The sequence below is a fragment of the Salmo trutta genome, chromosome 24, assembly GCF_901001165.1.
Source record: "Salmo trutta chromosome 24, fSalTru1.1, whole genome shotgun sequence".
In the NCBI taxonomy this organism is placed as follows: Eukaryota; Metazoa; Chordata; class Actinopteri; order Salmoniformes; family Salmonidae; genus Salmo; species Salmo trutta.
Window position 1 is genome coordinate 2,533,501 of NC_042980.1, and position 144,179 is coordinate 2,677,679.

Here is a 144,179-nt window from a genome sequence, read left to right on the forward strand (position 1 = left end):
AGAACTAGCATACCCACCGAAAACGTCCGGTGAATTTACTAAATTACTCATGATAAACGTTGACAAAATACATAACAATTATTTAAAAAATTATAGATACAGAACTCCTTTATGCAATCGCTATGTCCGATTTTAAAATAGCTTTTTGGCGAAAGCCCATTATGCAATATACTGAGTACATAGCTCGGCCATCACGGTTAGCTATTTTGACATCCGCCAACTTCGGGGTCACCTAAACTCAGAATTACTATTGGAAAAATTGAATTACCTTTGCTGTTCTTCGTCAGAATGCACTCCCAGGACTTCTACTTCAACAACAAATGTTGTTTTGGTTCCAAATAATCCATAGTTATATTCAAATACCTCCGTTTTGTTCGTGCGTTCAGGTCACTATCCGAAGGGTAACGCGCGAGTGCATTTCGTGACAAAAATGTCAAAATATTTCATTACCATACTTAGAAGCATGTCAAACGCTGTTTAAAAATCAATTTTTATGCTATTTTTCTCGTAAAATAGCGATAATATTCCAACCGGGCAACGTTGTATTCATTCAAAGGCTGAAAGAAAAACATGCCGAGTTCTCGTGACCGCGCATCTCCAGTCTCACTGTCCCCAGGCTGACCACTCACAAACTCTGCTCCTATACTTTGCCCAGAGACAGCAGACACCCCATCCCACTTTCGGGCGGCTTTAGAGAGCCAATGGAAGCCTTAGAAAGTGTCACGTTACAGCACAGATGCTGTAATTTCGATAGAGATGTAACAGAAGGACAACAAATTGTCAGACAGGGCTCTTCCTGCATGGAATCTTCTCAGGTTTTGGCCTGCCATATGAGTTCTGTTATACTCACAGACACCATTCAAACAGTTCTAGAAACTTCAGGGTGTTTTCTATCCAAATCTACTAATTATATGCATATTCTTGTTTCTGGGCAGAAGGAGCAACCAGATTAAATCGTGTACGTTTTTTATCCGGACGTGAAAATACTGCCCCCTATCCCATAGAAGTTAAGGTCACAGTTATGAAAACTTGGGACACTAAAGAGGCCTTTCTACTGACTCTGAAAAACACCAAAAGAAAGATGCCAAGGGTTCCTGCCCCATCTGCATGATCGTGCCTTAGGCATGCTACAAGGAGGCATGAGGACTGCAGATGTGGCCAGGGCAATAAATTGCAATATCCGTACTTTGAGACGCCTAAGACAGAGCTACAGTGAGACAGGATGGACAGCTGATCGTTCTCGCAGTGGCAGACCATGTGTAACAACACCTGTACAGAATCGGTACATCCAAACATCACACCTGCGGGACAGGTACAGGATGGCAACAACAACTGCCTGAGTTACACCAGGAACGCACAATCCCTTCATCAGTGCTTAAACTGTCCGAAATAGGCTGAACTGAGGACTTGTAGGCCTGTTGTAAGGCAGGTTCTCACCAGACATCACCGGCAACAACGTCGCCTATGGGCACAAACCCATCGTTGCTGACCCAGACAGGACTGGCAAGAAGTGCTCTTCAGTGACAAGTTGCGGTTTTGTGGTGATGTGGTGATGGTCGGATTCGCATTTATCATCAAAGGATGGAGCGTTACACCGAGGCCTGTACTCTGGAGCGGGATTGATTTGGAGTTGGAGTGTCCGTCATGTCTGGGGCAGTGTGTCACAGCATCATCGGACTGAGTTTGCCGTCATTGCAGGCAATCTCAACGCTGTGCGTTACAGGGAAGACATCCTCCTCCCTCGTGGTACCCTTCCTGCAGGCTCATCCTGACATGACCCTCCAGCATGACAATGCCACCAGCCATACAGCTCCTTCTGTGCATGATTTCCTGCAAGACAGGAATGTCAGTGTTCTGCCATGGCCAGCAAAGAGCCCAAATCTCAATCCCATTGAGCACGTCTGGGACCTGTTGGATCGGAGGGTGAGGGCTAGGGCCATTCCACCAAGAAATGTCCGGGAACTTTGTAGATGGTGCAACAGGTCAGCACCTCAGGAGTAAATATCAGTTGGCTTTTCAAAGCCGATCATTCAGAGTATCTCTACCGCTCTTGCTGTCTCTAGAGAGTTGAAAACAGCAGGTCTGGGACAAGTAGCACGTCCGGTGAACAGGTCAGGGTTCCATAGCCGCAGGCAGAACAGTTGAAACTGGAGCAGCAGCACGACCAGGTGGACTGGGGACAGCAAGGAGTCATCAGGCCAGGTAGTCCTGAGGCATGGTCCTAGGGCATGGTCCTTGAACAATTTTATTCTCATCTTTAGCCAGGCTGAGGATGATCTGTTTGATTCTCTCGTGTCAAAACCCACCAAGACTGTGTATTCTACTCCTGAAAGGTGAGATTGCAGGAACGCATACAAGAAAAGTTAAAAAGGGTTCCAAAAATTGTCTTTGGCTGTCCCCATATGATAACCCTTTCTGGTTCCAAGTAGGACCCTTTCGGGTTCCAGGTAGATTCCTTTTTTGTTCCAGGTAGAACCCTCTGTGGAAAGGGTTCTACATGGCACCCCAAAAGGTACTACCTGGAACCAAAAGTGTTCTACCTGGACCCAAAAAGGGTTCTTCAAAGGGTTCCTTTATTGGAACAGCCAAATAACCATTTTAGGTTCTAGATAGACCCTTAGTAAAAAATGGGATTCTTGAAAGACGGGACAAGCTCTTCTTTATTTCACAAACATTTTTCTTAATATTAACAACATTTGAAATACACTGCTCAAAAAAATAAAGGGAACACTTAAACAACACAATGTAACTCCAAGTCAATCACACTTCTGTGAAATCAAAATGTCCACTTAGGAAGCAACACTGATTGACAATACATTTCACATGCTGTTGTGCAAATGGAATAGACAACAGGTGGAAATTATAGGCAATTAGCAAGACACCCCCAATAAAGGAGTGGTTCTGCAGGTGGTGACCACAGACCACTTCTCAGTTCCTATGCTTCCTGGCTGATGTTTTGGTCACTTTTGAATGTTGGCGTTGCTTTCACTCTAGTGGTAGCATGAGACGGAGTCTACAACCCACACAAGTGGCTCAGGTAGTGCAGCTCATCCAGGATGGCACATCAATGCGAGCTGTGGCAGGAAGGTTTGCTGTGTCTGTCAGCGTAGTGTCCAGAGCATGGAGGCGCTACCAGGAGACAGGCCAGTACATCAGGAGACGTGGAGGAGGCCGTAGGAGGGCAACAACCCAGCAGCAGGACCGCTACCTCCGCCTTTGTGCAAGGAGGAGCAGGAGGAGCACTGCCAGAGCCCTGCAAAATGACCTCCAGCAGGCCACAAATGTGCATGTGTCTGCTCAAACGGTCAGAAACAGACTCCATGAGGGTGGTATGAGGGCCCGACGTCCACAGGTGGGGTTGTGCTTACAGCCCAACACCATGCAGGATGTTTGGCATTTGCCAGAGAACACCAAGATTGGCGAATTCGCCACTGGCACCCTGTGCTCTTCACAGATGAAAGCAGGTTCACACTGAGCACGTGACAGACGTGACAGAGTCTGGAGACGCCGTGGAGAACGTTCTGCTGCCTGCAACATCCTCCAGCATGACCGGTTTGGCGGTGGGTCAGTCATGGTGTGGGGTGGCATTTCTTTTGGGGGCCGCACAGCCCTCCATGTGCTCGCCAGAGGTAGCCTGACTGCCATTAGGTACCGAGATGAGATCCACAGACCCCTTGTGAGACCATATGCTGGTGCGGTTGACCCTGGGTTCCTCCTAATGCAAGACAATGCTAGACCTCATGTGGCTGGAGTGTGTCAGCAGTTCCTGCAAGAGGAAGGCATTGAGGCTATGGACTGGCCCGCCCGTTCCCCAGACCTGAATCCAATTGAGCACATCTGGGACATCATGTCTCGCTCCATCCACCAACGCCATGTTGCACCACAAACTGTCCAGGAGTTGGCGGATGCTTTAGTCCAGATCTGGGAGGAGATCCCTCAGGAGACCATCCGCCACCTCATCAGGAGCATGCCCAGGCATTGTAGGGAGGTCATACAGGCACGTGGAGGCCACACACACTACTGAGCCTCATTTTGACTTGTTTTAAGTACATTATATCAAAGTTGGATCAGCCTGTAGTGTGGTTTTCCACTTTAATTTTGAGTGTGACTCCAAATCCAGACCTCCATGTGTTGATAAATTGGATTTCCATTGATTATTTTTGTGTGATTTTGTTGTCAGCACATTCAACTATGTAAAGAAAAAAGTATTTAATAAGATTATTTCTTTCATTCAGATCTAGGATGTGTTGTTTAAGTGTTCCCTTTATTTTTTTGAGCATTGTATATATTTTGATAGACCAAAGTATCAGCTGTCACACCATGGAAAGGAACAGCCTATTAATTCTTACATTTTTTTCATAAAATGCAACTAATTGGATTGATGATAACTCCGTCAGACACCATAAAAGGCATAATTTTTATATTTATTGTCCAACAAATGTTTAAAGACCTTGATTGCTTAATTCTAACATTAGATTTTTCAAATAGTTAATACAATCTCCGAACATATTTTTTTACAGGGCTAAATAATGCTCCAGTGCTGATTTCGTTTCAGAACATAAAACATTTATAAAGCAAACATTATCGCTTAGTTCTAGCACAGCAAATACTTTAAGCAAAAACAGTGATTAAAATACTTTTTCAGAATATTGACAAAAACATTTCTCTTAAGGGGCGGAGTTGACAAGCCACTGAAAACAGACATATTTTTTATTTAAAAAATGTACATTCATTTGTAAAACATAGAAAATGATTTGAAAATCCCCAGTAAATGATTATTCAGCTCTTTCAGCACTCTGACGGAGTAGATTTTTTAAATGTTCTTCTTCATTCAAGTGGTAATAGCCATTTTAGTTTTTCCTCAGTTGCTTTCACAAATCCCGTCATCATCATTATGCTCTCAAACTGTGCTATTTATATCTATGTTTTCATCTAAGACTGTGCACATGATTAAGATATCACATGTACAAACAAAAATATTTATTTGAATGTTATTATTTTTAAATAACATAATTGTAAAAGTCCTATAATGTAGTTAGAACATATAACATAGTTATTTAGCCACAAATAACAAGGCCTCTGATGGTTTTGATAAAATATCTCCCCTGGCAGATTCTGTCTGGCCCTACATGAGGTCCATACATGCTTTCTCACACAGCCATGTGATGATGATAAGTCCCTCTCAGTCCCTGTTGGATTGTGTTGGAGAGAGACCTGTGCTCCTACTGCTGTAAGCCCATGAGCTACGACCAAAGATGGTGCTGGAGGATATGAAGATCAACTGCCACACTATCTGCTTCAAGGTAAACACTATTTCAATATTGAAATATTAACACCATATGCTAATATTTGAATGTCTGTGTCTGAGTGTGCGTACAGAGGCTTCTTTCTTCTTATCAGATCTACAATATTGTGATATAAATAGGTTACATTTGCACTACTATATACAATAATTGATTGATTGGATTACATCCAACCATCGCCTCATTAAGATTACCAGACTCTGTGTCTGCCTTGAGATGTAACAATCAATACACATGCATCATGATCTTCTTCTTCGCCTAATGAGAGTATCTGACATTGTGTGTCTCTGCGTCCTCAGTGTGAAGCAGTCCCCTGGGCCATCTCAAGGCAGGGGACAGTATGTGGGTCTACAGACGCACCGTCCACTGTGAGCGCTGCTTCGAAATCACCAGAGGTAAACACATTTAGAAACACACTCAGAACTAGATCTCATACTAATGTTTTACGGTACACTGTATCAATGTTTTACAAATGGTGGGTCTGGATTTACTGGGTTTCAATTGGCTTCTTTAAATATGGAGACATAAAAATCTCCAAACCTAATTTGGGTCACTGTGAGGTAACAAATATTTTTCATTTTTTTACCAAAAAATGACATAGTTGAACATCCAATGTTCCTGCGGATGAAGCTGGGGTCTTTATTATGTAGCTGTTTAACAGATTGACAATTATGAATTACGTTTTGGTGACATGGATCCTCCTTATATAGATACGGAAATGTACTGAGGTTGAAAAAGAGCATGTTTCAGAGTTCATACCTTTCTTGTGTTTATTAAATGGGAGTGGATGTTAATCTTCTACATAAAAACTACACTGACAATTCATGTTTTCACACACGAATATACTATATGGGATATGTGAACATTTGTAAGCACTTAAACAGAAAAAACAAATTTGCATTGTTGTTATTTTTTCTGTTATTTTTAATTGAGTGGCCTATAATACATTGACTCTGAATCACGATATCTCAAACATCCACAGTAAAATGCATATTGGCCAACAAATATTTTTCTAACATGTCTCAGCCTGCAATTTTTTACATAATTAACATATTTCTCACAGGCATTCAGGCTACCAAAGTAGACCTACTGTAAGATACCCATACGGTGTAAGAATTAGGGCCGGGGGGCTGGTTGTGTGTGCAATACAAAAATATAAATCATTCTTTATTAAAATTTGGACAGAAGTTACACAAAACAGTTTGGTGTTTTCTTTCAAGTATTTGTAGGCTATGCATTGTGTGTGTGACAAATCAATTAAATGTGAATCAAAAGTATTGATATCAAGCACATGGAAACAATGCGTTTGATACCGTTCCATTTATTCCATTCCAGCCATTACTTTGGGCCCGTCCTCCCAAATTAAGATGCCACCAGCCGCCTGTGTCACACACCCATTTTGATCAGACCATACCTCGCCACACCCACAAAACGAGATAAAACGTACCTCAAAGCCTGTTGAAGAATGGTGTGCACCGTTTTAGGGAAACTGTAATTCAGTACAAAGTGACACATAACGTAATTAACTTTGAAGCAAACTAAACGCAGGCCAAAGCATGGACCAGATACCCCCCCTTCCGAAAAAATGAGAACACCTGCAAAATCGTGATTCGTCCAAATGATCAGTGCCAAAAACAATCTGCCCACCAGTGTTATGATATGGATGATTTGTCACCACAGATGGTTTGTTTATGTTTCTCCTATTGTTGTTTATGTTTCTCCTGAAGATGGAGTAGGCCTACAGCTCCATCTAGTGGTCGCGTCTGGGACAAAAGTTGTTTGACAACTGTAGCATTGTAGCTAAGCCTAACTCTTTTCCTAACCTTAACCTCATTCTCCCAACCTGATACGTTAATTCATCTAACCTGCTGCGTTAGTTTTCCTAACTTGCCACGTTAATTAATCTAACCTGTGGCAGGTTAATTATCCTAACCTTCCAAGTGAATTATCCTAACCTGCTATGTAAACAAACCATCTGTGTCGACAAATCATCAGTTTCACCACACTGGGACAAAATGCCTCATTAGTCGTTGCATCCCATGTCACATTTTTTTACAATATAAAACCTACACATACAAATGACAACTTCACCCCTGCCCAGACCCACCTGCTCATACCCCCATTTTCAGCGCCCGCCTCACTCTCCGCCAAATGGCCTCAAACGGCACCATTTTGTTTCCATTGTGTTAACGATAGAGGATTGGTTGATTTTAAGCATATGTTTTTTAAAGATGATTGACGGGAAAAGTATCATCCAACCCATTGGGTATCTCACTCCACTCTCATATGCCATGTCTTGAAATATGCAGACAAATGGATTAAAAGTACATTTACATTGTAATTCTTCTGACAGCCAACTCTGCCCATCACTTTTGGACTTCATAGCATTCCCAGAAGGCATGGATTATTGAGTCATTGTTAATTTTACACTTAAGACATGACTGTCATTGTGCTATACATTTTGTGAATGTTGTCTCTTGTGTAATACATTGCACACATTAGTTTATATTGGATTAAGAGTACATTTTAATTAACTGTAATTTTGTTAGTTATGTTCCAAAATTCCATCCTTGTGACAATATCAGTTTTTTTAATCTTGCTTCCAATAGTTTATTTTTTTCCAAGAGATTGTCAATTGGATAGGCTCTCTGCAAGGTTTTGCATATCTTACCTATCCTTTACTGACTCAAATAGGATTCCCTTAAAATTGCTCTGATGTCCAAAATATTTAAAATCAACATTTCTTGATATTAAACTTTTGAGTTGCATGTATTTGAAAAATATCTACATTAGTCAGTCCAAAATTGCTTTTGAATTCTGTCATTAAGTTGTTCATGTTCTTAGCTTGACTCTTTTGAAAATAGACAAAGATTCTGGGGATGAGCATGTACATCTTCAGTATGTACCCATTGTTCCTCTATATCAGATCAAAAATTGAATCAAATGTTATTGGTCGCATACACGTTTAGCAGATATTATTGCAGGTGTAACAAAATGATTTAGTGCATTTAAATAACTATATGTCGCTAGTAAAAGCCCTGGGTGGCGAGTTGATACAATTCCAAGTCTGGAAGATTAGAATCACCCTCAGATTTAGGAAGATATAGAACCTTCCCTTTTATTCTATGAGTTTTATTTGCCCATATAAAGTCTGAGCAAGTATACTTTTTTCAAGAACGTTTTTGGTGGGGTAATTGTTCTAGCACACGTGCAATGATGTGCAATGATTTCAGAGGGGAAAAAACATTACCATTGTTAGAATTAATTCATTTGATGTTGTAATATCACAAACCGATGTGGCAGTTTCACCATTACCGGTTCCAGCTTTTAAAGTATATATTTTTGAGAGTACTAATGTTACTGTCTGCACTACAACAAAGAAATAGTTAAATAAATGAAATTTTGTCCTTGAAATATATTATTAAAATACTATAGAATTACGTTCATTCCTATGGAGAACTGCTCCGTCTGAGGAGTACCAATATGGCGGCCGTTGCTTTCAAAGACTCTTATTGTCCCTTTGAAATCAACAATCCAGTGATTCTTGGTGCTTTCAAGACAACTGGGAACTCGGAAAAAACGAGGTAAAATCGTGACGTCAGTGATCTTCAGTTCGGAAAGCTGTGTAGTGCCCTAGCACAGCTGATTCAAATAATCAAAGCTTGATGATGAGTTGGTTATTTGAATCGGGGGGGGGGGGATGATGCCCAAGTTCGGATGACCATTCAAAACAATTTTCCCAATCAAGGCTCGTGTTTTTCCCGAGTTCCTAGTTATCTTGAACACACTGAAGTCGAAGGTCAGAGATTTCTGAGTTCCCAGTCATCTTGAATGCGGCATAAATACATCATTGGTCTGGATCTGCACACAGCATCACTACGAAGCACGTCTCAATTGTCTACTACAAAGAACGACCCGACCGATCATTACGGTTACCGACCGTAGTGTGTGTTTATTTTGTCTTTCTAAATGCGTATTTTAACCAATGGAAGCGGAAGTGTTGAACCCCCAAATGATGGCGGACGTTAATGGCAACAATACATTTCAAAACGCGGAGCTCGAAGTGATCAAGCTTCAGGAGCTGGTCCGAAAATTGGAGAAACAAAACGAACAGCTCAGGACAAGAGCTAATTCAGTAAACAATTGCCACAATGGCCCACATATATTTCCAACCTCATCGGCCTGTCTGCACGGGAGTACAGCGAAGTGTTCTGCTTCTAGTCTGATTTTCTCTGCGAATTATTCAAATCCAGCACTATCGCATCCTTGTGCTCTTGGACCATACACTTCGTCCAAGGAACCATTCTCCAATTTTCAACAAAACTCGGTATTTGATGCTGATGTGGAGGATGTCGGTAACGGACCTGCCACTGTTCTGGACGAGGTCGATATTCTAGACCTGGATACCGTACTCCCGGTTGGAGAGTCTGATCATAGCTGGTATTGATGCTGTTCTATTTTATTGACCCGTTCCTACCATGTCTGTGCCATTTATATGCTTATTTGATATTTTATTCTGCCCGCAGCACAAATTATGACGTCACATTAGTATGGTAATGAGGAAACCGTTTAAATAAAAGCCTGCATTTCAAAACATTGCAATGTGGATAACTCATTCAGAAGATATATATTTTTAATCAGTGGCCAATTGTATTGTGCCAACAAGTAAAGGCAATCAGTAAATATTGTAGAATATGTATATATTTTTTAAGACCAATAATAATTATCAATACTATTGTAACACTGGTATGTTGAGAATATTGGGCTGTAGAGAGAACTTTTGTACCTGTCTCAGCAAAAGTGGGGTGGAAAATACTCAGTAGGGTCTCTAATAACAAAATATGTGTGTAGTTTTGGAGGGGTACTGTGTCATACATATCCAGCAGCACTCCGTTCTCCACCCCATCCATAGCCCTCAATAAAATACATTGCAAATGAGACAGTACTTGGGATATATATTGGCTTGTAGAGAGAACTTTTCAATCTGTCTCAGCTAAAGTGTGATGTGAAATACTCAGTAGGGTCTCTACTAACCAAACATGGTTCGTTTTTGAGGGGGACTTTGTCACACAGACTGCTGCTGGCTTTTCACTCTGCCCCCTCCATAGCCCCCAATGCAATATAATGTAGTAGACTGTACATGGGATACAAGCATTTCGCTACACCTGCAATAACATCTGCTAAATATGCGCATGTGTCCAATAAAATGTGATTTGATTTTGGCTTGTAGAGAACGTTTTGTACCTGTCTTAGCTAAAGTGGGGTGGAAAAAACTCAGTCTATACAAACCAAATAAACTCAGCAAAAAAAGAAACGTCCTCTCACTGTCAACTGCGTTTATTTTCAGCAAACTTAACATGTGTAAATATTTGTATGAACATAACAAGACTCAACAACTGAGACATATACTGAACAAGTTCCACAGACATGTGACTAACAGAAATTGAATAATGTGTCCCTGAACAAAGGGGGGGGGGGGTCAAAATCAAAAGTAACAGTCAGTATCTGGTGTGGCCACCAGCTGCATTAATTACTGCAGTGCAGCTCCTCCTCATGGACTGCACCAGATTTGCCAGTTCTTGCTGTGAGATGTTACCCCACTCTTCCACCATGGCACCTGTAAGTTCCCGGACATTTCTGGGGGGAATGGCCCTAGCCCTCACCCTCCGATCAAAAAGGTCCCAGACGTGCTCAATGGGATTGAGATCCGGGCTCTTCGCTGACCATGGCAGAACACTGACATTCCTGTCTTGCAGGAAATCATGCACAGAACGAGCAGTATGGCTGGTGGTATTGTCATGCTGGAGGGTCATGTCAGGATGAGCCTGCAGGAAGGGTACCACATGAGAAAGGAGGATGTCTTCCAAATCAAATCAAAATGTATTGGTCACATACACATGGCAAGCGTCCCACCCTAGTCAACAGCCAGTAGAATTGCGTGGCACAAAATACAAATACCTCAAAAATGCTATAATTTCAATTTCTCAAACATATGACTATTTTACACCATTTTAAAGACAAGACTCTCGTTAATCTAACCACATTGTCTGATTTCAAAAAGGCTTTACAGCATAAGCAAAACATTAGATTATGTCAGGAGAGTACCCTGCCAAAAATAATCACACAGCCATTTTCAAAGCAAGCATATATGTCACAAAAACCAAAACCACAGCTAAATGCAGCACTAACCTTTGATGATCTTCATCAGATGACACTCCTAGGACATTATGTTATACAATACATGCATGTTTTGTTCAATCAAGTTCATATTTATATCAAAAACCAGCTTTTTACATTAGCATGTGATGTTCAGAACTAGCATACCCACCGCAAACTTCCGGTGAATTTACTAAATTACTCACGATTAGCGTTCACAAAATACATAATTATTTTAAGAATTATAGATACAGAACTCCTTTATGCAATCGCTATGTCCGATTTTAAAATAGCTTTTCGGCGAAAGCACATTTTGCAATATTCTGAGTAGATAGCTCGGCCATCACAGGCTAGCTAATTTGACACCCACCAAGTTTGGTGCTCACTAAACTCAGAATTACTATTAGAAACATTGGATTACCTTTGCCGTTCTTCGTCAGAATGCACCCCCAGGACTTCTACTTCAACAACAAATGTTGTTTTGGTTCCAAATAATCCATAGTTATATTCAAATAGCTCCTTTCGTTTATGCGTTCAGGTCACTATCCGAAGGGTGACGCGCGAGCGCATTTCTTGACAAATAAAATCCAAATATTCCATTACCGTACTTCGAAGCATGTCAAACGCTGTTTAAAATAAATTTTTATGCTATTTTTCTAGTAAAATAGCAATAATATCCCAACCGGGCAACGTTGTATTCATTCAAAGGCTGAAAGAAAAAAATGGAGAATTCTCATGAACACGCATCTCCAGTGTCATTGTCCCCAGGCTGACCATTCACAAATTCTCCTGCTGTTCTTCGCCCAGAGACAGCAGACACCCCATTACACTTTCTGGCGCCTTCTGAGAGCCAATGGAAGCCTTAGAAAATGTCACGTTACAGCAGAGATGCTGTATTTTCGATAGAGATGCAACAGAAGGACAAGAAATTGTCAGACAGGGCATTTCCTGTATGGAATCATCTCAGGTTTTGAATCATCTCACCATTCAAACAGTTTTAGATACTTCAGAGTGTTTTCTATCCAAATCTACTAATTATATGCATATTCTTGTTTCTGGGCAAGAGTAGTAACCAGTTTAAATCGGGTACGTTTTTTATCCGGCCGTGCAAATACTGCCCCCTAGCCCCAACAGGTTTTAACAGATGTTAATGCGAGTGTAGCGAAATGCTTGTGCTTCTATTTCCGACCATGCAGTAATATCTAACAAGTAATCTAACAATTTCACAACAACTACCTTCTACACACAAGTGTAAAGGAATGAATGACTATGTATATATAAATATATGGATGAGCGATGGCTGAACGGCATAGGCAAGATGTAGTAGATGGTGTAGAGTACAGTATATACATATGAGATGGGTATGTAAGCATTATATAAAGTGGCATTGTTTAAAGTGACTAGCGATACATTTATTACATCCCATTTTTAATTATTAAAGTGGCTAGAGATTTGAGTCAGTATGTTGGCAGCAGCCACTCAATGTTAGTGATGGCTGTTTAACAGTCTGATGGCCTTGAGAAAGAAGCTGTTTTTCAGTCTCTCGGTCCCAGCTTTGATGCACCTGTACTGACCTCGCCTTCTGGATGATAGTGGGGTGAACAGGCAGTGGCTCGGGTGGTTGTTGTCCTTGATGATCTTTTTGGCCTTCCTGTGACATCGGGTGGTGTAGGTGTCCTGGAGGGCAGGTAGTTTGCCGTCGGTGATGCGTTGTGCAGACCTCACTACCCTCTGGAGAGCCTTGTGGTTGTGGGTGGAGCAGTTGCCGTACTAGGCTGTGATACAGCTCGACAGGATGCTCTCGATTGTGCATCTGTAAAAGTTTGTGAGTGTTTTTGGTGACAAGCCAAATTTCTTCAGCCTCCTGAGGTTGAAGAGGCGCTGTTGCGCCTTCTTCACCATGCTGTCTGTATGGGTGGACCATTTCCAACTTCTCCACTACTGTCCCGTCGATGTGGATAGGGGGGTGCTCCCTCTGCTGTTTCCTGAAGTCCTTTGTTTTGTTGACGTTGAGTGTGAGGTTATTTTCCTGACACCACACTCCGAGGGCCCTCGCCTCCTCCCTGTAGGCCGTCTCATCGTTGTTGGTAATCAAGCCTACCACTGTAGTGTTGTCTGCAAACTGTAACGCAGTTACTGTAACGCACAGCGTTGAGATTGCCTGCAATGACAGCAAGCTCAGTCCGATGATGCTGTGACACACCGCCCCAGACCATGACGGACCCTCCACCTCCAAATCATTCTCCAGAGTACTGGCCTCGGTGAGGCCCTGGTGAGACAAAACCGCGACTCGTCAGTGAAGAGCACTTTTTGCCAGTCCTGTGTGGTCCAGCGACGGTGGGTTTGTGCCCATATGCGACGTTGTTGCCTGTGATGTCTGGTGAGGACCTGCCTTACAACAGGCTACAAGTAGGGCTCACCTGTGAAATAGACCATGGTGTCAGCATGATTCCCTGCTAAAATAAAGTTTAAGTAAAGATGTTATGCTACAGATGTAGGATCTTAATTTGAGCGAGTTTGCTACAGCAGCAGGACGTGGATTATTATGTTGATTATAATAAATTGACATTTTTGTATGTGTTGATACATTTTTCATTCAAATTGACAGCTATTTTAAACTCAAATACACTACAAATTTGCATTTCCTGCAGCGCAGGAAAATCCTAAGCAATTTAGGAGTGATCAAATCAGGGCTCCTGAGTGGCGCAGCGGTCTAAGGCACTGCATCTCAGTGCTAGAGGCATCACTACAGACCCTGGTTTGATTCAAGGATGTATCACAACTGGCCGTGATTGGGAGTCCCATAGGGCGGCATAGGGTTTGGCCAGGGCAGGCCATCTTTGTAAATAATAATTTGTTCTTAACTGACTTGCCTAGTTAAATAAAGATTCAAGTATTTTTTTTCAAGCTCTTGCATCTGTACAAAGGCTAAATTCAAACATTTGCCTTTCAAAGTCAACACTATTATGTTAACTTCTACACTAGGCCATTGTTGTCAATCACCCTTCCTTTGATTACAGTACATACCTTTTACATGTGAAAATCTTTGAGCATCCTGACAAGTGCTGTATAAACAGAATGTAGACCTATTGTTATTCTCTTCACAGTTGAAGCAGTGTGATGAATGTAAGACAATGCCTTCTGCTGTATTCTACAACCCATATAGTACACAGTAAAATCACAAGATGTTAATTCAACTCCTAGGGAGTCAAAGTTAACCCTATTTTGGGGTTAATATGGTCCCACCCCCATTTTGTGTTAAAACTACTCTGGCCATGGTGTTGATGGAGTTAAAATGACACTACAGTGGCTTGCGAAAGTATTCACCGCCTTGGCATTTTTCATTTTTTTTTGCCTTACAACCTGGATTTAAAATAGATTTTTGGGGGGGTTTGTATTATTTGATTTACACAACATGCCTACCTCTTTGAAGATGCAAAATATGTTTTATTGTGAAACAAACAAGAAATAAGACAAAAAAACTGAAACTTGATCGTGCATAACTATTCACCCCCTCAAAGTCAATACTTTGTAGATCCACCTTTTTCAGCAATTACAGCTGCAAGTCTCTTGGGGGATGTCTCTATAAACTCGGCACATCTAGCCACTGGGATTTTTGACCATTCTTCAAGGCAAAACTGCTCCAGCTCTTTCAAGTTGGATGGGTTCCGCTGGTGTACAGCAATCTTTAAGTCATATCACAGATTCTCAATTCGATTGAGCTCTGAGCTTTGACTTGGCCATTCCAAGACATTTAAATGTTTCCCCTTAAACCACTCGAGTGTTGCTTTAGCAGTATGCTTCGGGTCATTTTCCTGCTGGAAGGTGAACCTCCATCCCAGTCTCAAATCTCTTGAAGACTGAAGCAGGTTTCCCTCAAGAATTTCCCTGTATTTAGCGCCATCCATCATTCCTTCAATTCTGACAAGTTTCCCAGTCCCTGCCAATGAAAATCATCCCCACAGCATGATGCTGCCACCACCATGCTTCACTGTGGGGATGAGGTGATCGGGGTGATGAGAGATGTTGGGTTTGCGCCAGACATAGTGTTTTCCTTGATGGCCAAAAAGCTCAATTTTAGTCTCATCTGACCAGAGTACCTCCTTCCATATGTTTGGGGAGTCTCCCACATGCCTTTTGGCCAACACCAAATGTGTTTGATTATTTTTTTCTTTAAGCAATGGCTTTTTTTCTGGCCACTCTTCCGTAAAGCCCAGCTCTGTGGTGTGTACGGCTTAAAGTGGTCCTATGGACAGATACTCCAATCTCCGCTGTGGAGCTTTGCAGCTCCTTCAGGGTTATCTTTGGTCTCTTTGTTGCCTCTCTGATTAATGCCCTCCTTGCCTGGTCTGTGAGTTTTGGTGGGTGGCCCTCTCTTGGCAGGTTTGTTGTGTCATATTCTTTCCATTTTTTAATAATGGATTTAGTGGTGCTCTTTGGGATGTTCAAAGTTTCTGATATTTTTTTATAACTCAAACTGATCTGTACTTCTGCACAACTTTATCCCTGACCTGTTTGGAGAGCTCCTTGGTCTTCATGGTGCCGCGTGCTTGGTGATGCCCCTTGCTTAGTGGTGTTGCGGAATCTGGGGCCTTTCAGAACAGGTGTATATATACTGAGATCATGTGACACTTAGATTGCACACAGGTGGCCTTTAACTAATTATGTGATTTCTGAAGGTAATTGGTTGCACCAGATCTTATTTAGTGGCTTCATAGCAAATGGGGTGAATACATATGCACTGACCACTTTTCAGTTTTACATTTTTCAGAATTGTTTTAAACAATGTGCGTATTTAAACCATGTGCGTATTTCTTTATGTCTGATTTCGGGATCCCAAATTAAATGTTTAACTGTTACTGAGTTTTATATTTTGTAAAACGACAGTGGGGATTTGTCCATTTTAATTTCATTTTATTATTTAAAAGTGGAACATGAATTGCATCATTCAAGTCACAAGTGTGTCCCGAAGTTGATGGGTTTATGGAACCCCCGCCCCGCCACTGTCTGGAAGTCACCCCCGGAGTTTCGTCAGCAACATGTGACAAAGGAGGGGCCTCTGAGCGAGTTGGTAGGGACAAGGGGGTGGTTTGTGATTCACTGCCTGTCTCTGGTTACTCTTAGTGGAGTTTAAAGTACTCCGTTCCAATGAACTCCAGTTATCAACACGAACTCCAGTTATCAACACTAACTCCAGGGAGCAGTGCACTCTTTTGAGGGTTAAGATAACTTCTTACATCTAGGCGTTCCACTAGCGGAACCCCGTTCCGCCAGCGGAACCCCTAGCCAACAGCCAATGGGATCGCATGGCGCAAAATACTAAAACAACTAAAATACCACAATTCAATTTTCTCAAACATACAACTATTTTACACCATTTGAAAGATAAACCTCCCCTGAATCCAACCACGTTGTCCGATTTCAAAAAGGCTTTACAGCGAAAGCAAAACATTAGATTATGTTAGGATACCACCACAGCAAAAAAACAACAACACAACCATTTTCCTAGCAAGGACAGCCATTTTCCAAGCAAGGGTAGTCATCCAAAAGCCCAAAACCAGCTAAAATGATGCACTAACCTTTGACGATCTTCATCAGATGACACTCCTAGGACATTATGTTAGACAATACATGCATTTTTTGTTCCGTCAAGTTCATATTTATATCCCAAAAAAACATTTTGGATATAAATATGACGCGTGACGTTCAGAAAATGTATTCACCCCAAAATATCCGGTGAATGGGCACCATAATTTACAGAAATACTCATCATAAATGTTGACAAAATATATAACAATTAATTAAAGAAGTATAGATGAACTATTCCTTTATGCAACCGCTTTGTCAGATTTCAAAATAACTTTACGGAGAAAGCACATTGTTCAATATTCTGAGTACTGAGCCCCAAGCTATTCAGCCACGGCATCCACAAAACACTGAAATATGTTAAAAATATTATCTTACCTTTGCTGATCTCCGGCTGAATGCACTTGGAAGGTCTCCCACTTCCACAAGAAATGTTCATTTGTTCAATAAAGTCCATAATTTATGTCGAAATAAATCCGTTTTGATAGCGCGTCCAGATCACCATTCCAAAATGCATCTATCCACCGTCGACGAAAAGTTATAAAGTTCCCTCAGCGTTTGTAGAAACATGTCAAACCATGTTCACAATCAATCTTTAGGGTGTTTTTAACGTATAATTTTGATAATAGTCCAACCGGACAATAGCAGATTCATTACAGAAGAAAAATAAAAATGGCTAGCCCTACGTTAGTGCGCACGAGGTAAGTCAATGACACCAGGTCGACCACTTACTGTTCCAGGTATTATTCAGTCAAATTGCATTGTAGAAGCCTCAAACAAGGTTCTAATGACTGTTGACAAGCCTTAGGAAGTGCAATATGACATCACAGACACTGTAGTTTAGATAGAACATCATTTGAAATGACTACAACCATGTGAGGTCAAACTTCCAGGTTGGATTTTTCTCAGGTTTTTGCCTGCCATATGAGTTCTGTTATACTAACAGACATCATTCAAACAGTTTTCGAAACTTCAGAGTGTTTTCTATCCAAATCTACTATTAATATGCATATCCTACCTTCTGAGTCTGAGTAGGAGGCAGTTTAATTTGGGTACGTTTTTCATCCGGCCGTGAAAATACTGCCCCCTATAGTGAAGAGGATAACTCCCATATATTTAATAAACAATAATGCATTTTATCAAAAATGTAACACTGTGATTTCAACTATCCTTGATTTACTGTGTAGTTGGCTACCCAGGCTTTGTGTATCCTTTTAGCCTCCCTCGCTATAGTTTAGCGCGGAGCTATCTGCTGACTGAAGCTGCTCATATACACTGATACACATATACACACATGCTGTGTGCGGTGTCTCTCAAATGGCCCCCTATTCTCATTGTATAGAGTGCCATTTGGGACACAGACACTGACATGCTGACTGGTTAATCCATTTCCATCTTCTGAGGTGTAAAATGTAGCACACTTTTACGCAGCTCAATGCAGCGTTTATCGTATCCCACACTCGCATCGGCTTTATTGATATTCTTCAGTCCATTGAACAGATCCCACCAGTTTGAGTCTTTTATAATCGTGACCCAGTTCTGTCTAGTTATGTCTAAGAACTTGCAATAACTGTATTTTTCTTCTCTCCCACTCTGCCCTACATTGGAAAAACCAAGATGTATGGTCTTTTATGGAAAGTGTACCACTCATTTTACATCCTGTGCCAGATTAATGCTGCATGGCCAACCTGAACCATACTGTGCTGTCTTGGATATTTTGATTCTACATTGTCCAATGGTTCCAGCAACTATGGTTCATAACCAGGCTGTCCAAAGTCAATAAAATATTAGAATATACTACACAGCTCAATATATGATTCACAACTCAAAGTGTAGGTTTTAGTATTGAGGAGCTATTAAGAGCATTTGTATCACACAAATGCCAGGACAAATATACTGCTCAAAAAAATAAAGGGAACACTTAAACAACACAATGTAACTCCAAGTCAATCACACTTCTGTGAAATCAAACTGTCCACTTAGGAAGCAACACTGATTGACAATACATTTCACATGCTGTTGTGCAAATGGAATAGACAACAGGTGGAAATTATAGGCAATAAGCAAGACACCCCCAATAAAGGAGTGGTTCTGCAGGTGGGGACCACAGACCACTTCTAAGTTCCTATGCTTCCTGCCTGATGTTTTGGTCACTTTTGAATGCTGGCGGTGCTTTCACTCTAGTGGTAGCATGAGACGGAGTCTACAACCCACACAAGTGGCTCAGGTAGTGCAGCTCATCCAGGATGGCACATCAATGCGAGCTGCGGCAAGAAGGTTTGCTGTGTCTGTCAGCGTAGTGTCCAGAGCATGGAGGCGCTACCAGGAGACAGGCCACTACATCAGGAGACGTGGAGGAGGCCGTAGGAGGGCAACAACCCAGCAGCAGGACCGCTACCTCCGCCTTTGTGCAAGGAGGATCAGGAGGAGCACTGCCAGAGCCCTGCAAAATGACCTCCAGCAGGCCACAAATGTGCATGTGTCTGCTCAAACGGTCAGAAACAGACTCCATGAGGGTGGTATGAGGGCCCGACGTCCACAGATGGGGGTTGTGCTTACAGCCCAACACCGTGCAGGACGTTTGGCATTTGCCAGAGAACACCAAGATTGGCAAATTCGCCACTGGCGCCCTGTGCTCTTCACAGATGAAAGCAGGTTCACACTGAGCACATGTGACAGACGTGACAGAGTCTGGAGACGCCGTGGAGAACGTTCTGCTGCCTGCAACATCCTCCAGCATGACCGGTTTGGCGGTGGGTCAGTCATGGTGTGGGGTGGCATTTCTTTGGGGGGCCGCACAGCCCTCCATGTGCTCGCCAGAGGTAGCCTGACTGCCATTAGGTACCGAGATGAGATCCTCAGACCCCTTGTGAGACCATATGCTGGTGCGGTTGGCCCTGGGTTCCTCCTAATGCAAGACAATGCTAGACCTCATGTGGCTGGAGTGTGTCAGCAGTTCCTGCAAGAGGAAGGCATTGATGCTATGGACTGGCCCGCCCGTTCCCCAGACCTGAATCCAATTGAGCACATCTGGGACATCATGTCTCGCTCCATCCACCAACGCCACGTTGCACCACAGACTGTCCAGGAGTTGGCGGATGCTTTAGTCCAGGTCTGAGAGGAGATCCCTCAGGAGACCATCCGCCACCTCATCAGGAGCATGCCCAGGCGTTGTAGGGAGGTCATACAGGCACGTGGAGGCCACACACACTACTGAGCCTCATTTTGACTTGTTTTAAGGACATTACATCAAAGTTGGATCAGCCTGTAATGTGGTTTTCCACTTTAATTTTGAGTGTGACTCCAAATCCAGACCTCCATGGGTTGATAAATTGGATTTCCATTGATTATTTTTGTGTGATTTTGTTGTCAGCACATTCAACTATGTAAAGAAAAAAGTATTTAATAAGATTATTTCTTTCATTCAGATCTAGGATGTGTTGTTTAAGTGTTTGAATTATCAATAGTCTGAATTATCAATAAAGGCTGTAAGTATCACAGATTGGACCTTTAATACTTTTAGGTGTGCTCTTTATCCCACTGGTTTTATCGACACCCACAACCTTTCAAGATATTAAAATGCCTATACTTCTATGCAGAAAAGATATCAGATACTCTCTCTTACCAGGTCGAAGTGGACATGAATACACAAACACTTCCTGCATTGAACGCATTCCCAGTTACTGAACAGTGTTGTGGTTGTTGTATTAATTGCATCGTGCTTTGAGTTGAGTTCTTATGAACAACAAATGTCATGTTTTTCCCAATTTCCCTGTCAGCAATGTTTACTGTGATGTAGGCCTATGGCTCAAGCTTGGAGAGAATTAGGACAACACTTATTTACTTTGGCACATCGCTCCTCATGGAGAATAGGCCATCGACATCTCCTCTCACACTATGCCCTGGGCTGTCTTCTCTATTTTGTTCCATTTTGACATCACATGATTCATTCATCGTCCTCTGTTCCAGGCTGCATGTGTGTCCTAAGGCCAGGCTACGGGGCGAGTGTTTCCTTAGTCCCCTCCAGTGGAGCAGGCAGGTGCTGGACCACCCAGGCCCTGAAGTGGAGGTGGCCAAGAGGTCCCTGTGCCACAGACTGGAGCAAGGTAGCATACCTGAGACTGCCTTTTATCTGTCTGACTGCACAATGCACTTGTCTCACTCCTCTTTACCTGTCTGCACACATGTACATCTGTCTCACTCATCTTCATGTGCCACATGGCTGTTTGATCTGTGATTACTTCAAGAAAGAGAGGATAGATAGATTTTATTTCCCAGTTATTAAAACACATGTACATACAGTAGCTACATACATATAAAAAATATGACAGGGATATCACAAAAAGTCAGACTTACAGGAAATAATGAATATCCCTTGATTTATTCCACATTTTGTTGTGTTACATCCTGAATTCAAAATAGATTAAATATATATATTTCTCACCCATCTACACACAATTCCCCATAATGACAACGTGAAAACATGTTTTTAGACATTTTTGCTAATTTATTGAAAATGAAATACCGAAATATCTGATTTAAATATGTTTTTACACCCCTGAGTCAATACTTTGTAGAAGCACCTTTGGCAGCGATTACGGCTGTGAGTCTTTCTGGGTAAGTCTCTAAGAGCTTTCCACATCTGGATTGTGCAACATTTGCCAATAAAACATTTAAAAATTGTTCAAGACAAATTGGTTGTTGATCATTGCTCGACAACCATTTTCAGGTCTTGCTATAGATTGTCAAGTAGATTTAAGTCAAAACTGTAACTCGGCAACTCAGGAACATTCACTATCTTCTAGGTTAGCAACTCCAGTGTAGATTTGGCTTTTTAGGTTATTGTCCTGCTGAAAGGTGAATTCATCTTTCAGTGTCCGGTAGAAAGCAGACTGAAGCACGTTTTCCTCTATGATTTTTTGCCTGTGCTTAGCTCGGTTCCATTTCTTTTTTTATTCTGAAAAACTCCCCAGTCCTTAACCATTACAAGCATACCCATAACATGATGCAGCCACCACTATGCTTGAAAATATGGAGAGTGGTACTCAGTAATGTAATGTGTTATTGGATTTTCCCCAAATATAACACTTTGTATAAAAATTGCTTTGCTACATTTTTTGCAGTATTACTTTGGTGCCTCGTTGCATGTTTTTGAATATTTTTATTCTGTGCAAGCTTCCTTCTTTTCACTCTGTCAGTTAGGTTAGTGTTGTGGAGTTGTTGACCCATCCTCAGTTTTCTCCAATCACAGCCATTAGACTGTAACTGTTTTAAAGTCACCATTGGCCTCATGAGTGGCTTCCTTCCTCTCTGGCAACTGAGTTAGGAAGGACTTCTTTATCTTTGTAGTGACTGGGTTTTATTTATTTATTTCACCTTTATTTAAACAGGTAGGCCAGTTGAGAACAAGTTCTCATTTACCTTCTCATTTACCTGGCGACCTGGCCAAGATAAAGCAAAGCAGTGCAACACAAACAAGACAGAGTTACACATGGGATAAACAAACGTACAGTCAATAACACAATAGAAAAATCTATATACAGTGTGTGCAAACGTAGTAAGATTAGGGAGGTAAGGCAATAAATAGGCCATAGTGGCGAAATAATTACAATTTAGCAATTAAACACTGGAGTGATAAATGTGCAAAAGATGAATGTGCAAGTAGAGATACTGGGGTGCAAAGGAGCAAAAAAACGAAACAATATGGGGATGAGGTAGTTGGGTGGGCTATTTACAGATGGGCTGTGTACAGGTGCAATGATCGGTAAGCTGCTCTGACAGCTGATGCTTAAAGTTAGTGAGGGAGAGAGATATAAGACTCCAGCTTCAGCGATTTTTGCAATTCGTTCCAGTCATTGGCAGCAGAGAACTGGAAGGAAAGGCGGCCAAATGAGGAGTTGGCTTTAGGGATAACCAGTGAAATATACCTGCTGGAGCGCATGCTGCTGTGGTAACCAGTGAGCTGAGATAAGGCGGGGCTTTACCTAGCAAAGACTTATAGATGACCTGGAGCTGGTGGGTTTGGCGATGAATATGAAGCGAGGGCCCGCCAACGAGAGCATACAGGTTGCTGTGGTGGGTAGTATATGGGGCTTTGGTGACAAAACGGATGGCACTGTGATAGACTTCATCCAATTTGCTGAGTAGAGTGTTGGAGGCTATTTTGTAAATGACATCGCCGAAGTCAAGGATCGGTAGGATAGTCAGTTTTACGAGGGTATGTTTGGCAGCATGACTGAAGGATGCTTTGTTGCGAAATAGGAAGCCAATTATAGATTTAACTTTGGATTGGAGATGTTTGATGTGAGTCTGGAAGGAGAGTTTATAGTCTAACCAGACACCTAGGTATTTGTAGTTGTCCACATATTCTAAGTCAGAACCGTCCAGAGTAGTGATGCTAGATGGGCGGGCAGCGATCGGTTGAAGAGCATGCATTTAGTTTTAGTTGCATTTAAGAGCAGTTGGAGGCCACGGAAGGAGTGTTGTATGGCATTGAAGCTCGTCTGGAGGTTTGTTAACACAGTGTCCAAAGAAGGGGCAGAAGTATACAGAATGGTGTCGTCTGCGTAGAGGAGGATCAGAGACTCACCAGCCGCAAGAGCGACATCATTGATGTATACATAGTAAAGAGTCTGCCCGAGAATTGAACCCTGTGGCAGAGACTGCCAGAGGTCCGGACAACAGGCCCTCTGATTTGACACACTGAACTCTATCTGAGAAGTAGTTGGTGAACCAGGCGAGGCAGTCATTTGAGAAACCAAGGCTGTTGAGCCTGCCGATAAGATTTAAGATTTAAGATTTTCGAAAGCCTTAGCCAGGTTGATGAAGACGGCTGCACAGTCTTGTCTTTTATCGATGGCGGTTATGATATTGTTTAGGACCTTGAGCGTGGCTGAGGTGCACGCACCAATGACCAGCTCGGAAACCAGATTGCATAGCGGAGAAGGTGCGGTGGGATTCTAAATGCTCGGTGATCTCTTGGCTTTCGAAGACTTTGGAAAGGCAGAGTAGGATAGATATAGGTCTGTAACAGTTTGGGTCTAGAGTGTCTCCCCCTTTGAAGAGGGGGATGACCACAGCAGCTTTCCAATCTTTAGGGATCTCAGACGATACGAAAGAGAGTTTGATCTGGCTAGTAATAGGGGTTGCAACAATTGTGGTGGATAATTTTAGAAAGAGATGTGTTGATACACCCTCCAAAGTGTAATTAATAACTCCAGCATGTTTAAAGGGATATTCAATGTCGGCTTTTTTTTATTACCCATCTACCAATGGGCGCCCTTCTTTGCGAGGCTTTGGAAAACCTCCCTGGTCTTTGGGGTTGAATCAGTGTTTGAAATTGACCGCTCGACTGAGGGATCTTACAGATAATTGTATTTGTGGGGTACAGGGATGAGGTAGTCATTCAAAAATAATGTTAAACACTATTACTGCACACAGAGTGAGTCTATGCTTGTGTGACTGAGTGAGTCCTTGTTTGGCAAATTTTTACTGCTTAACTTATTTATGCTTGCCATAACAAAGGGGTTGATATATATTGACTCAATACATTTCAGTTTTATATATTGTTTTAACATTTCTAAAAAATATAAATCTACTTTGACATTATGGGGTATTGTGTGTAGGCCAGTGACAAAAAAAAATCACAATTTAATCAGTTTTAAATTCAGGCTGTAACACAACAAAATGTCATTCAAAATGATTCGCCTACTGAAGGAAGAAGTGAAAGTTTGTTTTTGTTAGGTTTCTGTTTGTGTGAATTAAGGTCTCCCTCCTCCCTTTTTTTTACCATATGGAGTTTACTTTTTTTTAACCCTTCCAGTTGGTGTCAACTGCATCATAAACAATGGATGCCAAAAGCCGTTAAACCCCAATGAATAAGAAGAATATGCAATGTATAGGATCATGCTAGCTAGCTACAGTGAGGGAAAAAATATTTGGTCCCCTGCTGATTTTGTACGTTTGCTCACTGACAAAGAAATGATCAGTCTATAATTTTAATGGTAGGTTTATTTGAACAGTGAGAGACAGAATAACAACAAACAAATCCTGAAAAACGCATGTCAAAAATGTTATAAAATGATTTGCATTTTAATGAGGGAAATAAGTATTTGACCCCTCTGCAAAACATGACTTAGTACTTGTTGGCAAAACCCTTGTTGGCAATCACAGAGGTCAGACGTTTCTTGTAGTTGACCACCAGGTTTGCACACATCTCAGGAGGGATTTTGTCCCACTCCTCTTTTCAGATCTTCTCCAAGTCATTTAGGTTTCGAGGCTGACGTTTGGCAACTCGAACCTTCAGCTCCCTCCACAGATTTTCGATGGGATTAAGGTCTGAAGACTAGCAAGGCTGAGGGAAGGAGGTTCTTACTCAAGATTTGACGGTACATGGCCCCGTCCATCGTCCCTTTGATGCGGTGAAGTTGTCCTGTCCCCTTAGCAGAAAAACACCCCCAAAGCATAATGTTTCCACCTCCATGTTTGACGGTGGGGATGGTGTTCTTGGGGTCATAGGCAGCATTCCTCCTCCTCCAAACACGGCGAGTTGAGTTGATGCCAAAGAGCTCCATTTTGGTCTCATCTGACCACAACACTTTCACCCAGTTGTCCTCTGAATCATTCAGATGTTCATTGGCAAACTTCAGACGGGCATGTATATGTGCTTTCTTGAGCAGGGGGACCTTGCGGGCACTGCAGGATTTCAGTTCTTCACGGTGTAGTGTGTTACCAATTGTTTTCTTGGTCACTATGGTTCCAGCTGCCTTGAGATCATTGACAAGATCCTCCCGTGTAGTTCTGGGCTGATTCCTCACCGTTCTCATGATCATTGCAACTCCACGAGGTGAGATCTTGCATGGAGCCCCAGGCCGAGGGAGATTGACAGTTCTTTTGTGTTTCTTTCATTTGCGAATAATCGCACCAACTGTTGTCACCTTCTCACCAAGCTGCTTGGCGATGGTCTTGTAGCCCATTCCAGCCTTGTGTAGGTCTACAATCTTGTCCCTGACATCCTTGGAGAGCTCTTTGGTCTTGGCCATGGTGGAGAGTTTGGAATCTGATTGATTGATTGCTTCTGTGGACAGGTGTCTTTTATACAGGTAACAAGCTGTGTTTAGGAGCACTCCCTTTAAGAGTGTGCTCCTAATCTCAGCTCGTTACCTGTATAAAAGAAAAGACAGCTGGGAGCCAGAAATCTTTTTGATTGAGAGGGGGTCAAATACTTATTTCCCTCATTAAAATGCAAATCAATTTATAACATTTTTGACATGCATTTTTCTGGATTTTTTTGTTGTTATTCTGTCTCTCACTGTTCAAATACACCTACCATTACAATTATTGACTGATCATTTCTTTGTCAGTGGGCAAACGTACAAAATCAGCAGGGGATCAAATACTTTTTTCCCTCACTGTAAGAGCACAGACAATGCCAAAACACTAAATGCTTCCTCAAAACATCGCTACCTGGTCACTGTAGCTAGCACTATATAATCAAAAGGTCTAATTGCTTGGGAAAATTGTCACAATTTCTCCCATCCGATTTCCAAGAAAATCTCACACACACACACACAGCAAGGATGGAGTGACACAGTGAGGGGCTTACAGACACACAGAGCCTGCAATAGTTACCTTCGTTCAAACTATCAAAGAACCGTCAGACCTAGAGCTCTGAAACTTTAGAAACCTCTTCTAGAGCTCAAGTCGATAGTGCACGGTGAGTTATGTGGCTCTAGAAGGTTCTCAGACCAAGAAAAAGCCTCGTACATTTGCAATAACTTCAATTCATTTTTACCATCGTGAAAATTAGGACATATAGAAAGTCCCAGATTCGCAAGACTCGGTGCATTGAAACCGCCTCGGCCCATAGAGACGGAAACTAACGTTTCTGTCCGATAGCTCATTCAAGAATCCTGTAACAAAGCCCGGAAAAAGTGGATTTTCAGTACCAATTAAGGTCGCTGCTCGGGCTCCGACTGACCTATCGAGACGAAACTCGGGATTCAGGGTTGCCTCAGTCACTATAATGTCAGAACTGGACCCGCAGCTAGAACGTAACTACGTGTTTTATGTTTTTATTATGGTTTAACCTGATGGCTAGGGGGCAGTATTTTCACGGCTGGATAAAAAACGTACCCGATTTAATCTGATTATTAGTCCTGCCCAGAAACTGGAATATGCATATAATTATTAGCTTTGGAGAGAAAACACTCCAAAGTTTCTGAAACTGTTTGAATGGTGTCTGTGAGTATAACAGAACTCCTATGGCAGGCAAAAACCTGAGATGCTTCTGTTCAGGAAGTACCCTGTCTGAACATTTCTTGCCCTTCTTTATTATCTCTATCGTTTACAAAGGATCTCTGCTCTTACGTGACACTTCACACGTCTCCAATGAGGTCTCATAGCCCGGGAAAAACAGGAATGACGTAATTCAAAGCCCTGGCTGAAACAAAGGAGAGCAAAAGCTAAGTGGTCACTCAATGGACTAAGCCTTAGGCGCGTGACACGCCCCGCCCCCGGCTTTCGGTTTTTTCCTCAGTTTACAGACAGGCAGATTCCCGGTCGGAATATTATCGCTTCTCTACGAGATAAATTGCATAAATATTGGTTTTAAACAGCGGTTGACATGCTTCGAAGTACGGTAATGGAATATTTAGAATTTTTTTGTCATATTTTGCGTCATGCTCGTGGCCGAGATTTAGCGTTGGGATAGTGTCTAGAACGCACGAACAAAACGTCGCTGTTTGGATATAACGATGGATTATTTGGGACCAAACCTACATTTGTTATTGAAGTAGAAGTCCTGGCAGTGTATTCTGATGAAGAACAAGCAAGGTAAGAACATTTTTCTTATAGGAAATGTGATTTTGGTGAAGGCTAAACTTGCAGGGTGTCTAAATAGCTAGCCCTGTAACGCCGGGCTATGTACTTAGATTATTGCAAAATGTGCTTCATCCGAAAAGCTATTTTAAAATCGGACATATCGAGTGCATAGAGGAGTTCTGTATCTATAATTCTTAAAATAATATGAACTTGATTGAACAGACATGCATGTATTGTATAACACAATGTCCTAGGTGTGTCATCTGATGAAGATCATCAAAGGTTAGTGCTGCATTTAGCTATGGTTTGGGTTTATGTGACATGATATGCTAGCTTGAAAAATGGCTGTGTGATTATTTCTGGCTGGGTACTCTGCTGACATAATCTAATGTTTTGCTTTCGCTGTAAAGCCTTTTTGAAATCGGACAGTTTGGTTAGATAAAGGAGAGTCTTGTCTTTAAATAGCTGTAAAATAGTCATATGTTTGAAAAGTGTAAGTTTTCGGATTTAGAGGAGTTTGAATTTCGCGCCCCGCCCATCATTGGATATTGGAGCAGACGTTCCGCTAGCGGAACGTGTAGATGTAAGAGGTTTTAAATAGAAGGCGCTGTGAATTTTGGGCCTGCCCTGAAATATGTGATAGTTGGCTTCTAACCGGGTTGGATAAAGTGGGTTTAGTTTCAGTTTGTATCAGTTTGGTGTCAGAATGATATCTAATTGACTGATGGACGTTGACTTGCTGGCTGACTTTTGTACATTTGCAATAAGACTCAACAGTGAAAAACCATCACCAAATGGACACGATGAAATCAACACAATGAGCGATGGAGAGAAACCACTATCACTGCCCGGCCATCCCAAGTTCATCGAGCCAGTCAATTTTGCATTTCTGCAGTTTTTTAGAGCATGTCAAATTCATGATGGTAAATGCCCATTGAAACATATTGCAAATGGACAGTACATTTGCAATAAGATTAAACAGTGAAAAACCATCACCAAATGGACACAATGAAATCAACACAACGAGCGATGGAGAGGAACCACTATCACTTCCCGGCCATCCAGAGTTCATCGGGCCAGTCAATTTTGCATTTCTGCAGTATTTTTGAGCATGTCAAATTTGTGATGGTAAATGCCCATTGAAACATATTGCAAATGGACAGCTGTGCAACTGGTGATCGGAACGGGTTACCAGGAGCCCATTTTAAAAATGTTTTTTAATGCCTTTAGGGGGTGCAAGGGATCCATGGCTGGGTAGGAAGCACCCCCCACCCATGCCCATCCAATAGGGGGCGCCCATGGTCATTTTGGACGTTTTTTAAAAAAGTCCCACTTCTCTCTCATCATACATGACAAATAGACCTTCTAGGTTGATTCAGGGCTTAATCTCTTACATCTAGATGTTCCGCTAGCGGAACACCTGCTCCAATATCCAATGATGGGCGTGGCGCGAAATACAAAGTCCTCGAAAATCCGAAAACTTCAATTTTTCAAACATATGACTATTTTACACTATTTTAAAAACAAGACTGTCCTTTATCTAACCACACTGTCTGATTTCAAAAAGGCTTTACAGCAAAAGCAAAACATTAGATTATGTCAGCAGAGTACCCAGCCAGAAATAATCAGACACCCATTTTTCAAGCTAGCATATAATGTCACAAAAACCAAAACCACAGCTAAATGCAGCACTAACCTTTGATGATCTTCACCAGATGACACTCCTAGGACATTATGTTATACAATACATGCATGTTTTGTTCAATGAAGTTCATATTTATATAAAAAAACAGCTTTTTAAATTAGCATGTGATGTTCAGAACTAGCATACCCACCGAAACTTCCGGTGAATTTACTAAATTACTCACGATAAACGTTCACAAAAAACATAACAATTATTTTAAGAATTATAGATACAGAACTCCTTTATGCAATCGCTATGTCCGATTTTAAAATAGCTTTTCGGTGAAAGCACATTTTGCAATATTCTGAGTAGATAGCTCACCATCACGGGCTAGCTATTTTGACACCCACCAAGTTTAGCCCTCACCAAACTCAGATTTACTATAAGAAAAATTGGATTACCTTTGCTGTTCTTCGTCAGAATGCACTCCCGGGACTTCTACTTCAATAACAAATGTTGGTTTGGTTCCAAATAATCCATAGTTATATCCAAATAGCGGCGTTTTGTTGTGCGTTCAAGACACTATCCGAAGGGTGACGAAGGGTTACGCGCCCGACGCGTTTCGTGACAAAAAATTTCAAAATATTCCATTACCGTACTTCGAAGCATGTCAAACGCTGTTTAAAATACATTTTCATGCGATTTTTCTCGTAAAAAAGCAGTAATATTCCAACCGGGAGTCGTTGTTTTTGTTCAAAGACTGAAAATAAAAACATGGTGTCGGCTCGTGCATGCGCCTCCAGTCTCATTGTTCTCAGATCGACCACTATCCAAATGCGCTACTGTTTTTCAGCCAGAGACAGCAGAGTCATCATTCACCGTTCTGCCGCCTTCTGAGAGCCTATGGGAGCCGTAGGAAGTGTCACGTTACAGCAGAGATCCTCAGTTTTCAATAAAGAGAGTGTAAAAGGCCAAGAAATGGTCAGAGAGGGCACTTCCTGTAAGGAATCTTCTCAGGTTTTGGCCTGCCAAATGAGTTCTGTTATACTCACAGACACCATTCAAACAGTTTTAGAAACTTTGGAGTGTTTTCTATCCAAAGCTAATAATTATATGCATATTCTAGTTTCTGGGCAGGAGTAATAATCAGATTAAATCGGGTACGTTTTTTATCCGGCCGTGAAAATACTGCCCCCTATCCATAACAGGTTAACATAGTGATATATATCATTTGGGCAGTATAAATGCCATTTGGACATGGTTCACTGACTTTTGGGTTCGGAAGCCGACTTCCTATGATCATATATGGCAAATGGACATAACATCCTAATTTGGCACTTTCAATACTTATATTGCATTTGGGCATTTCTTATTGCATTTGGCAATTGTTCACTGACTTTTGACTTTGACTTTTGACTTCCAACGATAGCATATTGCAAATGGACAAATTATTGTCAACTATGTATAGAGATTGTTGACGTTAGTGTTTCATGTAATATTGTTTATTGGATTTACATTGTAGTAATTTTCTATTTCTTTTATCCTTTTTCCCTCTGTACACAGACCACATGTATACTCTGGATCATCATTAAATTCCTAGATTGGGCTTCTGTGTCTGTCATCACTCTTTGACCAGAGTGCAGTCCGGTATCTGTTTACTCCCAGTGGCCTATCCACACATTAGAGAGCACCAGACTCCGTTTAAATAATATAACTTATTTTGAACGAAGCCAGGAATGAGTAAGTCACTCAGCCTGATGCGGTTCCTGCTTCTGTTGCCTAGTCTCATTGTCCTGTTGGTTTTGTCAGACAGTAGCCTAATAAACATATACATATTAAAAAAAAAAAAAATCCAATTCAATAATATATTTGTACCTCTGTAGATGCTGTGTTTTTATTTTTAGAATACAGTTCTCGGTTTACAGTAGTGATGGACAGCTGGAGGAATTTTGAAAACATGTTTTCAAACACTTGTTTTTCACACAAGTGTAGTAGGTTGTGAACTCTGCAAACAACGTTTCCACTCCAAGAACGAAAATGGTAAATGACTGTAATTAATACATTCATTCAATACATTGGAATACAAAAGAAGCCATGCACTCATGATTGGCTATTAGCAGGACAATAGGAAAGGAGGGTAGGGGGAGCATTGTATTTAAATACATTCCACAGTAGCCTAATAAACATATGCATTTTGAAATAGTACAAATAAAAAATCAAATTCAATAACATATTTCTACCACGGTAGATGCTGTGTTTTTGGTTGATGGCCAATATTAAAATCAGTCAAATGCATTCCAGAGTTCAATCGCTTTAGTTGACATGTTGAGGTTTATTCATTGTTTAAATATTCAAGGCTCCCTTTGTTATTTCGTTTTATAACTAAAATGCTTGAATGTATTTAAAGACATGTATGACTTGTATGCTGTGTTAAGACATGCGCAAATGAATGATTGATTGATATGCTGTATATTGAAGTGGGCCTTGATGCCAATAAGTATGTTTGTAACGGGCGTCATATAGAGGGGACCAAGGCGCGGCGTGATGAGTGCTCATGATTATTATTTAACCTCTCTCGGGTATGTGGGACGAAATCGTCCCACCCTATTCAACAGCCAGTGAGAAATCAGAGCTCCAAATTTAAAACCACAAAATGTCATAATTCAAAGTTCTCAAACATAGGACTATTTTACACCATTTTATAGATACACTTCTCCTGAATCAAACCACGTTGTTCGATTTCCAAAAGGCTTTACAGCGAAAGCAAAACATTAGATTATGTTAGGAGAGTACATAGCCAGAAATAACCACACAGCCATTTTCTAAGCAACTAGCATGCATCACAAATACCCAAAACACAGCTAAATGAAGCACTAACCTTTGACGATCTTCATCAGATGACACTCATAGGACATTATGTTATACAATACATGCATTTTTTTGTTCGATAAAGTTCATATTTATATCTAAAAACAGCATTTTACATCGGCGCGTGACGTTCAGAAAATATTTTCCCTCAAATACTGCCGGTGAATCAGCGCCACAATTTACAAAAACACTTGTCATAAACGTTGATACAAAATTAAACTGTCATTCAAAGAATTATAGATGAACATCTCCTTTATGCAAACGCTATGAAAGATTTCAAAAAAGCTTCACGAGGAAAGCACTCTTTGCAACAATCTGAGTACTGAGCTCAGAAAAATACACTAGGCTATACAGATAGCCGCCATCTTGGAGTCATCTAAAATCATAATTTGCATTAGAAATATTCCTTACCTTTGATGATCTTCATCAGAAGGCACTTCCAGGAATCCCAGGTCCACAACAAATGTTGTTTTGTTCGATAAAGTCCATAATTTATGTCCAAATAACTGTTCTCGCGTTCAGTAAGCTACTTCAAATGTAGAAAGCACGCGGACGATGTCGGCGACGAAAAGTAAAAAAAAGTGGTATTTACGTTCGTTCAAACATGTCAAACGTTGTAAAACATCAATCTTTAGGGCCTTCAGAACGTGAAGATTCAGTAATATTTCAACCGGACGGTTCCTGTGTCTTGAAAAAGGTTTTGGAATGGGAGGATCCATCCTCATGAACGCGCGCCAAGAAGTAATGTCATTCTCTGGGTGACAAACTTCCCAGGCTTCTCATTCGGTCTCTGTTCATCGTAGACGCTTCAAACAACTTCCTAAAGACTGTTGGTATCTAGTGGAAGCCTTAGGAAGTGCAAAATGAACCCTAACTCACCGTGTGTTTGATTGGCAATGACTTGAAAGGACTACAAGCACCAGAATTCTCACTTCCTGCTTAGATTTTTCTCAGGATTTTGCCTGCCATATGAGTTCTGTTATACTCACAGACATCATTCAAACAGTTTTAGAAACTTCAGAGTGTTTTCTATCCAAATTTTCTATACTAATAATATGCATATTCCAGTTCCTGGGCCCGAGTAGTAGGCCGTTTAATTTGGGTACGTTTTTCATCCGTCCGTGAAAATACTGCCCCCTACCCTAGTGAAGTTAATGAAAAAATGAAACACTTTACAAAGGAACAAGAACGACAGCAAACAGTTCCGTCAGGCAACAACCACAAAACGGAAAACAATTACCCACAAAAAAACATGAAGAAAACACCTACTTAAATATGACCTCCAATCAGAGACAATGAGGACCAGCTGCCTCCAATTGGAGATCAACCCAAAAAAACAACATAGAAATAGAAAACCTAGATCTTAAACATAGAAATAGAAAACATAGAAAAACCACCTGTCACGCCCTGACCTACTCTACCATAGAAAATAACCTCTTACTATGGTCAGGACGTGACAACGTTAAGCTAAAACAGCTACAGTAAACAGGACTCTTATACCCTGAGTGCAAAATAAATATAGAAATCTATCTTATTCAATTATTGCACCCACGCTGCTCGAGCACGTCAACGAGCGTCTGCGTTGCCAAGGGCTAAAATAGAAGTAATTTCTATTTCTGACGCAGTTCGCGCTGCAAGTCCTGCCTCTTAACATCTCCTCAATGATTTATAGAAGCAGGTACCCACGTGCCATCTCCTCATTGGTTATACCCACGTGGGTGATTGAAAGACAAACTGTTGCCGGTTGTCGTGGTAATACTATGAAAGTTTAGATTCCAATCACCATATAAGTTAAACGAGGAGAGATGACTAGAAACGATTTGGTTGACTGTTTTTATGTGTGGATTAATTGTCGGAGTAGAGGACCTTGTGCATTTCAGGTAAAATAACAACCTAATGTTTATATCCCAGGACAAATTAGCTAGCAACAGCAAGCTAGCTAAATAGGACAAATTAGCTAGCAAGTGCAAGCTAACTAGCTAAATTGCCATAAATGTTTAATGCTTTTCGACCTGTCCCCAAATTAATGTCATTGATTCAGAATTTGTTTTGATATTTTAACTTGCATGTCGTGATCGCGTTTGGTGTAGGGGGACAAAATAAATGTATGCACGATGGTGCATGATGGCGCACGCGCGCAGCCGGTTTGGGTTCCGTGTTAGGCCTACAACTCCATGTCATTTCAATAACTTAACTTCTCAAAGATGCCATCTGGTTGTCAAACTAGCATGAACTAGCATTAATGGCAACAATGGCTGACACTTAAATAACGTGCCATAGAATTCTGTGGCACCACGCAAACTGTGCTGCAGTATGACACAACTTTTAAATGAAGAACCACTGTATGTCAGGCTTGGATTCGGCATGCCAAAAGCTTTTTCCCCAGGTGCATGAACAATGAGGACATTTACTATGTTGATGAGAACCTACAGTATGGCCAGATACTCAAGACAAGCTTGATGCCAACTAGTGCCAATTAAACATCGTGTTCCTTTCATATTTTTTTTTTCTTCATTTGATTACAGCACACCTATAATGTAATTATATCTGAAGAATACATTCATATTTTTTATCAATGGTTGTGAAAGATCTCTTCAATGACCACACCTTTGATGTTCAGTCAATTTTGATAGGTAGTGCAAGTGTGTTGCCTGATGTGAAAACAGTGTAATGTACTGTAATTTACAGTACTGTAAGCATTTTGAAACATGTATCTTTAATTTATTGCTGTTGGTTGTTAAAAGAACTCAATTAAGAAGATATTATTATGTTGTGTTTTGGAGATTAAATCAATGTTCGCATGGTATTTCACAGTAAACTTTTATTTTGGATCAATGGTTGTATGGTGAAAGATGTATCCAAACCAAATGAATGCACAATAAAAGGTTTAGAATATAAGACTTGCTGCATTACAAGTGTTAACAGTTTGGAGTTAATTACTAAGAATTTTGAAAATTCAACACATGAAAATAGCACCAAAGCGATTGAGAAATACTTTAATCTGCCTGCTACTGAAACAGAGTGGTTCACTAAAACTGCATCAGACAGCACCACCACATATGGTGCGTGCATGCATGTGTTTTCGTATACACATGTGTGCATCTTGTGTGCATGTGTACCCTTGTATATGTGCACGTGTGCTTTGCTACAGTGTGTGTAGTTTAATCTTGTTATTCTGAAGATTGGTTGGGATCAATACATTCTGTATCAGTTAGTTGGTGTGGCTCTGTCCAGTCACCTTTGCAGTTGGATAATGGATGAAGTGTGTCTCCAAAGGGGTGTGTATGTATGTTCAAAGTCCTCTCTGCTTTCAAAGGATGGATTCAGGAAAGGTTGGCTCTCTGTCCCTACGTCATGAATACAGCTTTGTTCCTCTGGTCTCAGTTAACTGTTGTTCATGTAGGTAGCTGTGAGTTGTTAGACTTCAGTTCAGCTTTTGACATTATCGATCATAGTCTGCTGCTGAAAAAAATCTATGTTTTGGCTTTATATCCTCTGCTATATCGTGGATTGAGAATTACCTGTCTAACCGAACACAGAGGGTGTTCTTTATTGGAAGCCACTCCAACATAGTCCAGGTAGGCATACCCCAGAGCAGCTGCTCAGGCCCCTTCTTTTTTTCTATTTTCACTAATGACCTGCCACTGGAACTGAGTAAAGCCATTTTGTCCATCTATGCTGATGACTCAACATTATACACATCAGCTACCACAGCAAGTGTAATCACTGCACCACTTAACAAAGAGCTGCAGTCAGTTTTAGAGTGGATGGCAAGCAATAAGCTAAATATTTAAAAAACAAAAAAACATTGTATGAGCAAGTTGAGGAGACTAAACTGCTTGGTGTAACCCTGGATTGTAAACTGTCATGGTCAGAAACATATTGATGCAACAGTAGTTAAAATGGCAGAGAGGTCTGTCTATAATAAAGCCTTACTCTGCTTTATTGACATCGCTATCAACAAAACAAGTCCTACAGGCCCTAATTTTATCGCACCTGGACAACTGCCCAGTCATATGGTCAAGTGCCACAAAGAGTGACATAGGCAAATTACAGTTGGCCCAGAACAGAGCAGCACGGCTGGGCCTTCAGTGTACACGAAGTAGAGCAGAGATTGATTGCATCACTACTAATGTTGAAAGCAAGTTGAAAGCAAGGAGCTGTCTGTTCAGTCAACTAGCACACAGCTCAGACACCCATGCATACCCCACAAGACATTCCACCAGGTGTCTCTTCACAGTCCCCAAGTCCAGAACAGAACTCTGGGAAACGCACAGTACTACATAGAGCCATGACTACATGGAACTCTATTCCACATCAAGTAACTCAAGTGAGCAGTAAAATCTGATTTTAAAAATGGATAATGCTGGCTGTGAAAAGACACGCACATGCATACGCAACACACACTCACACTTGCACGCTACACACACGTACATTGTAATTTTGTAACATTGTTGTATTGTGGTATTATACATTTTGTATTGTAGATATGTAGATATGTAGTTGTAGAGTAGTGGTGTAATAATGTGTTGTGTGAAAAAAATGGTGATATAATTGCCTTAATCTGGTTTGGACCCCAGGAAGACAAATGCTAATTGCTAATTTTACCCAGTGGTGGTAAGGCTAATTGTGTGTGAAGTACGCTAAATGCTAACACACTGCTCTCTCTCTCTCTTTGTCATGTGCCTTGCTGCCTACCAATAACTGGGGTTGCGTTGGAAATGGCACCCTATTCCCTATACAGTTTACTTCATTATGTTCAAAAACAGTGTACTATATAGGGAATTTCAAACGCAGCTGGTAATAAACTCAGTTTGCTGTATGTGCACACAGAGCCTCCACACATTTCCATATCTTGTAATCACTATGCACTCTGTGTTCCAGCCAGTACACTAGGGATGTTGAAGGGAGCACATTTAGTTTTTTGGGTGTGTATTTTACATGGTTCAATCCCTAATTATTCCCCCTAAATATCCATGAACCAACAAGCTGCAGCTGCAAAACTCATCTGTTTGTTAAAGCCCTCCCTGTCCCAAGCAGAGATTTTACACAATAGTTTTTACAATCTGAAATATTACTGTTTTTCAATCACTTTAGCACCATTTTCAGATATTTTCAAATGTCTTTGTACAAAACTCAAAACCAATAACACTTGTAATGACCCCTGTCTTGCATGTATGTTCATAATCTTTGATTGAGCTTTCATTGGAGTTGAACAACACTTTATGTGAAATACAGTACCTTGACAACATTTTGTTTAGCCACCAGTACATCAGATAGTGATAGGCTCACCGTTTACATAAATAACATTTCATTCAATAGTAAAAAATTAAATATATTATTTTGAAAACGGTAATTTTTTAAGTGAAGATGAATAGTAGATGGAAAATATCATTTTCCATACAGTATTTGGCTATAACTAGATTATTTTAAAATGTTTTATTAAATATGTCAGTCTTAGAGTTCCATTATCCTTACACAGTACATTCATAGAATAAACTATCATAAATTGTGTATTGTGTGAGTATTGTAAAGCAGTAGGCTACAGAAAAAAACATATTTTTGAAGCACAGTGGTGCCCTATGCAACATTGTACAAAATCACCTTTTCTATGTGACTTGTCAACTGATACTGTATCACTTCTCTCTACTTGACAAAATGTATCAGTTTTACATTTTGATAATGAGTCGAATATTATACAACCCAGGTTTTTCAGCTGTGCATTGTGCAGTACACTGTAATTCCAAATAGTTGCACATGGAGTGACTATATCCACTTTGTCCCATGGAACATAAAGGATGATAATGTAGTATTTACAGCCACATCCATGTATGATTTGACCTTCCAACATAAATTGATGTCAATTGATACATTTATGATGTAAAAATATATTATAAAAAAACTAGACACTATAAAATTAAAACATGTCAAAAGTATTGTGAATATTGCATTTTGCATTTGGTGCAGTGAACAAGTGACTTTGGGAATTGGCTTGTTGTGCTCAGTCAATTGAAAATATGCTCAGAGTGTATATGTGTGTGTGTTCTTATTTGTCAGTCTAAGCATTTCAATCTAACCTCCATGTGCTCTTTTCCCCAGGCAAGTGGAGGAGAAGCATCAGCAACTCGTGTCTGGTGTCCTCTGTCCGTCCTTACAGCTCCATCACAGAGTGGATCTCTCCCCTCAGCTGCCCCATCCTGCCTTACACTAAACCTGCTGCACTAAACACAGAGTCCACAGGTAACATATCCTGCACTGTGGCCAGTACTATCAAAGCCTACAACATGAACTGACACACTTAATTTTCTCACCACTATCCAACCAGAATAGACAGAGTGGTGAACATTTGATTGATCGTTTGTCCATAAACGTGTATTTTATTTCTCTCATATTATTATTCACACCTTACAGTAAGTCACTCGCTCGTGCATGACTCACTCACTCACTCACTCACTCACTGATTAACTACTCATGGTGGGATTGTGATAACATACAGAAACTCAAGTCCTTTTGTTCACCTGACCTAGAATACCTCACAATCAAATACCGACCATATTACCTCCCAAGAAAATTCTCTTCGGTTATAGTCACAGCTGTGTATATTCCCCCTCAAGCCAAGCCAATTCCAGGATGCCTACAAGGCCCTCCCCCACTCTCCCTTTGGCAAATCAGATCATGACTACATTTTGCTCCTCCCTTCCTATAGGAAGAAACTCAAACAGGGTGTCACGTGTGCTCCCTCTCCGTCCTCTAGGCCACCAGTCTTCTTGTCATGGCGCACACCTGTCACCATCTTAAGTGTAATTGCGCATTGTGACACTCACCTGAACTCCATTACCTCCTTGATTACCTGCCCTATATTTGTCACTCCATTTGGTTCCTTCCCCAGTCGTCATTGTATGTGTATCTGTTTCATGTCGGTGCGCTGTTTGTTTCATTTATGAAATGTTTTCACTCCCAGAACTTGCAGCGTACACCATTACACAGGAAGTACCTGTGCTAAGGTCTATTCAACATGTTCTGGGTAGCCTCTGAGAATAACATTGATGTATACACAGACACGGTGCCTGAGTTCATCAAGAAGTGTATAAGGGATGTAGTTCCCACTAGGACTGTTAAAACCTACCCAAACCAGAAACCGTGGGTAGATGGCAGCATTCGTGCAAAACTGAAAGCGCGAACCACCGCAATTAACCATGGAAAGGTGACTGGGAAAATGGTTGAATACAAACAGTGTAGTTATTCCCTCCGTAAGGCAATCAAACAGGGAAAACGTCAGTACAGAGATAAAATGGAGTCGGAATTCAACAGCTCAGACAAAAGACTATGTGGCAGGGTCTACAGACAATCAGGGATTATAAAGGGAGAACCAGCCACGTCGCGGACACCAACGTCTTGCTCCCGGACAAGCTAAACACCTTCACCAGCTTTGAGGATAACACAGTGCCACGGACGTGGATCGCTCCCAAGGACTGTGGGCTCTCGTTCTCCGTGGCCAACGTGAGTAAGACATTTAAGCGTGTTAACCCTAGCAAGGCTGCAGGCCTAGACGGCATCGCTAGCTGCGTACTCAGAGCATGCACAGACCAGCTGGCTGGAGTGTTTACGGACATATTCAATCTCTCGTTATCCCAGTCTGCTGTCCCCACTTGCTTCAAGATGTCCACCATTGTTCCTGTTCCCAAGAAAGCAAAGGTAACTGAACTAAATTACTATTGCCCCGTAGCACTCACTTCTGTTATCATGAAGTGCTTTGAGAGGCTAGTTAAGGATCATATCACCTCTACCTTTCCTGACACCCTAGACCCACTTCAATATGCATAACGCCCCAATAGATCCACAGACGATACAATCGCCATCGCACTGCTCTATCCCATCTGGACAAGAGGAATCCCTATGTAAGAATGCTGTTCATTGACTATAGCTCAACCTTCAACACCATAGTACCCTCCAAGCTCATCATTAAGCTTGGGGCCCTGGGTCTGAACCCCGCCCTGTGCAACTGGGTCCTGGACTTCCTGATGGGCTGCCACCAGGTGGTGAAAGTAGGAAAAAACACCTCCACTTCACTGATCCTCAACACAGGGGCCCCACAAGGTTGTGTGCTCAGCCCCCTCTTGTACTCCCTGTTCACCCATGACTGCGTTGCCACGCACGCCTCCAACTCAATCATAAAGTTTGCAGATGACACAACAGTAGTAGGCCTAATTACCAACAATGACCAGACAGCCTACATGGAGGAGGTGAGGGCCCTGGAGGAGTGGTGCCAGGATAATAACCTCTCCGTCAACAAAATGAAGGAGCTGTTTTGGACTTCAGGAAACAGCAGAGGTAGCATGCCCCAATCCACATCGACGGGACCGCAGTGGAGAAGGTGAAAAGCTTCAAGTTCCTCGGCATACACATCACTGACATCACTGACAATCTGAAAGGGTCACCCCACACAGACAGAGTGGTGTAGAAGGCGCAACAGCGCATTTCAATCTCAGGAGGCTGAAGAAATTTGTCTTGGCCAATTAGACCCTCACAAATTTTTACAGATGCACAATTGGGAGCATCCTGTCAGGCAGTATAACCGCCTGGTACGGCAACTGCACCGCCGGCAACCGCAGGGCTCTCCAGAGGGTGGTGTGGTCTGCTCAACGCATCACCGGGGGCGCACTGCCTGCCCTCCAGGACACCTACAGCACCTGATGTTATAGGAAGGACTAAAAGAGACTGAAAAAACAGCTTCTATCTCAAGGCCATCAGACTGTTAAATAGCCATCACTAGCCAGCTACCACCCGGTTACTAAACTCTGCACACTAGAGGCTGCTGCCCTATATACCCCGACATGGAATCACTGGTCACTTTAAAAATGGAACACTAGTCACTTTAATAATGCTAAATACTGTTTTACTCATTTCATATGTATATACTGTATTCTATTCTACTGTATTTTAGTCAATGCCACTCTGACATTGCTCGGCCTAAGATTTCATAATTTCATTCTCTTACTTTAAAATGTGTGTGTATTTTTGTATTGTTGAGTTATTAGACACTACTGCACTGTTGGAGCTAGGAACACAAGCATTTCGCTACACGCGCAATTACATCTGCTAAATACAGTTGAAGTCGGAAGTTTACATACAACTTAGCCAAATACATTTAAACTCAGTTTTTCACAATTACTGACATTTAATCCCAGTAAAAATTCCCTGTCTTAGGTCAGTTAGGATCACCACTTAATTTTAAGAATGTGTAATGTCAGAATAATAGTAGAGAGAATTATTTCTTTCAGCTTTTATTTCTTTCATCACATTCCCAGTGGGTCTTTAAATTGTTTAACTTGGGCCAAATGTTTCGGGTAGCCTTCCACAAGCTTCCCACAATAAGTTGGGTGAATTTTGGCCCATTCCTCCTGACAGAGCTGGTGTAACTGAATCAGGTTTGTAAGACCTCCTTGTTCGCACATGCTTTTTCAGTTCTGCCCACAAATTTTCTATAGGATTGTGGTCAGGGCTTTGTGATTGCCACACCAATACCTTGACTTTGTTGTCCTTAAGCCATTTTGCCACAACTTTGGAAGTATGCTTGGGGTCATTGTCCATTTGGAAAACCCATTTGCGACCAAGCTTTAACTTCCTGACTGATGTCTTCAGATGTTGCTTCAATATATCCACATCATTTTCCTACCTCATAATGCCATCTATTTTGTGAAGTGCACCAGTCCCTCCTGCAGCAAAGCACCCCCCACAACATGATGCTTCCACCCCGTGCTTCACAGTTGAGATGGTGTTCTTCGGCTTGCAAGCCTCCCCCTTTTTCCTCCAAACATAACGATGGTCATTATGGCCAAACAGTTCTAGTTTTGTTTCATCAGACCAGAGGACATTTCTCCAAAAAGTACGATCTTTGTCCCCATGTGCAGTTGCAAACCGCAGTCTGGCTTTTTTATGGAGGTTTTGGAGCAGTGGCTTCTTCCTTGCTGAGCGGCCTTTCAGGTTATGTCGATATAGGACACATTTTACTGTAGATATAGATACTTTGTACCTGTTTCCTCCAGCATCTTCACAAGGTCCTTTGCTGCTGTTCTGGGATTGATTTGCGCTTTTCGCACCAAAGTGCATTCATTTCTAGGAGATAGAACGCGTCTCCTTCCTGAGCGGTATGACGGCTGCGTGGTCCCATGGTGTTTGTACTTGCGTACTATTGTTTGTACAGATGAACGTGGTACTTTCAGGCATTTCTTTTGATTTTCCCATGATGTCAAGCAAAGAGGCACTGAGTTCGAAGGTAGGCCTTGAAATACATCCACAGGTACACTTCCAATTGACTCAAATTATGTCAATTAACCTTTCAGAAGCTTCTAAAGCCATGACATAATTTTCTGGAATTTTCCAAGCTGTTTAAAGGCACAGTCAACTTAGTGTACGTAAACTTCGGACCCACTGGAATTGTGATACAGTGAATTATAAGTGAAATAATCTGTCTGTAAACAATTGTTGGAAAAATGACTTGTGTCATGCACAAAGTAGGTGTCCTAACCAACTTGCCAAAACTATAGTTTGTTAACAAGAAATTTGTGGAGTGGTTAAAAACCAAGTTTTAATGACTCCAACCTAAGTGTATGTAAACTTCCGACTTCAACTGTATGTGTTTGTGACCAATACAATTTCAATTGATTTGAAGTCAAGGTAAGCTTTTGGTTTTCCACATTTTTTGACACCGGGGCCTGCCGGTGTAAGTGCTAAAGTTCTTACTCATTGTACACTATAACGTTACTGCATGAATGTAGCGGGTTTACTATTGTGTTCTATTAGCTATATTGAGTATGATATTACTTTAGCTAATATGGTGACAATGATTTGGGCTGTGTGTAGCGGTATTGATTTGGTTTGGCTTGGAAGGTTTTTTTTGCCTGGTCACATACAGCTGACGTGTTGTGCATTGAAGTCCACAAGTGAAGGGAAAAGGTGAGAGGAGGAGAGTGCATAGATGCAAGAAGGAATACAACGTGTCTGCTATGAAAGTAGGTGCCCTTAGGTGCCCTTTGTGAACCATTGGAAAACCTCCTTGGTCTTTGTGGTTGAATCTGTGTTTGAAATTCACTGCTTGACTGAGGGACCTTACAGATAATTGTATGTGTTGGGTACAGAGATGGGGAAGTCATTTAAAAATCATGTCAAACACTATTATTGCACAGAGTGAGTCCATGTAACTTATGTAAGCTTCCCTGTGGCTCAGTTGGTAGAGCATGGTGTTTGCAACGCCAGCATGGTGTGTGCAACGCCAGGGTTGTGGGTTCGATTCCCAAGGGGGGCCAGTACAAAAATATATATATAAAAATGAGATAAAATGTATGAAATGTATGCATTCACTACTGTAAGTCGCTCTGGATAAGAGCGTCTGCTAAATGACTAAAATGTAAAATGATGTGGCTTGTTAAGCAAATTTTTACTCCTGAACTTATTTAGACTTGACTCAAACCATTTCAGCTTTTCATTTTTTATTAATTTGTAAACACGTTGGCATTATGGGATATTGTGTGTAGGGGCAAGGTGTTGATTTGGGATAGTGTCAAGGCTTTCTATGGCTCTCCCTCTCTATTTTGAACCCATTTCCTCTCTTTCTTTTTTCCAGCTCCATTCTCTGCATCCTGCCATCCCCTGCTCCAGCAGCAGACTCTCCCAGGGAGCCCCTCCTGCAGCCTTAACTCGGTTTACCACAGTAAGACTCATCACTGTTATGAAGCATGATGTACCATTGCTGAGTTAAAAGAGGTGAAGACCCATAATTCCATGAGTGATCATGTTGTCCTTGAAAGTAATAACTCACACTGAAATATGTTAATTCACCAACAGTACGGCAGCATGCTCACTCCACAGCAATACCATCAACTGAAATATATCACACTATTCCAAAAATATTTGTATTCACCTCATATTTTTATTCACATCTTCTTGCACTGAACTATTGTGTTCAGTACACTACAGAAACAGGAAAGGAGCTGCAGTGAATTCATATATTAGCTTTAACAACACATTACTTTACCGTACATTACCATCTCATTATCATCTGAAGCTGTGGAAGACCATCATCCAGAACCCTATATCTGTTTGTTTGTTTTTATAGCATCTTTGAGATTCTCATTTGAATGAAAAGCACTATATAAAATAAATATATTATTATTCATTACCGTACATTAGCATACATTACCGTGTCCTCTGTGGTTGCAGGTGTGAGTCGGCAGCATGCTGCGGTCAGCCCCCAGTCTTCCATGGATAGTGAGGTGGGCACCTCAGAGCTGGAGGATGACACTATATCTATGGGCTATAAACTACAGGACATGACGGACGTACAGGTCATGGCTCGACTGCAGGAGGAGAGTGAGTAGAGTACACTCTCCTGTTTTTGTAATGATAAATATCTTCATCAGTTGGGAATTGTACAAGTAGAAATGAACAATAAACTCAATAACATTTTGTTTTGGATACACCTTATAAACACGCTAGATGATGTGGAAGGAATATATGTAGCTGTATATGCTAACAATATATTTTGTTCATTGTACTACCATGAAGCATAAATGTGACCGACCGGCTCGATCTTATGTAGCAAAATTTCAAATTATGTTTTTTACATTGGATAAAAGTAGAAACTCAGAGCTATAAAGTTGTATATCCTACACTACAGCTGAGGAACAATGGGAAAGTAATTCTGCTTTGAAAGTTGATAAATTTGTAACCCCACTTTTGAAAAAATGGCCCTTGAATGTTTTGGTACACCTACTGGAGAGCTCTTCTTTGGCTACACCCATCCAGCATCGTTCACACCCTCCCCCCGTTCAAGCCCCAACCATCTCTTTAAGAATTCACATGTGAGGCCATGTGCTAAACAGAGTGAGTATGGTAGTGTATGTTTCTATACAGTTGTTGCATCATGAGCATTCTATTGTCATCCGACATCAAACTTGTCGTTGTCATTATGAAAAAGTATAAACACAAAAACGACAGGCTGCATGACATCAGCAGCCTGGTTAAAAATACATTTAGTGTATGTCAATCTAGCATACCATGCAACTAAAAACAACTTTCTAAACAATGTTTTGGTTCCTCTCTAGCTTTTTTGCTAGCTAGCTAACGTTAAGTTAGCTGGATAGCCAGTTCCAATAATGACCATATAATAAATGGTGCATTCACAAAGTATTCAGACCCCTTTATTTTTTTCTTATCGTCTACACACAATAGCCCATAATGACAAAGCAAAAACTGTTTTTTAGAAACTTTTGCAAGTGTATTAAAAATAAAAAACTGATATCATAATTACACAAGTATTCAGACTTTACTCAGTACTTTGTTGAAGCACCTTTGGCAGCGATTACAGCCTTGAGTCTTCTTGGGTATGACGCTACAAGCTTGGCACAACTGTATTTGGGAAGTTTCTTCAATTTTTTTCTGCAGATCCTCTCAAGCTCTGTCAGGTTGGCTGGGGAGCGTCGCGGCACAGCTATTTTCAAGTCTCTCCAGAGATGTTCGATCAGGTTCAAGTCCGGGCTCTGGCTGGGCCACTCAAGGACATTCAAAGACTTGTCCCGAAGCCACTCCTGCGTTGTCTTGGCTGTGTGCTTAAGGTCAATGTCCTGTTGGAAGGTGAACCTTTGCCCCAGTCTGAAGTCCTGAGTGCTCTAGAGCAGGTTTTCTTCAAGGATCTCTCTGTATTTTGCTCTGTTCATCTTTCACTCGATCCTGACTAGTCTCCCAGTCCCTGCCGCTGAAAAACATCCCCATGGCACGATGCTGCCAACACCATGCTTCAACGTAGGGATGGTGTCAGGTTTCCTCCAGACGTGGCACTTGGCATTCAGGCCAAACAGTTCAATCTTGGTTTATCAGACCAGAGAATCTTGTTTCTCATGGTCTGAGAGTCATTTAGGGGCCTTTTGGCAAACTATAAGCGGGCTGTCATGTGCCTTTTACTGAGGAGTGGCTTCCGTCTGGCCACTCTACCATAAAGGCCTGATTGGCAGAGTGCTGCAGAGATGGTTGTCCTTCTGGAAGTTTCTCCCATTTCCACAGAGGAACTCTGGAGCTCTTTCAGAGTGACCATCGGTTTCTTGGTCACCTCCCTGACCAAGGCCCTTCTCCCCCGATTGCTCAGTTTAAGTGGGCGGCCAGCTCTAGGAAGAGTCTTGGTGGTTTCAAACTTCAATTTAAGAATGATGGAGGCCACTGAGTTCTTTGGGACCTTCATTGCTGCAGAATGTTTTTTGTATCCTTCCCCAGATTTTGTACCTCGACACAATCCTGTCTCAGAGCTCTACGGACAATTCCTTTGACCTCATGGCTTGGTTTTTACTCTGACATGCACTGTTGACCGTGGGACCTTATATAGACAGGTGTGTGCCTTTCCAAATTATGTCCAATCAATTGAATTTACCACAGTGTAGACTCCAATCAAGTTGTAGAAACAATCCAAGGATGATCAGTGGAAACAGGATGCACCTGAGCTCAATTTCTAGTCTCATAGCAAACGGTCTGAATACTTATATAAATAAGGTATTTCTGTTTTTTATTTTGAATAAATGTTCAAAAATTCTGAACCTGTTTTCACTTTGTCATTATGGGATACTGTGTGTAGATTGAGAAAAAATTAATAATTTAATACATTTTAGAATAAGGCTGTAACGTAACAAATTGTGGAAAAAGTCAAGCAGTCTGAATACTTTCCGAAATGCACTGTAGCTGACAACGTCTTAACTTTAGCTAATTTATATTAATTATTAAATGAAAATAAAGTCACAACAAGATCATTGTTTACAAGTTAATGGTGAGCTAATTACAGAAAATAGCTTAAGGTTGTGAGTGTGACAAGATAAAAGCAAGGCATTCTACCAGAGAATTTTAGAACTTGGACACTGTCTCGTTGGCCTAATGCAGGGGTCTCCAACCATGTTCCTGGAGTGCTACCATCCAGTAGGTTTTTGCTCCAACGCCAGTTGTAACTAACCTGGTTCACCTTATCAACCTGGTAATTATTAGAATCAGGTGTGCTAGGAAAGGGTTGGAGTGAAAACCTACAGGATGGTAGCTCTTCAGGAAGAGGGTTGGAGAGCCCTGGCCTAACGTTATATCCTAATTTGACTTTGGTGCAGGTGTTCTTCATGTTGTTCTTCACATGACAGTCTATGGTAAACACACAGTATATCAAATAAAATCAAAGTTTATTTGTCACATGCACAGGATACAGAATGTGTAAACAGTACAGCGAAATGGTTACTTGCATAGTGAAGTCTTGTTTAGAGATGTAGCTAGATAAACAATTAACCATAATCCCAAATCATAAAATTACTACCCTGCATGAATCTACAGGTAGTGAAAGCTAACCAACAAGATTCAATGTAAACTAGCTAGCTAACATTAGGCTATAACTAGCAATGCAAATGGATCGGCGTTGCAAATAATATTACTACACAGAGTAATCTGGAGACAGGTGTTCTCTTTTTGACTCCCTCCGCATATTTGCAATCAAACGTCTTAGCTATCATACACTGCTTCCAACACTGATTTCAAAACTCGCTCTGCCAGAAAGTGGAGAGTATTAGCAATACTTTTGCAGTTCTCCTTGATATCTTTCAAAAAAGCAGCGTTAGAAAGGATTACCTACTGACCAGCTCATGTTATAGACAGAAGCGTGCTACATGGCAGACCAATCCGAACTCATCTCTTGGCATGTCTGGCCCATCCATTATCTCAGCGAATTGTGGCTAGAGGGAAGGTTCCTATCGTTTTCCGTGGCTAAATCAACTAGGCTCTTCATTTAACAATTATATTCATATTTACAGGTGGCATACATGTTTGTTATCAAGGAACACGAAGGTTACAATAAAGAAAACCCTTGAATGAGTAGGTGTGCCCAAACTTTTGAGTGGTACTGTATGTCTTCCTTCATCAGGCCTGCGTCAGGAGTATGCCACTACCTCTTCTTCGACCACGGCCAGCCGTCGCAGCTCCAGCTTCTCACTCCGGTGCAGCAAGATGGACCTGGAAGAGGAAGAGGAGGATGAGGAGGGCTACAACCAGCTCCCTCCACCCCAGCCTCGGCTGCTACGGACCGGGTCCATGCAGTGGGGCAGCCTGTCTCACTCACACACCTTCTCCAGTATCTCCAGTATCAGGGAGTGCAGCAGACGCAGCACCTCCACCCCTCAGTACTCCCTCAGTGGGCTGTCCCAGTACCAGCAGCAATTCTCCGGACCCTCCAGACTCATCGCGGACACATATGGATACAGGTCCAGCACAGGTCAGTCTAGAGCTGGGGTGTTCCATCCTGATAGACCCACAGGGTATGCAGGCTTTTGTTCTGGCCCAATGCTAACACATCTGATTCAACTGATCAGCTGATCATCAGGCCTTGAGTAGTTGAATTGTGTTGGCACTGAGCTGGAACAAAAGCCTGCACACCCTGTTGATCTCCAGGACCAGGACTGAAGAACACTGGCCTAAATGAAGAGTAATACATTTCATGCATGTCTTCCAGGTTTGATTGCAATGGATTTTTAACTTCCCTCGTTTGACTGTGGACGTTTGATTGTGTCTCCATGGTTACGTAGACAAGCTGCGGAGAAGCATGCCCAACCTGATCCGAGCTCCCAGCATGCATTGCGATCCCAGTGTTGTTCCAAGCCTGGTGTCTCCTGTCAATCACTCATCTGGCCCCTCCTCCCTGCCAATAACCATGCGGAACAGCCAGAGCTTCGACTCGTCCAATGGGCTTGCACGACTTCAGTCCTCCAGTAAGATCCCTCCCATTTTGGTCTACCATCAGTCGTATCAGTACAGGAATCCTGCACACTGCCTTGCCCTTTATTTTGATTTATTGTTTTCCACCTCCTCTTACAGAGTTAAAAATTTTTTGATACCTGTTATGTATAAAATATGTTGATTCTTTACACAATGACTTAACAGAAAAGGAACATTCCGCACACTGTGCTTGCCAGTATCACCTGTTTATTTAAGCCTATTTATTCACATTCTTGGGTTAGAATAGTTTGATGACTGACTAACCCTTCTTTCCTTTTCCTCTGCCTTCAGTTCCCTCCACCGGCCAGCTCAGCCAGCGGTTCCAGAGTGTGGGAAACTTCCACACAACCCCCCGACACCCTGTCAAGGCCACAGCCTATGTCAGCCCCACGGTCCAACAGGGTCCCTTCTCCTCCTCCAACACCCTCTCTACCTCTGCCATTCTTCACAACATCCCCAGCAGTGCACCCCAGGCCCTCAAAGTCACCATCCCTAGTGGTGTCCCCCAGCCCTCCTCCACCCCCCGTAGTGCCTTACCACGACCCGCCTCCTTCACAGGGACCGGTGGCACCCCTCGCCCCAGCAAGATTGCCCAGCCCACACACAGGTAAATAGGGTCATTCGGAGTAAGGGTGAAAAGATGCCTGTCTTTTATACTTTCCAAATTAACATTATCGTGCTATAAAAAATAATATGATTATAGATTATCTACTGTATGTTATCCATGATATTATATATTATTACCTTCAGTTGGTTATTGTAGCCTCAAGAATGTGGGTACTTTATCGAGCATCATGTTAAATAGAAAAGTATGAGAGGAAGCAGTATTGCTATAATATGTTGTTGTTGTTACACTTTATATGAAGGGTACCTACATAAGAACTTCATAACCAATACAAAACACGTTCATTAGCCGTGCAAAATAACCTCATACGATTGGGTCTAAATGTATGACTCAACTTTCCCATTTCATCCTGAGTGACTGTATCTTTGAATCTCTCTCTCTATATAAATATATCTCCCTCCCTCCCTATCTCTCTATCTATTACTCTCTCTCTCGACCCCTCTCACTTTCTTGCAGTCTATTGACCCCACCAAAGAGCCTGGCTGCGCTAAGCGCCCTGAGAGACGGCAGCTGGAAGGATGGCTGCTACTGAACCCGTGATGTTGTATAACACCTCATCATTCATTGGGTTACTGTAAAATCTCTATGTTCTGAAACAAGGCCTGAGGCCATGGATCATTCATATGGGCCATATGAGTCGCAGCTTAAAGGGATACAGTGCACTTACAAAGTATTCACACCCCTTGACTTTCTCCACATTTTGTTGTGTTACAGCCTGAATTTAAAATTGATTAAAATTTGATTTATTTTGTCACTGGCCCATAATGTCAAAGTGGAATTATGTTTTGACATTTCTTTTTTTTCTTTTTTTTTTTTTACAAATGAATTAAAAATGAAAAGCTGAAATGTCTGGAGCCAATAAGTATTCAACCCTTTGTTATGGCAAGACTAAATAAGTTTGGAAGTAAAACGTGTTTAACAAGTCACATAATAAGTTGCATGGACTCCCTCTGTCTGCAATAATATTGTTTAACATTATTTTTGAATGACAACCTCATCTCTGTACCCCACACATACAATTATCTGTAAGGTCCCTCAGTCGGGCAGTGAATTTCAAACACATATTTATCCACAAAGACCTGGAAGGTGTTACAATGCATAGCAAAGAAGGGCACCTATGGTAGATGAAAAAATAAAAAGAAGCAATTAAATATCCCTTTAACCTGTCTGGGCGTGTCAACAGCCAGTGGAATCGCGTGGCACGAAATACAAATACCTCAAAAATGCAATAACTTCAATTTCTCAAACATATGACTATTTTACACCATTTTAAAGACAAGACTCTCGTTAATCTAACCACATTGTCAGATTTCAAAAAGGCTTTACAGCGAAAGCAAAACATTAGATTATGTCAGGAGAGTACCCTGCCAAAAATAATCACACAGCCATTTTCAAAGCAAGCATATATGTCACAAAAACCAAAACCACAGCTAAATGCAGCACTAACCTTTGATGATCTTCATCAGATGACACTCCTAGGACATTATGTTATACAATACATACATGTTTTGTTCAATCAAGTTCATATTTACATTAGCATGTGATGTTCAGAACTAGCATACCCACCTCAAACTTCCAGTGAATTTACTACATTACTCACGATAAACGTTCACAAAATACATAACAATTATTTTAAGAATTATAGATACAGAACTCCTTTATGCAATCGCGGTGTCAGATTTTAAAATAGCTTCTCGGCGAAAGCACATTTTGCAATATTCTGAGTAGATAGCTCGGTCATCACAGGCTAGCTAATTTGACACCCACCAAGTTTGGGACAACCTAAACTCAGAATTTATATTAGAAAAATTGGATTACCTTTGCTGTTCTTCGTCAGAATGCACTCCCAGGACTTCTACTTCAACAACAAATGTTGTTTTGGTTCCAAATAATCCATAGTTATATTCAAATAGCTCCGTTTTGTTCGTGCGTTCAGGTCACTATCCGAAGGGTGACACGAGAGCGCATTTCGTGACAAAAAAATTCAAAATATTCCATTACCGTACTTCGAAGCATGTCAAACGCTGTTTAAAATTAATTTTTATGCTATTTTTCTTGTAAAATAGTGATAATATACAAATCGGGCTACGTTGTATTCATTCAAAGGCTGAAAGAAAAAAATGGAGAATTCTCATGAACGCGCATTTCCAGTGTCACTGTCCCCAGCCTGACCACTCACAAAATCTCCTGCTGTTCTTCGCCCAGAGACAGGAGACACGTCATTCCACTTTCTGGCACCTTCTGAGAGCCAATGGAAGCCTTAGAAAATGTCACGTTACAGCAGAGATGCTGTATTTTCGATAGAGATGCAACAGAAGGACAAGAAATTGTCAGACAGGGCTCTTCCTGTATGGAATCTTCTCAGGTTTTGGCCTGCCATATGAGTTCTGTTATACTCACAGACACCATTCAAACAGTTTTAGAAACTTTAGAGTGTTTTCAATCCAAATCTACTAATTGTATGCATATTCTCGTTTCTGGGCAAGAGTAGTAACCAGTTTAAATTGGGTACGTTTTTTTATCCGGCCGTGCAAATACTGCCCCTAGCCCCAACAGGTTAACCTCTCTAGGGTAGGTGGGACAAAATCGTCCCACCTACGTAACAGCCAGTGGAATCCTGTGGCGCGTTATTCAAATACCTTAGAAATGCTATTACTTCAATTTCTCAAACATATGACAATTTTACACCATTTTAAAGACAAGACTCTCGTTAATCTAACCACACTGTCCGATTTCAAAAAGGCTTTACAACGAAAGCAAAACATTAGATTATGTCAGCAGAGTACCCAGCCAGAAATAATCAGACACCCATTTTCAAGCTAGCATATAATGTCACATAAACCCAAACCACAGCTAAATGCAGCACTAACCTTTGATGATCTTCATCAGATGACACGCCTAGGACATTATGTCATACAATACATGCATGTTTTGTTCAATCAAGTTCATATTTATATCAAAAATCTGCTTTTTACATTAGCATGTGACGTTCAGAACTAGCATACCCCCGCAAACATCCGGTGAATTTACTAAATTACTCACGATAAACGTTCACAAAAAACATAACAATTATTTTAAGAATTATAGATACAGAACTCCTCTATGCACTCGCTATGTTCGATTTTAAAATAGCTTTTCGGTGAAAGCACATTTTGCAATATTCTAAATAGATAGCCCGGCATCACAGGGCTAGCTATTTAGACACCCACCAAGTTTAGCCCTCACCAAAGTCAGATTTACTATAAGAAAAATGTTATTACCTTTGCTGTTCTTCGTCAGAATGCACTCCCAGGACTTCTACTTCAATAACAAATGTTGGTTTGGTTCAAAATAATCCATAGTTATGTTCAAATATCCTCTGTTTTGTTTGTGCGTTCAAGACACTATCCGAAGTGTAAAGAAGGGTGACGCGCCCGACGCGTTTCGTGACCAAAAAATTCTAAATATTCCATTACCGTACTTCGAAGCATGTCAACCGCTGTTTAAAATCAATTTTTTGCCATTTTTCTCGTAAAAAAGCGATAATATTCAGACCGGGAATCTGTGTTTTAGTACAAAGAGAGAGAAAATAAAAACATGGGGTCGCCTCGTGCACGCACCTCAGTCTCATTGTCCTCTGATAGACCACTTACCAAAGGCGCTAATGTTTTTCAGCCAGGGGCTGGAATTACATCATTCAGCTTTTTCCCGGGTTCTGAGCCTATGCGAGCCGTAGGAAGTGTCACGTTACAGCAAAGATCCTAAGTTTTCAATAAAAAGAGTCAAGAAGCCCAAGGAATGGTCAGAGAGGGCACTTCCTGTACAGAATCTTCTCAGGTTTTTGCCTGCCATATGAGTTCTGTTATACTCACAGACACAATTCAAACAGTTTTAGAAACTTTAGGGTGTTTTCTATCCAAAGTCAATAATTATATGCGTATTCTAGTTTCTGGGCAGTAGTAATAACCTGATTAAATCGGGTACGTTTTTATCCGGCCGTGTAAATACTGCCCCCTAGCCCTAACAGGTTTTAATGATTGTTCTTTAGTAAATAGGAAACTCAACAGTGTGTTAGTACGAGAAACATTAATTAGATAGTTGTTTTATGTTTGTGAAACCTTGAAATGTACACAATGAGAAGTGATATTCTAACAACAGTTTTGAATGGTTAATTGTATCAAATATATATCATTGTATGTTTGAAGTAGAGCTCATTTAAAATGTTTCCATCACTGCCTGGTAAACAAATTCTTGTAAGTTGGCGCTACTGTATGTGATTATGGGGCTGCTGTACAAATTTGAGCACTTGACAAGACGTTGAATTTTCTGGGTATGTCTCGCCTGTAACATAATAATAAAGATTATGATAATAATAATATATTATTTTTTATAATAATAAAAAAATTTCAATCACACAAATGTATTTCTTAAAACCCCTTTTTGCATCTTCAATAGTTATAACAGCTAATGTTGGATGACCCAAATCAATTATTCCCAGTAGCATCTGGGAATCCTATAGACGTTTTAAATAATATTAAAATATATTTATACAAAATATATACATTTTAACTTAAAAAATACATACAATTGACATAAAGACATATCGTAAAATTCGATGTCCTCCAGTTTTAGAATATCTTCAATGAATATTGTTTCTACCTCAGAATTGACTGTATCAAGCTGTTTGGTCGCTTCATACATCAGCACATTGTCTTCCTCATCATTGCCATTTACAGCATTGAAATTATCATGTTTAGATGTTTTACTATGTATGTCCTGGGTACCCTCTCCTCTGTAGGTTTGGTCCCAAATAATCCATCGTTATATCCAAACAGCGACGTTTTGTTCGTGAGTTCTAGACACTATCAGAATACTAAATCACGGTCTCGCGCATGGCGCATGGCGTGACAAAAAAATTCTAAATATTCCATTACCGTACTTCGAAGCATGTCAACCGCTGTTTAAAACCAATTTTTATGCCATTTATCTCGTAGAAAAGCGATAATATTCCGACCGGGAATATGCAATGAGCCTAAACAGCCGAGTTAAATTTCTCCACAGGGGCGAATCGTGCACGCGCCTCATTCAAAGGTCCTCTGATCCGCCACTTACCAAAGGCGATAATATGTTTCAGCCTGAGGCTGCCTCGTCAACCTTCAGGTATTTCCCGGGTTCTGAGAGCCTATCGGAGCCCTGGGAATTGTCACGTTACAGCTAAGATCCTTACTTTTCAATAAACAGATGCAAGACGCACGACTCCTTGTCAGACAGGGTACTTCCTGCATGAAACCTTGTCAGGTTTTTGCCTGCCATAGGAGTTCTGTTATACTCACAGACACCATTCAAACAGTTTTAGAAACTTTAGGGTGTTTTCTATCCAAACCTGAACAATAATATGCATATTCTAGCTTCTGAGTTGGTGTAGGAGGCAGTTAAAAATGGGCACATATTTTTTCCAAAATTCTCAATACTGCCCCCTATCCCAAACAGGTTAATGCTTAATGTAGAAAGATTATTAAGCCTTTTTATTTTTTGGACTTACGTTGAAAGTAGCTTGTGGACGTAGGGCTGCGTAAAAACACCGGCCGCCATTTGTTCCTCTGAATCCTCAACATGGATAGTTATAACAGCTGATGTTGGATGATCCAAATCAATTATTCCCGGTAGAAGCTGTGTAAATGTCGGCTATGCTATAGACATTATTAAAATATATTTATACGAAATATGTACATTTTAACTTAAAAAATACATACACTTGACATAAAAACATACCAGAAAATTCGATGTCCTCCACTTTTAGAATATCTGTAAAAACCATATATAACCTGTCTGGGCTAGGGGGCAGTATTTTCACGGCCGGATAAAAAACATACCCGATTTAAACTGGTTACTACTCTACCAGAAACGAGAAAATGCATATTATTAGTAGATTTGGATAGAAAACACTCTGAAGTATCTAAAACTGTTTGAATGGTGTCTGTGAGTATAACATAACTCATATGGCAGGCAAAAACCTGAGAAAATTCCAAGCAGGAAGTGGCCTGTCTGAGAAATTGTAGTTTTCTTTCTAGTCCCTTTCGAAACTACAGTATCTCTGGGGTTACGTTGCACTTTCTAAGGCTTCCATTGGCTCTCTAAAGTCTTCAGAAAGCGGATTGAGGAATCTCCTGTCTCTGGGCAGAGTATACTAGCACAGTTTGTCAGTGGTTTGCCTAGTGACAAAGAGATTGGAGATGCGCAGTCCCGCGACCATGCTGTTTTTTCTTTTCTCTTTGAATGAATACACTATTGTCCGGTTGGAATATTATCGCTATTTAACGAGAAAAATACCATAAAAATTGATTTTAAACAGCGTTTGACATGCTTCTAAGTACGGTAAAGGAACATTTAGAATTTTTTTGTCTCGAAATGCGCTCGCGCATTACCCTTTGTATAGTGACCTGAACGCACAAACAAAACGGAGGTATTTGGACATAACTCTGGCTTATTTGGAACAAAAACAACATTTCTTGTGGAAGTAGCAGTCCTGGGAGTGCATTCTGACAAAGATCAGCAAAGGTAATTGTCACGTCCTGGCCAGTATAAGGGTTAATTGTCATTTTAGTTTGGTCAGGACGTGGCAGAGGGTATTTGTTTTATGTGGTTCGGGGTGGTGTATTAGTTAGGAGGGCGTTTGATTTATTATTTCCGGGTTTTGAGTTATGGTCTATGTTGATGTATTTCTATGTGTAGTCTGGTTGATGTATTTCTATGTTAGGTTGATTGGGTTTGGGACTCTCAATTGGAGGCAGGTGTTTCCTCGTTGCCTCTGATTGAGAGTCCTATATATGGGTAATTGTTTGGTGTAGGTTTTGTGGGAGATTGGTTCTTGTCTAGCAAGTATGAGCCTGAGAAGACTGTTGGTGTATCGTGAGTTCGTTTTGTTGTTTTGTGTTCATTTTGATGTTTTGTGTTCATTTTGATTTAATAAATGTTCAAAATGAACAAACACAGTCCTGCTGCATTTTGGTCCTCCTTCACCGACGATAACCGTGACAGAATCTCCCACCAAAAATGGACCAAGCAGCAGAGGAAGGAGCAAGGGGAATTCGGTGAGGACCGGGAACGCTACCGAGGAACGCGACTGGCGTTTAAACCGGAGAGGCAGCCCCAATCATTTTTTGGGGGGTGGCACACGGACAGATCGGCGGAGCCGAGGATGGAACCAGAGCTAGTGAGGGGAAAAGTGGAGGAAAGAGAAACAGAGACTATAAGGCAGTTGATGGGAAAATTGGAGGAGAAAAGGATGAGAGAGCTACTGTGTTGGTGTTTTAGGCACGACATTCGCCCTACAGAGCGTGTCCTAATGTTATCATCTGGAGTAGCGTTTATTCATAGTCCTGAGGTGCGTGCTAGCTGTCTGGTGAAGATAATACCAGCACCACGCACCAGGCATCCAGTTCGTCAGCCCAGTCCGACTCGTCCTGTTCCGAGCTGCCAGAGTGGCCAGACTGCCCGGAGCTGCCAGAGTGGCCAGACTGCCCGGAGCTGCCAGAGTGGCCAGACTGCCCGGAGCTGCCAGAGCGGCCCGCCTGTCCTCCGGCCCAGCCCGAGTGGCCCGTCTGCCCGGCGCAGCTATCAGCGCCACCAAAGTGGACGACACCGAAGGTGGAGAGAGGTTTACGTCCCGCACCTGAGCCACTTCCAGGATAGGTGGGTTGGGGAGGGAGGGTGTAGCACAGTGCCGTCGTTGACGGCAGCCACCCTCCCTTCCCTCCCTTTAGTTTAGGGGGATTTTTGTTGTTGTTTGGAGTTTTTGTTTCTTGAGGTGCTTCCGGGGTTAGCACCATTGTCCGGTTACACTATTGTCCGGTTGGAATATTATCGCTATTTTACGAGAAAAATACCATAAAAATTGATTTTAAACAGCGTTTGACATGCTTCTAAGTATGGTAAAGGAACATTTAGAATTGTTTTGTCTCGAAATGCGCTCGCGCATTACCCTTTGTATAGTGACCTGAACGCACAAACAAAACGGAGGTATTTGGACATAACTCTGGCTTATTTGGAACAAAAACAACATTTCTTGTGGAAGTAGCAGTCCTGGGAGTGCATTCTGACAAAGATCAGCAAAGGTAATTGTCACGTCCTGGCCAGTATAAGGGTTAATTGTCATTTTAGTTTGGTCAGGACGTGGCAGAGGGTATTTGTTTTATGTGGTTCGGGGTGGTGTGTTAGTTAGGAGGGCGTTTGATTTATTATTTCCGGGTTTTGAGTTATGGTCTATGTTGATGTATTTCTATGTGTAGTCTGGTTGATGTATTTCTATGTTAGGTTGATTGGGTTTGGGACTCTCAATTGGAGGCAGGTGTTTCCTCGTTGCCTCTGATTGAGAGTCCTATATATGGGTAATTGTTTGGTGTAGGTTTTGTGGGAGATTGTTTCTTGTCTAGCAAGTATGAGCCTGAGAAGACTTTTGGTGTATCGTGAGTTCGTTTTGTTGTTTTGTGTTCATTTTGATTTAATAAATGTTCAAAATGAACACAGTCCTGCTGCATTTTGGTCCTCCTTCACCGACGATAACCGTGACAGTAATACCATTTTTCTAATAGTAATTCTGAGTTTAGTGAGCCCCGAACTTGGCGGGTGTCAAAATAGCTAGCCGTGATGGCTGAGCTATGTACTCAGAATATTGCAAAATGTGCTTTCGTCCCAAAAAGCTATTTTAAAATCTGAGATAGCGATTGCATAAAGGAGTTCTGTATCTATAATTCTTAAAATAATTGTTATGTATTTTGTCAACGTTTATGGTGAGTAATTTTGTAAATTCACCGGACGTTTTGGGTGGGAATGCATGTTCTGAACATCACACACCAATGTAAAAAGCTGTTTTTGGATATAAATATGAACTTGATTGAACAAAACATGCATGTATTGTATAACATAATGTCCAAGGAGTGTCATCTGATGAAGATAATCAAAGGTTAGTGCTTCATTTAGCTGTGTTTTGGGTTTATGTGACATATATGCTTGCTTGGAAAATGGCTGTGTGATACTCTCCTAACATAATCTAATGTTTTGCTTTCGCTGTAAAGCCTTTTTGAAATCGGACAATGTGGTTAGATTAACGAGTCTTGTCTTTAAAATGATGTAAAATAGTCGTATGTTTGAAAAATTGAAATTATTGCATTTTTGAGGTTTTGTATTTCGCGCCACGCTCTTCCACTGGCTGTTGAATAGAGTGGAACGGTGACGTGCCACCTAGCCCATAGAAGATATCAACGGTTTAATATTTGAGGAAACCTTAGAGGGAGAGAGAGTTCCAACCGTGCTGTAATAGCTACCATGTAATATCAAACATTTCCCACAAACTACCTAAGACACACAAAATCGAATGTATTATTTCCACATCCTCACCTTCAAAATTCTCCATGTGTAAAGGCTGTGTCCTGACTGTGTCAAAGTATGGAATGAACTTACAGCCTGGGCATTGTTTGTTGGTCCCTACATCCTCGGGAAATAACACCTGTTTTTTTTGGAGACAACCTATGTGCAAATGACCCCATAATGTTGAATTGTTTCAAACAATTGCAGAGGCACACATACCCCCGAAAAAAAACTATGTTTTGAAACACCTTTGCAGAGACACACACACCCCGAAAAATACATTGTTTTGAAACACACACACACACACACACACACGCGCACACACACACCTCTTTCCGAGAAGCCTTTCTCTGAGACCGAAAGAGAGAGAGAAAAACTGAGACTCCTTTCGTTTAAAGGGAAGGTACAATTTGAAAACCCTTTATTTAATTCTAAATCTTTAGTACAGACCTTTTAAAACATTAGTTAAACAATTTTACTATTCCTTTCTTACTGAAAAAGGGCAGGCTCTATGGTCAGCCAACACAGCCATCCGTGTCTAAATCCCCATCTTCACGGTCTGCCCGGTTCAGACAGTGTCTCTTCCTCGCAAGATATCCCGCTCCCCCCAGGTTCCGTATGCTTTCTTTCCCTGGATAGATCAAACGTCTTGCCTTTAGGCCCTGGGTCTGTCTTAAGGATAGAAGCGCCAAGCGGCGTAATTGTTCACGATGTTGGAAAAGATTTCCCAGCTGTTTCAGCATGTTCAGGAATGTATGATAATCCCCCCACCTAAAGCTAAAGACTGGCACAAAATAGTTGACCTCCGTGCAGGCTTTTGAAAATACATACGAACTAACTGATTTGGTTGCATTGGAACTATCGAATTGGGCACAAACTAAAACTGTCACTTTGGAGTCTAGACTATATGCCACTGAAGAGATTCTTATGGCTTTCAAATCATCTCGCCCGCAGACTTCCTCTTCCAGTGCGTACCCAGGCAGGGTTGTCCCACTCAGAGCCTGTTCGATCTGGCATAGCGCCAGCCGTATCTTAAGCCATTCTCTCATCCGCAGCGCAGGAGAAAAACTCCCTGCTTTTGTTTGAAAAATGGTGCTGTGGCCGCTGTTTGTGAAAATCTTCACAGTTGAATCGTCCGGTTGGAAAATGTAACCCATATGGCCGTCACTCATATCCAGCACTCAATTAAAACAATCAGGTGCTTCCCAAAGAATGTCTTTGATGGTTTTGTCATTGTGTTCTTGACACGAGGAACACAGTAGACCTACAATTTGTCTAGGAGACATGTTTAATTTCTTCTTTAGTGTTCTGGGTTTATTTTAATTTCTTATTTATTGTTCTGGGGTTTATCGAGGTCGCTTGTAGTGTTCACAACAATTACTTATACTGCGTCTGTCCAATACCCCCGGACATTACTGTTTTCATATACATAAGTTCCCTACAACAGGGGGGGCCATACTCTTTGAAATGTTCAAACACATTCCACAGTTCAACGAGTTCACTACACATCAATCATCATGACAGCTTTAAGCTTTAACATAAACAGATGCACTATCTGGTTAAATAAACACTCACTCGAGAGTGTGAGAACGGAAGGACAGAATGTACATATATGGGCATAAGCACTCACTCGAGAGCGTGAGAATGGAAGGACAGGATGTACATATATGGGCATAACCCCGTGACCCATAAAATAGGTCATAAATCACTCGTTTGACGGATGCCGTCTACTGTATTCTCTCTAGCATTCAACCACTCCTTGTTTCAGTTGCTCTATAGAAATGTCCTCCATTTTTGCATTGACATAGCCATAGCCTTTCAGGCAGGGCTAAATTTGAGGTGGATCCTGCTGGAACAGGATCCAGCACCTGACCTTGTTCTGGAACCTATTTGCCCAGAATCAGTAGCTCTCGCGGCATAATTTACTAATTGTTTCACTGTTCCCACTGTAGACATTCTAATAAAAGCGATCAGCTTTAAATCAAGTTGCCGCCTCTATGCCTCCCAGAAAGACCATGTAAAAGCCTAGTGATCCTTCTCTGTAATCATCCTATCCTGCGACACTGATTCCAGACCTGCTCTCTTATTTGTAAGTAGAGGTTATGAGGAGGGCTGGTGGGGTAAGTAACTGATCTTGACACAGGTTCCGGTAGTGCTGGTCAGCTAGTGAAGAGGTCCTTTAATAATCACGTAACGTAGCCTAGGCTAGTCGTCTCCCTACTCAATTTGAGTCATGGGAAAGCCAAATAAAAAAGTGGATAAGAAGAGGCAATTTTGCACTATTTTCCTTTGTTTTTCTCTTTTGTTAATTTTGTAGCTGAGTTGGGGGACTGGGGTCTTGGGGGTGGGGAATGGAATCATATTTTTTTTTCTTGGGGGTTGTGTGGGTCTCAGATGGTTGAGGGGCAGCGCTTGGGTGACTGTAGGGGGGATCTTGGAGGGCTGGTGGCCTGGCAGTTGGGAGCTTGTGCCGGTGCCTGATGGATAGCTGGTTCGGGTCCCCATTTTTGACCTTGTGAGATCTGTTGACGTGCCCTTGAGCAGTGCGTTGACCCTGGTTGCTTCTGTGGGTCGCTCTGGATGGGAGTCTGTTAGATGACTAATGTGATGTAGATGTTGAGCGGCTTCACTGCAAGTAGATTATATGTCTTAAATTCAACAATAAAAAAAAATTGAGCTTGACATTTTAAATCCAGAGAAAGATGGTGAATGAGCCAGAGAACTGTCAGTGCTGGAGGAGAGGAGTGAGGGGTTGCATAAAACCTTCCTAAGTGTATTCCTTAAGAGATATCTTAAAAATAATGTAATATTTACCTTAAGTTTCCTTTAAATATGAGGTCACACTTAAGGTTACCCTTAACTAATTTGAAAAACACTTTGGGCAAATTTGACATAATAAACTTAAGGTCCCTTCTGAGCTCCCTTAACTGCTAGCTACATTTTGAGACCATTGCTGAATATATCATGTCTGATGAAGAACAGCAGGAAAATGTTCAAAGAGCATTTTTTTTCCTACTGCATCATTGATTGTATGTTGTTTTACTCCATGTGTAACTCTGTGTTTTTGTATGTTGTCGAACTGCTTTGCTTTATCTTGGCCAGGTTGCAATTGTAAATGAGAACTTGTTCTCAACTTGCCTACCTGATTAAATAAAGGTGAAATAAATAAATAAATAAATAAATAAATTTGTCTAGTGGCAGGTAGAGTGGCGAGTAGGAGCTTTGGGCTAGTAACCAAAAAGTTGCTGGATCAAATCTCCGAGCTGACAAGTAAAAATCTGATTCTGCCCCTGAGCAGGGCAGTTAACCCACTGTTCCCCAGGTGCCGAAGACATGGATGTCAATTAAGGCAGCCCTCTGCACCTCTCTGATTCAGAGGGGTTGCGTTAAATGCTGAAGACACATTTCAGTTAAATGCATTCAGTTGCACAACTGACTAGGTATCCCCATTTCCCTATTTAGGGAATGATAAAATTCCATGGATAATGTCTGATGGCCAACTACCGTTTCGACAGAAGCGCAATAACAGAAATGCTACAGGAAAACCTAGAAGCAAAAACAAGGAATCATGCACTGCTGCCAGTTCTACAGGTTTTAATGTCCCTGTGTTATTTCACTACAGGAAGTTTCCAGTCAGTGATGGGTGAAGTATTTAAGTCCTCAAGTCATCTGGGTGTAGAGTTGTGGACAGAGTCACGAAAACCTTCAGAAGATGAGGTTCATCAGATTTCCCACCCAAGCCAAACAGAACATCCTTGGTACAGCATAGGAAGGTTCCCACGAGTCTGTGGAGCAATTGATGGGAGCAATCCCATGGACCATAAAGTGACTTATGTCAATAGAAAGAACTACCACTCCAACGTACAAGGCATTTGTGACCCAGATGGCAAGTTTCTAAACATTGTTGCCTCTTGGCCTGGCAGCACGCTAATGCCAGGATATTGCGTGAATCACAGATTGGTAGGGAGTGTGAGGAGGGCAGACACAGAGGAATACTGATTGAAGACAGTGAATAAATACCCTTGCCGTCCGTAGCTGACACCATTCTTGAATCTATTATAAATTAATACCCTTTGCTCAACTTGGAACAACAGCGGAATGAATACAATTGTAGCCTTTAGCAGTATGGTCAGGCTAGATTAGCCTTTCTCATTTGAAGCTAATCCCTGCATTGTTTTTTGAATAGTTTCTTAGCATCACACACAAGATGTACCATAAATGTTTTTCAAGATAGTACCCTAGTGAGAGTAATGACATTTCTCTCAATTGATACAAATTAAACTGTTCATTCAATGTCTTTTTACATTAATAATCTAGTCCAAGTCTGGGCTTGATCAGTGTTTAAAGGTTGCCTCTCCTCTTTTCGTATTAGTCTTCTAGTTTTGTGTGCCAAGGGTTTATTATGTCTACTTTGTAACTCTACTTTGCTTTCATAACCAATTTCTGGGGTCTTATAAGGATGAACAGTGAGATATTGCTTTTTAACATTCTTGTCTTGGAGCAGCATAGGCAATTGATGTGTAATCTGTCTCTCTCATGAATGGTAGTATCTGTTAGGGATAGAGCTGCAAAAATCAGGTGACATTTAGAAAATTCCATGAATCGGGAGGGAATAAGCAAGAAATCTGGAATCCTCCAACAAGGATTTCTGGAATATCTGTAATTTCAAAACCAAGTCATCAATTTAAGGGCATTTCCCATTTTTTTGTTCACCCAACTTTTACCAGAATTTTTGTTGATTTCACGTTGAATTCATGTTAGTTGACAACTCAAACAAAACTGAAAATCAAAACTAGAAATTGAATGGCCATCTGTGCCCAGTGGGTAGTTAGGGAAATATTTTAGGGTGTTCAATTGCAGTTTATCCACTGATTGAGCTCTTAGACCTGTGGTTTGATGATGATCAGAGTTCTACCTCGTCCTCTGGTATTGATAGATTAGTTTACAGTAGATGATTGAAAGATAAGTGGCTGAGCTTGATAACATATTGTCTTTGTAGTTTACTGCAATATCATGTTTTTTACGTGACAATTATATTTAATCAATTTTAAGATGCGTTAGGTTAATTAAACATGGAACAAAAGGGCAGAGGACATTGTCTCCCTGAGCACCAAGATCAGGGTTGTAGACAAAGGTAGCTAGTGTTGTAACTTATTAAAATAACTTCAGAATGAGCCTCTGTAAATGTACCCATTTAACGCTGACATAGTTTTCAATTGTTTCTGTTAAGTACACTGTCAAAAAATGTATTTAAGACCAGTTTGTGTGTGTATTCTGTGTGTTCCGCACATTGTCAGACATTGCACAGTCACTTAGTGAGGGGAGGATATACAGTATAGTTGCTTGTCTGCCTGTTGTAAATGGTTGATACAACTTTTGGCAATAGGTTTATTTGTGGTTCTCTCTCAAGAAAAACCAATAGGGATGTGTGTACCTCATTACATCTCCTTTATAAACAGTGATAGTGTTCCCCTCAGCCCACCAGAGGGCATCAGAGCATGTGCTATATCTTCACTGTGCTTGAGAGAAATAAGGACAGGAGAGACTTCCCGTTTTTTCTTACTTTGCTTTTCCTTTTTTCACTGGGGAGGAGGATGGAGCTGCTAATCTAAACAATGCTGCAGAGTTCCAGACAGCATCTGATCTCTCTCTGCTGCTGGGTCCCTCGCTGCTCCTCTGGCCCTATAGTGCCCCTCTTGACCCCCTTGCTTCCTCCTTACCTGCCGCTCAGTCCCGTCTGCTGACCATGAAGCTCTGCTGGGTCTTCCTAACTCTCGCCATCTTCTGGGTGGAGCTCCAAAATGGTGAGTATCTTTCTGATCCTCAATGTCTCTCCTACATGGCTGCTCCTTCTTTGCGTTTCAAGTTTTTCTGAGTCTGAATACACAGTGATATAAGTTAATTCCACCCTAACTGCTTTGCTGTAATCTGAGAGCAGCATTTGGGATAATATCATAGTTTTGTCAAATCTGAGTTTTATATTGGAGCTTAGTACCACAGTGATGGGAGTGTGGGGGAGAGGCAAAGTCTGTGAATACCATTTACCTAAAGGATAAGATAGTTACAGCAGTGATTTTAGATATCACACAAGACTTTAAGCAGAAATAGCCAAATCATTAATTCCTTAATTAAATCAGGATCACACCTGTGTGGAAGAACCTGCTTTCAATACACTTTGTTTCCCTCATCTACTCAAGTGTTTCCATTATTTTGGCACTTACCTGTATTTGATGTGGCTTGCATGAGTGTTTGCTGAGGAGTAATTTTCTCAGCTCCTACAGGAGTAATAAAGGCCTAGTTCACACATTTTGTGAAATGTTTTATTTGTTAAATAATATACTGTACCAGTCACAAGTTTGGACACGTACTCATTCCAGGGTTTTTCTTTATTTTTACTATTTTCTACATTGTAGAATAATAGTGAAGACATCGCAACTATGAGGTAACACATATGGAGTCATGTAGTAACCAAACAAGTGTTTCACCTTCCAGCAGGACAATGACCCTAAGCATACTGGTAAAGCAACACTTGAGTGGTTTAAGGGGAAACATTTAAATGTCTTGGAATGGCCTAGACCTCAATCCAATTGAGAATCTGTGGTATGACTTAAATATTGCTGTATACCAGCGGAACCCATCCAACTTGAAGCAGCTGGAGCAGTTTTGCCTTGAAGAATGGGCAAAAATCCCAGTGGCTAGATGTGCCAAGCTTATAGAGACATACCCCAAGAGACTTGGGGTGGCTCTACAAAGTATTGACTTTGGGGGTGTGAATAGTTATGCACGCTCAAGTCCTGTTTTTTTGTCTTATTTCTTGTTTGTTTCACAATAAATATTTTGCATCTTCAAAGTGGTAGGCATGTTGTGTAAATAAAATGATATAAACCCCCCAAAATTAAATCCAGGTTGTAAGGCAACAAAATAGGTGTCACGTCCTGACCATAGTAAGATGTTATTTTCTATGGTATAGTTGGTCAGGGCGTGACAGGGGGTGTTTTGTGTTTTTCTATGTTTTCTATTTCTATGTTCTTAGATTCTAGTTTTTATATTTCTATGTTGGCTTGTTTAGGATGATCTCCAATTGGAGGCAGCTGGTCCTTGTTGTCTCTAATTGGAGATCATATTTAAGTAGGGGTTTTTCTTCCTGGGTTTTGTGGGTGATTATATTTGTGAGTAGTGTTTGTTTCTCCTCTGCGGCATGGTTTGTTATTTTGTAGATTTCAGTTATTTGTTGTATTGCATAGTTTTCACGGATTAAATAAATATGTGGAACGAAACACACGCTGCGCTTTGGTCCGATCCTTTCGACAACTGTGACAATAGGACAAACGCCAAGTGGGGTGAATACTTTCGCAAGCCACAGTTTTTTTTGTGTTGTTATCAGGGGGTTCTGCAGCACCTTCAGCAGCCCTACTTCACGCCGCTATGGGGTTACCTTCAGAGGACTCCACTGCCTGAAGCATGTGCATTGTAGTGCCAAACCACCAACACCATAGTGTTCATGAGTGTCCCATTTTGAGAGTTCAGACAACTTCCGTAAAGCATGTGGATGTTGTAGAGCCAACAACCGGCAATGTCGTGCTCATGAGTGTTATCTTTCGATTTTGGTGACTTATTATACTGAACAAAAATATATACACGCACCATGTAAAGTGTTGGACCCAAGTTTCATGAGCTGAAATAAAAGATATGCACTAAAAGTTTGTTCAATTCCTTTTTTACATCCCGTCAATGAGCATTTCTCCTTTGCCAAGATAATCCATCCACTTGACAGGTGTCGTATATCAATCAGTTACGTTGTAAAGGCAGTAACATCGGCTGGTCCTACCCTACCTACCTGGACACCTTCAATGACTCCCGACTCAGGTGACCTGAAGGATGGGACCCAAATGGCTCCCTAGGGCTTTGGTCAAAAGTACTGTGCCATTTGGGACGGAGCCATTAAGAGATCACTTGTTCAGTGTCAAATCACTATGCCTCCAGCTGATAGTAACCTAACAATGATCTGTAATGTTATTGTGTTCCCTTTCTTTCACTCCCAACATACAGCATCAAGCAGAGTGACAAGTACAGCCAGTTGATCCTGACATCAGATATCTGCAGCCGACACAGGGGCGTACAGCTGCTGGGTCATACTTTGTGATGGATCTGAGTGTCTCAAAGACCCTGACCGCACCTCCAGCACTTACATCTACTTCACAGGTGAGCAGGGTACCTCTACTGTAACACTATTTACTGTTTATACTTGATTAACCTAACAACATATATAAGAATGTTACCGCTGCCATTCAGACTATATTAAAATTCTTTAATTAACTCACTTCAAAAAAATCATCTCTACCCTCGTCCCCCCCTTCCCCTCCAACCAGACAAGGACGAACTCTTCGTCCCTTCTGCCATCCACTTTGAGATCATCTATCTGCGTACGGACAGGCCTTCTGTTATACCCTGTCGTGTGAGCAGTCAGCTGCCCAAGGTGTCACAAAGAGGTCCCCCCAGAGGAGATGGAGGTGGACGGGATGCTTGTCTCCTATGACCCAACCAAGGGCTTCATCCTCCAGAACCCCAGTCCAGAGCACCAGGGAGTGTTTTACTGTAAGGCCGTGACCAAAGCCAAACCACAATAGATCACAATACTTGTGCTCACACTAACATAAGTTGCTTGTCAGTAAACCCCAAAAGTAAAAAAATAAATGATAATGTACATTATAGCCCAACAGATGGGAATGTGATGTATCTAATTTGAATTATGTTAACCTGTTGGGGATAGGGGGCAGTATTTTCACAGCCGGATAAAAAACGTACCCGATTTAATCTGGTTACTACTCCTGCCCAGTAACTAGAATATGCATATAATTGTTTGATTTGGATAGAAAACACCCTAAAGTTTCTAAAACTGTTTGAATGGTGTCTGTGAGTATAACAGAACTCATTTGGCAGGCCAAAACCTGAGAAGATTCCAAACAGGAAGCGCTCTCTCTGACCATTTCTTGGCCTTCTTGATCATCTCTATCCAAAACAGGGGATCTCTGGCATAACGTGACATTTTCTAACGCTCCCATAGGCTCTCAGAAGGCGCCAGAACGTTGAATGTTGACTTTGCAGGCCATGGCTGAAAAACAGTAGCGCATTTGGATAGTGGTCGATCTGAGAACAATGAGACTGGGGGTGCGTGCACGAGCCGACACCATGTTTTTATTTTTTCGTCTTTGAACGAAAACAGGGTTTCCCGGTCGGAATATTATCGCTTTTTACGAGAAAAATCACATAAAAATTGATTTTAAACAGCGTTTGACATGCTTCGAAGTACGGTAATGGAATATTTAGAATTTTTTTGTCACGAAACACGCCGGGCGCGTCACCCTTCTTTACCCTTCGGATAGTGTCTTGGAACGCACAAACAAAACGCCGCTATTTGGATATAACTATGGATTATTTGGAACCAAACCAACATTTGTTATTGAAGTAGAAGTCCTGGGAGTGCATTCTGACGAAGAACAGCAAAGGTAATCCAATTTTTCTTATAGTAAATCTGAGATTGGTGAGTACCACACTGGTGGGTGTCAAAATAGCTAGCCTGTGATGGCCGGGCTATCTACTCAGAATATTGCAAAATGTGCTTTCACCAAAAAGCTATTTTAAAATCGGACATAGCGATTGCATAAAGGAGTTCTGTATCTATAATTCTTAAAATAATTGTTATGTTTTTTGTGAACGTTTATCGTGAGTAATTTAGTAAATTCACCGGAAGTGTTCGGTGGGAATGCTAGTCACATGCTAGTCACATGCTAATGTAAAAAGCTGTTTTTTTATATAAATATGAACTTGATTGAACAAAACATGCATGTATTGTATAACATAATGTCCTAAGATTGTCATCTGATGAAGATCATCAAAGGTTAGTGCTGCATTTAGCTGTGGTTTGGGTTTTTGTGACATTATATGCTAGCTTGAAAAATGGGTGTCTGATTATTTCTGGCTGGGTACTCTGCTGACATAATCTAATGTTTTGCTTTCGTTGTAAAGCCTTTTTGAAATCGGACAGTGTGGTTAGATTAACGAGAGTCTTGTCTTTAAAATGGTGTAAAATAGTCATATGTTTGAGAAATTGAAGTAATAGCATTTCTAAGGTATTTGTATGCATCCCACCACGCACAGGCAGGTTAAATATTGCTGTATACCAGGGGAACCCATCCAACTTGAAGCAGCTGGAGCAGTTTTGCCTGGAAGAATGGGCAAAAATCCCAGGGGCTAGATGTGCCAAGCTTATAGAGACATACCACAAGTATTGGGGTGGCTCTACAAAGTATTGACTTTGGCGGGGTGAATAGTTATGCACGATCAAGTTCTGTTTTTTTTGTCTTATTTCTTGTTTGTTTCACAATAAAACATATTTTGCATCTTCAAAGTGGAAGGCATGTTGTGTAAACCAAATGATACAAACCCCCCCAAAAATCTATTTTAATTCCAGGTTGTAAGGCAACAAAATAGGAAAAATGCCAAGGGGGTGAATACTTTTGCAAGCCACTGTATAGGGGTAAGGTGACCAGGCAACGGGATATAAGATAAACAGCAGCTTTTGTGTGTGTGTGTGTGTGTGTGTGTGTCTGTGTGTGTGTAGTCAGTATAAATGTATGTGCATATTATGTGTGAGTGAGCAGATGATGGAGTGAGTGTGTAGGGCCTGTGAGTGTGCGTGGAGACAGTATAAAAATGAAAGGTCGATAGAGATACAAGGTTAGCTCAGATAGTCCGTTTAGATATTTTGTTAGCTATTTATCAGGCTTATTGCTTGGGGATAGAAACTGTTCAAGAGCCTGTTGGCGTCAGACTTGATGCACCGGTGCGGCTTGCCGTGCGGAAGCAGAGAGAATAGTCTATAGCTTGAGTTGTTGGAGCCCTTAACAATTTTACGGGCCTTCCTTCCACATCGCCTGATATAGATGTCCTGGTTGGCATGGAGCTCGGCCCCAGTGATGTACTGAGCTGTTCACACCACTGTCTGTAGCGCCATGCGTTTGAGGGTGGAGCTATTGCCATACCAGGCAGTGATTCAGCCAGTCAAGATGCTCTCAATGGCTGTAGAAGTTTTTTTGAGGATTTGAGGGCCCATGCAAAACTTTTTCACGCCCTTGGAGGTGTCACGCCTTCTTCATGACCGTGCACTTGTGTTTGGACCATTTTAAGTCTAGTGATTTGGACACCGAGGAACGTGAAGCTGCAGCCCCGTCGACGTGGATGGGGGCATGCTCACCCCCTCCGTTTCCTGTAGTCAACGATCAGCTCCTTGGTCTTATTGACGTTGAGGGAGAGGTTGTTGCTCTGACACCACACTGCTAGGTCACTAATGGGCTCTGTATGTGGAATGTGAAATGCAAGCCCAGAGCGATACACTTACAACATTTTCCACCTCTCTCACTCTACAGAAATGCACTGGGCTGTTGCTAAGAATGATGTATATGGAGCTAAGCAGTATTGAGGTAATTGTATCCAAAATCTAGTTTTATCCACCATGAATTCATTTTATATTAATAGGGACAATATCCAATGGTATAGAGTGGCGCGAATTACAAATACCTAAAAAATGCTAAAACTTCAATTTCTCAAACATATGACTATTTTACACCATTTTAAAGACAAGACTCTCCTTTATCTAACCACATTGTCCGATTTCAAAAAGGCTTTACAACGAAAACAAAACATTAGATTATGTCAGGAGAGTACCCTCACAAAAATAATCACACAGCCATTTTCAAAGCAAGCATATACGTCACAAAAACCAAAACCACAGCTAAATGCAACACTAACCTTTGATGATCTTCATCAGATGACACTCCTAGGACATTATGTTATACAATACATGCATGTTTTGTTCAATCAAGTTCATATTTATATCAAAAAAACAGCTTTTTACATTAGCATGTGATGTTCAGAACTAGCATACCCACCGCAAACTTCCGGTGAATTTACTAAATTACTCACGATAAACGTTCACAAAAACATAACAATTATTAAGAATTATAGATACAGAACTCCTTTATGCAATCGCGGTGTCAGATTTTAAAATAGCTTTCGGTGAAAGTACATTTTGCAATATTCTGAGTACATAGCCCGGGCATCACGGCTAGCTAATTTGACACCCACCAAGTTTGGCCCTCACCAAACTCAGATTTACCATAAGAAAAATTGGTTTACCTTGCTGTTCTTCGTCAGAATGCATTCCCAGGACTTCTACTTCAACAACAAATGTTGTTTTGGTTCGAAATAATCCATAGTTATATCCAAATAGCTTCGTTTTGTTCGTGCGTTCAAGTCACTATCCGAAGGGTGACGCGTCGTACTTCGAAGCATGTCAAACGCTGTTTAAAATACATTTTTATGCTATTTTTCTCGTAAAATAGCGATAATATTCCAACCGGGCAACGTTGTGTTCATTCAAACACTGAAAGAAAAAAATGTAGTCATCTCGTGCACGTGCACCTCAGTGTCATTGTTCTCAGAAGGACCACTCACAAAAACACCTGCTGTTTTTCGCCCAGAGACTGGAGAGCTCTCATTCCACTTTCTGGCGCCTTCCTAGAGCCAATGGAAGCCTTAGGAAATGTCACGTTACAGCAGAGATGCTGTATTTTTGATAGAGATGTCCTAGAAGGAGAACAAATTGTCAGACAGGGCACTTCCTGTATAGAATCTTTACAGGTTTTGGCCTGCCATATGAGTTCAGTTATACTCACAGACACCATTCAAACAGTTTTAGACACTTTAGAGTGTTTTCTATCCAAATCTACTAATTATATGCATATTCTAGTTTCTGGGCAGGAGTAGTAACCAGATTAAATCGGGTACGTTTTTTATCCGGCCGTGAAAATACTGCCCCCTATCCCAAACAGGTTAACATGGAAACCAACTAAGAAAGTGTGTCAACATAGAACAATAAATCCCTATAATTATCTGCTTTTGATTTCATATAGGACTTTATTAATTGCATATCAACAGTTTTTTCAACCCACCTATAATTTCAACATCCAAGCAAGTTATTTTGTGACATGTATCCCATCCATCATTTTTAACTGTAGTGACATTATCTTTGTAAACACCACAACTTTAAAGCTGCAGTAGGAGGATTGGGTGAGGGAGGTGTGCTAGACAACAGGTCATCAAACATGCACAAACAGTGGTTTGAATTGGTCCAATGGTGAAACAAACAAACCAACAAAAAACCATCATTGAAAACACACAGCTTTGAGTCCTCAGGCCACCAACCTGTAGTACTGAACAGTTAGAGGTCTATATGACCTGTAAATGAGTAATTACAGTAAAGACCATCAACATTAAAAATACACAGGAAATTATTCTCAATATCCAATTTATGAAGGATACCATGCATGTGGTGGATGCATCACTGAAAGCAACATTCCTACAGAGAAAGCTCTCATGAATTATCTATGAGAAGTGATTACAATGGTATTGAGAAGTATGTGTTGCATAAATATGAACATAAATCCTTCTACAAATGGATCCTGTATTACTATACAGATTACATGATTAAAAACAACCAGATGGAATAACAGCCAACCGTTAGAAAACAGTACAGTAATGCTTGCAACATACAGGACAGAAACGTGTTTTAAAGCTAGAATGACCATGTATGCAGATGATTCCACACACTACATGTCAGCACCCAAAGCCAGTGAGCTCACTGAAATTCAAAATAAGGAGTTACAGTCATTATCAGAATGGGTGATTAATAATAAACTGGTCTTAAATATATCTACAACTAAAAGCATTGCATTTGGTTCAAAACATTCTCTAAAAGTTAAACCTCAACTGGAGTTGAGGATCATCAACTAGATTCAGCCGCTGGCCGATTTTTCCTTGAGCGGATAGTCATGGGCCCAGAACATGACTGCAAATTGACCACAAGAAGCCCAAACATGCCGTATCAGTCAAAAGTTTGGACACACCTACTCATTCAAGGGTTTTTATTTATTTTTACTATTTTCTACGTTGTAGAATAATAGTGAAGACATCAAAACGATGAAATAAAACATATGGAATCATGTAGTAACCCAAAAAGTGTAAAATAAAAATATATTTTAGATTTTGATTAATCAAAGTAGCCACCATTTGCCTTGATGACAGCTTTGCACACTCTTGTGTATACTGTATATCATATTTGTTATCATTTGTATACGATAACATATTTACATTTGTATTTTTAGTAATTCAGCAGCTGCTCTTATCCAGTATTGAGTGCATACATTTTTCATACTTTTTCGTACATAATCTCTCTTTTATGCATTAAAATACTTTGGAATAGATTTTCAAAATTACAATCAATTGGAGCTGGTGTTTTTAATGTCTTTAATGTAATAAAACTATAATAATCAACCAGGGGCCAAATTCAGCCCGTGAGCCGCCAGTTGGCATAAAGACTATGACCATAAAAATACCTTTAAAAAACAGATCTCATGGAACGGCGGGGACTGTGAGGGGACATACACACACAGACACACTCTAACGCACACATACTTTTTTCGTTTTGTTTGTATCATTTTTGTTGTTGTATTGTATGTATATTTTTGTATTTTACATTTGTGTGACTGTCCTTGTCTATCAGTGTTTTGTTACTTTTTTCATGTTTAGTCTTTTTTGTGGACCCCAGGAAGAGTAACTGATGATTCTGCAAAAGCAGATGATGATCCAAATAAACAAGGCAACAGTAAACATTCCGTCCTCCACGAATGATGCAGCGACCCCCTTGGGCCAACTGAAATATTACGTGTGACTAACACATTTCTGTGGGACCATTATAGCCAGTGTGAGGGCAGATACGCGTGTGAACAACAGGCACAAGTTCGATTTAAAACGTCACATGTCCTGCTCATCAGTACACTCGTAACAACCTGTATTATATCAATTAATCCACACGTAGCAAATAAGCCATTACATTTTTGTTAATCATTCGACACTCATTGACCTCCATACAAAAACGCTTTGCTTCTTCCTCTCTGGTTTGACTCACACCTTTCAGTTATTTACTATAGCTCCCATCTTGGGCCAATCAATGTAATTTTGTAAATACCAGATCTCTATGGCAAGATGCACCATTCTGCAGCACCCCCTGAAAAATCGGAAAATAATATATGAATATATATACATTTTTTAATCTTCACAAAAGTAGTGCACAGGGCCTTTACTAGTCCTGTATTAGCAGGACCGATATAGCCGTCTGTAGCGACCCAAAAATGTAATCTGCCCCCTCGTCGACCAAAAAACATTGCAGCAACCCCCCCCCCCCCTCCCCCCCCAAAACATCTTCCCGGTACTGTGTCTCTTTCCAATGGCACTGGTGTGTTTGTTTGTTTGTGTGTGTGTGTGTGTGAGAGACGACCACTGAGAAAGAAGAGTAGCAAATATAGTGTATCATTATATACAGTCCTGAGATTTCCTTTTTTCCACCTATAATATCAGACAAGAAAGGCAAAGCGAAAACAAGGGGTGGCCTCACTCTGCGCAACAGCCTTTTCTCATAGCGTCATTGATCTGCAGTAAGTGTCAACAGAAAGTAGATCCATTCAAGAATACTACCGTAGTCAACTCTGGGTACCATGTCAGCTAATAAAGCTCTTCAGTATGGAGGGATGACTCGGTCCAATCAGAAAGGAGAGAGAGAGGCTGCTTCCTGGACTATGTCCAATCACAGGAGAGCGAGAGAGTGTCTGCTTTCTGAAAGCAGTGGGTCGCTGTTATCTGGGTGAGACGGGAGGACTGGAGAAGACTGCAGAGTTGCAAGGTGATTGGATGGGGCTGGTGAAGAAGGCAGAGCTGCGAGGTGATTGGAGCTTGAGGGAGTGGTGCGAGGGGGAGGTGGGGGACATCTTGTGGGGGCTGTTCAGGTCCCTGTTGTGCAGCTTCCACATGAGCTCCTCGTTCTCCATAGACAGCCGCTTGTTCACCTTGGATTCCTTGTGGAGAGACTCATGCAGCATCACCTGCTTTGTGGACAGTTGTCTGGAAAGGGATGTCAAGACGAGTTAGAGGAGAAAACACACATACAGTAGATGCATAGAAGCCCATAGACAACCCTGTCCCAGATTGATTTAAGAATAGAGGAGAAAGAGAGAATGAGGAGTTATTTTACCTCGACAAACCAGAATTTCTGTCCATGCGGGCTTTCAGGTCCTCATTCTCCTGTTGGACCTTTGTAAGGCATTCGTCCATCTTAACGCTTTTCTCTATCTACAAAAACAACAAAAACATTAAACATGCCAGATGAAATCAACATTGTTTCTGTCTTAAAATGGATGTCTGTGAACTATATGTCATTGACAGTGAATGGGTGGAGTATCTATGGTGCTCACAAGTTTGTCCATCTGCATGAGTTTGTGGTCCTGTTGGTGCAGCTGTTTGTTCTTGATCTCCAATACTACTTTGAGGTTCTCCAGCTCCTGCTCCAGATACAGGGAGTCTTTCTGGAATGGCACAACAAGAGGGCGAGTAACACTTAACGTCTAAATAAGACTCATTAAACTATAAAACATATGTAGAGAATATGTAAAGTCATTGTAGTAAACTATCAAACATATGTAAGGCAAATATAGTAGCATCTCACTTCTAATCCTATTTCTTCAGCCAGTATGAGTGTGATAATTCCAGATGAGGTTTGCCTCTGCCCATAACTGACTTGCCTAGTTAAATGAAGGTTAATTAAAAAATATATAATAATAAGTGTTATACAACCATAAATCCATAATCAATCAACAGAGGGCGCCATACGTAGGTGCCAGAAACACCACACTGTAAGCACTATCACAAAACACATGTCAAAAATGGTAAATGCCTTGAACCGCACAGCAGGGGCGCATTAAAATTAATCATTGGCTATAAAACTATACACTGTGGTATTTTAACTATACACCATGACTCCCACAGTCACAAGCAGGCTGTGGGTCACTGGGTTTATCCTGGTGATACACTAGAGTGGCAGGCAGGGTAGTACAGGGGTCGTTATCTCAATCCCCTTGTGTACATTGTCAGAATGCTGAGAGAAAAGGGCACCCACTTAACACTGGTTATGACCAAAAGCAGACTTAAAAAAAAAAGTACTTTTTACTCCATACTTTTTCCCTTTACATTTTTTATGCTTTGCAGGACAGGAACATGGTCCAATTCACACACTTATCAAGAGAACATCCCTGGACATCCCTACTGGCTCCGATCTGGCGGACTCACTAAATGATGTCTGAGTGTTGGAGTTTGGCCCTGGCTGTCCGTGCATTTTTAAAACAAGAAAATGGTGACGTCTGGTTTGCTTAATATAAGGAATTTGAATATGATTTATACTTGTACTTGTAATTTTACATTTTATATTTTAGCAATTACATTTACTTTTGATACTTAAGTATATTTAAAACCAAATATTTTAGACTTTTACTCAAGTAGTTATGGGTGACTTTCACTTTTACTTGAGTCGTTTTCTATTAAGGTATATTTACTTTTACTCAAGTACATTTTCCACCACTGGGAAATAGAGTGCCATTTTGGATGCAAAAAAAACACACTATACATTCTGGAGGTCCTGTACGGCTCAGTTGGTAAAGCATGGCGCTTGCAATGCTAGGACTGTGGGTTTGATTCCTGGGGCCATCCATATGTAAATAGTATGCATGGTTAAGTCTGTTTGGATAAAAGCATCTGCTATGGCATATGTTATATTATGGAGGGAGAAGGATAGGGCAGTGCTGTTGCTTAGCGTCATTAAAGCCCAAATCACATCGAGAGACACCCGTCAATGGCGTCAGATTTGCTTGCAAGAGTAGGGAGCATTAACTCACATTGACCACGTAGCATGTCACTCAATGCCAGCGTAATTGTCATGAAAAGCTACAATAAACAGTAGTATTCTCTTTTGAAATTGGAGTGAAGTTACAGATGTAACAATGCACAAACAGTCTAGTGGTCTGTAAGATAAGAGTGAATAGTGAGAGAGGTGTTGTGTGTTGGCAGTAGGTCTACCTGATTTCTCTCTGCATCTTACTCCTCCGGTATTCCTCTGCTTTTAGCCTCTGGTTCCAGGTCATGTTTTCCTCTCTGAGCTCTTGAATCTGGCCCTGAGGAACAACACACATCATGAGGCCACTATTTGTCACAAAGGGTCAATCTGCCATTGCTACATCTATTTTAAATTAATGATATACAGTTGAAGTCGGAAGTTTACATACACTTAGGTTGGAGTCATTAGAACTCGTTAATCAACCACTCCACAAATTTCTTGTTAACAAACTATAGTTTTGGCAAGTCGGTTAAGACATCTACTTTGTGCAGGACACAAGTAATTTTCCCAACAATTGTTTACAGACAGATTATTTCACTTATAATTCACTGTATCACAATTCCAGTGGATCAGAAGTTTACAAACACTAAGACAAATTCCTGAAAATTATGACATGGCTTTAGAAGCTTCTGATTGACTCAAATGATGTCAATTAGCCTATTGGAGGTGTACCTGTGGATGTATTTCAAGGCCTACCTTCAAACTCAGTGCCTTTTTGCTTGACATCATGGGGAAATCAACATAAATCAGCCAAGACCTCAGATAATAAATTGTAGACCTCCACAAGTCTGGTTCATCCTTGGGAGCAATTTCCAAATGCCTGAAGGTACCACGTTCATCTGTACAAACAATAATACGCAAGTATAAACACCATGGGACCACGCAGCCATCGTACCACTCAGGAAGGAGATGCGTTCTGTCTCCTAGAGATGAACGTACTTTAGTGTGAAAAGTACAAATCAATCCCAGAACAACAGCAAAGGACCGTGTGAAGATGCTGGAGGAAACAGATACAAAAGTATCTATGTCCACAGTAAAACGAGTCCCAATATCAACATAACCTGAGAGGCCGCTCTGCAAGGAAGAAGCCACTGCTCCAAAACCGCCATAAAAAAGCCAGACTACGGTTTGCAACTGCACATGGGGACAAAGATCGTACTTTTTGGAGAAATGTCCTCTGGTCTGATGAAACAAAAATAGAACTGTTTGGCCATAATGACCATTGTTATGTTTGGAGGAAAAAGGGAGAGGCTTGCAAGCCGAAGAACACCATCTCAACTGTGAAGCACAGGGGTGGCAGCATCATGTGGTGGGGGTGCTTTGCTGTAGGAGGGACTGGTGCACTTCACAAAATAGATGGCATTATGAGGTAGGAAAATTATGTGGATATATTGAAGCAACATCTCAAGACATCAGTCAGGAAGTTAAAGCTTGGTCGCAAATGGGTCTTCCAAATGGACAATGACCCCAAGCATACTTCCAAAATTGTGGCAAAATTGCTTAACCTGTTGGGGTGTAGGGGGCAGTATTTTCACGGCCGGATGAAAAACGTACCCAATTTAAACAGGTTACTAGAATATGCATATTATTAGTAGATTTGGATAGAAAACACTCTGAAGTTTCTAAAGCTGTTTGAATGGTGTCTGTGAGTATAACAGAACTCATATGGCAGGCAAAAACCTGAGAAAATTCCAAGCAGGAAGTGGCCTGTCTGAGAAATTGTAGTTCTTCTTTCTAGTCCCTTTCGAAACAGTATCTGTGGGGTTACGTTGCACTTCCTAAGGCTTCCATTGGCTGTCAAAAGCCTTCAGAAAGTTGTTTCAGCGTTCTCTTGTCACTGGGCAGATAATAGGAGCTCAGTTACTGAGTGGCCTGCCTAGCAACAAAGGGATTGTATATGCGCGGTCCCGCGATCATGCTGTTCCATCTTTTTCTCCTTGAATGAATACGCTATTGTCCGGTTGGAATATTATCGCAATTTTACGTTAGAAATACCATAAAGATTGATTTTAAACAACTGCGTTCGTCATGCTTCTAAGTACGGTAATGGAACATTTTTACTTTTCGTCTCTGGTACCGCGCTCGCGCGTTATGCCTTTGGATAGTGCTCTGAACGCACAAACAAAACGGAGGTATTTGGATATAAATATGGATTATTTCGAACAAAAACAACATTTCTTGTGGAAGTAGCAGTCCTGGGAGTGCATTCTGACGAAGATCAGCAAAGGTAAGAGAATATTTCTAATACTAATTCTGAGTTTAGGTGGCCCCGAACTTGGCGGGTGTCTGTATAGCTTGCTGTGATGGCTGAGCTATGTACTCAGAATATTGAAAAATGTGCTTTCTCTGTAAAGCGATTTTAAAATCTGACACAGCGGTTGCATCCAGGAGTAGTCTATCTATAATTCTTTAAATAATTGTTATATATTTTGTCAACGTTTATGATGAGTATTTTTGTAAATTGATGCGCACATTCACCGAAAGTTTTGGTGGGAATACATTTTCTGAACATCACGCGCCAATGTAAAATGCTGTTTTTGGATAATTATGAACTTTATCGAACAAAACATACATGTATTGTGTAACATGATGTCCTAGGAGTGTCATCTGATGAAGATCGTCAAAGGTTAGTGCTTCATTTAGCTGTGTTTTGGGTTTTATTGACACATGTCCTTGCTTGGAAAATGGCTGTGTGATTATTTTTGTCTATGTACTCTCCTAACATAATCTAATGTTTTGCTTTCGCTGTGAAGCCTTTTTGAATTTGGACAATGTGGTTACATCAAGGAGAAGTGTATCTTTAAAATGGTGTAAAATAGTTGTATGTTTGAGAAAGTTGAATTATGACATTTTGTTGTTTATGAATTTGCCGCTAGCTAGCGTCCCACATAGCCCATAGAAGTTAAGGACAACAAAGTCAAGGTATTGGAGTGGCCATCACAAAGCCCTGACCTCAATCCTACAGAACATTTGTGGGCAGAAATTAAAAGCGTGTGCAAGCAAGGAGGCCTACAAACCTGACTCAGTTACTCCAGCTCTGTCAGGAGGAATGGGCCAAAATTCAACTATGGGAAGCTTGTGGAAGGCTTTACCGAAACGTTTGACCCAAGTTAAAACATTTAAAGGCAATGCTACCAAGTACTAATTGAGTGCATGTAATCTTCTGACCCACTGGGAATGTGATGAAAGAAATAAAAGCTGAAATAAATCATTCTCTCCTATTATTCTGACATTTCACATTTTTAAAATAAAGTGGTGATCTTAACTGGCCTAAGACAGGAATTTTTACTCTGATTAAATGTCAGGAATAATGAAAAACTGAGTTTAAATGTATTTGGCTAAGGTGTATGTAAACTTCCAACTTCAACTGTACCATTGATTCTTGAAGAAAATGCCTCATGAGCTTTCTTTGTCTTACCCCCATCAGAACCTCAAATAAGTAAATGTAAAACACTGTATAGCCTCAAAACATGGTTCAACTATAATTTATATAATGGATTATTTGCTTCCTGGATGTTGATTGGTTGATAGCAGGGAGTTGTTGCACCTCATTCCCTGCATTCCATGGGTAATGCCTGTTAACAGATTTAATTCGATTTATCAATGCACATCCACTGTCCCACAGTCCAGCCAGTCTATCTATAAACTCCATCTCCCCTGGAAAAGTGTCAAGACAATATTTCCCCATGCTACTGTAACAACTGTTGAATGTCTTGTTGTATAATGACACAAAATCTGAATAGTTCCCATGACTGATATTATACATTCCTTTTGTTGTTGTAAGTGACCTTTTTAATGTCGCACACTTCCTTCACCTTCTGCATTCAGGGGGAATGCAAGCCGAAGAACACCATCTCAACTGTGAAGCACGGGGGTGGCAGCATCATGTTGTCGGGGTGCTTTGCTGCAGGAGGGACTGGTGCACTTCACAAAATAGATGGCATTATGAGGTATTCCTCCTATTCCCTTTCTACTGTATCTATGTGGAAGAGGTATGTTACTGAAAAATGTTGCCAAGAAAATCATAATCAATCCTACATGTTAAAACAGATACTGAGTTTAGATTGTAATACTATGGTGTTCTACCAGTATATTGTGATATTAATGCATCTAATCCATTTATTAAATTTTTATCTGTTGATTTGTGAATGCTGTACATGCTAGCTAGTAACTGTACTTCTCTCTGTACATGTCGTCATTGGGCTAGCATGGCTATTCATGTCTCTTTGTTGTTAATTGTACTACAGAGCAGTTGGTGCATAAGGGCAGCACAACATTCCATTTATGGATGTTGTTTGTTTCTTTATCAGGTATGTGATGTGTTTTTTTTTTTTAATAATATTTTGTATATATTGTATCGTTGTCAAGAGAGATGAATGGTATTCTTACCCTTTCTACTGTATCTATGTGGATGAGAGGATTAGGGCAGTACAACATTACATTTATGGATATTGTTCATTTCTTTATCAGCAAAAACAAAATATCAACACCAACCCAGATCCTATGGTCCTATATAAGTTGATCAAAACACAACGCAGAGGCAATCTACACCGGTCACACACAATACTAGAGAAACAATACTTTCACACCACTGCGATAAGGGAGTAACTTTTTTGTAGCATGTTAGGAGAATTTACACAGCAGGTTAGGATAATTAACAGAGCACATTAGGAGACTACAAAGTTCATTTTATTTATTTATTTCACCTTTATTTAACCAGGTAGGCCAGTTGAGAACAAGTTCTCATTTACAACTGTGACCTGGCCAAGATAAAGCAAAGCAGTGCAACAAAAACAACACATTTACACATAAACAAATGTACAGTCAAAAACACAATAGAAAAATCGAGGTACAGTGTGTGCAAATGTAAAAGAGTAGGGAGGTAAGGCAATAAATAGGACAGAGGCGAAATAATTACAATTTAGCATTAACACTGGAGTGATCGATGTGCAGATGATGATGTGCAAGTAGAGATACTGGGGTGCAAAAGAGCAAGAGGATAAATAACAATATGGGGATGAGGTAGTTGGATGTGCTATTTACAGATTGGCTGTGTACAGGTACAGTGATCGATAAGCTGCTCTGACAGCTGATACTTAAAGTTAGAGAGGTAGATATAAGACTCCAGCTTCAGTGATTTTTGCAGTTCGTTCCAGTCATTGGCAGCAGAGAACTGGAAGGAAAGGCACCCAAAGGAAGTGTTGGCTTTGAGGATGACCAGTGAAATATACCTGCTGGAGCACGTGCTACGGGTGGGTGTTCCTATGGTGACCAGTGAGCTGAGGTAAGGCGGGGCTTTACCTAGCAAAGACTTATAGATGACCTGGAGCCAGTGGGTTTGGTGACGAATATGTAGTGAGGGCCAGCCAACGAGAGCATACAGGTTGCTGTGGTGGGTAGTATATGGGGCTTTGGTGACAAAACAGATGGCACTGTGATAGACTACATCCAGTTTGCTGAGTAGAGTGTTGGAGGCTATTTTGTAAATTATTTAGCATGAGTCCCCAGATTCTCAAAAAGTTCTACAGCTGCACCATTGAGAGCATCATCGCCTGGTATGGGAACTGCTTGGCATCTGACCGTAATGCGCTACAGATGGTAGTGCGTACGGCCCAGTACATTACTGGGGCAAATCTTCCTGACATCCAAGACCTACTGCACTGTATATACTAGGTCCTGACCTGTTGCACCCTCTACAACCACTGTGATTATTATTTGACCCTGCTGGTCATCTATGAACATTTGAACATCTTGGCCATGTTCTGATATAATCACAACCTGGCACAGCCAGAAGAGGACTGGCCACCCCTCATAGCCTGATTCCTCTCTAGATTTCTTCCTAGGTTCACGCCTTTCTAGGGAGTTTTCCCTAGCCACCATGCTTCTACACCTGGATTGCTTGCTGTTTAGTGTTTTAGGCTGGGTGTCTGTACAGTACTTTGTGACATTAACTGATATAAGAAGGGCTTTATAAATACATTTGATTGATTGACTAGGTGGTGTCAGAGGAAGGCCCAAAAAATTGTCAAAGACTCCAGTCACCCAATTGTTATCTCTGCTACCGCATGGCAAGGGTAGCGCCAAGTCTAGGACCAAACGGGTCCATAATAGCTTCAACCCTCAAGCCATAAGACTGCTGAAGAAGTAATCAAATGGTCACCCAGATTATTTACATTGACCCCCCCTTCGTTTTTACACTTCTGCTATTCACTGTTTATTATCTATGCATTATCACTTTACAAATTACCTTGACTAACCTGTACCTCCACACATTGACACGGTACCCCCTGTATATAGCCTCGTTATTGTTATGTAAATGTGTTGTGTTACCGTTTGATTGATTCTGTTCTTATTTATTTTTTTGTAAATATTTTATTAACTATTTCTTGAACTGCATTGTTGATTAAGGGCTTGTAAGTGAACATTTCACGGTTGGATTCAGCGCTTGTGACAAATACAATTTGATTTTGATTCGATTTTAAACAAAATAACTTTTTTGGGTTCTCATATGCTTACAATGATGTTTGATTCTTGCATGAACAGTCGCTAAGATCATATTTGGTTGTGGTCGTTGCAAATTAACTACTGTATTTTGGATGCAGCAGTTGTTAGCTGTATTGCTAACACTCATTGACATAGGCTGTAGCAAAAGCTAGCCAAAGAGTGTCACGACTTCCACCGAAGGTGGCTCCTCTCCCTGTTCGGGTGGTGCTCGGCGGTCGTCGTCGCCGGTCTACTAGCTGCCACCGATCCTTTTTTCTTTTTTGTTTGGTCTTGTCTGTTTTGATTGTGCACCTGTTCCTTGTTTAGGTTAATTAGTGTAAGTATTTATTTTCTCCCTACCCACTTTGTTTCATGCGGGTTTATTTTAGTTTCCCTGTTTTTATGTTGGGTGACGTTATTTTGTTCATTTATTTCATTCAGGTGTTTTCCCTAGATTGTTATTTCTAGTGGTGGTTTTGGACTGTGTATTTAGGTCCTGGGCCTTTATGTTTTGGATGGACTTAAACACTTTTGATTGCATCTTCTCCTCTCCTGCGCCTGACTCCTACACCCACCTCTCGTAGAGAGCCGTGACAAAGAGCCATTTTACTGGTTGAAGTTGGTTACCTTTATAAAAGACACCTGGGAGCCAGAAGTCTTTCTGATTGAGAGGGGGTCAAATACTTATTTCCCTTATTAAAATGCAAATCATTTTATAACATTCTTCACATGTATTTTTCTGGATTTTTTTGTTATTCTGTCTCTCACTGTTCAAATAAACCTACCATTAAAATTATAAACTGAATTTCTTTGTCAGTGGGCAAATGTACAAAATCAGCAGGGGATCAAATACTTTTTTCCCCTCACTAACTTCACTCAGTAAAGTGAAGCTGAAGCTAGCAGAATTCATGAAAATAGGAAATAAGCCACTTGCCACTCTGTGGTGGTGTGGTAACCCACACCGAAAGGAACAGTTAAGTTGAGAGCTAGTTTTCTAAAGAAAGCTGCTTAATGGGCTAGTAAGCAGATAGTAACCAAATAGACTTGTGGCGAAGAATGAGGAAACCAGAGCAGTGCAGGGTGTTAAATAGACACCGGGCGTACACCCACAAAGCTCTGATTGAATAAGGCTTCAACCAATGACCCGCAAAAGAGTGAGTGAGATGTCGAACCGAGTCGACTGAAAGAGAACCCTGTATTTGCCTATGGAAGTCTTGCTCAGCCTCAACATGGGTTCTTGGTAGGTAGGCCTATCAAAATATAGCCTAAAGCAAGTGTCATTATCCGGTTGTTTTAAATACTCTGGAATAAAGAATACTCTATTAGTGGTTGGATATGCCTCTAGCAAAAGACCAAAAAGATAGACCTACCACTTCTATCTATGGACAGAACAGAAACACATTTTTGATTTTCAGGAGGGTGGATCAGGTTATTCATTTCAGTGCAGTTGCGTATGAATAATCTATAGTCTAAATGGAACCGAAAACTTCCCAGCCTATTTTGATCACAGATCATGACAAAGCCTGAACATTTCGACTATATTTATCCTTCATTTAGCCCTCTATCACCTACACACACAAAGGCATATACTTATTTTGGATATGACAAACAATAGCCTGACTTCTTGGATCCTTTGACTTCTCTCTGGCCATATGTTTCGTAATAGGCTACATGTAGTCCCATTAACAAGGTCAGAATGTTTTCCTATTAATTTGCATAGGCTAACCACTGTGATTCATTATATTTATTATATTCTGCTTTTTATGAATAAATAGGCATTGGTAAATGTTGCGTCAAAAGACAGGTATTCATATTCAAGGCGTTCAGATTTTCAACTGATTTCAAAGATAAAACACCAGCAGGGGGCGAAAGAGTGTATGCATTGTGGAACCCATCATTAGCTTGTGTTTCCCTGGGGAACATATATACTGGTGCACCTTACATTTACATTACATTTAAGTCATTTAGCAGACGCTCTTATCCAGAGCGACTTACAAATTGGTGCATTCACCTATAATATCCAGTAGAACAACCACTTTACAATAGTGCATCTAAATCTTTTAAAGGGTGGGGGTTAGAAGGATTACTTTATCCTATCCCAGGTATTCCTTAAAGAGGTGGGGTTTCAGGTGTCTCCGGAAGGTGGTGATTGACTCCGCTGTCCTGGCATCGTGAGGGAGCTTGTTCCACCATTGGGGTGCCAGAGCGGCTATCACCTTTGTGATAGCAGGTGGTGAAATGTTTGGTGGAAAAGCATTTCACTGGAAGTCCTTCATGGAAGAGGAGACTCTCATTCAGCTCATTTAGGATTCTGGAGACTCAACCGGTAGGCACATGGACATTGTTGTGTAAAATTGTTGCCAGTTAGGTGTTTATTTGTGTTGAGAATTGAGACCAATTGTCTAATTTTGTATATAGTATAATTTAGATAATATGGCTACATTAAGATTATATATTTATTTTGAAATGACCTTACTTGAAGTAATGTATATTTATTTTTGTGTTTTGCCTTTAAAGGTTATCAACCTAATTAACTAGCTAACTAAAGAACTAATTAACTAACTAACTGACTAAAGAAATAAAAGAAGTCAGAAGAAAATTGAGTTGTCCCTTACGTCCTTCAGTCCTTAAAGGCCTTTTTCAAGTTTGGGCAAAGAGCTGCAGTGTGAACCATACACAACTTGACAGTAAAAAAATGTAAATGTTTAGATATGCTCTGCATGAGCCCTGTGCAAAAATGAGTGAATTTGCATAATTTTCATCGGGTATCCATAAATGACTACTGCTTAACACCTCACCACGTGTTTTCTTGTGACCAAGAAGTTATGATTTATTTCATATTATATAGTTTTTTCAATTTCTTATTTAAAAATAAATAAAATCATTGTCTTTTGTGAGCATGTGGACATGTGTCTGGTTTCTCTGTCCTGTAACATATCCTCATCACGCATAAAAAGTAGGCAAATTTGCCTGCGTGCAAATGTATGGCAGGTCTAAAAAGTGGTTGGGGATGTTTGATAGCTGAGTATTTCATCAATGAGCAAATAATTTAGCCTACCTCTTAGAACCCTACGTTCCTGCTCAGTGGCGGTGCCATTCATTTTTCACTAGGCTAGCTATGGAGTAGCTTGGAGTAGCATTGCATAGGGCTGAATTTATGGCACTACATGGTCAATCTGAGATCTGCATTGGATGTGCAGCATTTACGGTGATTTGGCCTCTGCAGAAGTTAGAGCAATCATACTTCTTGTGCTTTGCCGAGCAGCGCAGAGCTGTTGTGAAGGTAGTTGTCAAGGAAGATTGTTTGTTATTATACAGGACCTCCCACCCTCACCTACCGTCAACCAATCATGTCAATGCTATATGGAGCCCTCCGCAATTGCGTCACACCATCCATATGGTGCCTCCGACCACATAATCGGATCAAACATAAATTGACTATTTCACGTAGATGTCATTGCAGCACGATCAGCCTTTTTCATGTTGCAGGCGGAAGAGGGCGGTTAAACAGACAACTTAGTGATGAAAATAATTTTGACCCAATCTTTCAATTTGTTGTCATTATATTCTACACAATGAAATCACCTTTGTCACATTATTCACACACAAGTCTTGCTTGCTCAACATTGCTCATTCATCCTCTTCTCTTCTTAGTTTGGGCCACGGGCGTGTGTGGGTACGTGTATTATGTTGGACTTGCTTCTATTCAGCAACAAGAGCATTGGTGAGGTTGTGCACAAATGTTGGGCGATTAGGCCTGGCTCGTAGTCAGCGGTCCAATTCATCCCAAAGGTGTTTGATGGGGTTGAGGTCAGGGCTCTGTGCAGGCCAGTCAAGTTCTTCCAAACCGATCTCGACAAAACATTTCTGTATGGACCTCGCTTTGTGCACAGGGACATTGTCATGCTGAAACAGGAAATGGCCTTACCCAAACTGTTGCCACAAAGTGGGAAGTACAGAATCGTCTAGAATGTCATTGTATGCTATGGTGTTAAGATTTCCCTTAACTGGAATGAATGAGCCTAGCCCGTACCATGAAAAACTTCCCCAGATCATTGTTCCTCCACCACTAAACTTTACAGTTGGCACTATGCATTCGGGAAGGTAGTGTTCTCCTGGCATCCTTCAGTCTGCCAGATGGTGAAGTGTGATTCATCACTCCAGAGAATGCATTCCAGTGCTCCAGAGTCCAATGGCGCTGAGCTTTACACTACTCCTATCACATTTTAGGGAAGACCTAGATGCCGACAGTGTCAAAGTAACAAAAGTTTATTACTAAACGACAGGTTAAGGGCAGGCAGAGGTCGGTAATCCAGACCAGAGTTCAAAAGGTACAGAACAGCAGGCAGGCTCAGGGTAGGCAAAATGGTCAAAACCAGGAAAACTAAAAAACAGGAACTATAGAAAAGACAGGAGGAAGGGGAAAACTGCTGGTAGGCTTGACGAACAAAACGAACTGGCAACAGACAAACAGAAAACACAGGTATAAATGCACAGGGGATAATAAGGGGAGATGGGAGACACTTGGTGGGGGGTGGAGACAAGAACAAAGGTAGGTGAAACGGATCAGGGTGTGACAACTCCAGCCGACGCTTGGCATTGAACCCTGCGGCACCCCCAAAGAGACTGCCAGAGGTCCGGACAACAGGCCCTCCGATTTGACACACTGAACTCTATCTGAGAAGTAGTTGGTGAACCAGGCGAGGCAGTCATTTGAGAAACCAAGGCTGTTGAGTCTGCCGATAAGAATGCGTCGATTGACAGGGTCGAAAGCCGTGGCCAGGTCGATGAAGACGGCTGCACAGTATTGTCTTTTATCGATGGCGGTAATGATATCGTTTAGGACCTTGAGCGTGGCTGAGGTGCACCCATGACCAGCTCGGAAACCAGATTGCATAGCGGAGAAGGTTGTAGTGGGATTCGAAATGGTCGGTGATCTGTTTGTTAACTTGGCTTTCGAAGACTTTAGAAAGGCAGGGTAGAATAGCTATAGGTCTGTAACAGTTTGGGTCAAGAGTGTCTCCCCCTTTGTAGAGGGGGATGACTGCGGCAGCTTTCCAATCTTTAGTGATCTCAGACGATATGAAAGAGGTTGAACAGGCTAGTAATAGGGGTTGCAACAATTTCAGCGGATAATTTTAGAGAGGGTACAGATTGTCTAGCCCAGCTGATTTGTAGGGGTCCAGATTTTGCAGCTCTTTCAGAACATCAGCTATCTGGATTTGGGTGAAGGAGAAATGGGGGAGGCTTGGGCAAGTTGCTGTGGTGGGTGCAGGGCTGTTGACCGGGGTAGGGGTAGCCAGGTGGAAGCCATAGAAAATTGCTTATTGAAATGTTCGATTATCGTAGATTTATTGGTGGTGACAGTGTTTCCTAGCCTCAGTGCAGTGGGCAGCTGGGAGGAGGTGCCACTACATGGACTTTACAGTGTCCCAAAACTTTTGGGAATTTGTGCTAAGGATGCACATTTCTGTTTGAAAAAGCTAGCCTTTGCTTTCCTAACTGACTGTGTATATTTGTTCCTAACTTCCCTGAAAAGTTGCATATCACGGGGGCTATTCCATGCTAATGCAGTACGCTACAGGATGTTTTTGTGCTGGTCAAGGGCAGTGAAGTCTGGAGTTAACCAAGGGCTATATCTGTTCTTAGTTCTATATTTTTTTAATGGGGCATGCTTACTTAAGATGGTGAGGAAAGCACTTGTAAAGAATAACCAGGCATCCTCTATTGACGGAATGAGGTCAATATCCTTCCAGGATACACGGGCCAGGTCGATTAGAAAGGCCTGCTCGCTGAAGTGTTTTAGGGAGCGTTTGACAGTGATGAGGGGTGGTCGTTTGACCGCAGACCCATTACGGATGCATGCAATGATCGCTGAGATCCTGGTTGAAGACAGCAGAGGTGTATTTAGAGGGCAGGTTGTGACATAAGATCTAATCGCACAATTGTTCTCTCTCGCCCCTATCGGTCATCTCTCCCAATCTGTAGCTCAAATGAGCATGGTTCATATATTTTGATGTGTTTCAAAACATCACATTCTCTGTCACAGTCTGGAAAGAGGGAAAGGCCACTGCGTGTCTCAAACCTCTTAAGAATCGTACCCTTTTTTTCAAATTTCGCCTAAAACAACATACCCAAATCTGACTGCCTGTAGCTCAGGACTTGAAGCAAGGATATGCATATTCTTGATACCATTTGAAAGGAAACACTTCGAAGCTGGTGGAAATGTGAAATTAATGTAGGAGAATATAACACATTAGATCAGGTAAAAAATAATACAAACAAAAAACGTTTTTTTTCCCCTAATCATCTTTGAAACGCAAGACAAAGGCCTTAAAAACCTGTTGGGGCTAGGGGGCAGTATTGTCACTTTCGGATGAAATACGTGCCCATATTAAACTGCCTCCTACTCAAACTCAGAAGCTAGGATATGCATATTATTAGTAGATTTGGATAGAAAACACTCTAAAGTTTCCAAAACTGTTTGAATGAGGTCTGTGAGTATAACAGACCTCATATAGCAGGCAAAACCCTGAGAAGATTCCAAGCAGGATATGAAAATCTGGTTCCTGTAGTTTTCTCAAGTCCTTGCCTTTCTGACACACAGTGAGTTAGGACTCAAATAGCACTTCCTAAGGCTTCCACTAGATGTCAACAGTCTTAGAAAGTTGTTTGAGCCTTTTGCGGTAAACACAGACCGAAGGAAAACGCTGGTAAGCAGGTGCCCTGAAAATCACATCAGTTCATAGGGCGCATTCATGTGAGAAATCCCCTACGTTCCATTACGTTTTTCAAGGCAATGCAAACGTCCGGTTGGAATATTACTGAAGTTTCACGTTCTCAAGGCCATAAAGATTGATGCTATACAACATTTGACATGTTTGAACGAACGTAAATATAACTTTTTCTTGACTTTCGTCATCACCGTTTCCCTCACGCGCCCTACATTTTGAGTAGCCTACAGAACGCGAACAACATGGAGTTATTTTGACATAAATTATGAACTTTATCGAACAAAACATTTATTGTGGACCTGGGAATTCCTGGAAGTGCCTTCTGATGAAGATTATTAAAGGTAAGTGAATATTTATAATGCTATTTATGCGTTTAGATGACTCCAAGATGGCCGGTGTCTATAATTGCCTGCTGTTTTTTTCTGACCACAGTACTCAGATTATTGCAAAGTGTGCTCTCCCAGTAAAGTTATTTTGAAATCTGTCAACGCGATTGCATTCAGGAGATGTTAATCTATAAATCTTTGAATAAAAGTTTCATATTTTATCAACGTTAATGAATAGTATTTTTTAATTTGTTGTGCTGCTTCACCGGCAGTATTGGAGGGAAAATATTTTCTGAACATCACACGCCATTGTAAAATGCTGTTTTTGGATATAAATATGAACTTGATAGAACAAAAAATGCATGTATTGTCTAACATAATGTCCTAGGAGTGTCATCTGATGAAGATTGTCAAAGGTTAGTTCATAATTTTAGCTGGTGTTCTGCTTTTGGTGACCTCTGTTCTTGCATTGAAAATGGCTGTGTGTAATGTTTTGTCTATGTACTGTCCTAACATAATCTAACTTTATGCTTTCGCCGTAAAGCCTTTTTGAAATCGGACAACGTGGTTAGATTAAGGAGATGTTTATCTTTCAAATGGTGTAAAATAGTTGTATGTTTGAGAAATTTGAATTGTGACATTTTGTTGTTTTCAAATTTGGCGCTCTGATATTTCACTGGCTGTTGATAGTGTGTACCGCGGGTGGGACGCTAGCGTCCCACGTAGCCCATAGAAGTTAACAAAATATTGCAGTTTAGGTGCAATTTAGATTTTGGACACTAGATGGCAGCAGTATGTGTGCAAAGTTTCATATTGATCCAGTGAAGCATTGCAATACTAGACAATATTTTGCATTAAGTGTGCCAAATTGGTCCATTGATACATTTTCAAGTACATAACTATAGAGAACATACAAAAAGTATATGGTGTAAGTTTACACACTGCCAGGAATGTCATACATGATGGGTCATTAGCTTATACACTAACTTTCACACATCTAGATGGCTGGGCAGGGTGGGTGTGGAGCCAGACACAGCAGGGGTTCAAACTGTAGAACCCAGTTCCTACATTTTAATATAAAAATGTATTTTATCAAACAAAACTATGCTACATTTATTTCTGGGACACTCAGGACGGGAGCAAGATTACTGAATGCAAGTACATTATTTACCTTCAGAGGTGAATATATCAAACCAATTGTCGTGCACTCTCCTCATACAATAGCATGGTATTTTTTCACTGTAATAGCTACTGTAAATTGGACATTAGCTCAACCATCCCGGTATAGGGACACACCGATCCGTAGAGGTTAGTCAGTCTTTCAGCCATTTCAAAGTTTCCCCCTTCAGGGTGTCTTCTCCAATCCTTTCTGAGAAAGAGGCGATGAGAGAAGATGCAAGGAATCGAGGAAAGATGAATTGAGAAAAAAGCCCATATTTCTTCCACCAGGAAGTGAAAGTCAGCTGCTGTCTTCACAAGCTGTTCCTGAGGTATTCTGGGACTGCATCTGCTAACTCCACACAGTTCATGCTGATGGTTCAGCAGCACTATATTTGTTGCCTTTTTTTACCACAAATCACTCACCTTTTTTAGGGGCCTTGTCAACATTGTGTGATACCAATCTTCTCGTCTGTGCAGACTCCAAAAGGGGCACTGTGAATCGTCCCTGCAAACATAAGATCAATTTAGAAATGGTTGTGTTAAGTACAAAGAATGTACCAGTCGAAGGTCAATGATGCTCCATCTCGGGCCATTACATGCATACTAACATGATCATTTATCTGGACATGGTTCGTCAGGACTTCAAACAGCCGAAGCTAAGTAACATTAACATGATGCCTTCTAATTGCAGTCGTTGTACTCATAATATACAGGAGAATGATCGCCTTACGGCAAGGATAGCTGTGCTGCAAGCCCAGCTTCAGACGCAATCGTTAGGCAAGGGTCATTTCAGTGTAGGAAAGGATGAAACAGCGTCTGTGCCACCAGCAAGTACAGATAGTAACGTTAGTATAAACCCCCTCGCACGGTCCCCGCAGCCGGACATCTTTCTCATGGCGTCTGGAGGGAAACGCTGTAGGAATGCTCAACCGGTGTCGCTTATTCAGCCGACAGAAACTTTCAACCGGTTCTCCCCGTTAAGCGAGTCGGAGGCCGAGACTTCTCTGGTCTCTGCTCCTCCCGTTGTGGGGTCTGAGACGCCGACGGCTCCCACCATTAGCTCTGACAAATTGAAAACCCTAGTCATTGGCGACTCCATTACCCGCAGTATTAGACTTAAAACTAATCATCCAGCGATCATACACTGTTTATCAGGGGGCAGGGCTACCGACGTTAAGGCTAATCTAAAGACGGTGCTGGCTAAAGCTAAAACTGGCGAGTGTAGAGAGTATAGAGATATTGTTATCCACGTCGGCACCAACGATGTTAGGATGAAACAGTCAGAGGTCACCAAGCGCAACATAGCTTCAGCATGTAAATCAGCTAGAAAGATGTGTCGGCATCGATTAATTGTCTCTGGCCCCCTCCCAGTTAGGGGGAGTGATGAGCTCTACAGCAGTCTCACAACTCAATCGCTGGATGAAAACTGTTTTCTGCCCCTCCCAAAAGATAGAATTTGTAGATAACTGGCCCTCTTTCTGGGATTCACCCACAAACAGGACCAAGCCTGGCCTGCTGAGGAGTGACGGACTCCATCCTAGCTGGAGGGGTGCTCTCATCTTATCTACGAACATAGACAGGGCTCTAGCTCCACAATGAAATAGGGTGCAGGCCAGGCAGCAGGCTGTTAGCCAGCCTGCCAGCTTAGTGGAGTCTGCCACTAGCACAGTTAGCGTAGTCAGCTCAGCTTTCCCCATTGAGACCGTGTCTGTGCCTCGATCTAGGTTGGGCAAAATTAAAAATGGCGGTGTTCGCTTCAGTAATCTTACTAGTATAAAGACCTCCTCCATTCCTGCCATTATTGAAAGAGATTGTGATACTTCACATCTCAAAATTGGGTTACTTAATGTTAGATCCCTCACTTCCAAGGCAGTTATAGTCAATGAACTAATCACTGATCATAATCTTGATGTGATTGGCCTGACTGAAACATGGCTTAAGCCTGATGAATTTACTGTGTTAAATGAGGCCTCACCCCCTGGTTACACTAGTGACCATACCCCCCGTGCATCCGGCAAAGGCGGAGGTGTTGCTAACATTTACGATAGCAAATTTCAATTTACAAAAAAAAAAACAATGACGTTTTCGTCTTTTGAGCTTCTAGTCATGAAATCTATGCAGCCTACTCAATCACTTTTTATAGCTACTGTTTACAGGTCTCCTGGGCCATATGCAGTGTTCCTTACTGAGTTCCCTGAATTCCTATCGGATCTTGTAGTCATAGCAGATAATATTCTAATTTTTGGTGACTTTAACATTCACATGGAAAAGTCCACAGACCCACTCCAAAAGGCTTTCGGAGCCATCATCGACTCAGTGGGTTTTGTCCAACATGTCTCTGGACCTACTCACTGCCACAGTCATACACTGGACCTAGTTTTGTCCCATGGAATAAATGTTGTGGATCTTAATGTTTTTCCTCATAATCCTGGATTATCGGACCACCATTTTATTGCGTTTACAATTGCAACAAATAATCTGCTCAGACCCCAACCAAGGAAGATTAAAAGTCGTGCTATAAATTCTCAGACAACCCAAAGATTCCTTGATGCCCTTCCAGACTCCCTCTGCCTACCCAAGGACGTCAGAGGACAAGAATCAGTTAACCACCTAACCGAGGAACTCAATTTAACCTTGCGCAATACCCTAGATGCAGTTGCACCCCTAAAAATTAAAAACATCTGTCATAAGAAACTAGCTCCCTGGTATACAGAAAATACACGAGCTCTGAAGCAAGCTTCCAGAAAATTGGAACGGAAATGGCGCCACACTAAACTGGAAGTCTTCCGACTAGCTTGGAAAGACAGTACCGTGCAGTATCGAAGAGCCCTCACTGCTGCACGATCATCCTATTTTTCCAACTTAATTGAGGAAAATAAGAACAATCCGAAATTTCTTTTTGACACTGTCGCAAAGCTAACTAAAAAGCAGCATTCGCAAATGGAGGATGGCTTTCACTTCAGCAGTAATAAATTTATGAACTTCTTTGAGGAAAAGATCATGATCATTAGAAAGCAAATTACGGACTCCTCTTTTAAATCTGGGTATTCCTCCAGGGCTCCATTGTCCTGAGTCTGCACAACTCTGCCAGGACCTAGGATCAAGGGAGATACTAAAGTGTTTTAGTACTATATCTCTTGACATAATGATGAAAATAATCATGGCCTCCAAACCCTCAAGCTGCATACTGGACCCTATTCCAACTAAACTACTGAAAGAGCTGCTTCCTGTGCTTGGCCCTCCTATGTTGAACATAATAAACGGCTCTCTATCCACCGGATGTGTACCAAGCTCACTAAAAGTGGCAGTAATAAAGCCTCTCTTGAAAAAGCCGAATCTTGACCCAGAAATTATAAAAAACTATCGGCCTATATCGAATCTTCCATTCCTCTCAAAAATTTTAGAAAAAGTTGTTGCGCAGCAACTCACTGCCTTCCTGAAGACAAACAATGTATACGAAACGCTTCAGTCTGGTTTTAGACCCCATCATAGCACTGAGACTGCACTTGTGAAGGTGGTAAATGACCTTTTAATGACGTCAGACCGAGGCTCTGCATCTGTCCTCATGCTCCTAGATCTTAGTGCCGCTTTTGATACCATCAATCACCACATTCTTTTGGAGAGATTGGAAACCCAAATTGGTCTACATGGACAAGTTCTGGCCTGGTTTAGATCTTATCTGTCGGAAAGATATCAGTTTGTCTCTGTGAATGGTTTGTCCTCTGACAAATCAATTGTAAATTTCGGTGTTCCTCAAGGTTCCGTTCTAGGACCACTATTGTTTTCACTATATATTTTACCTCTTGGGGATGTCATTCGAAAACATAATGTTAAATTTCACTGCTATGCGGACGACACACAGCTGTACATTTCAATGAAACATGGTGAAGCCCCAAAATTGCCCTCGCTAGAAGCCTGTGTTTCAGATATAAGGAAGTGGATGGCTGCAAATGTTCTACTTTTAAACTCGGACAAAACAGAGATGCTTGTCCTAGGTCCCAAGAAACAAAGAGATCTTCTGTTGAATCTGACAATTAATCTGGATGGTTGTACAGTCGTCTCAAATAAAACTGTAAAGGACCTCGGCGTTACTCTGGACCCTGATCTCTCTTTTGAAGAACATATCAAGACTGCTTCAAGGACAGCTTTTTTCCATCTACGTAACATTGCAAAAATCAGAAACCTTCTGTCCAAAAATGACGCAGAAAAATTAATCCATGCTTTTGTTACTTCTAGGCTCGACTACTGCAATGCTCTACTTTCCGGCTACCCGGATAAAGCACTAAACAAACTTCAGTTAGTGCTAAATACGGCTGCTAGAATCCTGACTAGAACCAAAAAATTTGATCATATTACTCCAGTGCTAGCCTCCCTACACTGGCTTCCTGTTAAGGCAAGGGCTGATTTCAAGGTTTTACTGCTAACCTACAAAGCATTACATGGGCTTGCTCCTACCTATCTTTCCGATTTGGTCCTGCCGTACATACCTACACGTACGCTACGGTCACAAGACGCAGGCCTCCTAATTGTCCCTAGAATTTCTAAGCAAACGGCTGGAGGTAGGGCTTTCTCCTATAGAGCTCCATTTTTATGGAATGGTCTGCCTACCCATGTGAGAGACGCAGACTCAGTCTCAACCTTTAAGTCTTTACTGAAGACTTATCTCTTCAGTAGGTCCTATGATTAAGTATAGTCTGGCCCAGGAGTGTGAAGGTGAACGGAAAGGCTGGAGCAACGAACCGCCCTTGCTGTCTCTGCCTTGTCGGTTCCCCTCTTCCCACTGGGATTCTCTGCCTCTAACCCTTTTACAGGGGCTGAGTCACTGACTTACTGGTGTTCTTCCATGCCGTCCATGGGAGGGGTGCGTCACTTGAGTAGGTTGAGCCACTGACGTGGTCTTCCTGTCTGGGTTGGCGCCCCCCCCTTGGGTTGTGCCGTGGCGGAGATCTTTGTGGGCTATACTCGGCCTTGTCTTCGGACGTTAAGTTGGTGGTTGTAGATATCCCTCTAGTGGTGTGGGGGCTGTGCTTTGGCAAAGTGGGTGGGGTTATATCCTGCCTGTTTGGCCCTGTACGGGGGTATCATCGGATGGGGCCACAGTCTTCTGATCCCTCCTGTCTCAGCCTCCAGTATTTATGCTGCAGTAGTTTATGTGTCGGGGGGCTAGGGTCAGTCTGTTACATCTGGAGTATTCTCTTGTCTTATCCGGTGTCCTGTCTGAATGTAAATATGCTCTCTCTAATTCTCTCTTCTCTCTTTCTTTCTTTCTCTCGGAGGACCTGAGCTCTAGGACCATGCCTCAGGACTACCTGGCATGATGACTCCTTGCTGTCCCCAGTCCACCTGGCCATGCTGCTGCTCCAGTTTCAACTGTTCTGCTTGCGGCTACGGAACCCTGACCTGTTTCACCGGACGTGCTTGTTGCACCCTCGAGAATTACTATGATTATTATTATTTGACCATGCTGGTCATTTACGAACATTTTAACATCTTGACCATGTTCTGTTATAATATCCACCCGGCACAGCCAGAAGAGGACTGGCCACCCCTCATAGCCTGGTTCCTCTCTAGGTTTCTTCCTAGGTTTTTGGCCTTTCTCATGAGTTTTTCCTAGGGAGTTTTTCCCAGCCACCGTGCTTCTTTCACATGCATTGCTTGCTGTTTGGGGTTTTAGGCTGGGTTTCTGTACAGCACTTTGAGATTTCAGCTGATGTACGAAGGGCTATATAAATAAATTTGATTTGATTTTGATTTGAAAGGAACAAAGGATACATTCGAACAACTTCAAATAGAAATTCATAAATAACTAAATAGTTAACTGAATGGGCAGTGATGAGATGTCCAAACCAGACTCAGACAGGGAAAAGACAGAGGCTGTATTGAGCAACAAGGTTTCAAAACGTATAGCCTATCTATCTAACACCCACCGTATTATGCAGGAGACCAAACCAAGACAAAACACTGCCTATGCTTCAAAAGTCTGGCTGACTGTTGAAGCTGTAGGCTACAACACAACATTATCATGTGTCATCATGCAGGACCGAAGAGCACAATGAATGCCTAGCTGTCTACTGTCTTCATTATAAATGTATCTGACAAACAACTCAGTTACTCAGTGATCATAACAAGGATGATAGGGAGGAAAATTGGCTTATGACACATGAATAAAAACTATTCAGGATACTTACCATGAATTTGTTAAACAAGTCCAACAGGTAAGTAGACCGTCTCTTTGAAGTTTAAAATTGGCAGATTTTAGGAGGACCCTTCTTCACGAGGAGACCAACGCTTCCCAACAAGAAACACAGCAAGGCGAAGGACATATAAATACAAATCTTCAGAAAAAAAATGACGTTACGGTGAGTCCCCCATATCCAAACTGAAAAAGTAATGCTGCGGCGATTCCCATGCTGATGGCGGGCAAAGAAACGAAAAGATGAACCGACGGAGAAGGGGGCATCGGTGCTGCTGCTGCTCCTGCCGGCAAAATGCATGTTGCTGCCAATGACATCTCAACACCGACAAGAGGACAGGCTTCGTGTTCCTCGCAGTTGGATCTTCATTCATAAGCATAAACCCTTAGGGAGAGAAGGCACCCCGATATTGGACCAGGCTTAGAGAAAATACTGGCTGTTAGTCTTCTAACGTTAGGTCCATTTGAAAGGCTACGCTTTGACGTCATTCTATGGACCTAACTAGTCTGCTCTGCCATCAGATTTACATTGTAAATCAAGCAAGGTATTGGTGCCTCATTTAAAAAAAAAAATATCTCAAAATTAGCTAGCCTGTTGCTGCCAGACTACTAACTAGTTAGGTTATGAAACTCGCTACCAAATGCAATGTATTAACGTTAAATAACTTAGCTGCAAACGCAACGCTAGCTAACGTTAGAAAGATTCTTGCTAACACACTCACCAGCAATTAGTTAGCTAGCTATTACGATTGCTACCTGAAACATACATTTATCGCTATATTTAATCATTTATATATATAAATATCAACATGCCTCTGGTTGTCAAATTCCTATTTCTGTGTTCTCGACGGCAGGCGGATTTTTATAGATCGCCCTCTATCTTTGGTCCGTGCTGTCCAGTGTTGCCAACTAATTTTCAGGGTCAGTTGCTAGAGGCAGGTTGATTTGTTGCTAAAAGTTGCTAAATTACGTTGTGATGTCATTGCGTGATAACGTAAAACTGCGTCATTACGTTTAATACACAATAGTGACTCAAATTGACTGGCCATCTCAGAGCAAAATATGATTTGACATTTGTTCAGGTACAGACTACCACTATTTTCTGTACTTCTGGCTGTACAATTTTGATTGAGACATGTTGATTGATGTTGTAAGTTATGTTCAAGATCAAACATTCAAGATCAAACTATATTCATTGGGTTTGGCTCGTCGAACCCGTACTACTGCTGCTGCAGTCAGCCAACAATGACTTGCAATTTGCTGAAATTGCTGCTGGCATGCTGCTGACGTCACTCACAATGCACTTTTGCAGCCAGGCACGTGTGTTGTGACTGAGTGTGAGACAGATAAATCTTTTTTGTGTCATTTAGAGGGAAAATGCTTGCATTTTATTATTTGAGTCACTTTTCAAAAGTTGCTAAAAGTTCCAAATACATTTTTAAAAGTAGCTACATTTGTTGCTAGGTGTTGTTTGAAAAAAAGGTGCCAGGGTAGTCTGAAAAGTTGCTAAATCTAGCAACAAAATTGCTAAATTGGCATCACTGGTGCTGTTTGGGGTCCATTGGACGTCGTCTTTGTCACGTCCCCCCAAGTTTAAATATGAAGTGGTGGGGGGTATGGACGTCTCATGGATTCCAGATATTCATTACGCTGAAACGGAAGGAAACAAGGAGGAACCAATCTGAATTTGTCCAATAGAAACTCTAGTTTTATTTTTGGGGTGCAACTGCATTAAAAAGATCGCTTTGACCACGTGCTTTAAGACCCAAACGGCGTTCCATACTTGTACTAACGATTACACCCCAGGGTAAATTGTCAGAGAGGGGTCACTGTCGAACAATCAATCAGAAGTGTCCTTTCAACATTCTACAAGGTTACAAAGAATGTTGAACCATCCTGATGTTGTGTAGCGAAACAGAATGTAAACTCGCAAGATCAGGGTGAGGCCAAAGGGAAAAGGGATAATCGTTCAACTATTATAAGGGGATCCTACACTTTTGTCTTTTAATTATTATACAGGCTGATTAAGTAAAGTACATTGCATTTCAAGGATGTGGCACTCTTTTTTATATCTTCATCATGAAAAAAATACACATATTTCTCTAATAATACTGTAATGACCTGGCTAGATCATAAATGAACAAATGTCCAGACAGAGGGTGAGTTTAGGAATTCCCGGTTTATTAACCCAACTCAACACAGGCTACTGTTTAGCCGTAGCCCACGCCAAATAACTCAAGGATCCCAGTATAAAACACACTGACCATCTCCCGTTGGCAGGTAGCCAAAAGGTTGCTGGATCAAATCCCTGAGCTGACAAGGTAAAAAATCTGTAGTTCTTCCCCTGAGCAAGGCTGTTAACCCACTGTTCCCCTGGTGCCGAAGACGTGGATGATGATTATGGCAGCCCAAGCACCTCTCTGATTCAGAAGACGCATTTCAGTTGTACAACTGACTAGGTATCCTCCTTTCCTCTTGATAAGACAAAACATAAGAGAGAGACAATGGCTAAGTAGTCTTAAATTTGCGGTGCTCCACCCCCCTGCCAAACCCCCGCCGCCCCACCAACCACAAGGATGCTCCGTACCGGAACAGATAGCAGGTTGACTGGCAAATCGGACCCCGCGAACACGGTACGGTTAAGTACAACACAGCATAACTCATAATTTACAGCTGTCTATGCAGGTCGCTACAATACTTTAAACAATTTATTTATGAATGAAGAAATTTAGTTTTTATAGTTTTGAGAAGTGCTCTACTGCCACCATGTGTTCATCTTCAAGACAACCATTTCTACAGAAAAAGGCTGATCATACAGTATCATAATAATCATTAGGGGGGCAGGTAGCCTAGCAGTTAAGAGTGTTGGTCCAGTAACGAAATGTCGCTGGTTCAAATCGCTGAGCAGGCAAGGTGGAAAAATCTGCCGTTCTGCCATTGAGCAAGGCAGTTAATCCCCAACAACAACTGCTCCCTGGGTCCAGATGACGTGGATCTCGATTAAGGCAGGCCCCCCACCTCTCTGATCTGACGGTTTGGGTTAAATGCGGAAGACACATTTGGGTTGAATTTATTCAGTTGCGCAATTGACGAGGTATTTCCCAATATCCAGGCTCACATAGTCCAATTGAATAAAGAGAGCTTTCATGATGCATGGAAAAAATTATGCTTGAACTTGGCACTGACCTAAAGAGAAGGAAAATCTGAGCTTTTATGTTGTTTTTACCTTCTTCACATAACTTCTACATTCCTGCCCAGTACCCTGCTCTGAACCTCAGACACTGTCACTAGCTGTCTACCACCCGGTATATGGTCATTGAACACTGGTCACTTAATGTTTACATACGGTTTAACCCACTTTATACGTACACTGAGTGTACAAAACAATAGGAACACCTGCTCTTTCCATGACATAGACTTACCAAGTGAATCCAAGTGAAAGCTATGATCCGTTATTGATGTCACCTGTTAAATCCAATTCAACCAGTGTAGATGAAGGGGAGAAGACAGGTTAAAGATGGATTTTTAAGCCTTCAGACAACTGAGACATGTATTGTGTATGTGTAACAGTTTTGCTTCCGACCCTCTCCTGTGCCATTCAGAAAGTGAATTGGCAAGACAAAATATTTAAGTGCCTTTTAATGGGGTATGGTAGTAGGTGCCCGGTGCATCGGTTTGAGTGTGTCTGCAACGCTGCTGGTGTTTTCTTGCTCAACAGTTTCCTGTGTGTAGAGTGGTCAAGAATGGTCCACCACCCAAAGGACATCCAGCTAACATGGGCCAGCATCCCTGTGGAATGCTTTCGACACCTTCTAGAGTCCATGCCCCAATGAATTGAGGCTTTTCTCAGGGCAAAATGGGGTCCAGCTCAATATTAGAAAGGTGTTCCTAATGGTTTGTACACTCAGTGTATATATATTTATATTTCGGACTCTGACATTGCTCATTCTGATATTTCTTAATTTATTTCTTTTAACTTTTGGGAATATATGTTTATTGTTTTTTATTGCTAGGTATTACTGCACTGTTGGAGCTACAAACACAAGCATTTCCCTGCACACGCGATAACATCTTTAAATCTGTGTATGCGATCAATAAACTTTGATTTGACCTTAATTGCTTTATTGTGAGTTCAAACATCAAACTATTGAATTACAGTACTTTCAATTACATTCTAGTTATTACTACAGCCACTAGCTGGTGCAATGTATTCAGACTTGCGTGAAAACTACAGTAATGTCATGAACTTGACCATTTACATTTGTACAACGACTATTCAACCAAACCAGGACTTGAATGAGTCTAAACTAAATTAAAATATATGGTAAATGAAAATATAATGTATTGCATCATGTAAGATTTGGAGATGTCTGACGGGCTAGTCCTCTAACACATGTGCAATAACTTCAATGACTTTTCATATTGCTTGGCATTTTCAAGCTGTTATAATGTGCTCTGGACTATCCTGAGGGAGAGGTTGAGACTTTGTTTACTCTGGGATTGACTAATGGCATATCTGGTGTATAGGTGTCACAGCAACCCAGGCACCAATTGGCTGTGTTCAGGCGCAAACAGGAAGTTGAGCGGTTAAGAACAGCAACCAAAACCAAAAAGGCAGCTTGAGCATGAGCCAAAGCAGGCCCATGTGGGATTACTGTGTGCTGCAGAGGACTGGAGCTCAACAACTACCCTCCTTTGTTTTTCAATAGAATCTGAAAGGAGGATTGTTATGAGGAAACTGGGGGGAAAAATACTAAGAATGTTTTATTTCACAATCACTAGTATTTGTGCAAGGATAATAATGCTTTTGCAGAGCCATTATGCAATAGCTTGAATATCACTGCATTCATTCCTGTTCAAACAAGTAATACTATGAGTGGCAAAACACTCACCGTTGGGACTATTTTCTTAGTAAAGATCTGACTTCAAGAGTTGAGTGAGGACAGTAGGAGCAGAACAACAATGAAACAAATCTCTCCTGAATCCCAACAGCTGAATCAAACAACAGCGTAAATGTTTCACACATGTGGTCTTAAATTATAGGACATTGCTGACCTCTGTTAATCTGTGTCACTGTATTGAAACTTGAAAAACAGTCTATGGTGTAATATTGGAAATATTACAACATTGTAGTACAACAGGATTACAAAACAATATTTTTATTAAGATTTGCATGTTTATCCACAGGATTAAGAGTTGCCCCTGAATGTGCAGTGACACACTCAAACGTGTGTAAATGTATAGCAACTAATTTAAAACACACAATTACATACAGTACCAGTCAAAAGTTTGGGCACACCTACTCATTCCAGGGGTTTTCTTTATTTTTACTATGTTCTACATTGTAGAATAATAGTGGAGACATCAAAACTATGAAATAACACATGTAGTAACCAAAAAAAGTGTTAAACAAATCAAAATATATTTTATTATTTGAGATTCTTCAAAGTAGCCACTAGTTGCCTTGATGACAGCTTTGTATACTCTTGGCATTCACTCAACAAGCTTCATGAGGTAGTCACCTGGAATGCATTTCAATTAACAGGTGTGCATTGTGTTTGAGCCAATCAGTTGTGTTGTGTCAAGGTAGGGGTGGTATACAGAAGATAGCCCTATTTGGTAAAAGACCAAGTCCATATTATGGCAAAAACAGCTCAAATAAGCAAAGAGAAATGACAATCCATCTTTCCTTTAAGACATGAAGGTCAGTCAATCCAGAAAATGTCAAGAACTTTGAAAGTTTCTTCAAGTGCAGTCACAAAAACCATCAAGTGCAGTCACAAAAACTGTCTCTCATGAGGACCGCCACAAGAAAGGAAGACCCAGAGAGTTACCTCTGCTGCAGAGGATAAGTTAATTAGAGTTACCAGACTAAAAAATTGCAGCCGAAATAAATGCTTCACAGAGTTCAAGTCACAGACACATCTCAACATCAACTGTTCAGAGGAGACTGCATGAATCAGGCCTTCATGGTCAAATTGCTGCAAAGAAACCACTACTAAAGGACACCAATAATAATAAGAGACTTGCTTGGGCCAAGAAACACGAGCAATGGACATTAGACCGTGGATATCTGTCCTTTGGTCTGATGAGTCCAAATTTGAGATTTTTGGTTCCAACCGCCATGTCTTTGTGAGACGCAGAGTAGGTGATGCGGAGAGTAGATGGTCTCTGCATGTGTAGTTCCCACCGTGAAGCATGGAGGAGGAGGTGTGATAATGTGGGGGGGCTTTGCTGGTGCCACTGTCTGTGATTTATTTAGAATTCAAGGCACACTTATCCAGCATGGCTACCACAGCATTCTGCAGTGATACTCAATCCCATCTGATTTGCACTTAGTGGGACTATCATTTGTTTTTCAACAGGACAATGATCCAACACACCTCCATGCTGTGTAAGGGCTATTTGACCAAGAAGGAGAGTGATGGAGTGCTGCATCAGATGACCTGGCTTCCACAATCACCCGACCTCAACCCAATTGAGATGGTTTGGGATGAGTTGGACCGCTGAGTGAAGGAAAAGCAGGCAAAAAGTGTTCAGCATATGTAGGAACTCCGACAAGACTGTTGGAAAAGCATTCCAGATTAAGCTGGTTGAGAGAATGCCAAGAGTGTGCAAAGCTGTCATCAAGGCAAAGGGTCTTCTTTGAAGAATCTCAAATATAAAATATATTTTGATTTGTTTAACACTGTTTTGGTTACTACATGATTCCATATGTGTTATTTCATAGTTTTGATGTCTTCACTATTATTCTATAATGTAGAAAAAAATTAAAATAAAGACAAACCCTTGAATGAGCAGGTGTGTCCAAACTTTTGACTGGTAATGTATATACACACACACACATACAGTAAGCTACAAGCATATACAATTTCACATACAGTAGATGTCACAAATGCAGACATGTTGATGGAGAATATATATTTTCCTCATGTGTCATGTAAATAACAATAAAAAAAGTAATCTAACAAATAATCAGAAATCTTTCATTTTGGGGGAAAAAATATACAAATTGTATAATTGTCCACCCTAGATTAAAATGTACTATATATATATATATATAAGTGCTTAAAAGAGAGTGCCTTAAAAGGCATCTAGATAAATTACCAAGTGCATTTATTCACTTCATCCTTTTATCCTATGGATGGCTTCTCCTTGAAGGCCAAAGACAAGGTTGCAAAGTGAGCCATAGATAAGCAAGGCCTCTACTATGGCTTCAGCTTTGCTGTTAGTGTACACACATACACAGCCCAGAGTGGCCAGACACATCCCTGTCAGTGCTTTCCATAAGGTGCAGAAGCGGTTTGCCATTAAGCAGACAAATTAGTATGTACATTATTAACAGTGGGCGAAGAGTGGGTTGAGATGCCCAACAAATATTTTCACAGTTTGTAGATTAATTCCCTCCCATCGCATCTAAAAGGCCCTGAGATCTTGGGAGGTTCAGTTTGGGCATCGATCCATATTCTACAGCTCACAGAGCCCCATACCCCTATACTGTACTGTATGTCCGAGTCATTCCTATGAGTAGGCACTCTGGTCGAACAAGAAGGCCAGCAGGCACTCTGGTCGAACAAGAAGGCCAGCAGTGATCAAGGCTTTTCCACGCCAAGCCTGCCACTGACTGGCCCATATCTTGAGTCACTGCACTGCCAGGTCTTCAGCAGGTCTTGACAGAGGACTTAGAGATGTCTGAGGTCTTCATGATAACGCTGGCTCGGGTCTCTGCAGCAGAGGCCTGGCTGGAGGAAGCCTGCTCTGAAGGAGGGTGCTGGGCTGCTGGCATGTCCCTTTTCCAGGGGCTGTTGTTGTAGCTGATGAGAGGCATGGGGTCCCTGGTGCTGGTGACTTTGAAGTTGGTTACCTTTCCAGTAGTGACAAAAGTGGCCATGCTGGGTAGTGAGCACGATGGTACTCTCAGCACAGAGGAAGCTAAACTTGATCCCCACAGCCCACCATGAAGATGCTGCAAGTCACAGTGAAGGTGGGTTTAATTCAGCCATAACCATTCAAACACTTATTTCAGGATATATCCGAATATAGATTTGGCCACTAGCATATTTCTTAACTGTTTGTAGAATCTTCATAAATCATTGATAGCATTAGAAGAGGGAATTTCATTGACACTAACCACGTTTCCATCCACAGTTTTCATGCGAGTAAAGTCATACCGTGTGATGGAAATAGGAAGTTTCGATACAATTTTATAAACGCCAACAGATCATTTGTTCATTCAACATGGTGGGATCTTATTGTGTGTTGAACTTTAGATTTTTACTCAGTCCATGAAAATTTAAGAGAAAAATAAAATTTTGTGTGCATGTTTTCTTTATGCGGATTTTTGCATTTTCGCATATAAATATGTCACCAATTGGATGGAAACCTAGCTATAGCAAATCTTGCAAAACATGTGGCATATTTACCAATGAAAATCTATTACTGCAACTTGAACACATTGGCATGCACATGTTTATAAGCACTGTATGTGTTAATACTTTCTAACATGCTTGTAAACTGCTCTTCCTGCTGTTGAGCGCTGCATGATTCATCTATACTAAGGAACCTCATCTCCCCCCTCTTCACCCACGGACACATACACCCGTGCGTGTGTGCAGCATCAAATTTCCTCTTCCAGCTCAATGTAGCAAGATATTCTACAAGTACCACAATAGCCATCTTGCCCACATTTTTGAAAGTAGCTGACAGCCAGGGCTTTCTAGGGCAAAGAAAATAGCTTGGCATTATATACTAGTTTTCTCTGTTTCTCCAATGGGCATGTCATTATGTATTAGAACACTACAAACAATAGAACACTATAACACAAAAGGGCACAACGGTTGAGAAATAAAGAACGCTATTCTGTTGAATTCTGTAACTGTATGTATGTGCTTTGATTTGTGATTGGGCTTGTTTTGAGCACAATTCAAAACATGAAATGAGGTTTAATCATTAGCCAGGAGACAAAAGTGAATCCGGTATTCACCAGAGAGCTGCCTTCTGTTTTTTGTCTTTCTTTACGTCAGAGCACTTTAGAACAGGAACTGACAGTATGGGCTGGGCTAGTGGTAGAAGTAAAAGGGACAGTACCACCATTCTACAGTTACAGTACTCTTACTACTGTAAAGCAGTAGAACTGGCTAACGTAATGAACTCAAAATCGTGGGTTTCAAGTGAAGGTTTGTTTATCTTTTGATCGGGCAGGGTTAATGATTCAGCTGTCTGTACAGTATGTGTCTGTGTACCCAGGCAGGCCCAGCCATGCCGCTCAGCCCTATTAGAATAAGCTAATTCTGCAAGCTAAGTGCACTTCCCTTGGCTTAGAGAACAGGCCAGCTACAATGGCACCATAAAACAAAGCTATCGCTTTGTGCTGCAAGCACTCCATAAAGGCACACAGGCTCAAAATCAAAGGCTTCTGTGTGTCAGCGCATGATTTTTACTACCTTTCCAATCTTACAAAATAAATCTAGCTGTCTTGAATGATTATTTGGCTAACATAATGGTTAGGAGGCAATTTTTTGACTGATGGGCTTTTCTTCTGATACAGATATGCAATTGGACAACGCAATTGTTCAGTGTCCTTACCTCCTTAGAGTCCTCTTCACTGTGCACACTGTCGGTGTCACTCTCTGTAAAGCAGAACAGAAAGAACAACCATGAAAACCCATAACTCAGGGATTTCCAGACTAACAGGTTGGAGAAGGATGGGCATATGAAAGAATGTCAGAGTTAAAAAAGTTAAATGACAATAGGCTTATCTGCTACCATCAGTGATGAACTCTAGTGAACTTCTGTACATAAATCATTGTAGAGATCACATGTTATGCTTCACCAAATACTAAACATGCAGGAATAGTAGAGTAGTTATATGTACAGTATCATACTATATGTAACACATCAGGCGGATCAATATCAACTGAACCATATAGAGTATCATATTAAGCATACACATACAGAAATAACTGTATAAATATGCATAAATACAAGCTCATATTCTGAGTTCAAATCTTTCTGTGTTAATGCTTCTCCCAAGCAACACATTAACTTATTCTACAGTAATACCATGAGCAGGTTGAATGACACTGGTGATGTAGCCATGTTTATGATAACAAGCACTGGCCTGGCCTTGGGCTTGCAACAGGGAAGCCTTATTGCCCTCATAGACATTAAGCAATACACCACAGTACTATACTATCTAGACTAAATAAAGGTTCAAATGTTTCAATTTTACTTGGCATTTTAAAATGGAGGTGATAGTGTGCCTTACAAGTCGCAGGCATACAATGGTGTTATAAAATATAGTGGTACCTCCCATCACCAATCAAATGATTCACCTGGAGTACGTTAGAATAACCATGTGATTGTAGTGACATTCTAATCATTCACATCTCTTTCATCGCTGCTCTGAACTATAGGAATTATACCATTATTAACACCTATAATGGGTACTGATGTGAGTTCCAAGCAACCCCGTCTGTTGTGTTAGGGCATGGGTTGGGATGGAGTGGGAGGATTTAGGGGGTGTGGACTGACCTCCATACGAGGACACAGGGGAGATCTGGAGTGGGTACGGGTGACTGGAGCTGACCGACTGCTCCTCATTCTCCGTGGTCACCTCGATGGTCTGACACACATATGGCAGGTCATCGATGATCAGCTGGTCATCCCCAGGGCTGCGACTGCCCGGATGAAGATATTCTGAGGAAGCGCAAGATAATCCCTGGTTATATATTTGTCCTCCAGTGGAAAGCCTAAGCAATTTACTCACAGCTATATTCATAAGACATTAGTAAGTGTGTAACTACTATACACGTTCATAACATTCTTTGTCACTACTCCTGATGTGCTCTCTTAATGGTCTACCACACAACATCAATTCAATTGATTAAATGTGTGTAGTGGTCACAGACACTGATGCCAAAGCTCTTACCTGTGCAGTCTGTAATGTACTCCTCTTTCACTTCATCCTTCACCTCTACCTGCACCACTTCATGGTCTTCAACAGACCCATTCATGCTCTCCATGGATGAGGACCTGGGCTCCACCTGTTCCTGGGGTGACAGAAGCAGAGAGGTGTGGGCATCTCTTTCCATCCTGACTGGAGGTCTGTCATGCTTGCTAATATCATTTTACATTTGCCAAGTAAAATGATCAATTTCAAAGAATGGTTTGAATGGTTTGAATGTGAAATTGAATAGTAATGCACTAAGGTCTTCTGTGTCAACACACACTAGTTATTACCTTATTTTTTCCCTCTTTTTCCCTCCTTTTCTTTCCTAGAAAACACATCAACATGACATTCCACTGTTAAAAGGTGGACACAAATTAATCTATTTCAGTGTGTCAATTTCAAGCCTATGCAACCGCCTCAGTGAGAAGAACATGTAGATAAACTGTTGATTGCTAATTAACAGTAATGTAATAATATCTACAACATTAACAAATGTGCATCTACGTAATCAAGTGTTAATAACATATAAAACCGTGCTTACAGCACATATTATATATGAAATGAACTTGGCTAGTAGCTACACCATAAAGCCATAAGTGTTATCCTCTCTGGAAGCTGATCTTTAATTCGGTCTCTGCCATTTCTAATTCAATTTTATTTTATGTATTTATTTAACCAGGCAAGTCAGTTAAGAACAAATTCTTATTTACAATGACGGCCTACATCGGCCAAACCTGGACGACGCTGGGCCAATTGTGCACCGCCCTATAGGACTCCCAATCACGGCCGGTTGTGATACAGTTGGATTTGAACCAGGGTGTCTGTAGTGTCGCGTCTACCAATGAGATGCAGTGACTTAGACCACTGCGCCACTCGGGAGCCCCAATCATTGTTCTCTCAGAGCTAGAGAGGCAACCACTTACCTTTCTTGGTCTGGCGCTCTGACGCAGACAGCATCTTGTATACCCTAAAAGCGTGGGTTCCCTTCTTGATGCTCTTGTCTTTCACCTCCTCAATATCAGGCAGAGAGTTCATTGCACAGCGGAAATTGGCCTTCCATGTTTTCGGGTCTGGTTTGTCGATCCCTAGTTGGTATTTTCCTGAATATAAAAAATTACTTATTATGGAAAGGCTATGCTGCTGCATAAACTTGAGTCATAACACTGATCATAACACATAACAGTGGCATTGGTAATGTAACATACTGTGTATTGTTGGCCATTTCTTATCACTTCATTTTCATAACTGTACCTGTATGAATGGCCCAGTTCTTGAATAAAGGAGCATCTTTTTCCAAATCCCAGCCATGTCTTGCAGCATGCATCCATGGAATCTGGAAGATCCTCTTCTCCTGCAGGTTCATTACAACAATGATTCAGACATTTATGACTTGGCTAACACATCGCACACATCTTGCGCAATTTGGTCAGCTGCATGATTAATCTCCCCACGTCCAAATAATCAGGGACGAAAACGCAAACATTCCTACGCATTCCACAAGAGATTAAGATGAGTCCATAGACTGCTTACGAGGTACGGAAACAAATATCTGAATACATTCTTTCGCTGAACTATCCTATTACGCTTAAAGAGTTACTGCCTTTAAATGCCCATTAAAGGTGCTGACAAACAGTCATATGTGAAAATAGACTGTTTTTAAAAGACTGAAGCACTGGAAGCATTTGAAGGTTATAAATATTCAGACCCTTTCACTTTTTCCACATTTTGTTATGTTACAGCCTTATTCTAAAATTGATTAAATTGTTTTTTTCCTCATCAATTTACACACAATACCCCATAATGACAAAGCAAAAACAAGTTTAGAATTTTTTGCAAATGTATATATATATATAAAAAAAGATGTATCACATTTACATAAGTATTCAGACTCTTTACTCACTACTTTGTTGAAGCACCTTTGGCAGCGTTAACAGTCTTGACTCATCTTGGGTATGACGCTACAAGCTTGACACACCTGTATTTGGGGAGTTTCTCCCATTCTTCTTTGAAGATCCTCTCAAGCTCTTCAGGTTGGATGGGGAGCGTCGCTGCACAGCTATTTTCAGGTCTCTCCAGAGATGTTCGATCGGGTTCAAGTCTGGGCTCTGGCTGGGCCACTCAAGGATATTCAGAGACTTGTCCCGAAACCACTCCTGCGTTGTCTTGGCTGTGTGCTTAGGGTCATTGTCCTGTTGGAAGGTAAACCTTCACCCTAGTCTGAGGTCCTGAGCGCTCTGGACCAGGTTTTCATCATGAATCTCTCTGTACTTTGCTCCGTTCATTCTTCCCTCAATCCTGACTAGTCTCCCAGTCCCTGCCACTGATAAACATCCGCACATCATGGTGATGCCACCATGCTTCACCGTAGGGATGGTGCCAGGTTTTGTTCAGAAGTGACGCTTGGCATTCATGCCAAAGAGTTCAATCTTGGTTTCATCAGACCAGAGAATCTTGTTTCTCATGGTCTGAGATTCCTTTATATTTATTTTGGCAAACAACAAAGCTGGCTGTCATGTGCCTTTTACTGAGGAGTAGCTTTCGTCTGGCCACTCTACCATAAACGCATGATTGGTGGAGTACTGCATGTTCTCCCATCTCCACAGAGGAACTCTGGAGCTCTGTCAGAGTGACCTTCGGGTTCTTAATCACCTTCCTGACCAAGGTCCTTCTCCCCAGATTGCTCAGTTTGGCCAGGCGGCCAGCTCTAGGAAGAGTCTTGGTAGATCTAAATTTCTTCCGTTTAAGAATGATGGAGGCCACTGTGTTCTTGGGGACCTTCAATGCTGCAGACATTTTTTACTACCCTTCCCCAGATCTGTGCCTCAAAACAATCCTGACTCGGAGCTCTACGGACAATTCCTTCGAACTCATGGCTTGGTTTTTGCTCTGACATCTGTGGGACCTTATATAGACAGCTGTGTGCCTTTCCAAATCATGCCCAACCAATTGAATTTACCACAGGTGGACTCCAATTGTAGAAACATCAAGGATGATCAATGGAAACAGGATGCACCTGTTTAGAGTCTCAGTTTAGAGTCTCATAGGGTTTGTCATCATAGGGTATTGTGTGTAGATTGTGGACTGGGGATTTAATCCATTTTGGAATAAGGCAGTAACGTAACAAAATGTGGAAAAAGTGAAGGGGTCTGAATACTTCCCGAATGCACTGTAAAGTAACATTTCTACCTGAAAATAATACATGTAACACTTCTACCTCAATAACATATCAGTAGTAATGAAGGAATAAAAAGCCGCTAAAGAAAAACTGTCCGGTCTGGCTCGTTGTTGTATGTAGGCTACAGCTCGCTGTTTTATAATTAGTTTGTGTTTGTGAGGTTGACAACATCAGCAAAACATTCACATTAGAACTCTTCCTTAAGTCCTTGCAACAGTTCCTTCACAACAGTTTTTGTAGATAAAATGTTTGACATAGTTATTTTAACATCCTGTCATGTGTGCTTATTATTTTACCATTGATATGTTCTAGGCTATTTTGAGACCTTAAGAAAGATCCGGTAATGCTGGAGTGTCTACCAATGGCATGTCCACATTTATGAAGTATTTATAAAATATAAATAGCCCACACTTTAGATGAAGTGATGCAAAAATACTTAACTAATGATTAGTAAATGGTTTATAAGGACCTACAGTATATTACATCTAAGGAATGGAGTAATGATTAATACATGATGAATAAACTATTTACTAATTCATTATAAATGCTTTATTACGTGGAGTTATTATAAAGTGCTACTCAAAAAAGTTGTTCAATAATATAGTAAGATGCAGGGTGTTTAGCTGTTTAGATGTGTGCATACCTGTTTGTGTTCCTATATGATGGAGGGGCTTTGTTGGTGGGTTTGGTAACAATTGTTGCTTCAGCAAAGCTTGAAAACCAGGTACAGTGTAAACTTAGAATGTGGTGAACTTCCATACTAAGGCAAACTCAGTGTCTCAATAAAGATACATTTCACTTACTCTATTAACCCATTTCAGCCCAGGAATTAGGCAAGAGTTGATCTGTTCCTCCAACCATGGCCGCATTCGCATCCTCTCCACTGGCATGGTGGCCTGCAGACACAGAGCAAGGAGGAGATAAACAGTCAATTGAATGAATGAACCCTTCACTTCACTTCCTGAAGACAGCAACAGATCAGAAAACATCTGAGACCAATTGGCCCATTTGGGGGATGACAACTCCCTGAGCTTATCAGCAACATCTGATCTCATACAGAGCAGAACCCAGTGCCAAAACACATCTAATACAGAGGGGCCACAACAACACACAACAATAGGTTCAGATGTGTTATATCACATGTCAAACTGTACTCTGTTGATGTGTAATAAGGTGTTAATGAATCTTGAAAATAGGTTAACGGTGCACATAAGGCTTGTGATGACCATGACCTCTAGTTAGTGCTGCAAGTAGAGTAATCACGTTACTGATCAAGGTCCACTCCAACAAAACGCAACAAACTCCTAAACCAATAAACTGTAACAGGTTATGAGAATGTTACTTTAATATATTTGCATATTGGGTTTATCATACATATTATATTAAGAACATTAAGCCAATAAAATAACGAACTTGTAGTTATTATTTAGTCAACCCTGCAGTTGTAGCCTAGTAGTCATGTATTTTACCAGAACCAAGCTTGTTCCAATTTCTTTCTGAGCCTGATAATAACATACACAATGTAAAAGACAACTACCGATAAATGGTTACTTCAATGGTTTGTCGACATTCTGGTGCGCTATGCGCCACAGTTGGCAACAAATATACATTGCATCCGTCTCGCAAAGTCACGCTGTGGCCAAAACTGACAGCTGTTCAAGTTTACCAGAAAGCTGGCTGACATGTCAACCCAAAAGTGAAAATAAACTTCATTCCATGTCGGATTGTCGGTTGCCCATGATCGGATCAACGTTCTATTACTTTCGATTAGGGTTTACATTGTCGCTTCATGATTCTATGGATACATAACTCTTCAGCAAAAACAACATGCGGAAACGTTACCTGCGATAAAGTGTTCTATTCAACTTCAGATCCTCTTGCCAGTCGCAAAGTTATCCCCGTGTAGTGTGTGATTTTGTGTACCAAAATGAAAACTATTAGCCTATTTCAGTGTCCAGATCGAAAGCAAAACAAGTAAAGGAAGTGCTTTGCGTGGAAATCCCCTCCCGATATATTCGTTTCACGTTCCCTGGACATAGATGGCGTTGTACGTAAGGGGTTCTGGAGCACGGAAGTCGTGCTCATTGGTCTACGGCTACGCCTCTGCAATCTACAGCTAAATTTCATTTTCACTTCCTCAAACCTCATCTGGTTATATTCCAGTTTGCTAGGCTAGTGACCAATCCTCAAACAGGGCTTTAGTTTTTGAGATATCCCTACCCGAGGTATAACAAAGCACAACCATATTTTAACATATCTCTAAGGTCTCCTATATACGAAATAGATGGTTGTATAAAAATATTTACCAGGTTTTCCTTTTGGTAACTTTTAAGTCATCTGTGATCTAAATCAGTTCTGTATGGTCATGCCTGACACAAATAAATGCAGTAACATGTTTTTTGATGAGTGGCTATTGTAATTTGCTCTAAAGCACCCCCTAAACTAAAACAGTGCAGAGTATTGCCAGGCTCTGATATTGCTAGAATGTGGAATACAAGTCGTCGGTTAGCTGCCCTACATACACAGATAAACAACATTAGGATATGTTAATACAGCTTGGAAATATAGACCTGTAAACACACAGATACAATAGATAGAAATATCAACTATTAATATTTATGATGAATTATGATGATGAACTTCACTTTTTGGTACGGTAACTGTCCAATAGACAACTTTCCAAGTACATTTCAAAAAAATGTTGTGGCTATTGTATTCATCTATAAGACAAGTGGGCTCAGACACTGAAAACTGTCATTTTTCCAGCCAAATGTTCCTCTGTGGATTTTATATGTTTAACCCCTACTCATGCAATTACGTTAGGGGGCCCCCTAGATTTCACTCCAAATCCAATATGACATTCAAAATCCAATATGACTGCCATATTACCACTAAATGGTGGTTTAATCAACTGTATACGTACACATTTTTAATGAGAAATGTTTCAGATTTGTGTACTGTACTTATGACCTGTACTCAACACCATTTTTGTTTACTTTAACTATGTAAGGAATCCAATATGCCCACCATATACACTCAAACACCTTTGTCTGGATATACACTACCGTTCAAAAGTTTGGGGTCACTTAGAAATGTCCTTGTTTTTCAAAGAAAAGTAAATTTTTTGTCCATTAAAATATCATCAAATTGATCAGAATGTTGTAAATGACTATTGCAGCTGGAAACGGCTGATTTTTTTAATGGAATATCTACATAGGCGTACAGAGGCCCATTATCAGCAACCATCACTCCTGTGTTCCAATGGCACGTTGTGTTAGCTAATACAGGTTTATCATTTTAAAAGGCTAATTGATCATTAGATAACCCTTTTGCAATTACACTTAGGTTGGAGTCATTAAAACTTGTTTTCAACCACTCCACACATTTCTTGCTAACAAACTATAGTTTTGGCAAGTCGGTTAGGACATCTACTTTGTGCATGACACAAGTAATTTTTCCAACAATTGTTTACAGACAGATTATTTTACTTATAATTCACTGTATCACAATTCCAGTGGGTCAGAGGTTTACATACACTAAGTTGACTGTGCCTTTAAACATCTTGGAAAATTCTAGAAAATGATGTAATGGCTTTAGAAGCTTCTGATAGGCTAATGGACATAATTTTTGTCAATTGGAGCTGTACCTGTGGATGTATTTCAAGGCCTACCTTCAAACTCAGTGCATCTTTGTAGAAAGAGGAGGAAGGGAAGCGCTACTAAGGTACACTATAGTACATTTTGGTAGACAGAAGGTGCTCTTTGGTAAAGGGGTGAATTGGTCATCAAAAAGAAAGGACGACCAAGGAAGGCACTCTTCATATAATTAATTAAAATGCCTTTATTTGTATGGCATGTTCAATAGAAACAAGGTTTTAAAAATCCGACGCATTTCAGCTGCATGGCCTTTGTCAGGGAGTTCAAATAAATAATACAATGTCCTCTTTTGAACAGCTTTTCCAATTAGCCCTAATTTGAAGAGGGAGTGGTTACAAAATTGATTGAAAAGTTGTTCAAAAGAGGACATTGTATTATTTCTTTGTACTCCCTCACAAAGGCCATGTAGCTGAAACGCGTCGGATTAAAACCTTGTTTCTATTGAACATGCCATACAAATAAAGGCATTTTAATTAATTATATGACGAGTGCCTTGGTCCTCCTACCTTTTTTTCAGTGCATCTTTGCTTGACATCATGGGGAAATCAAAAGAAATCAGCCAAGACCTCAGAAAATAAATTGTAGACCTTCACAAATCTGGTTCATCCTTGGGAGCAATTTCCAAATGGCCCTGGGAAGTACACAGAGAGCTAATATTAATAATATGCATGTCAATCTCTCCTGGCTCAAAGTAGAGGATAGACTGACTTCATCACTACTTGTATTTATGAGAGGTATTGGCATGTTGAATGCACCGAGCTGTCTATCTAAACTACTGGCACACAGCTCGGACACCCATACATACCCCACAAGACATGCCACAAAAGGTCTCTTCACAGTCCCCAAGTCCAGACCAGACTATGGGAGGCGAACAGTACTGCATAGAACCATGGCTACATGGAACTCTATTCCACTTCAAGTAACTGATGCAAGCGGTAAAATTAGATTTTCAAAAACAGATAAAAAAAAACACCTTATGGAACAGCGGTGACTGTGAAGCAACACAAACATAGGCACAGACACACACACACACGATAGCATACGTACAATACACACACATACACATGAATTTAGTACTGTAGATATGTGGTAGTGGTGGAGTAAGGGCCTGAGGGCACACAGTGTGTTGTGAAATCTGTGAATGTATTGTAATGTTTTTAGAATTGTATAAACTGCTTTAGTTATGCTGGACCCCCGGAAGAGTAGCTGCTGCCTTGGCATCATAAATACAAATACAAAACTCATCCCAAACCATCTCAATTGGGTTGAGGTCAGGTGATTGTGGAGGCCAAGTCATCTGATGCAGCACCCCATCACTCTCCTTCTTGGTCAAATTGCCCTTACACAGTCTGGAAGTGTGTTGGATCATTGTCCTGTTGAAAAACAAATGATAGTCCCACTAAGCGCAAACCAGATGGGATGGCGTATCGCTGCAGAATGCTGTGGTAGCCATGCTGGTTAAGTGTGCCTTGAATTCAAAATAAATCACAGACAGTGTCACCAGCAAAGCACCCCCACACCATCACACCTCCTCTTCCATGCTTAATAGTGGGAACCACACATGCGGAGATCATCTGTTCACCGACTCTACGTCTCACAAAGATACGGTGGTTGGAACCAAAAATCAAAAATCTGGACTCATCAGACTAAAGGACAGACTTCTACCGGTCTAATGTCCATTGCTCTTGTCTTTTGCCCAAGCAAGTCTCTTCTTCTTATTGGTGTCCTTTAGTAGTGGTTTCTTTGCAGCAATTTGACCATGAAGGCCTGATTCCTCTGAACAGTTAATGTTGAGATGTGTCTGTGACTTGAACTCTATGACGCATTTATTTGGGCTGCAGTTTCTGAGGCTGGTAACTCTAATGAACTTATCCTCTGCAGCAGAGGTAACTCTGGGTCTTCCTTTCCTGTGGCGGTCCTCGTGAGAACCAGTTTCATCATAGCGCTTCATGGTTTTTGAGACTCCACTTGAAGAAACTTTTTTTTCTGATTGACTGACGTTTATGTCTTAAAGTAATGATGGACTGTTGTTTTTCTTTGCTTATTTGAGCTGTTCTTGCCATAATATGGACTTGGTCTTTTACCAAATAGGGCTATCGTCCGTATACCACTGCTCCGGAGTGGCGAAGCAACCTAAGGCACTGCGTCTCAGTGCTAGAGGCATCACTACAGACCCTGATTCGATTCCAGACTGTGTCACGCCCGGCCGTGATTGGGAGTCACATATGGCGGCGCACAATTGACCCAGGGTCATCCGGGTTAGGGTTTGGCCGGTGTAGGCCATTATTGTAAATAAGACTTTGTTCTTAACTGACTTGCCTTGTTAAATAAAGGTTAAATAAAAAAATTTAAATACCTTGTCACAAAACAACTGAATGAGTAGGTGTAAATATGAGTAGGTGTAAATAAGAGAATACATAGTATTCTGTAAATACTATGTACCTGCCTTTGAAAAAGGATTTATTGTTTATTTCCCTGGCTTCAAAGGTGTAATGTAAATTAAATGTTGTTCAAAATAATGTAATGTTAATCTACTCATAAGCAAACAGCTTTAAGTAAAATGAAACACAGTAGGGTAAACCTTTTTATTACAATCAATGGGAAAATACACGTCAATGTAGAGTAAATGTTGTTACAGCACCTGTAAGTGTAATTACACTGTACTTTCAATGCAATCACATATTTCACAGGATATATCCAAATGTCAGTTATTATTATGCTGTTTAAAGAATAGTATCGTAGCTACAATGTTTCTACACAGGAACAAGCAACTTAATGTAAAGTGAATTTCTCATGTAATTACTATGTAGTTACTCTACTACAACTTAGGCAGACACCCAATACAGTACTTGTAGTTGTGATCAATGTGAATCCATCTCAATCTAGGAAAAATGTTGTTACAGCAACCTTAAGTGTAATTACTATGTTCTTTCAATACTATTAAGCATTTTGCAGGGTATATCAACATTTGTTATTACTATGTCATTTTAAAGAAAAGTGTCATAACTACAACGTTTCTACACAGGAACAAGCAACTTAGTGTAAAGTGAAACACACTTAATTTACTCATGTAATTAATATGTAGTTACTACGTTACAACGTGTTTTTGATTATAGTAGGTGAAGTTTGGTAATACACTTTCTTGAGGCTTGGTGCATAGCCTGTTGATCGAACAATGACCCCAAAAATCACAGAAAGCAACAAAACATGCTTATAACTCTGTCAAAAGAATGAAACACATTAATTTGCTGTAGTATCATAGTTCCAAAGACATCGTATTGGTTGATATAAATGAAAAGTTTAGATTCTATTGTTTTCAGTAAAATAGAGCTTGCAGGGGTTACGTGCATTTAAAGGGCCGGTATTGACCGCTATTTAAATTGACGCAGCAAAGTTCCCGGTCCCGGGAACTCCCGGCTCCTTCTGGCAAGTATTTGGCATGTTTTTACAAATGCAACCCCACTTAAAATTAGTGATGGTTGGATGTTTATATGTATTATTTTATAAAAATCACAAAATATTTGGAACTGAATGTCCTTTTTGAGGCACTGTGCAACAAACAACTCATCTGTAAGTATTCTATTCACATTGAAATGAAATGGAAAGGTCTCAGTTACAACTCGGATAGTTCATCACATTTACATTTACGTCATTTAGCAGACACTCTTATCCAGAGCAACTTACAGTAGTGAATGCATACATTTCATACATTTTTTCTCCGTACTGGTCCCCCGTGGTAATCGAACCCACAACCCTGGCGTTGCAAACACCATGCTCTACCAACTGAGCCACACGGGACCCATTAACCTGTTTGGGCTAGGGGGCAGTATTTACACGGCCGGATAAAAAACGTACCCGATTTAATCTGGTTACTACTCCTACCCAGTAACTATGCATATACTTATTAGATATGGATAGAATATACCCTAAAGTTTCTAAAACTGTTTGAATGGTGTCTGTGAGTATAACAGAACTCATATGGCAGGCAAAAAGCTGAGAGATTCCTTTACAGGAAGTGGCCTGTCTGACCATTTATTGGCTTTCTTTGACATCTCTTTCCAAAACAAAGGATCTCTGCGGTAACGTGACACTTCCCACGGCTCCCATAGGCTCTCAGAGCCCGGGAAAAAGCTGAATGTCGTCATTCCAGCCCCAGGCTGAAACACATTATCGCCTTTGTCAAGTGGCTGATCAGTAGACAATGGGCATTAGGCGTGTGCACTGGTCGCCCCCGTCTGTCTTTTTTTCCCTCTATTTAGCTAAACACATATTCCCGGTTGGAATATTATCGCTTTTTTACGAGATAAATTGCATAAAAATTGATTTTAAACAGCGGTTGACATGCTTCGAAGTACGGTAATGGAATATTTTGACATTTTTTGTCACGAAATGCGCCATGCTCGTGACCCTTATTTACCATTTCGGATAGTGTCGTGAACGCACGAACAAAACGCCGCTGTTTGGATATAACGATGGATTATTTGGGACCAAACCAACATTTGTTATTGAAGTAGAAGTCCTGGGAGTGCATTCTGACGAAGAACAGGAAAGGTAATAACATTTTTGTTATAGTAAATCTGATTTTGGTGAAGGCTAAATTTGCTGGGTGTCTAAATAGCTAGCCCGTGATGGCTGGGCTATGTACTTAGAATATTGCAAAATGTGCTTTCACCAAAAAGCTATTTTAAAATCGGACATATCGAGTGCATAGAGGAGTTCTGTATCTATAGTTCTTAAAATAATTGATATGCTTTTTGTGAACGTTTATCGTGAGTAATTTAGTAAATTGTTAGTAAATTCCCCGGAAGTTTGCGGGGGGTATGCTAGTTCTGAACGTCACATGCTAATGTAAAAAGCTGTTTTTTGATATAAATATGAACTTGATTGAACAAAACATGCATGTATTGTATAACATAATGTCCTAGGTGTGTCATCTGATGAAGATCATCAAAGGTTAGTGCTGCATTTAGCTGTCTTCTGGGTTTATGTGACATTATATGCTAGCTTGAAAAATGGGTGTCTGATTATTTCTGGCTGGGTACTCTGCTGACATAATCTAATGTTTTGTTTTCGTTGTAAAGCCTTTTTGAAATCGGACAGTGTGGTTAGATTAACGAGAGTCTTGTCTTTAAATAGCTGTAAAATAGTAATATGTTTGAGAAATTGAAGTAATAGCATTTCTAAGGTATTTGAAAATCACGCCACAGGATTCAACTGGCTGTTACGTAGGTGGGACGATTTGGTGCCACCTGCCCTAGAGAGGTTAAGCTCTTTTTTTGAAAGATAACACTTATGTGACAAACAATGTCTGATCTTACAGCTTGGAATGGTCTTGACAATACATTTCCTCTAGGGGGTGCATACTACGAGTGAAAATCCTACAGCTGATATACTTATCGAATGTCTTTGAAGAGTTGAGAGAGTACTCCTTTATTATTTTCTTTACCCAACCAGTACATTCACTCAATAAAATGGAGATGCTTCTTTAAACTTTTTTTTAGCCTCCAGACCTGTCTCTTTATTGTCTGGCATGCTCTTTCAATGTGTTGTGTGTGACATCTTGTGTGAGGATCCACAAAGTTGTTTGTGTGGTTGACTGTTTGGTGATTGTAACCCAGACTATTCAGAGACCTGACATATGCTTTCCAGCAGTCACTCAGAATGGTGGAACCTCTTCGCACATGTCGTCTGATGAAAGGGATTAAAGTTTCCTGTGTACGGTTTTCCACCATTTTAAGAACTGGCGCCGTCTGTTGTGTTTGACCTCCAACATCCCAAACACCCAACCCTGTCTTCTCCACGTTGGCCTCATCATTCCACGATTGCACTGAAAGATAGGAACAAGTGCATATTGTTTATTTGTGACAGGAAGTTGGCCAGTGGTTAGTCGTGCCTTGAAATAGCAGGGATCAGTAAATCCATGGGAACGAGCATAATGTCACTTATGACATAAGCTAAGGTCTGATGGGATAAGCTGTATAATGTTGAAAGACCTGAAACATGACCTAGGAAACATCACTGAGGATGTGTCGAAGAGCACAAATCGAATCAAATGTATTTATAAAGCCCTTCTTACATCAGCTGATGTCACAAAGTGCTGTACAGAAACACAGCCTAAAACCCCAAACAGCCAGCAAGGAAGAAACCTAGAGAGGAACCAGACTATGAGGGGTGGCCAGTCCACTTCTGGCTGTGCCGGGTGGAGATTATAACAGAACATGGCCAAGATGTTCAAATGTTCATAGATGACCAGCAGGGTCAAATAATAATAATCATAGTGGTTGTCGAGGGTGCAACAGGTAAGCACCTCAGGAGTAAATGTCAGTTGGCATTTCATAACCGATCATTCAGGGTATCTCTACCGCTACTGCTGTCTCTAGAGAGTTGAAAACAGCAGGTCTGGGACAGGTAGCACGTCCGGTGAACAGGTCAGGGTTCCATAGCAGTTGAAACTGGAGCAGCAGTGCGGCCAGGTGGACTGGGGACAGCAAGGAGTCATCAGGCCAGGTAGTCCTGAGGCATGGTTCTAGGGCTCAGGTCCTCCTCCGAGAGAGAGAAAGGAAGAGAGAAAGGAAGAGAGAAAGAGAGAAAGAGAGAAAGAAAGAGAGAAAAATAGAGAAAGAGAGAGAGAATTAGAGAGAGCATACTTAAATTCACACAGGACACCGGATAAGAGAGGATAAATACTCCAGATTTAACAGACTGACCCTAGCCCCCTTACACATAAACTACTGCAGCATAAATACTGGAGGCTGAGACAGGAGGGATCAGAAGACACTGTGGCCCCATCCGATGATACCCCCGGACAGGGCCAAACAGGCAGGATATAACCCCACCCACTTTGCCAAAGCACAGCCCCCACACCACTAGAGGGATATCTACAACCACCAACTTACCGTCCGAAGACAAGGCCGAGTATAGCCCACAAAGATCTCCGCCACGGCACAACCCAAGGGGGGGGCGCCAACCCAGACAGGAAGACCACGTCAGTGGCTCAACCTACTCAAGTGACGCACCCCTCCCATGGACGGCATGGAAGAACACCAGTAAGTCAGTGACTCAGCCCCTGTAAAAGGGTTAGAGGCAGAGAATCCCAGTGGGAAGAGGGGAACCGACAAGGCAGAGACAGCAAGGGCGGTTCGTTGCTCCAGCCTTTCCGTTCACCTTCACACTCCTGGGCCAGACTATACTTAATCATAGGACCTACTGAAGAGATAAGTCTTCAGTAAAGACTTAAAGGTTGAGACTGAGTCTGCGTCTCTCACATGGGTAGGCAGACCATTCCATAAAAATGGAGCTCTATAGGAGAAAGCCCTACCTCCAGCCGTTTGCTTAGAAATTCTAGGGACAATTAGGAGGCCTGCGTCTTGTGACCGTAGCGTACGTGTAGGTATGTACGGCAGGACCAAATCGGAAAGATAGGTAGGAGCAAGCCCATGTAATGCTTTGTAGGTTAGCAGTAAAACCTTGAAATCAGCCCTTGCCTTATCAGGAAGCCAGTGTAGGGAGGCTAGCACTGGAGTAATATGATCAAATTTTTTGGTTCTAGTCAGGATTCTAGCAGCCGTATTTAGCACTAACTGAAGTTTGTTTAGTGCTTTATCCGGGTAGCCGGAAAGTAGAGCATTGCAGTAGTCGAGCCTAGAAGTAACAAAAGCATGGATTAATTTTTCTGCGTCATTTTTGGACAGAAAGTTTCTGATTTTTGCAATGTTACGTAGATGGAAAAAAGCTGTCCTTGAAGCAGTCTTGATATGTCCTTCAAAAGAGAGATCAGGGTCCAGAGTAACGCCGAGGTCCTTCACAGTTTTATTTGAGACGACTGTACAACCATCCAGATTAATTGTCAGATTCAACAGAAGATCTCTTTGTTTCTTGGGACCTAGGACAAGCATCTCTGTTTTGTCCGAGTTTAAAAGTAGAACATTTGCAGCCATCCACTTCCTTATGTCTGAAACACAGGCTTCTAGGGAGGGCAATTTTGGGGCTTCACCATGTTTCATTGAAATGTACAGCTGTGTGTCGTCCGCATAGCAGTGAAATTTAACATTATGTTTTCGAATGACATCCCCAAGAGGTAAAATATATAGTGAAAACAATAGTGGTCCTAGAACGGAACCTTGAGGAACACCGAAATTTACAATTGATTTGTCAGAGGACGAACCATTCACAGAGACAAACTGATATCTTTCCGACAGATAAGATCTAAACCAGGCCAGAACTTGTCCATGTAGACCAATTTGGGTTTCCAATCTCTCCAAAAGAATGTGGTGATCGATGGTATCAAAAGCGGCACTAAGATCTAGGAGCATGAGGACAGATGCAGAGCCTCGGTCTGACGTCATTAAAAGGTCATTTACCACCTTCACAAGTGCAGTCTCAGTGCTATGATGGGGTCTAAAACCAGACTGAAGCGTTTCGTATACATTGTTTGTCTTCAGGAAGGCAGTGAGTTGCTGCGCAACAACTTTTTCTAACATTTTTGAGAGGAATGGAAGATTCGATATAGGCCGATAGTTTTTTATAATTTCTGGGTCAAGATTCGGCTTTTTCAAGAGAGGCTTTATTACTGCCACTTTTAGTGAGCTTGGTACACATCCGGTGGATAGAGAGCCGTTTATTATGTTCAACATAGGAGGGCCAAGCACAGGAAGCAGCTCTTTCAGTAGTTTAGTTGGAATAGGGTCCAGTATGCAGCTTGAGGGTTTGGAGGCCATGATTATTTTCATCATTATGTCAAGAGATATAGTACTAAAACACTTTAGTATCTCCCTTGATCCTAGGTCCTGGCAGAGTTGTGCAGACTCAGGACAATGGAGCCCTGGAGGAATACCCAGATTTAAAGAGGAGTCCGTAATTTGCTTTCTAATGATCATGATCTTTTCCTCAAAGAAGTTCATAAATTTATTACTGCTGAAGTGAAAGCCATCCTCCATTTGCGAATGCTGCTTTTTAGTTAGCTTTGCGACAGTGTCAAAAATAAATTTCGGATTGTTCTTATTTTCCTCAATTAAGTTGGAAAAATAGGATGATCGTGCAGCAGTGAGGGCTCTTCGATACTGCACGGTACTGTCTTTCCAAGCTAGTCGGAAGACTTCCAGTTTAGTGTGGCGCCATTTCCGTTCCAATTTTCTGGAAGCTTGCTTCAGAGCTCGTGTATTTTCTGTATACCAGGGAGCTAGTTTCTTATGACAGATGTTTTTAATTTTTAGGGGTGCAACTGCATCTAGGGTATTGTGCAAGGTTAAATTGAGTTCCTCGGTTAGGTGGTTAACTGATTCTTGTCCTCTGACGTCCTTGGGTAGGCAGAGGGAGTCTGGAAGGGCATCAAGGAATCTTTGGGTTGTCTGAGAATTTATAGCACGACTTTTAATCTTCCTTGGTTGGGGTCTGAGCAGATTATTTGTTGCAATTGTAAACGCAATAAAATGGTGGTCCGATAATCCAGGATTATGAGGAAAAACATTAAGATCCACAACATTTATTCCATGGGACAAAACTAGGTCCAGAGTATGACTGTGGCAGTGAGTAGGTCCAGAGACATGTTGGACAAAACCCACTGAGTCGATGATGGCTCCGAAAGCCTTTTGGAGTGGGTCTGTGGACTTTTCCATGTGAATATTAAAGTCAGCAAAAATGTAAATATTATTTGCAATGACTACAATGTCCGATAGGAATTCAGGGAACTCAGTGAGGAACGCTGCATATGGCCCAGGAGGCCTGTAAACAGTAGCTATAAAAAGTGATTGAGTAGGCTGCATAGATTTCATGACTAGAAGCCCAAAAGACGAAAACGTCATTATTTTTTTTTGGACATTTAAATTTGCTATCGTAAATGTTAGCAACACCTCCGCCTTTGCGGGATGCACGGGGGTATGGTCACTAGTGTAACCAGGAGGTGAGGCCTCATTTAACACAATAAATTCATCAGGCTTAAGCCATGTTTCTGTCAGGCCAATCACATCATGATTATGATCAGTGATTAGTTCATTGACTATAACTGCCTTTGAAGTGAGGGATCTAACATTAAGTAGTCCTATTTTGAGATGTGAGGTATCACGATCTCTTTCAATATTGGCAGGAATGGAGGAGGTCTTTATTCTAGTGAGATTGCTAAGGCGAACACCGCCATGTTTAGTTTTACCCAACCTAGGTCGAGGCACAGACACAATCTCAATGGGGATAGCTGAGCTGACTACACTGACTGTGCTAGTGGCAGACTCCACTAAGCTGGCAGGCTGGCTAACAGCCTGCTGCCTGGCCTGCACCCTATTTCATTGTGGAGCTAGGGGAGTTAGAGCCCTGTCTATGTTCGTAGATAAGATGAGAGTACCCCTCCAGCTAGGATGGAGTCCGTCACTCCTGAACAGGCCAGGCTTTGTCCTGTTTGTGCGTGAGTCCCAGAAAGAGGGCCAATTATCTACAAATTCTATCTTTTGGGAGGGGCAGACTCTGCTGTAGAGCTCATCACTCCCCCTATTTGGGAGGGGGCCAGAGACAATTACTCGATGCCGACACATCTTTCTAGCTGATTTACACGCTGAAGCTATGTTGCGCTTGGTGACCTCTGACTGTTTCATCCTAACATTGTTGGTGCCGACGTGGATAACAATATCCCTACACTTGCCAGTTTTAGCTTTAGCCAGCACCATCTTCAGATTAGCCTTAACGTCGGTAGCCTTGCCCCCTGGTAAACAATGTATGATCGCTGGATGATTCGTTTTAAGTCTAATACTGCGAGTAATGGAGTCGCCAATGACTAGGGTTTTCAATTTGTCAGAGCTAATGGTGGGAGGCTTCAGTGTCTCAGACCCCGTAACGGGAGGAGTAGAGGCCAGAGAAGGCTCGGCCTCTGACTCCAACTCACTGCTTAATGGGGAGAACCGGTTGAACGTTTCTGTCGGCTGAATGAGCGACACCGGTTAAGCATTCCTACAGCATTTCCTTTCTGAAGCCATGAGAAAGTTGTCTGGCTGCGGGGACTGTGCGAGGGGATTTATACTACCATCTGTACTTACGGGTGGCACAGACTCTATTTCATCCTTTCCTTACACTTAAATGACCCTTGCCTAACGATTGCGTCTGAAGCTGGGCTTGCAGCACAGCTATCCTCGCCGTAAGGCGATCGTTCTCCTGTATATTATGAGTACAGCGACTGCAATTAGAAGGCATCATGTTAATGTTACTACTTAGCTTCGGCTGGTGGAGGTCCTGACAAACCACGTCCAGATAAAGCATCCGGAGTGAAAAAGTTGAATGAAAAAAGTTGAGTGAGGGAAAAACAAAAAATATAAATGGTAATTAAAAAAGTAAAAACCGTAAAGTTGGCAGGTAGCAAAGTAAGGTTAGCAACAAAACGCACAGCAGCACGTAAACAAGTCTACAAGTTGTGACCGGAAATGACGAGAGATACACACACACACGAGAGATACAGAGATGTATTTACAAAAAAATTCAGTATATGGAATGGGTAAGCTCTCTATTTTTATCCATATCAGTGTATCTACTGAGGAGTAATGTAAAAAGGCAACTGATTACCATAAGTGAAATATATCAACAAATTATCTCTCAGTTCCCAAGCCCAGATAATGAATGTTACTACTACAAAATGGCTAATTTTATACCTTTCTCTTGTGCGAGAAAGGTTTCATCTATCACCACCAATCTCCGTGGAGAATTTGATCCAATTTGGAAACCCTTCCACCTTTTGAACCCCCTCAGGGCTTATTTGCAGACCTTCAATAATGAGAGGTAAGACAAATGTTAGTGATATGAGTGTCCCAGACTTGAGTGTCCCAGGAAAGCATGGCCATCAACTTCTATCGGAGGGGCACCGAAATCAAATCTCACTTCGGGTCCCAAATCGTCTTGAGCTGACACTGCTCCTGTCTCATGTGGAAATACACTTTAATGGAAGTTGTCACAAAATAACCAAGTTTGAGTTTGTCTGTTGTTGATATTTGCACTGTAATGCACTGTAAACATTTCAATATTTGATAAAACTCTCAGCCTATATTCAGGCAGCAAAACAGTTTAAAAACAAAATTCTAACAAATTGAATAATCAAAGTAATAACTGACAGATTTATAATCAAAATAGTTGCAGCTCTGAAAACAGTACTCAAAACACATTTGTAACAGCTTTTACTTCATTTGCCTGAATAGTGTAGGCGCACAAGAATAATAAATTAGGGCAGCAGCAGTGGTGCAAGACTCCCCAGTGACGCCATGCTGCCATTCCCGGCCTGCCACCATGACAAGTAACCTACATTTTACTGCTAACCTACAAAGCATTACATGGGCTTGCACCTACCTATCTCTCCAATTTGGTCCTGCCATACATACCTACACGTACGCTACGGTCACAAGACGCAGGCCTCCTTATTGTCCCTAGAACTTCAAAGCAAACAGCTGGATTCTCTGCCTCTGTGACTGGCTTATTAGTGCTCTTCCATGCCGTCCCTAGGAAGGGTTCGTCACTTGAGTGGGTTTGAGTCACAGACGTGATCTTCCTGTCTGGTTTTGCGCCCCCTCGGGCTCGTGCTGTGGAGGACATCTTCGTGGGCTATACTCAGCCGTGTCTCAGGGTAGTATGTTGGTGGTCTGTTGACATCCCTCTAGTGGTGTGGGGCGGGGCTTTGACAAAGTGGGTGGGGTTATATCCTGCCCGTTTGGCCCTTTCCTGGGGTATCGTTGGACGGGGCCATTGTGATCCGACCCACCCGGTCTCAGCCTCCAGTGTCTGTGCTGCAATAGGCTATGTGCCGGTGGGCTAGGGTCAGTCTGTTATATCTGGTGTAATTATTTTATTTATTTAACCTTTATTTAACCAGGAAGGGCTCATTGAGATTTAAAATCTCTTTTTCAAGAGCGTCCTGGCCAAGATAGTGCAGCCTAAGTCATTACAAAAATTACAGACAAACAACATGAAAAACTACAAGTAATCTAGTAAAAACTATAGAATTCAAAGAGTATAACAAAATCAAAAACAGCAAATGAAAAACATTGACAGGTCAGGGAATCAGTCTCAAAATCATTCATCAGTGATTTAAAAATACCAATCGGGACAAGTTCTTCCAGTTTAAAAGTATTTTGTAAAGCGTTCCAAGACGTGTACATAAAAGCCCTTTCACCAAAGCCCTTTTACCAGAGAACGAAGAGAGTACCCACCACATTTCTGAACAATAAAAATGGCCAAATAAAAAGGTAGTAAACCCAAAATGGCTTTGTAAATAAAAGTATACCAGTGACTGAGCCTACGAGTGACTAGAGGCCAGCCAACCCTGGTATACAAAGTGCAGTGGTGCGTAAGGGTTTTGCAGTTTAAAATAAATCTCAAAGTGCCATGGTAAAGGGTGTCAATTGATCTCAAACACTGAGCGGAAGCGTTCATATATAAAATATCCCCATAGTCTAGTAAAGGCAAAAATGTAGCTGATACTAGCCTCCATCTGGCTTCAAAAGAAAAACAGGCCTTATTCCTAAAATAAAATGTCAATTTCAGGCTCAATTTTTTTGTAAGTTGTTGAATATGCAATTTAAAACAGAGGCCGTCATCTATTAAAATCCCAAGATATTTATATGAGGTTGTCACGGTTGTGTGGAGAGATGGACCAAGGCGCAGAGTGCTCTGAGTTCCACATCTTTATTTTTGTGAAACTTACAAAACAAAAAGGAAACAAACAACAAACCGTAACATAAGAGGTGCAGCATGCACTAACTCAAAATAAGATCCCACAAAACACAGTGGGTGTCACGGCTGTCGAAAGAATCGGACCAAAACGCAGCGTGTTCGTAGTTCCACATCTTTTTATTTATCGTGAAACTGGATGCAATACACCAACCACTTTAATAAACAACAAAACAACAAAGCCGTAACGCAGAGCAGGCAAACACTACTCAAAAATGAACAACCCACACCCACACATGGAAAACAGGCTACCTAAGTATGGCTTCCAATGAGAGACAACGATAGATAGCTGCCTCTGATTGGAAACCATACCTGGGTAACGCATAGAAAAGGAAAACATAGAAATAGAAATCTAGGAACCCCACAATGAAACAGAAACCCCAAAACACACCAAAAACACCCCCCTGTCACACCCTGACCACTCTACTATGGAAAAGGACCTCTTACAAGGGTCAGGACGTGACAGTACCCCCCCACCCCCAAATGTGAAGACCCCGACTGCACACAAACAAAACCCAACAAAACAACCCCAAACACAAAGGGAGGGTAGGGAGGGTGACAAAAGTCTATGGCGGCTCTAGTACTACACCCAGAACCATCCTCTCCCTCCGATCCTCCAGCAACAGAGGTGGCTCCGGCTCAGGGCGTAACCTCCGTTCCACCCGCAGATCCCTCCACTTCCGTAATACCGACCTGTTGATCATTATCGGAGAAATCGGACTGTAGCTCAATACCGGAGGCACTGCGCTGCCGACCACCGCTGGAGGTTCTGACCTACTTGCCGCCGCTGAAGGCTCTGGGCTGCAGACAGCCGCTGAAGGCTCTGGGCTGCAGACCGCCGCTGAAGGCTCCGGACTAGGGAGCGTCGCTGGAGGCTCCAGACTGGGAGGCGTCGCTGGAGGCTCCAGACTGGGGAGCGTCACTGGAGGTTCTGTACATGGAGCAGGAACAGGACACTCCGGACTGGGCATGCGCACTGGAGGTCTGGTGCGTGGAACTGGCCTAAGTGGCGCCAGACTGGTGATGCGCACCTCAGGACCAGTGCAGGGAGCAGGAACAGGACACTCCGGACTGGGCATGCGCACTAGAGGTCTGATGCGTGGAACTTGCATAGGTGGCACCAGACTGGTAGCACGCACCTCAGGGCGAGTGCGGGAAGGAGGCACAGGACGTACCGGATGATGGAGGCGAACTGGAGACCGGGCATGCTGAGCAGGCCTACTCCTTCCTGGCTCAATGACCATCTTTGCCCTACACCGGTGAGGAGCTTGCACCGACCGCACCGGGCTGTGAGTGCGTATGGGCGATATAGTGCGCATCACACCATAACCCATTGCTCGCCCCTCAGCACGCCCACTCCGCAGTGCCCTTTCCGCCAGTACCTCTCTCCGGAATCTTGCGTCGAGCTCCGCACTTGACTCCCTGACTGGCTCCGGTTTACTCCACGGCTCTCTCCGATAAGCAAGGGAAGTTAGATCAGGGCTCCCCCCTGACATCGACAAACTCCCCGTATGCCCCCCCCCAACATTTTTTGGGGGGCTGCCTCTCCACCTTGCCTCTTGGAGAATATAGTGCCTCATAGTATCGTTGCTCCCTCTTTGCTTCTTGTATTTCCTCCCTCGTGCAATGATACTCCCCAGCCTGGCTCCAGGGTCCTTTCCCATCCAGGATTTCCTCCCAAGTCCATGACTCCAGATACTTCCTCCCACGCTGCTTGGTCCTTTTTTGGTGGGTTGTTCTGTCACGGCTGTCGAAAGGATCGGACCAAAATGTAGCGTGTTCGTAGTTCCACATCTTTTTATTAATTGTGAAACTGGATGTAATACACCAACCACTTTAAACAACAAAACAACAAAGCCGTAACGCAGAGCAGGCAAACGCTACTCAAAAATGAACAACCCACACATGGAAAACAGGCTACCTAAGTATGGCTTCCAATGAGAGACAACGATAGACAGCTGCCTCTGATTGGAAACCATACCTGGCCAACGCATAGAAAAGGAAAACATAGAAATAGAAATCTAGGAACCCCACAATGAAACAGAAACCCCAAAACACACCCAAAACACCCCCCTGTTACAAGGGTCAGGACGTGACAGTGGGGAAATGGCTGCCTAAATATGACCCCCAATCAGAGACAACAACAAACAGCTAATTGGGAACCATACCAGGCCAACATAGAAATAAACACACTAGATCTCCCACCCTAGTCACAACCCGACCTAACCAAAATAGAGAATAAAAAGGCTCTCTATGGTCAAGGCGTGACAGTATCCCCCCCCCAAAGGTGCGGACTCAGGCCGCAAAACCTGACTCAATAGGGGAGGGTCCGGGTGGGTGTATAGCGTCGATGGCGACTCCGGTGCAGGGCAAAGTACCCACTCCGCTCGCAGATCCGCCAGCATCGGTGGCGGCTCTGGTGCAGGACTTTTCCCCCACCCAGACCACGGGTCCGGCCATGGAGCCCGGTTGGACACCGTACCCGGACTGGGCACCGGCGCCGAGGAAGGCTCCAGCCATGGAGCTGAGTTGGCCGCCGTGCCAGGACTGGGCACTGGCGCAGAGGAAGGCTCCGGCCATGGAGCAGGACTGGACGCCGTGCCTGGACTGGACATCGGCGCAGAGGAAGGCTCCTGCCATGGAGCGGGACTGGATGCTGTGCCTGGACTGGGCACCGGTGCAGAAGAAGACTCCTGCCATGGAGTGGGACTGGACGCCATGCCTGGACTGGGCACCGGCGCAGAGGGAGGCTCCTGCCCTGGAGCAGGACTGGACGCCGTGCCTGGAATGGACATCGGCGCAGAGAAAGGCGCCTGCCATGGAGCAGGACTGGACGCTGTGCCTGGACTGGGCACAGGCGCAGAGGAAGGCTCCGGCCTTGGAGCTGGATTGGACACCGTGCCTGGACTGGGTATCGGCGCAGAGGAAGGCTCCTGCCATGGAGCGGGACTGGATGCTGTGCCTGGACTGGGCACCGGTGCAGAAGAAGACTCCTGCCATGGAGTGGGACTGGACGCCGTGCCTGGACTGGGCACCGGCACAGAGGGAGGCTCCTGCCCTGGAGCAGGACTGGACGCCTTACCTGGAAGCTCCAGAACGTTGACCGTCGCAGGAGGTTCCGGAACGTTGACCGTCGCAGGAGGTTCCGGACTGTGGACCGTCGCAGGAGGTTCCGGACTGTGGACCGTCGCAGGAGGTTCCGGACTGTGGACCGTCGCAGGAGGTTCCGGACTGTGGACCGTCGCAGGAGGTTCCGGACTGTGGACCGTCGCCGGAAGCTCTGGACTGTGGACGGTCGCCGGAAGCTCTGGACTGGGGACCGTCGCCGGAAGATCTGGGACTGGGGACCGTCGCCGGAAGATCTGGACTGGGGACCGTCGCCGGAGGCTCTGGACTGGGGACCGTCGCCGGAGGCTCTGGACTGGGGACCGTCGCCGGAGGCTCTGGGCTGGGGACCGTCGCCGGAGGCTCTGGACTGGGGACCATCGCTGGAGGCTCTGGACTGGTGACACGCACTTCAGGGCGAGTGCGAGGAGCAGGTACAGGACGTACCGAGCTGGGGAGGCGCACTGGAGGCCTGATGCGTGGAGCCGGCACAGGTTGCACTGGACTGGTGACACGCTCTTCAGGGCAAGTGCGGGGAGCAGGCACAGGACGTACCGGACTGGGGAGGCGCACTGGAGGCCTGATGCGTGGGGCCGGTACAGGTTGCACCGGACTGGTGACACGCTCTTCAGGATGAGTGCGAGGAGCAGGCACAGGACGTACCGGACTGGGGAGGCGCACTGGAGGCCTGATGCGTGGGGCCGGCACAGGTTGCACCGGACTGGTGACAACGCTCTTCAGGGCTAGTGCGGAGAGCTGGTACAGGACGTATCCGACTGTGGAGGCGCACTGGAGACCTGGTGCGTAGAGCCGGCACAAATTGCACCGGAACGGTGACACACACTTCAGGGCGAGTGCGTGGAGGAGACACAGGACATACCAGACTGGGGAGGCGCACTGGAGGCCAGATGCGTGAAACCGGTGCAGATGACACCGGACTGGTGTCACGGTCCTCAGCATGCCCGCGCTGCAGCTCTCTCATTGCCACCACCTCTCTCCGGAATCTTTCATCGAGTTCCTCCTTCGACTCCCTGACAGTCTCTGGCTCATTCCTCGGCTCCGCCGACCACCCCGTGTGCCCCCCCCCCAAAAAATGTGGGCTGTCTTTTGGGCTGTCTTTGTGGCCGCGAACCCCGGCGTCGTCTCTTTCCTCCCTTCTCTCCTTGCGTCGGCTTCAACGGCAGGCTTTCGTATCTTGACAAGTTTTCCTCCCAAGTCCAGGAGGCCATCTCCTCCTGGGCACGCTGCTTGGTCCTGTTGTGGTGCGATCTTCTGTCTCGGTTGTGTGGAGAGACGGACCAAGGTGCAGCGTGCTCTGAGTTCCACATCTTTATTTTTGTGAAACTTACAAAACAAAAAGGAAACAAACAACGAACCGTAACATAAGAGGTGCAGCATGCACTAACTCAAAATAAGATCCCACAAAACACAGTGGGGAAATGGCTGCCTAAATATGATCCCCAATCAGAGACAACGATAAACAGCTGCCTCTGATTGGGAACCATACCAGGCCAACATAGAAATAAACACACTAAATCACCCACCCTAGTCACACCCCGACCTAACCAAAATAGAGAATAAAAAGGCTCTCTATGGTCAAGGCGTGACAGAGGTTACAGTCTCAATCTCATTGCCCTGACAGGTAATAATAGGTGAAAAGTTCAGAGGTCTATTTCCTGCGTTAGAAAACACCATTAGTTTAGTTTTGTCAGTATTGAGGATAAGCTTCAATTGACACAAGGTATGTTGAACAGTATAAAAAGCAGTTTGCAGGTTCTGGAAAGCTTTTGTAAGAGACGAGGCACAACAGTAAAATCAGCATAAAAATGAAGTTGCACATTTTTGACATTTTTGACTAAATTATTTATATAAATAGTGAATAAGAGAGGACCAAGTACAGAGCCTTGGGGCACACTATTACAGACAGACAATTTAACAGACATGAGCCCATCAAATTGAGTGCACTGAGTTCTATCAGACAGATAGTTAGCAAACCATGCAACTGCATGCTCCGAAAGACCTACACTCGACAATCTCTGCCTTAGTATAGCATGATCAACTGTATCAAAAGCCTTAGAGAGATCAATAAAAAGTGAGACACAGTGCTGTTTTTTGTCAAGGGCTTCAGTGATATCATTTAAAACCTTCATGGCTGCTGTAATTGTGCTGTGCTTCTTCCTGAAGCCCGATTGGTACATTGTTAAAACAGAGTTAGTAAATAAAAACTCTTTTAGCTGTTCACTCACAAGGGTTTCAAGTATTTTTATCAGGTGTGACAGCTTTGAGATTGGCCTATAATTATTTAAAAGAGTTGGATCTCCCCCTTTTAAAAGTGGTAGGACAAATGCTGATTTCCAGATCTTTGGAATTTCATTACATTCCAGGATTAGATTGAACAAATATGTAAGTGGTTCAGCTATGAAATCAGCTGCCAGATTTAAAAAGCAGGGATCCAGAAGATCAGGACCTGCAGGCTTTCTCTAATCTAAGGATTTCAGGGCTTTATCTACCACCTGCACTGAGAATGGCAAAAAGCAAAAAGTTTGACCAGCTCTCACTGGTTCAACCACACAGGGTTTTACAAAGACAGAGGACACTGAATCAAACAACCTACCAGATGATACAAAGTGCTCATTGAAACAATTCAGCATTTCAGTTTTGTCATATACAGCAACAAAGTCCTTCAATACACATGACAGTAATTCGTTAACATCACTGTTTCCAGACATAGACTTAATAGCCTTCCAAAACTTTCTAGGGTCATTCAGGTTATCAGTGGTAACAGACATAAAATATTCCGACTTGGCCTTCCTGACAAGAAAAGAACACTTGTTTCGTAACTGCCTAAAAATAAGCCAATCAGAATCAGAACATGATTTCCTTGCTTTAGCCCAGGCTAGATTACGTTTGTGAATAATACAAGACAGCTCAGAAGAAAACCATGGATTTTCCTGCCCTTTAACTCTGAACCTGTGGAATGGGGCATGTTTGTTTACTATTTGGAAGAAACCATCATGAAAGAATTTCCAGGCAGTTTCCACATCAGCGATAAGATCAATCTTGCTCCAGGCAAAATAAAACAAATCATGAAGGAAAGCCTGCTCATTAAAACACTTCAAATTTCTCTTATGAATAAAACGTGGGTTTGTCTTATGAACCTTCGTATTTCTAACAGCAAAAACAGCGCAATGGTCACTTAAATCATTACAAAAAACACCAACCGCAGAATATTTATGTGGAACTTTTGTCAATATCAAATCAATCAGGGTAGATTTTTATGGGCATTTGAGATTTGGGAGAGTGGGTGAGTTAATCAACTGGGTAAGATTCATAGAATTACAAAACATTTTTAAATCATCAGACACCGGCTTTAACCAACACCAGTTGAGATCACCAATCAAGATCATTTCACTGTAAAGAAGTTTAGACATAAGGTGCGTCAGAGAAGAAAAGGCATCACCGAGAGCAGAAGGGGGTCTATAACAGCCAATCACAGTTATAGAGAGATCCTTTGAAACCTCAATATTCAAAGCAAGAAATTCCAACGGTTTACAAATAGTTTTAGACTTTGCCACACTTAAAAGGAATTTCGTTTTTACATATATAGCCACACCCTCACCTTTCTTAACTCGATATAGCCACTTATACAAATATCCTTATCAAAAACAGACTTGCTGAGGCAGGTTTCAGAAAACACAATTACATCAGGCTGCGTACATTTAAATGAAAAATACCAAAACCAGATCTAGATTTAAAATCAATCTACTGTCTTATCTAGTGTCCTGTGTGAATTTAAGTATGCTCCCTCTAATTCTCTCTCTCCCTCTCCTCCTGCAGGACCTGCCTCATGATGACCTGGTCTGATGATTCTTGGCTATCCCCAGTCCACCTGGTCGTGTTGCAGCTCCAGTTTCAACTGTTCTGCCTGTGGCTATGGAAAACGTACACTACCATTCAAAAGTTTGGGGTCCTTATAAATGTCCTTGTTTTTTGAAAGAAAAGCAATTTTTTTTGTCAATTAAAATAACCTCAAATTGATCTAAATACAGTGTAGACTTTGTTAATGTTGTAAATGACTATTGTAGCTGGAAACGGCAGATTTTTTTTATGGAATATCTACATAGGCGTACAGAGGCCCATTATCAGCAACCATCACTCCTGTGTTCCAATGGTATGTTTTGTGAGCTAATCCAAGTTTATAATTTTAAAAGGCTAATTGATCATTAGAAAACCCTTTTGCAATTATGTTAGCACAACTGAAAACTGTCGTTCTGATTAAAGAAGCAATAAAACTGTCCTTCTTTAGACTAGTTGAGTATCTGGAGCATCAGCATTTATGGGTTCGATTACAGGCTCAAAGTGGCCAGAAACAAAGACCTTTCTTCTGAAACCCGTCCGTATATTCTTGTTCTGAGAAATGAAAGCTATTCCATGCGAGAATAGAAAGAAGAGTGTGAGGACCCGGTGCACAACTGACCAAGATGACAAGTACATTAGAGTGTCTAGTTTGAGAAACAGACGCCTCACAAGACCCTCAACTGGCAGCTTCATTAAATTGTACCCGCAAAACACCAGTCTGAACGTCAACAGTGAAGAGGCGACTCCGGGATGCTGGCCTTCCACAAATTAACTTTTATGAAGATACACCTGTTAATTGAAATGCATTTCAGGTGACTACCTCATGAATCTGGTTGAGAGAATGCCAAGAGTGTGCAAAGCTGTCATCAAGGCAATGGGTGGCTATTTGAAGCATCTCAAATGTAAAATATATTTTGATTTGTTTAACTTTTTTTGTATTACTACATGATTCCATATGTGTTATTTCATAGTTTTGATGTCTTCACTATTATTCTACAATGTAGAAAACAGTAAAAATAAAGAAAACCCTTGAATGAGTAGGTGTTGTAAAACCTCTGACCGGTTGGGTAGGTAAACAAAGCTGGTGGCTCTTTCAGTGTTACAATTGCTCATAATTCTGTGTTGATCGACAACTGTAACAATCACAATGCACCTCTCACCTTTCTCAGACTTTTTGTCATCCTTGTCAGGGTCCTTGTGCTCCGTGCAATGCCATCCTCTATCATATCAACATGCCTCAAGTGTAGCCCCTGTGCAAATCTGCAATATCGCAACAAATAACTTAACAAATCAGATCAATAGTATATGACAATAGAAACCCAAATATTTTTTTCAGAAATTAAACCCACGATAGGCCCCAGACTCAACCCATTGAGACCCAGCTTTTGTTAACACAACTTTAACTTGTCCTTCAACCACATTCTTTTCAGCCTGGAGAGACCTGCTTGCCATACCTTACTCCACTTCTGTACTAACCTACTCCACGGTGTCAGGGGTGCGTAACTGGTGGCATGGAAGTCAAACGCAGGAGAGCAGAACTTGGTAAATAGCCGGAGCTGTTAAATGTACATAACTAACGGCATACAAAAATAACAAAACACATGGGCAACAAAACCCATATCGCACCAGTCACATAAAGCACACGTACTTACAATAAACAATTCCCAACAAGGACATGGGGGAAACAGAGGGAACATATACAACATGTAATTAGGGAATTGAAACCAGGTGAGTGTGACAACCAGACAAAACAAATGGAACATGAAAAATGGATCGGCGATGGCTAGACGACCGGTGATGTCGACCGCTGAACACCGCCCGAACAAGGAGAGGAACTGACTTCGGCAGAAGTCGTGACACACGGAACACTAACTGACATGTAATTACTTAGCAGAAAGCACCACACTCACCAGTACCTTGTGTATGGTTGTTATTCTTAATTTTATTGGGGGCTGAAAGAGCACTTTCTGTGGGTGACAACTTCTTAAGGCTAGGGGGCAGTATTCGAAAGTTCGGATAACTGACGTGTTCAAAGTAAACTGCCTGTTACTCAGGCCCATAAGCTAGGATATGCATATAATTGGTAGCATTGGATAGAAAACACTCTAAAGTTTTTAAAATGATGTCTGTGAGTATAATAGAACTGATATGGCAGGTGAAAACCCAAAGATAATCCATCCAGGCATTGTTTTTATTGGGTCACCACCCATTGAAATGCTTGTCTATGGGATATTCAAAGGAAATCCTCCCAGATTGCAGTTCCCATGGCTTCCACTAGAGGTCAACAGTCTTTAGGAAGGGTTTCACGCTTGTTTTTTGAAAAATGAATTAGTAGTTGTAGTTTTTCAAGGTGGCTCTCATTTTGACTGCAGTCTTGTGGCGCATGTGGATGAGGGCGCGCACCTCATTATTTATCTCCGATATTGACCATACTACATTCCTTCTTAAATTGTATTGTTTATTTACATATTAGGGTACCTGAGGATTGATTAGAAACATTGTTTGACTTGTTTGGATTAAGTTTATTGGTAACTTTTGGGATTCATTTGAATGCATGTTGAATGAGTGGAACGGGTGAATCAAACGCGCCAACTAAACTGACTTTTTTGGAATATAAAGAAGGACTTTATCGAACAAAACAACCATTTGTTGTGTAGCTGGGACCCTTGGGATTGCAAACAGAGGAAGATCTTCAAAGGTAAGTGATTTATTTTATCACTATTTCTGACTTTTGTGACACCTCTGCTGGTTTGGAAAATGTTTTTAATGCTTTTGTATGCGGGGCGCTGTCCTCAGATAATCACATGGTATGCTTTCACGGTAAAGCCTTTTTTAAATCTGACAAAGTGGCTGGATTAACAAGAAGTTAAGCTTTCAAATGGTGTATGACACTTGTATTTTAATGAATGTAATTTTTGTAATTTTGCGCTCTGCAATTTCACCGGATGTTGTTGAGATGGGGCACTAGCATCCCACCTAGCCCAAAGCAGTTTTAACAAACAAAGTTTGTTATTTTCTGACCTTGACAGGTCTACCACTAGCCCAAATATTTAATCATCAATGAAGCATGCCATTCCAGTGTTAAAACAAAACCAAAAAAAGTGTTAGGAATTTTTGGAAGCCCTTTTTGGTAATGCAGCCCCTGACTTCGCAGCCCCAAACAACTTTCAAAAAATTGGATTATCCAAAACTTTCTTAGTGTTATTAGATTATTCTATTCAATGCATGTTCACTGCAACATTTAAAAAAATGTGTTCCGGCTGGTGAAATATTAAATGGGTCGATGTCAGAGGAGACTGGTGGGAGGAACTATAGGAAGACGGGCGCATTGTAATGGCTGGAATGGAATTAACGGAACAGTGTCACACCCTGATCGGTTTCATCTGTCTTGTGCTTGTCTACACCCCCACCAGGTGTCTCCTATTTTTCCTCATTATCCCCTGTGTATTTATACCTGTATTTTCTGTTTGTCTGTTACCAGTTTGTCTTGTCCTGTCAGGTCAAGATGTTTTTCATGTTTCGCTAGTTTTTCATGTTTCGCTAGTTTTGTTTTCTAGTCTTCCCGGTTCTGAACATTCTGCCTGCCATGACCTTGCCTGCCATTCTGTCTCTGATTGACTCTGCCTTGGATTATTGACCTCTGCCTGCCCTTGATCTGCCATTTGCCTGAGATTCAAACTGTCCACCTCCTGTGTCTGCAGCTGGGTCTTATCCAGAGTCGTGATAGAATGGTATCAAACATATAGAAACCACATGTTTGACCCTGTTCCATTAAATCCATTCCAGCCATTACAATGAGCCCGTCCTCCTATAGCTCCTCCCACCAGCCTTCACTGGTAAATGTCTGCCTGGCCTGGCTGTGTACACACCTAGAACCTATGAGTCATGCTAACTATGCTACATACCAGCTCAAGAGAAAAGTTTGATTCACTGTATACTTACATATTCAAACATTTCTTACAGTACTTCTCATTTCAAACTTTCCCAAAGTTCTATAGGCCAATCAATACCAGTTGTAACTTGACGTTACCCTAGGATAGGGGGCGCCACAGCGCATTTTGAAAAAAAATCGTGCCCATTTTAAACGGCCTACTACTCAAACTCAGAAGCTAGGATATGCATATAATTAATACTTGTGGATAGAAAACACCCTAAAGTTTCTAAAACTGTTTGAATGGTGCCTGTGAGTATAACAGAACTCATATGGCAGTCAAAACCCCGAGACCGATCGAAACAGGAAGTGGAATTCTGAATTGTGGACTCAACTTCACATCTTTGCCTATTAATCACACCGTGAGCTATGGTTCATTGAGCACTTTCTATTGCTTCCACTAGATGTCCCCAGTCTTTACAAAGTGGTTTGAGCCTTCTACTGTGGAAACTGACAGAATGAGAGTCTGTTGAAATTGGTCACAGGAGGAGGGCCATCACCATTACGACGCCGGCGGCCCTGTCTACCCCCTCCTTTCGAAACGTTTTGAAACACAATGCAATCGTCCCCCTCGAATCTTATTGGTTCTCTTGTTGAAACAGGCCCTGAAGATTTATGTTATACAACGTTTGACATGTTTGAACAAACCTAAATGGGGGAAAAATGTTTTTTTTCGAAATTGCTGTCCCGCGGCCGACGAAGGTTTTGGAGCAGTCTTCAGACGCGCTAACAACAGCAAGCTAATGGAACATAAAGGATGGACTTTTTCGAACGAAAATACATTTGTTGTGGACCTGGGATTCCTGGGATTATTGACAATAGTATACAAGATTAGATGTGATGTGCGATTGTTCCAAGATGGCGCCGAGCTGTATTTACTAGGTAATTTTCTGAGTATCGCATCCCCTTTTATCGCAAAGTGTGATTACCCAGTAAAGTTATTTTTAAATCTGGTATTACAGGTGCTTTCAAGAGATATTCATCTATAAATCTTAGAATGACAATATTACATTTTAAAAATGTTTTCGAATAGTAATTGAGTAAATTGTAGCACTGTTTCCCGGGATGCATTTGAGGGAAAATAGTTAGTCAACGTCATGCGCCGATGTAAAATGCTGTTTTTATATATAAATATGAACTTTATCGAACAAAAGAATGCATGCATTGTGTAACATGATGTCCTAGGTGTGTCATCTGATGAAGTTTGTAAAAGGTTAGTGCTGCATTTAGCAGTTTTTTGGTTATTTGTGATGCATGTGGTTGGTCGGAAAATGGCTATGTGGCTACTTTTACCATGTACTCCTCTAACATAATCTAATGTTTTGCTTTTGCTGTAAAGCCTTTTTGAAATCGGACGACGTGGGTCGATTCAGGAGAGGTGTATCTATAAAACGATATGAGACAGTCCTATATTTGAAAAAATATATATATTAAATTTCATTATGCTAATGTCGATAGGAGTTTTTCGCTGGATGTTCGTCCCGCTTACGGGACGAGACCGTCAAGAGGTTTTAACTTACCTTACGTATCCATCTTTGCACCAGTGCAGGCTGCTGAGGGGAAAATGGCTCATAGTAATGTCTGGAATGGAGACAATTGAATGGCATTAAAGCATGTGTTTGATGTATTTGATGCCATTCCATGATTCCGCTCCAGCCATTACCACGAGCCCGTCCTCCCCAAATAAGGTGCCACCAACCTCCTGTGCTTTGCACACATGCCAGATCATTTTCTGCTTGTGACCACAGATAGGACACCTCAGAGATTTCTTGAGCAGGCCTTACTTCTGGAGGTATTGGATAACCTTCTTTTAAGTTTTTCTGCTGTTTTTTAGCTAGCTAGTTGTATTTTGCAAATTATATTATCTTCACTTGGTTTATTATCTAGATAACAATGTAACAGATGCAAAAGGCATGTTAATCGTTGCCATAGCAGGATAAGCCAGTTTGCTGACAGTGGTTGGTAGGCTAGCCAGTTTACATTGGTTACCCAACTGTCAGCTAACTTTTTGATGGCTAGCTAACTACAATGGGTAGCTAGCTAATTACATTATAATAGCATTAGCTAAGAGCCTGGCTATAGCTTGGTCATGTGAAGCCATTTGCCATGTTTAGCCTGGCTATAGCTTGGCCATGTGTAGCCGAATAGAAGCCCTCTCAAATAGTCTGGATCTAATTTAGAAATGTAAAGTCACTAGCCTGTACAGTAGCCTAGTTTGCTAGCTAGCTAGCAACCTCAGTTAATAAGATAACTAAGGTTAATGTTACTAGTTAGGCTAGTGTACTGTCAGTGTGATGCTAGCTAAGGTTAGTTTAGCCAAACCATTTGCTGGTAGTTACTTTTAGCTAGACAAGCTGGCTGCTTTAGCTTGCTAGCTAGTTGTATGCCATAGCTCTAGCCAGCTCATTAGAAGTTGTTACCAACATTTTAGTTACTTAACTTCTTCGGGATAGGGGGCAGTATATATTTACCATTCAAGTGTTAGCATTAATAAAGTACAAAGAAATCAGAAATTACTATGTGCTGACTATTTTGTTCTGATACCAGATTCGAATTGACGCAACCTAACAATAGCAAGCGGCAACGGTGAGAGATTTGTTTTTAGAGAGGTGGATTTTTAAAAGTAGAAGTTAAATTGTTTGGGTACAGACCTGGATAGTAAGACAGAACTCTGCAGGCTATCTTTGCAGTAGATTGCAACTCCGCCCCCTTTGAAAGTTCTATCTTGGCGGAAAATGTTATACACTGCTCAAAAAAATAAAGGGAACACTAAAATAACACATCCTAGATCTGAATGAATGAAATAATCTTGATAAATACTTTTTTCTTTACATAGTTGAATGTGCTGACAACAAATCACACAAAAATAATCAATGGAAATCAAATGTATCAACCCATGAAGGTCTGGATTTGGAGTCACACTCAAACTTAAAGTGGGAAACCACACTACAGGCTGATCCAACTTTGATGTAATGTCCTTAAAACATGTCAAAATGAGGCTCAGTAGTGTGTGTGGCCTCCACGACCTCCCTACAACGCCTGGGCATGCTCCTGATGAGGTGGTGGATGGTCTCCTGAGGGATCTCCTCCCAGACCTGGACTAAAGCATCCGCCAACTCCTGGACAGTCTGTGGTGCAACGTGGCGTTGGTGGATAGAGCGAGACATGATGTCCCAGATGTGCTCAATTGGATTCAGGTCTGGGGAACGGGCGGGCCAGTCCATAGCATCAATGCCTTCCTCTTGCAGGAACTGCTGACACACTCCAGCCACATGAGGTCTAGCATTGTCTTGCATTAGGAGGAACCCAAGGCCAACCGCACCAGCATATGGTCTCACAAGGGGTCTGAGGATCTCTTCTCGGTACCTAATGGCAGTCAGGCTACCTCTGGCGAGTACATGGAGGGCTGTGCGGCCCCCCAAAGAAATGCCACCCCACACCATGACTGACCCACCGCCAAACCGGTCATGCTGGAGGATGTTGCAGGCAGCAGAACGTTCTCCACGGCATCTCCAGACTCTGTCACATGTGCTCAGTGTTAACCTGCTTTCATCTGTGAAGCGCACAGGGCGCCAGTGGCGAATTTGCCAATCTTGGTGTTCTCTGGCAAATGCCAAAAGTCCTGCACGGTGTTGGGCTGTAAGCACAATCCCCACCTGTGGACGTCGGGCCCTCATACCACCCTCATGGAGTCTGTTTCTGACCGTTTGAGCAGACACATGCACATTTGTGGCCTGCTGAAGGTCATTTTGCAGGGCTCTGGCAGTGCTCCTCCTGCTCCTCCTTGCACGGAGGTAGCGGTCCTGCTGCTGGGTTGTTGCCCTCCTACGGCCTCCTCCACGTCTCCTGGTAGCGCCTCCATGCTCTGGACACTACACTGACAGACACAGCAAACCTTCTTGCCACAGCTCGCATTGATGTGCCATCCTGGATGAGCTGCACTACCTGAGACACTTGTGTGGGTTGTAGAC

General features: G+C 41.7%; 3 protein-coding genes and 1 pseudogene across 4 annotated transcripts; 2 read left to right on the plus strand and 2 right to left on the minus strand.

Annotated features, from left to right (window-relative positions):
• The first annotated feature begins 9,151 nt into the window (after positions 1–9,151).
• On the plus strand, positions 9,152–50,472 carry LOC115160591 (SLAIN motif-containing protein 1). The gene is made up of 9 exons (XM_029710781.1): positions 9,152–9,743; positions 21,015–21,151; positions 38,458–38,598; positions 43,982–44,068; positions 44,578–44,727; positions 48,293–48,640; positions 48,951–49,133; positions 49,432–49,747; positions 50,222–50,472. The coding sequence occupies exons 1-9, from the start codon at positions 9,289–9,291 to the stop codon at positions 50,295–50,297; spliced, it is 1,893 nt and encodes a 630-aa protein (XP_029566641.1). The 5' UTR covers positions 9,152–9,288; the 3' UTR covers positions 50,298–50,472.
• Positions 50,473–65,547: 15,075 nt separating this feature from the next.
• LOC115161467 (platelet-derived growth factor receptor-like protein) lies at positions 65,548–67,791 on the plus strand (annotated as a pseudogene).
• A 5,667-nt stretch (positions 67,792–73,458) lies between these two features.
• On the minus strand, positions 73,459–98,795 carry LOC115160592 (microtubule-associated tumor suppressor 1 homolog A). Its single transcript, XM_029710782.1, has 7 exons — positions 97,839–98,795; positions 92,074–92,155; positions 77,129–77,223; positions 75,726–75,801; positions 75,475–75,585; positions 75,255–75,352; positions 73,459–75,124 (listed from the first exon to the last, which is right to left on the minus strand). Exons 2-7 carry the CDS (start codon positions 92,095–92,097, stop codon positions 74,860–74,862), a joined length of 669 nt encoding a protein of 222 aa, XP_029566642.1. The 5' UTR covers positions 92,098–92,155; positions 97,839–98,795; the 3' UTR covers positions 73,459–74,859.
• Positions 98,796–104,637: 5,842 nt separating this feature from the next.
• On the minus strand, positions 104,638–114,019 carry LOC115160593 (interferon regulatory factor 2). Of its 2 annotated transcripts, XM_029710783.1 has the most exons (9): positions 113,812–114,019; positions 112,773–112,865; positions 110,046–110,145; positions 109,718–109,894; positions 109,085–109,119; positions 108,774–108,894; positions 108,377–108,541; positions 107,429–107,472; positions 104,638–105,809 (listed from the first exon to the last, which is right to left on the minus strand). In XM_029710783.1, exons 2-9 carry the CDS (start codon positions 112,857–112,859, stop codon positions 105,504–105,506), a joined length of 1,035 nt encoding a protein of 344 aa, XP_029566643.1. In that variant the 5' UTR covers positions 112,860–112,865; positions 113,812–114,019; the 3' UTR covers positions 104,638–105,503. The 2 variants fall into 2 exon arrangements, with proteins under 2 accessions (XP_029566643.1, XP_029566644.1); XM_029710784.1 differs by lacking the exons at positions 112,773–112,865; positions 113,812–114,019 and adding an exon at positions 110,695–110,742.
• Positions 114,020–144,179: the final 30,160 nt, after the last annotated feature.

Bases quoted from the DNA above. Each gene is read 5' to 3' on its own strand.
- LOC115160592 (XM_029710782.1), bottom strand. From the start codon at position 92,097: ATGTTGACAAGGCCCCTAAAAAAG. The intron at 77,224-92,073 runs GTGAGTGATTTG...GTTGTTCCTCAG, and splicing joins TGACAAGGCCCCTAAAAAAG to GGCCAGATTCAAGAGCTCAG. The intron at 75,353-75,474 runs GTGAGCACCATA...TTGTTTTTGTAG, and splicing joins TCATGCAGATGGACAAACTT to ATAGAGAAAAGCGTTAAGAT.
- LOC115160593 (XM_029710783.1), bottom strand. From the start codon at position 112,859: ATGCCAGTGGAGAGGATGCGAATGCGGCCATGGTTGGAGGAACAGATC. The intron at 108,895-109,084 runs GTAATAACTAGT...CTGTCACCCCAG, and splicing joins AAAAAGAGGGAAAAAATAAG to GAACAGGTGGAGCCCAGGTC. The intron at 107,473-108,376 runs GTCAGTCCACAC...TCTGCTTTACAG, and splicing joins CCCTGTGTCCTCGTATGGAG to AGAGTGACACCGACAGTGTG.
- LOC115160591 (XM_029710781.1), top strand. From the start codon at position 9,289: ATGGAAGCGGAAGTGTTGAACCCCCAAATGATGGCGGACGTTAATGGC. The intron at 9,744-21,014 runs GTATTGATGCTG...CCTCTGTTCCAG, and splicing joins GGAGAGTCTGATCATAGCTG to GCTGCATGTGTGTCCTAAGG. The intron at 38,599-43,981 runs GTAACATATCCT...TCTTTTTTCCAG, and splicing joins ACTAAACACAGAGTCCACAG to CTCCATTCTCTGCATCCTGC.